Below are 144,179 nucleotides of genomic sequence, written 5' to 3' on the forward strand. Positions count from 1 at the left end.
TACAATTGAATTGATAATCCGTCTGCCACTGAAGCCTAGGCGATAGGAGCAACTTGTGGATGGAGGAGGCGGGCGGTTCGAGAAGCCCGGCCGTGGGAGCGGCTCCCGCCGCTGCCACCACCGTATCATCGCCTCAGAGCCGGGCGGGGCGGCGACACAGGCCTCGGCGGAGTGACGCCGCGATTCCAGAAGGAATAGCCCAGCTGGCGACCTGGAGAAGACTCAGGCACAGAAGAGCCCCGGCTCGCTCCTCTGCTCCCCGCCCTTCCCTCGGGCACAGCCGCGGGGCCGGGCCGGGCCGGGCCAGGGCGAGCGGGGCAGTGCCCGCCGCGGCTCCGCAGGGGGCGCTCGAGCGACGCGTCCGCCTCGGGGCCGCGCATGCGCAGCGCGGCGGGGCGGGGGCGGCCTCGCCGGTCTCCCTGGAGCCGCCGCCGTCGCGGCCGCGGGTCCCGGATGTAGCGGCAGGAGCGGGGCCGGCGGTGGGAGCGGGCGGCGGGGCCGCTGGGGCTGGGGAATGGATGCATAGGGAGCGAGCGAGGAGGGAAGGGAGTGAACGAGCGAGGAGAAGAAGAAGAAGAAGAGCCGGACGGAGATTCCCGCCCGGCGCCCGAGGCAGCCGCCCCCATCGGGGTCCCCCTCCGCCGCCTGCGGGCTGCGCGCCCCCTCCATCCGCCCCAGGGCGCCGCCGCCGGGATGAGCAGCTCGAGGAACAACCGGGTGATGGTGGAAGGAGTCGGGGCCCGGGTGGTCCGCGGTCCGGACTGGAAGTGGGGGAAGCAGGATGGCGGCGAGGGCCATGTGGGAACCGTGCGCAGCTTCGAGAGCCCCGAGGAGGTGGTGGTGGTTTGGGACAACGGCACCGCCGCCAACTACCGCTGCTCTGGGGCCTACGACCTCCGCATCCTCGACAGCGCGCCCACCGGTGAGCGGGGAGGGAGGGAACGGGGGCACCTCCACCTCCACGGCAGTGGGCCCGGGGGTGCTGGGGGGTCCCGTCCTGCGGAGAGGATTGCGCCCTTCCTTCCCCTTTTAGAGGTGCGCCTTTGCCTTGGGTTTGGGCGGGGGGGAGTCAGGCACCCTCCCCCTCCCCGCGCGTGGGTGTCTGTCCGTGCGCGTCCATGTGTCTGTGTGTGTACACGCAAACTTGGGACAAACCTACAGCGCGGGGACAGAAGTTGTCCCGGGACTGCTAAATTGGGGTAGACAAAGCAAAAGTGATCTGCCACAGACGGCAGGATCCTCTCGTCCTGGGGAGGAGGTGGAGAGAGGGAGCCGAGAGGGTGATACATCAAGGTTTGGGTTTGCTTTCACACCTCGATCCCCACTTCTTGAATTTATATTTCAGAGCAGTTTTATAAAATAGTGGCAGTCGTCCTTGAATCAAGTATAAGGATAATTGCAGAAGAGATGTGCAGTACCTTTTATCTAAAGGTTACACTAAGTGGTTGAAATACTGTGATTTTGCGCCTGTAATCTGTACGTTGCCTTTTATCTGTATTGCCAGACCTGTTGTAAAAAGTAAAAGTACTGGGAGGAAAAATTGCATGAGTTAATTCTTTTAATTACTTGACTGCTTGATATTTATGCTTTAAATCCAGTCATTTTGGACAATGGAGTTTGAACTGCACTGACATTATGCGGCAGTGTTAGTGTTGCAAACACTGCAGGGAAAGGTTCATTTTACCACCTGTTTTTACAATGAAAACTCACACAGGAAAATATAGATATTGTTACATTTCATCAGAACTATCGTGAGGAGACTTTTGAGCCGGTCAGGATTGCCTCAGTAATGAGGTGTTTGCACTGATTTGTTGAGGCACTTGAGCTGTACTCTTTTGTAATGTGTCTTTCATTTAGATCGTGATGGAGAGACCAGCTTTGTGTCAGTTATGTGTAGTGTTAACAGCAGGAAAAATTGTAGCAGTAGGTTGAAGCTAAAAGGCTTTTGAGGAGACAAAATCATGGAATTCATTTAACTAATTACAAAAAACCTTGCTGAGAAAAGAACCCCAAATATTACATTGAGATGGATTTAATTTTTCAGTGACTGGGTCCCTTCCTCTCTGCTGGCATGATTATGATGGTTTTTTTTGAAAATCCTTTTGCAATGGACTTTAAAACAAGAAAGAGGAGTCTTTCAAGTTGTCAGTCCTTGTCTTGCAGATGTTTATGCTTAGAAACTTTTACCTGTGTTTGATGTCCTGTAGAAACCAGTGGGACTGCTTCTGCTTAGAACTGAAGCATATGCATAAATGTTGCATATGAGCCTCGAATGCTCATTGTTCTAGCCCTGCCTGACGTATTTGCAAGCAGATGGTGTCCTCTTAACTGTATCTGGAAGCCTAGACTTAATATTCAGTTTAAAACAGTCATGTTTTTAATTCTCTTTTTTGCTTTGTTCTTTCTGAGTTTCATTTCTGTATATATTTTTGTATTAGAATTTAAACTTCTGTTTCAGATAAAACCATGTATATTGTGTCACACACATTGCTGTTGTCAGGCTTAGCAAAATGGTATTTCTTTTCCTGAGGTTTCTGGCGAACATCATCCTCGTTGTCATGGAACTGTTGTGTGGAAGTACCCAGGGCTGCTTTTTGCTAGAGGGAGTTACTTTTGAGTATTCCCTGGAGATGGGAAGAGTAAAAATCTGTAAATTAGTTGTAACAAAAGGGCAAAGTCAATAGAGTTAAGGTGCTGTCAGTTCGGACTGAAATCTTGAATTTACTGCTAATTCACTTTGTAGTCTTGCCTAAATCACTTCCCTTCTTCACCTTTTGAGAATGATTTTTTTTTTCCCTATGATGGTGACTTTGTTTAGAGTAAGGGACTCTGACTTTGCACGATAGTTTGATACTTCTCAAGGGACATTAATTAATGTAAGTGGGATTAGGTGACATGAATTTCTTGGGATAGTATTAATGATGATGTTGAGCAAGGAAATGTTATAAAGCATAGAGTGGCTTTTTGTTTGATGATACTTGGTGGAGTGTGTGTCATGGCTCTAAAAGTTTGAAATGAAAAAAATTTCTCTGGTTCATGAATTTACTGTCACAATGTGAATGTAAGTTTATAGTGAGAATAAATATAAAAGTACAATAGTAAAAATAAAAATTGGTTATTGCTGGGAGTTTCTTCTATTATGTGTTCAAAGCCAGTCTTGATTATAAGCTCTTAGAAGTGGTGCTTGCAGCCAGAGTTGCTGCTTTGAGTTTGAGGCCTGTGCAGCCAGGAAAGCAGTGGTGCGTCAGGAACTTACTTTGTTATAAAAGTAATGTTTGAAGGTCATCCTATTTTTTTATTTTTTTTTTAAGGCATGTTGAGTTTGATTCATGTATGTGCATGTATATGTGTATGTGGTTAGAACTATGCATCATAGACTTAATAAACATACTGCCCTTGTCTTTCAATGATTGTAGGCTATTACTGGCATTGTGACACTATATTAACATCTTAGAAAACTTTAAAAGCCTTAGTGCTAAGATACTAGGATGGTCTTCTTAAAATAAAAACTCATTTACGTGAAAAATGTCTTATAAGCTCTTTTCTCCAGATGTAATCATCTGGGTCATGAGGGACTTGTGATACCAAGTTCAGGGTTGTTTTGGTTATGTCTACCAGGCTTGCTGTATTAGCTGCCCTTTGGTGTGGTCATATTTACATTGCCCCACGTTGCTTTAAGTGAGACAGAGCACTTGAGAGGCATTGGTAAACCAAAGATTTGAAAAGAACCAAAATTTCACATAGAAGTAAAACATCAGGTAGGTCCTGTGTAGCTGGCTCCTCAATGGAGAAAGTGGTCAGATGTGGTATATCAGTAGTGCAGTGTGGTTGTTCAATTACTTGCAAATAAATCCTGTTTTTTTCTGTGAAGTAGCCTTTTGCCAGGATCTACTAGCCTTGAGTGTCCCCCTTTTTTGGTAGTGTTGTGGCAAAGAAACAGAAAGTAGTTTTCTGAGTTGCTGAAGAAAAGCAAGAAAGTTATATATCCAAGCTTTTTATTTAGAAAGGAAGGTAGCCTTTTACCTGAGGTAAAGGCCAGACGAGTAGCCAGAGCATATCTGGCTATGTTCACATAATGGTCATGAGCATTACAGAAACTTTTTCTGTCAATTCTCTTTTTGAAGATTTGCTTTCTATAGAGGTTAGACCAGAATTCATTTGGCATTCATTTCCTTTTTTATGCAGTTGGTTCAAAGTAACAATATTATTTTCGTGCTGAAAGTATTTACCAAATTGTGTTTGAATAAGGGGAGGTGGCAGAGGGGCTGGGGTCAGGAAATAGAAATCTTGATACAGAATTAATCCCCCAGCTGGAGTGTGCAGTGTGGAAAGCATTATGTGCTATTCTGGTAATATTGAAAATCTAGATGTTACCTGTGGAAGATGATTGGCTTTCTGCACTTGTATTGATAGGTTTTTGTACCTGAAAAGTGGCGTAATTGGTCTTCAAGTTAAAAAGTTAAAAGCACCTGTAATTTATCCAGTGTATTTGTTTGTTTGTTCTTGCTTTTAGACTATCAAGTGTAATTTAGGCAAGTTGTCTTAGTCAAGATTTTTTTAGTGGCTACTTGTAAATACTTACAGGAGCTCTCACAAATTAAAAAAATTAATAGCCTCCTGAGTAGTGGTACTTGGGAGGCCTGTTTTTTTTAATAAACGTGTTCTTTGTTCTCCCTGCCCTTCCCCCATGTCTCCTACACGATAATCCTCTCCCTTCCTGTGTATCTTGTGATTCCCTTACCAGATAGGACACATAGTTTAGCAAGTCTGGCATTTTGTATCTGTAATAATAATTGGTCAGCTGGCTACTTCCAAACTGTAAATGAGTAATGTTTGTGGGAACACTCATTGGAGTTTTCATTCAGTTTTTCAGAGTCTAACTGGTTATCTCTAAGAATTCTTTGTTTTTAATTTACCAGGAGTCTGAACATAGCATAAAAATGGTCTGGGGTAAAGGAATAGGAAGAACAAAACATTACTTATTTTTAAATTGGGATGCATACAAATCAATTTTTTAAGTTGTTTATGGTATCCCTTATCTGATGATGGTATTGTCATTATGGTATGAAGGGATTTTGGTTCATTACTCTTTTGTAGAGAGTAATGACTCCATTGGAAACCAGATTTTGTTTGTTCTGAGAACTGAAATCAATATTGGTGTCCTCTGTGTTTAACAGTGAGTGATGTGGATACCCCTTGTACGTCTGATTTTAACTGTTAAAATCCTTTTATTGGACAGTTGTATATTGCCATCTAATTCTCTTCAGTACAAAAGAATTACTTATAACAAATTCAAATAGCAATTTGAACAACATAGCTTTTCTTTACTTTCACAGCTGTAAGAGTGAGCATGGGTTTCAAAAACTTGTGAAAGACTGTTACAGTTATGTATAACTGAGTGTTGTCAGAGGAATGGTGGGCTTGGTAATCCAAGGAGGTTTTGGGAAGAGATGAGAAAAGTGAAGATAACCATGGTATTAAGGTAGAAAACTAATATGAAATTCAAGTAGTAAAAAGCATTAATGACAAATGGACATCAGGAATACTGGATTTTATGTTGTACTGAAGGTGAAGGGACGTAAGGAAATGGCAGCTATTTAAAAGTAGTTAGGTGTAGTGAAAGTATGCTTCTCATTACCTGGTTTGTTTTGGTTTTTAAACTGCATGTGGCACAAAACCTGTTTAATTTCAAAGTAGCCTGGTTCTAGGAAATTTTGAAGAATATTTAAAAGTTTAATTTTATCATTATCTAAGTTTAAAGAGCTAAAGTGCTTTTTTGGGGCACAGCTGGTCAGCTATAGGGCTGCTGTTTGAATTTTGAAGCACTTTAATTTATTCCAGTAGTTTAATGAAGGCATTCTTTCCTAATATAAACTTTGTAACATTTATGTTTCTCAAGCTTTCTTAAACAGCCTTCCTTTTGAAGAGGGGAAGAGTTTATGTGACAGATTTTGCTTTTGGGTCAGGATTTTAGTTTGACTCCAGATCCTACATTTGATGCAATCTCCTGGTTCTTACATACTATGCTTTGATTTACATTGTGGGTGGTTTGGGAGCACATAAACTGCTTTGCTTTTTGGTAAAAGTAAATTGAAATACGTGATCTTAGTGCTGATGAGCCTTCAGTCCGCTGGGGTAGAACCAAGCTAGTCTGAACCATTGGACATTGTCTCCTTCCCTCCCCTGAGTACCTGTAGTGCCGCTGTCAGGTCCTCAGTGCTGATTTGGTGTGTGGGTGGTTAACCAGCAGATGGAGACCTCGGTGATGCAGGTTGTCCCCGTGCCACCCATGGAGGGCCACAGTGGAGCAGGGATCCTCACTGCAACCCATGGGAGAGCCCATGCTCAAAGGAATGTTTTCCTGATGGAATAAAGCTTATGGAGAAGATCCATGATGGGGCAAGGGAAGAGGAGGAGCTGTTGTGGGCTGACCCTCCATTCCCCATCTGCACCAAAAGGGTTGTCAAGCACTGGAACAGGCTGCCCAGAGGAGTGGTTGAATAACCATTCCTGCAAGTGTTTAGAAGACGTGTAGGCATGTTGCTTAGGGATGTGGTTTAGTGGTGGTCTTGGTGGTGTTAGGTTAATGGTTGGACTTGATGATCTTTAACGGCCTTTTCCAACCCAAAAGATATCGTGATTTTAGTCTTCCCTGGGAAGATGCAGGGAGATAGAGGAGTTTGGAATGAAGTAATGCAGTTATTTCTGTGAAGAAGGTGAAATATAGGGAGAAGATGTTTTAGTTTTTGTTTTCCTCACCATCCTCTTTTTCTTTTTTTAAGTAGCTATATTTCCCCAAGTCAAATCTTTTTTGCCTGTGATAGTGATTGGTAAATAATTTCACTTTTAGCTTGACCTAAGCTGTTTTATTTTGTTTTCACTGTTTGTCCTGTTGAGGAGGGAAAATGAGACACTGGTTGGGTGGACACTGACAGCCAGGCAAGGTCAACCTATGACCCTTGTGTACCTGTAATATCTAGTCGAATTTAAATTCTTTCAATCTTCTTTAACACACGTACTGTTGATCTAAATAATTTTGTTTGTATTATGACCATGAATAAGAGTTTAGTATCACGTTATGTAATCTGTAGTAGCACCTTGTTTTACCCTTTTTTTTAGCAGATGAAGTTCAAGCTCTCTTAGTCCACTGCCACCAGAAGTATACAGATCTGCTTCTTCCTCCAGATTTCTGGTGCAGTGGTTACACATTCTGTAACAGGATTACTTGCCTGCTCCTGCCCTGCAATTTTTTGTTTCTCATGACAGTAGTGTTGTGCAGCACCTCAAAGAATGGGATTGGGAAACCAGTTCAGCTGAATATTTTTCCTCCTGGCTGTTTTCCAGCTTGGTATGTTTCTTGATGCAGTGTGCATCTCAGCTCTGCAAAAACCTTTTGCTCACATAATGGAAAGAATGGAGCAGCATGGTCAGGTGAGGCATGCACTGAAGTGGGTGTTGCTGCTGGAATCGTGTCAGGGAATAGATGAAGAAAGGGCCTATCTATCAGGATAGTGTTTAGGCATCTGTGAGACACAGATATGTCTCTTTAGATCAGACACTTCAAGTACAGACATGCACTGTTCTTTTTTTAAGTCCCGGACACTTCAGTGGTCAGTAAAATGACTTGAGTCAAATATCTTTGGACAAATTTTTCTTGATCTTTTCCTGAAGAAATTTTACTGAGTTTTGCATAGCTGCTTTTGCCTCACTGTCAAGAAGTGTTTTGTTTTTATTTAAGTTTACAGTGAGATGACCTATTCTGTATCACATGATTCCTGATAATACCTCCCTTTTGCCCTTTTTCCTGCTGTTTGGTCAAGTGGAAGAATCCTACAGCACCCAATACTTTGGTCCTTTCGCATCCAGAATAAATGTATTTCTTGGCCAAATGCCTTCCCAAAAGTTCAACAGGCATTAAAAAAGAATATAATCAAAAGATTATATATGTAACTTCTGTTTCTGTGTGAAATACCAATTTAGCAATCAGTTAGAAATAAAACCAGAACAAATACTACCTCAAAACCCTAAACACCGTAACTAGTTAGAATTTTTAAACAAGGTGATAAAAACACTAGCAAGATAACTCAGTGCTTTTAATGCATCCACTCTTGAAGACTTTGGCTTTGGAACCAATAAAATAGTAAAATGCTTCAGCACAATCCCTAGAGCAAGAGAGACTTGGTCCTACTGAGAGTCAAGTGAAGGGCTGCAAATATGTTGCAAAGAATCTTAAGGGTGTCTGGTACAGGAAGAGAATGGGGGATCTGGTGGTTGCTTAGTGTGGAGAAGAGAAGGCTCAGGGAAATCTTAAGAGTGTGTATAAATACCTGATGAATGTTGTAAAGAGGATGGGCCAGGCTCTTTTCAGTGGTGTCAAGTGACAGGGCAAGAGGCAATGGGCACAAATTGAAATACAGGAATTTCCACTGAAACATTTTTGTTCTAGGGGTGGTTGAACACTGGAATATACTGTGTTGTGGAGTCTGTTCTTGGTGGTGCTCAAAACCTTGACTGGATATGGTGCTAGGCAGCCATCTTCAGTTTACCCTGCTTTGAGCTGTGATTGTTGGAAGAGACAATTTCCAAATGTTACTTCCAACCTCAGCTATTACGTGTTTCTGTGAAATGATCAAACAAGAAGGCATTTCCTTTAGTTTTGCCTTTCCATGTTGATTTTTCTTTGCTACAGATGGTTCAGCTGTTGGGTGTAAGTGACTAATAGCTTTGTATGAATTTGGCAGTCATTTTTAAAAGCATCCCTGCTGGAGGGGGCAAAATCCATTCTTTTTCCTTACTTAATTTCAAATTGATCTGGATTTTTTTTAAGGGGAAGTGACTGGGAAAATTCTGTGTTAGTCTAGCTTCTTAATGCTCATTTCTATCTAGTGCTACAGACTGAATGGTAGTTCTTCTCTCTTCTGTTGCTCAATTTTTTCCAAAGAGCAGCAGAATTTGATTTATTTTTTAATAAACTTATGGCTGTTCACTGTATTCAGAATGGGTGGATGGAAACTCTGTGACTGATCATTTTCACTCTGCTGTAGCTTGGCAGAGATGTAAGACTAAAGTCTTGGGATCCGTTTTTGTGGAAGGTTTGGCAGAGCCCATGCTGGTGGGTTACATCTGGCTTGTCTCTGGCACATTCTTTTTAAAAACTAAACCAGAATAACACTAAAATGCTTCCAAAATGGTAACAGATTTTCATGAAACTGATGGCATCTATCCAGGAGAGCTTAATTTATTTTCTGTATAAAAAAGAATAGAGACAAGCACTTATATCTTCCAGTGTACAAAATGTGTGAGTCAAAGCAGTAATTTTCAGGCTGCCACACACAGTAGCCTTTGTGATATAACGTGTATTGGTAGCTGTACTCCAGAGAGAAAATCGCCCTGTGTATGTTGATAAATGCATTCCTGACCCTTTAACTTGTAGTTAAAAGATTTCTCATTTTCTTTCTCTCCTTTGTATAGATGGAAGGAAGCAGACATATCCTTCTCAGCTTTTTAAGCTGAGAGAAGATAGAATATTTCAGGAGCAGATTGACAACTGGAGATAGGAGGCAAAGACCACTATCTTTTCCCCTCAGTGATATAGGCTGATAGGGTATAAGCAGCAGCCTTTCTTTATTTCTAACTTTCTGGTATAGTTTCAAATTTTAATGGTGTGCAACAGAAGTCTGTGTTAGTGATGCAGCAAAGTTTTTAGTTTTTCTTCTTTTTGTTTTTGTTCCACAGGTATCAAGCATGATGGGACTATGTGTGATACTTGTCGACAGCAGCCTATCATTGGCATCCGATGGAAATGTGCTGAATGCACGAATTATGACTTGTGCACAGTTTGTTATCACGGGGACAAGCATCACTTGAGGCATCGTTTTTACAGAATTACCACACCAGGAAGTGAAAGGTAAAAACTAACTTTTTCCTTGTGAAATTGAGTAGAAACAGTTATTTGTGGTTAACTTTTAAACGGAACATTTGGCTACTGAAATTTGGATTAGGTAAGAGTGGCTTGAGGTTAGATTCTATTTCTGGGAGGAAGATAGCTAGGATAAGTCTTTGGACCTTGAAAAACGTGGAAATTTTAGGAAGAATGGAGTACAGGAAAAAGTTAGGATATGATTATTCAGTTTTGCTTAATCTCCTGTTTCTGTGTTCAGCTTTAAAATAAAGGCAATTACCTTTATACTATGTGTAATCTCAAAAAGATTTGTCAGTGAATTCTGAATGTGAAGGTCTAATTAGGTTCAATAATGGTGTGGACAGACTGAGGGAAAATACCCTCCTTGAAGGTTATGGAAAACAGAATAATTTGGGAAGAAAAACTTTGACTTGAACTGCTTAAACTGCTCACTGCAGGAAGCAGAGAAAAGATGCTATGAAGGGTTGTTCTGCCCTTGCCTTGGTTTTCATATTCTTAAGCATCTATTATAATCTCTCAGTGGAGAATTCCTAACCATTGCATTTAGTGTGTTCTTGCATAGATGTTCTTGATTTTAAATAATTTGTTTCAATCCAAAGCTCCTCTCAGTCATGATTTATCTACCAGTTGAGAACAGTGATATCTGCCTGCTGCTAAATACTTGGAGAGCTATGGAAAAGCACTGTGATGTCCCCTCTGAATGTTCTTTCATTAAATCATCAACATTTTTTATTTTTAGATATAGTACTCATTTGAATATGACATGTGTAAGATGACATTTATATCTTCTTGGAGAAGTTAGATTTACAAGTATGTTGGAAATTAAGGGAAGTGGCTGGAGCACACAACCTGAGGTCTCAAATTATGTCTTATAGATTCTCAAGTGTTTGCTTGAAAGTTTTAACTTTGGCTCAGATGCCCAAGTCAGTGGCTTAATCAAAATGTAAGAACTTTTTTTTTTGGAGGCTCACGCCAGTAGCTTTAGGTACCAAATGGGTATCATAAACTTATTCTCAATTGAAATGTTGAGTGCAGAACAAGACTTAGAATTTGGACTTAGAAATGCTGACTTAATGTAGTTAAAGGAGACTAGGTGACAAAATATGTGTTTTCTATTTATTTCTTTTTTTGAAATGTTGCTTTTGAGAATGCTTGCCAGCCTTTTTTTCTTTCTTAAGCTGAGGTTTCCTTTGTAGTTTTAAGAGGTTGGTTATGGTGAATACAGCACAAGTTTTCGTTTTGGAGATAGATTGTACACTGTATATAATATTGCTGGAAAATTTTTGCGTCTTGTCGCTTTCTTCCTTTCTTTGTTTACTCTCACTGAGCTCTTATCTAGAAAGCAGCTTCTTCTGCCAAGGAGCTGTTTCTATTGGATCAAGCTTAGCTGAGAAAAAATGATGGAAGTTGACTGTTCTAGGAAGGAGAAAAGGGCAAAACAGTGCTGTTGAATTTGAGTGACGTCTCACAGGAAAAATGGCAAGACACATGGAAGAACATTTTGATGAAGGAAAGCATAAGCTCTTACTATTTTATTTTCAAGTCTAAGATATCATATGGGTGGCTTAATGAAGTAATGTACGTGGGTTTGTGTCTCAGTTTTGTGGATGTTGAGAACTTTTTAAGAAGCTTCTCTAAACAAGATTACTTTGAGTTTTTGATAACTTTTATTTTTCTTAGAAAAAAAGTGGCAAATATTTTAATGTGCTCTTTGCACTGATTGTAACTGTTGAACTTTTTCCTTGTGTGCCATCTACTGGATGTTAAAAGTTAGCAGGATGCTGAGAAATTTCCTGAAGTGGTCAGGAAACATTCTGAATGTCAGCTGAAAAATTGCTTTGTCTGGCAGGCTGTTCCTGGCAAAAAGAAGCCTTGTTGCATGAAAACTGTGGCTTTTGAGATGATTATTTCTATTATTTCTAGTTAAAGAATCATGAACTATTCTGTTTAGGCATATCTACTTCAGTCCTGTTGAAGTCAGAAGGAAAATAAGAGGTTTGCTTTAAACAAAACACGTAATATGACTGAAAAAATGGATGTAACTATATTGACTTAAATTTGCCAAGAGATGCTATAAAAACGATGTAGAAAAACTGAGGAAGGAAGAAAAGGAGATGCTCTTAATAGCATAATTCTAAGTAAAAGTCACAGGGCAGTTGTGGGACAGAAGTATTGGCTTAGAGTGCACCTAAGATAAACAGAAATGTGTTGATGTGTCTCCATATGTACTTTAATTATTTTAATAATGTAAGAACAGATCTATATGCAAGTGTTTACAAGATGAATGCTGGTAGTAGGGAGTCTGGAAAAAATTGTTAGCATTAAAAAACTAAATATAAACATTCAACAAGTCAGATTTTGGAAGATTGTGGGTTTTTGTCTTGTGTACTGCTTGTATGATTCATGCGCTGAAATCTGCAGTTGTGGGTTATTTTTGTTATAAGATGCTCTCCTTCCCATCCCCAAAGATTTATTTTGGATTTCCTTTATTATCTTGACATTTGTGGGTTCTTTTTTTAATAACTTCAGGGTATTGTTGGAGTCTCGACGTAAATCAAAGAAAATTACAGCAAGAGGAATCTTTGCAGGTGCCAGAGTGGTGCGAGGAGTTGACTGGCAGTGGGAAGATCAAGATGGTGGCAATGGGCGTAGAGGAAAGGTAAAAATAAGTCTGGTTTAAATAAGAAGCTGCACCTTTTTTTCCTCATGAAGTGGCCTTGGTGGCCTTTTTAATTGTAGAGCAAAAATGCAGTCATAAAAGCTACTATTTTAATTGGCTGGGCGTTTCTTAATCTTTTAATAATTAAGCATTTAGAAAGAGGAGTGTGTGTATACTATAGCCAGTTCTTTTACATTTTAATTTGCATTTTTTACAGTATCAGTAAAGAATTTTTAAATTATTAAGTTTTGTCATGATTGTCTAAGATTAATCAATCTTGTAGCAACATTAAAATCTTGAGCATATTTCAGCATTACTAGAAAGCTGGTATAAAAACAGACCTATCAAGAGGAGCTCTTTCTAGTTATCACTGCATTCTGTAGTCTTACTGCCTGTGGACTAGCACCAGCTCTTGGTTTTCAGTGCTGGCACCCTAGGGTTTTGTTTTTCACCTAATGATTATAGAGACTTCTCCAGTTTAAAATTGAAAGCTTTGCAAGTTTTGGGAGTGGATATTACATTACTTAGGCTTAGGATAATATAGGAGTGCTTTTGATGCAGTGCTATAGTAAAAATATTTGTATTTATTGAAAATCGTATGGAATGATAAATTACTAATCATAACCCTTGCATATTTTCCTTTTACAACTTCCATTTACCTTGAGAGCCAATGAAGGTTTGTTATGAACATAAAACAGGCAGTGTAATATATAGTATGACTTTTATCACCACATTTGAGAATTGGATACCCAGGTCTTAGTGACCTGGTGTTTGTTTTTTGTTGAACTTATTTTTAATACACTTAAACAGCATTTAAAGGAGAGTGAAAAGTTCCTGAATATGATATTTAGCCTATTTTATATTCTTGTTTAGCTTATTTTATATCCTAGGGATTTATGGAAGCCTTAGGACTTTTGGGGATTTAATTTTGAATTTTACTGAAAGGAAATAGTAAGTTTAAATCTCTTCAAGCAAAGGATATTTAAATGCAACTTTTTTCATCTCAATTATTTACCCCTTCCCATGTCAAGATACATTGTATCTCTGAAACTTTACAAAATAAGAGTTCTATCCTGCACGCTCTGCATTGTGTACTAAGTTTGTATTAGAGGGATTGTTTGCCTAGACATCTGAAAATATATATAAATGCATATAAATATTTTTGAATGAGGAAAGATATGTAGTAGATAGCAGAAACACTGTTTAAATAAATAAGAGTGAAAGTGATTTTTTTTTCCTTTTTTTAAATAATGGAAGTGTTTTCAGAATTTGGTGCATGGCCTTCTGATTTCAGAAGTGTCTGGGAAAGACATTTTCACTCTCCTTTTGTACTGTTGTTTAACATACTGGCTCTGGAAATAAAACTTTGTCTCTTAACAGTAGTGCACAGCCACTAGGCTAATGCAAGTTAAACCAGACATATTGAAGCAATTAGAATAATTTTCATCCTGTTTTTCTTAGTTAAATGCTGCTTCTGGTAAGAACATATCAAAGCAGTTCAGATTTTGTTCTCTGCTTGTGTAGTTAAATAGCCTCCCAATATAAAAAAAATGGGCCTATAAAGTATGTATTCAGACTAGTGTCTTAACACACCCAGGGAACACTTGCATCTAGCGGAAAACAGCTTCAGAACAAATTTTACCAGGTTTAGAAAAACTGCAATATCATTAATTATTTTGAAGAGATGAGTAAATTTTGAAGTCTAAATTGTGCTTCTGAGTCTTTGCTCTCGAAACCATTTTCTTATTTGCACGTTTGAATAGGTAACTGAAATCCAAGATTGGAGTGCGTCGAGTCCACATAGCGCAGCATATGTTCTTTGGGACAATGGTGCTAAAAACCTTTACAGAGTTGGCTTTGAGGGCATGGTAAGTATAAAAGAATACAAAGGGTAAAATGCATGATGGGGGAGGGGCTGTAAGAATAACTTGTGCTTTATGGTCCTGCTTTTGTAATATGCTTTGTCAGTTTTCATGCTGGTCATTGTGAATCCAGCTGTAAGGGTCATGCATATGTATTAGTAAGAAAGTCTGATCTGGGAATTTATTGAATGTGAATAACTACTAGTTAAGATCTGCTTTCTGCCATAGTAAATATTTGCATCACACGCATTTATCTTTCTGTGCTACTGTTGTGTTTAAATTAAAATTCAGGAAAGAGCGGCAAGTGTAGTTACAAACTTTAAAAAAAAACCTATTCTTCCACTCCTGAACTCTTCAGTTGACTTCAAATTTTGCTGTGATTACTGCTAGATTTGCAGTTTCTAAATTACTGTCAACACTTGGAATGCTATTGAGAGCAATTTTCTTTTTGCAAATGGAAAGGTGTTGAATTAAATTACGACTTTAATTTGCTTTAGTGCTAAGTTTTTGTTTCCTTTTGAAGCTTCTCCAGCGACTTCTTCAGCTTTAGAGAGAAAATGGGTCAGACTAGCCTAAGTGCCTTCTGTTGCTGGGTTTTCTTATCCTAATGTGGGTCAAGGAAAGGTTACTTTGATTATCAACTACTTAAAACATCTTAATTAGCATTTTCTCTACAGGATTTTTGTTAGATTGTGCAGAGGAAAACCATGTTAATTTAACAATGAAGTGTCATCTTGTCAGATGTGTAACAGTAATAAAATGTTAAACAATGACCAGTTCCTTTTTTGAATGTAAACTCTTTGACCTTATAGCTTCACTTGAAGTTTACTTTTATACTTAAAATGGAAATAAAAACCACTTTTGCTGTAAACACATATTTAGTGTTACATTTAAAAAGAGTAAACTAACGTAGTGCAGGTCAGCTTTTCTGATTCATTAAGATCCTAGGGGTAAAATATGAGTCAGTATTAAATTATGTACTTCATGGTGTCCCCTAATTTTGAAGAAAATTTCTTATATACTGGCAAAAATTAATGTACGTTGTATTTTTTAGTATATATAAATCAATGTTTGGTATCTTCCCTCTTGTGATACATGGAAAAGTAATGGTTACAAAATCTAGATAGAATTAGATACAGATCAACTGGTTTTTTTGTGGTTGTGGTTGTTATGACTTCAGTTGCTATGTTAAAATTTTTGGACTACACAGTAAAAGTACTGTGGAACCATTGAGGATTCCTTCTGACCTCAGGAAAAAAGTATATTTTAGACAAGTTATATTCTGTTTTGAAATAGTTATTCCCTTAATTTAAAAAAATCGTTATTTTTAAGGCAACTACATTTCATTTCCAAACTTTTGCCACCTCTGGAAGTGCTAAATATTTCTAGAATACTCCATGAAGTACTGCAACTGTAAATTTGAAGGAGTGACAATGCCCCTTCACATAAGTTTTGTAGAAATAGAAATATTTGATCAATTAAAAAAAATTATGTTAAATTACGTGCGAGACTAAGTATAAAGGTGTTGTATTTAGGATAATAGAGAAAAAAGAATGTGCATGTGGATGTACAGAAAGGGTAATTTGAGGTTATGTAAGTAGTGCTTACCTGATTGTAATACATTCCTACATTAATTTTGTCTTTGATGGTTTCATCAAATGCAATTTTCACTTCAGACAGAATGGATCCTTGGATATCTATGAGAGTCACTTCAATGTAATGCTTAATTTTATAACTGATTAATAATTTGTTAAGTGTACAATTCTTTATTGTTGTTTACTACCATTTATATGCTGTTTACTACATTTATGTGTAAAGCTGAGACTGTCAGAAAGTTCACATAAAGTTGGGGAAAACTTGTTTTGGTACTTGGAGATTGATTTAAAAGGTCCAGAGAATGTGGAATCAACAATACTCAAGAGTGTGTACCCATGTAAATACAGCTGGGAAGAGACCCTGACTTGCAAATGGATTACACTTGACTCATGCTAATGGAGCTGATTAAAGAAACACAGCTCATTATTGTAAGTCAGTGTTCTCGTTTGATAGCTGATAGGCTGCATCTGGTCCTCAAAATTAATCTATCTGGCCTGCCAGCTTTGGAGGGATGAGGTTTGGCTGGTGGGGCAGCAGGTGCTGGCTGAAAACATGCATTTATTTCTGCTCAGATACTTAGAGGTTTTATTTGTGTTTGCTGTGTTTACATATGAAGTGGCTGAGAAGTGCATCTTGCCTCTTGGGGTTTTTTTTGGTGTTTTTTTCGGGTTTTTTTGGGGTTTTTTTGTTTGTTTGTTTGTTTTTGTTTTGTTTTTTGTTTTTTAATTTTTTGTGTTGTTGTTGTTTTTTGTTTGTTTTTTTGTTGTTGTTGTTTGTTTGGGGGGGGGGGGTTGTGAAGTGTGACATTTAAATCTGAGAGTTTCTGTTGCCACAGGCCACAAATTCCTGAATTTAAATCTGTGTTTATGGTGCTGTTAGGTCAGATAAAATGTTTGCTACATCCTTAGTAAGAATGAGCTACTGTTGGCTTATATGGTTTATTACACTACTCACATTTCTTACATATATGTATTCAGAGTCCTGAGCCAAACTGAGCTGTTAACCACATAACCTGCTTTAGAAATGTGTGAAGATGTCCTTTTGCAATAAAGAGAGGCCATATGGAATTACAAAATTAATGGGAAGATTGTGATTTTGCTTTTGGGCCTTGTGTCTAGATTTTTATTTCTTCATATCGCATGAGCTGAGGATTTAAAGCTGGTGACTTCCCTTGGTTTTCAGTGGAAAATAGTTCCATCCACAGGAGTGTCCAAAATCAATTTCATTATTTAGAAATCTGTTTCTTTCAGAATTTCTTTGCTCTGTACCACTTGCCTATTGTGGCTATGATTAGCCTCTCCTTGTTTTTTATTATGGAGGATTGTGCTTTCATCTGCATAGCCTCTGAAAAAGTATCTGTAGTTATCATCCATAATTGTCACAGTGATCTGTCATCCATCTGTGTTGGTGTACTTTTTCCCACAAATTCCAAATAGTGAGTAAGGGAAGTTGAGATTGCCTGGGTCTAGGTGAAGGATAATTAATGTCCGTTCATCAGCTTTTATTTGGATTGCCCATTAAGTTATTCTTTAAAATGGCTTCAGAGGATTTTAAGAATTGCTTGTTACCGCTTTCTTTTTTAAAATGAAAACAAGGTAAATGTCGTGGTATACTAGACATTGTATGTGACTGTTACAAAATATAAAGAAATATACCTTCCAATGTAGTTAAAACTGTCAGATCTGTAGTGTCAGTCAAATCTTCAGTTCTCTGGTCATTTATCTTGTCACCACAACAATGAAAATAATATATTGAGGAAGGAGCAACAATAATATTTTCTTAGTTTAGGGTCTTTCTGTTTCTTCTAGGTGCTGACCATAATTGTTTTAAAAAACAAATCAAGAATTTTTGGCCACTTTTATGCAAGCAGCAAGTTTTTTTTATATACATTACCTGTGGTATAAGTTAGATGTCAGTAAGAAAATTAGGTTGTCAGTTGTTTTTGAATCCAGAGAGGAAGAAGATGTTTATGTTTGCCTTTTGCATTTATTTGCATTTGCCAACAAACTTTGTTTTGCTTCTTTTTGATGTAGTCACATTTCTCATTGGCAGTCTCAATCAGATCAAGTTTTTCATCTTTCTGTGTTGTGAAGAAAAATATTTCCATTAAGCAGAAATTCATCTACTGATAATTCAACCTGCTGATCAATTTTATTTATAGAATTAACTGACTAGGAAGACTGTATCTTCCTTTTAAAATAGAAGTTACTCATGCAAAGCTTTTAAAAGTGCCTATAATGAATAATAAGGTTACAAACCATTTGCTCAGGATTTGCCTGAGATCTGGTTTCCTCTGTAAGAAAGTTATTCTTTCTGTGCCTCACACCTCTTTGTCACTTCAGTCACTTTCTCTACCATCTTCTGCTTTCTCCATTTATTACCTCACTTTTCCCAGCTTCTTGAAACTGAAAAGGACTTGAGTTCGTGAAATTTGAAATATGGCATTTTTTATAAACCTTTAGCTAAAACTTATGGATTTATCCAGTCTCTTGTTGCCTTAATCTGATGAAAAAGCATCATGCCTTAAACGTTTTCCATTTGCCTCTGAAGGGCTGTTTTCCTTGCCAAAAGCTGTTGTGAGTTTAAAGACTTGAAGTGACCTTTACTTTGTTGTATTCATTGCTACCTTAAACAACTGCATCCGTGGCACTGTTCCTGCTGGCGTATCTGTAAGATCAGTATTAATTTCTCTCCTGATATTTGCTGCTGATGTTAGATACTGTATCAGTGCATCTGGATCAAACCATCCTCTTTTTCTCAGCAGCATGGCTAGTTTTCTTATCAAGTCTGTAGACCCTCCCACCCTGGATTTGATGGATGGCATTCCATATTGATTGGAATAACTTAATAGTTATTTCTGTAGTCAACTGCTCCTTCAGCTTTGTTTTCCTCCTCAAGGTCGGGGATAATGGTGCTTTTATACCATCTGCCAGTGCTGCTGACCTTGCTCATGTTCTCATTCTCTGAAGTTTTATGAAGATGAAATTGCTGCTGTTTATTTCCATTGATATAATTGGATGGTATGTGAAAGTAAAGTGTTATATTTACTGTATTTCCCATTTGACTGGGCAAGTCGTGGTCTCTATGTAATACAGTCACATAAGTCCTGGAATGCAGATTTTTAGAAAGTTAAACTGTGGATGCCTGGAAGTCCAAAGTTCTCCATTGTAAGTAAAAACCATTACTACCCATTGCTCATGTGCATCAGCTGTTACTACTGACCTGCAAGTTGTGCTTGCAATGTCTGATTCCCATGCTTTTCCTTGAGTTGTCACTGATTGCCTGCTTAACTGGGCTTTCTGTCTCTAATTGTACACAAATTCTACAAAATCTATAGCTCATTATTCCTGAAAGAATCCTGCTTGGGGTTTATTAAACAATTTCTTCATCAAGTCATTGTAGAAAAATTGATTTCTTCATCTCTACCATGTATTTACATTGCACCCAACCTCAGAGTTGTTACTGCTTTTTCTGATGGTGTCGCTGTGAGTCTGAAACTTGTATTCTAACATCCCTTGTTTTGGTATTTCCCCTTTTACACTTGCACTTCTCATCTCCAAACAATCTGCTATTTTGATTGATTTTGAAGTCTCAGGGTGATTCATAACTTTTAGAAATCCTGGTGGGGTTCTCTGAAGTGCAAAGCCTGATGCATCCAGGCTCCATTTATGTGTGTTTTTGCTCCAGGTGCCTTAGAGGGGCATCTTGCAATGCAGTCCTCAGAGAAGGGTTACCAGGAGCTTACTATCATCCCTAATTTTTTACTTAAATTACTTGAGCAGGAAAAGGCTTGTTTTCCTTTCTGAGAAGTGTAACAGCCCAGTGCTAGAAGGACAATTGTAGTTACCCAGCTTTTGTGGCACTGAAATACAATTAAGTACAGTTTTCTACCCTAAAACTCCAGAGTCTTGAGTTTGGTTATATTTTAAGGTATTTACTGGCCTTTATCTTACTGATAGTACTTTCCTTAGTAGTGCTGTTAGCTAAGTTGCCAAAGGCACTCTGCTTATATACAGTATGTAAATTACTTGAATATCTGTCAGTGTCTTATCTTTTTGTGTGTTTTGGGTCCTCCATTATTTTGTTGAAGGCTTCTGGGCAAGAAGAAGGAAAAAAAAAACATGTTCCCTTGCTTTTCTGCAATAGTTAGATCAGACTCTTGTTTTATTCTTTAGCAGTATAACATTGACTACATCATGTAAGAGAAAGGAAGACAGTTGTGAAGCTGAGGTTGGACACCAAGCTACCACTTAGTTTTTCAACCGAGCATATCATTATACTCCAGAAATAAACTGTGTGCAGGGCACAGTACAGGCAGGGTAAAATACAAATGCAGGTTTCTGAGTTTGGCTTTTTTTTCCTATAAAATTTAGGATACCGTAACAGGCTTCCTAGTAATGTCAGCTGCAAAAAAGCAATTAGCCTTTTAATGAACATTTTATTTCTTCTGCTAAGTTTTGGGCATCAGTCTGCTTGATGCATTAACACTTTCCTGTAGCACAAGCAGTCTTTCACTGTGATTTTGCCTGGCAGGGAGGAGAGCTTTTGGACTCTCCTGCGCTCTATTCTTGGTGTTCTGAAGAATGTGACAGCAGCTCTCGCATGTGCACCCCTCCTTGTCTCCTTCACAGACAGCTGGTTGTTGCCTGACACGGAGGGCTTGTATTCAGTGGGTGAGACCCAGTGCTCCCGGGCACATTCAATCATCTCTCGTTCCGGGGGATGAATGAGTTTGCCATCTGGGACGGTCCGTGCAGCCCCTTTGTCTGCGGCCGAGCTAAACCCAGCACCTGCCCACCGGGTGGCAGCATCCTGTCGCAGGCCTTCTGCTGCCGAGCTGAGCAAGCTCTGTCTCTGGTTTCTCAGGGGATTTGAGGAGCCGCTCAAATCTCATTGTTTTCCTCTGGCTGTCTTCATCATTTTTCCAAAGTGGCAGTACATTCTTCGTAGATCAGGACATAGACTGAATTTTGTATTGTTTCTGACTGCTTACCAGTTGCCAAGGGTGGTATTGTGCTCACCAGAGCCTTGATGATTTGGAAGAGTTCAGAGTTTTCATTTAATCCTTTTGCAGGAGGACAGTCTGCCAGTAAATCTTAGGTATGGGTAAAAGAATTGTTCAAATATTGATTGTGTTAATGATATCATTATCCAACCTGTCCCCTACTTCCTCCCCTATGCCATAGAATATTCTGATACATTTTGCAGTTTCTGATCTCATTCCCAACTTATTTTGCATATAAAAATTCCCTTTGTTTAGTGAGAATTGTTTCATAAGGAACAATAGCAGATGATAGCTATTTGGAATTAAGCATTACACAGGAAAAAAGCCTAAAGGAAAGGAGAATTATAGAAAATCCTCTTTGTGAATAAGAGTTGGTAACCACACTTGAAATTTCTTTCTCTTAATATGAAACAGTTTTATGAAGGATGGGCTTTAGAACTTTCCTCTTTAAAAAGAACATGTTTAGCTCAGTGTAGTATTTTGTTGACTCTCTTGAAGTAATATCCTTTTGCATATTCTTAATTGCAAAGTTTTCATTTTATAGAATCTGAGTGACGTTTTCTTCAAGTTAAACATGAATCTGTCAAAAAATGTTGGGAAGAGTGGGCAGCACTGGCAGGCATTAAATGATGCTTCCTTGCATGTGTTCACAGAATTCTTTTTTAAAACAAAAAATAACTTAATAGAACAATGCAAAGATGCTTTGTATTAATTCCATATTTGAACTAAAAATTTCTCATCCTTTATAGCCGCTTATATTAGTAAGGATGGTTAAAGTCTTGAAAATGTCAAGGCTGATAGATTGGAAAGTATTTGAGATTGTGTGCATCATGGGACATGTTTTTTGTACACAGTTTTCAGCCTTTCTTAATTTCAGTTTCAAGTTCTAGTTTCTGACCTGGAGACTTGGTCACTGAGGACTAAAGTTGTCTCAATCTCTCTCCGTAGTCTGACCTGAAATGTGTTCAAGATGCAAAAGGAGGCTCTTTCTACAGAGACCATTGTCCTGTGTTAGGTAAGTTGAAGATGAAGTAAGTTCATGTTGATTTGTACTAACTATACTTTGGATTTCCCTTTACTTTTTAAATGTCATCCAGAAGGGCTGTCCTTACTAGTGAAATGTAAAGAGTGACATTTGTATGCGCTAATGGTATATCGTCGTGCTTTTCTAAATTATATTTGGTTTCATTGTGCCAAGGGGATGACAAGGGAGCTTTTAAGTGTTCATTAAGTTATAAATTGTGTTGTGTGTCCTGTGCACTGTATTTCTAATAAGCTAAACATAGCTGTTCATATTTACATATGTCTAACACCATATGATAGCTATTAAGATCCCAGTTAGAGCCCATGGTGGAACTTGTCACAAGTATTTAGCATTTGCCAGTGTCACTGCTATTTGCCTTGAAAACTCAACAAGAAACACACAATTCTGTTGCCAGAGGTTCCAAAGTTTTTTTTTATCTGTTGGCCACCACAGTTGAAAGACATTGGTATGGAATCACCATCCCTGGAAGTGTTGAAAACATGTAGATAGGGTACTTGGAACAGGGTTCAACGATGCACATGGTGGTGGGGCTGGGTTGAACTTGAAAATCTCAAAGGTCTTTTCCAACCTTAACAATTCTCTGAGTCTCAGAAATTAACTTCCATTATTTAAATTGCTTGGAAAATTAGTAGGGTGATAGAAACTTTTTTTTTTTCTTTATTTTTGCTCCCTTTCAGGTGAGCAGAATGGTAACAGAAACCCTGGTGGGCTGCAAATAGGTGACCTTGTAAACATTGACCTCGATTTGGAAATTGTGCAGTCTTTGCAGCATGGTCACGGAGGATGGACTGATGGCATGTTTGAAACCTTAACAACAACTGGAACGGTTTGTGGCATCGATGAGGACCATGACATTGTAGTGCAGTATCCAAGTGGCAACAGGTTTGTTCTGTGGCCTTCATCATTGCTTCTCACAAACATCCCTTGCCTTCAGTGCTTGTGATTATTTGGAGCCAGAAGCTTTCTTTACTCCTTTTGTGTCTGTTAAGGTTTTCTTCTAGATGTGTAATGAGGACTTTGAGGATGTTTAAGTGGGAAAAGGAATTTTGCTGCCTCTCTCACTTGGTGGGTAAAAATTTGAGTCCAAAAAAAGAAATTAAGTTCTAGACTATCTTATTTACAAAATATAGTGTTTTAAGCAGTAACTTCCTTTTAAATTAAAAACTATCTATCCCTTGGTTTCAAGAGGCAAGGTAATAGTAATTCGTTGTGGGTTTTCAGGAAAATAGTTTAAGAAGACTGGTGACAATCTGCAGAGGGATCTTGTCTAAACTAGAGTCACCTTGGCATGATCAATTTAATTGAAAAGGATTGTTATAACTTATTAATGCATCTTTTGACCTAGGAGGAGAGGCCAAAATTCTGTGTTCTTCCCATGTTGTTTCATGACAGTTCAGTCCTTGTGAGACAAATTGGATCTGCTGCTTTTCAACCAGTTATTTCCTATCCCTGGAATAATAAAGCAACTGTATAGGTACTTTCATTGCTGTCAGCTTGCTTCCTCTTAGGCAGGATATTTCTTAATTGCCTTTACAAATGTATATCTCTAAAGATTATCCTTGAAATTAATTAATGAGCCACAATTAATTAATTAATGAGCCACAGTCAAGTTTAAGGACAAAAAATGGAAAACAGCAAACATGGTATCCAGTTGCAGAAAGTTTGTAGGCAAACAAGCAGAAACTTACTCAACAGATAATTTTTAAACATATATTTCACTTTGTATGTTTAATATCTGCTTTAAATTATTCGTTGTTTAGGTGGACATTTAATCCAGCTGTTCTCACCAAGGCCAACGTTGTCCGAAGTGGAGATGCTGCCCAAGGTGCAGAAGGAGGTACCTCTCAATTCCAAGTGGGTGACCTTGTTCAAGTATGCTACGACCTGGAGCGAATCAAACTTCTCCAGAGAGGTCATGGAGAGTGGGCTGAGGCAATGCTTCCAGTGAGTAGCTGTGTGTTTGCATTCATAGAATGGCAAAGCTTGTATAGTATTTCTTGTTATTGTTGGTAATATACCAATAATGATACCAATACCTCCTCCTGGAGGCTGCAGTAGTCTAAAAGTGATTTTCTTCTAAGTAAATTTTCATCAATCGTAGTGTAATACTTGCTCAGATGTAGCAATCTGCTTAGCCTAATGAAACCTATCTAAAGGTAGTAGTGATTGTGCTGTTAAACTATAGACTTCATAAAATGTATATAATATTAAAAATAAAATATTTAGAAATCTGAATTTTGCCTTCAGTGAAATCTTTTTGCCTTCAATGTTTTCTTAAATTCAGACTTTAGGTAAAGTTGGTCGGGTTCAGCAAATCTATTCAGACAGTGACTTAAAGGTAGAGGTTTGTGGGACATCTTGGACCTATAATCCAGCAGCTGTCTCAAAGGTGGCATCAGCAGGATCTGCTATAAGTAATGCATCTGGTGGTAAGTTTGAAAAACATCCAGTAATATACGTATGGCAAGTAATTGTATTAATTTTAAAAGTGTTATTACGTACTAATATATTATTTGTATGCAAGGTTAATAACGGACTTGGAGTTTAGATAATTGAAGTTGTACTTGAGAAAGATAGGAAAAAAGCTTGCAGTCAATATGGAGATATTATATGATCAGGTGCTTCTGTTTGGTCACAATGCAGGTGTGTCTTTGGAGGACCACTAAGGACTTCAAAATGGTTGGAAGGGACATGAGATTGAAGTAGGGACTAAGGCATGAAGAGAGTGTCACTGGCAGTAACAAGTAGCCTCCTTGTTTAATGGGTGGTTTAAGATAGCAGGCATAGGTGAAGGATCTATTGCAGGTGGTTATTTATTGTAACTCAGGTTATTTATTTCTTTAAAATTTCTGTCTTAAAATTTAGTCAGAGTAATTATAGTGGGATTTTTTGGTGTGTATGTAATCACACTTCAGTTTTGTTGAACATGCTGTCATTCATTTAATAACAAAGCAGAAAGACTGTCCAGGATGTTTTGTATTCTGTTGGCAGTTTCACAGATCAATTGAAACTAGACTTTTTCCTTTTTTTAGTCATAGCTAGTTATTCTTTCTCTTCACATATTTGCTTTAATGCCAAAAAAACTTTCTACATAGTTTTCTAGATTTTTCCCTAAGGAGCCATAGATGCGGTGAGTTTTTTCAATAAAGAAGCGAGTACAGTGGCCATAAAACTATCTAGAAGAGTAATAAAACTTAGTGTTTCAAATCACAGAAGGCAGGCTATACCTGATATTAGAAAGTCTCTTACAGCAATACATAAGTTTATGTTTTTACCTTGTCCTAACCTTTCGTATTTTGTGGAAGAAAAGCTATTTTTGATTCAGCCATCTTTGTTCTGAAGTGTCTAATGTGACAGTCTCCACTGTCTAATGGGTTCTGGGCTGCAGCTCTTATTTCAAACTCAGTAATTCTACAGCTGCTATTTTATGGTAGTTTGTGTATTACTATGTACATGGCCTTAGAAACACAACAAATGTAGCTGGTTTTTATTTTTTTTTCTGTTCTTGTGTAATTAGAATTGTAGTCTTAGTTGTCCTTTGGTTAACATTTACAGAGAGATTGTCCCAGCTATTGAAAAAATTATTTGAAACCCAAGAATCTGGAGATCTCAATGAAGAATTGGTTAAAGCTGCTGCCAATGGAGATGTTGCTAAAGTGGAAGACTTGCTAAAGAGGCCAGATGTAGATGTGAGTGTTCTGTTTTGGGAGTATCTCTTTTGCGGGGCTTCTAGTACTAAAGGAAGTGCAGCTGTTCTGAATACTCCTTGCCAGTCAGTAGTGTGTCTTCTTAGAAGCAGTACAGTTATTTCCAGTGTCTCTTCTCCCATTTGTTGTCCTATGAAATGTGTGTGGGCTGTGTGAACACAGAGATGTCTTGCTGGACAGATTTTGTATCCTTTTGTCTGCCATGAATTAAGATATTTTCAACCTCTGGCTGCCAGAGTTGGTGCAGAGAACCAAACATTCACAGTTACTGAAGGGTCTTCAAATTCTTTTTTTTCAAGGGGGATAGAAGGAAGGAGGGTAGATTTTTCAGGATGTTTTGCTGTTGTTGTGAATTTGTTTTATTAACTCACAAGGTAGATTATTTAATCTGTTCTCTGTCAGGATCCTTTTCTCAACTTATCTAATACTGAAAAGTCTAAAACAAAATGCTTAGTAATTTTGGAGTTTGTTTAGGGAACATATTTTAAAGTTCCAGTATTTCTCACAACAGCAGTAGTAATGCTCACATTTAAGTGTCTGAACTTCTTAAGTTCTGAGCACTGATTTTTAGCTTAAGATTTTATGAAACATGAGTTTTTGTGTAGACTCTCTCCTGTTGTTGCCATAAATTTGGCAAGGAAGTTACATGTACCATAGAGCAGAGGACAGGTATAAATCTGAGACTTGTTCTCAAAAACCTTACCTTTACAGGAGTCGCTAAAAGGTGAATTTTTTAAATCCAAATATCATTAATGTCTTAATATTTCTTTATAAATCCATTTCTTCCTCTTCAGTCTAGCTAATACAGAAATTAAGTAGAGAAGACCTAGGAGATCTATATATACTAAGAAATAATCTTGAAATTATTCATTTGATTCTATGTTACGTGTGCTGTTGCTTTAAGTTTTTTTACTGCTAAACAGCCTCACAGGTGTGTGTGTGTGTCTTGAAACTCACCTGGAAGTGTTGGCATTCCAGGTGAATGGGCAATGTGCTGGACACACAGCTATGCAAGCTGCAAGCCAGAATGGCCATGTCGACATTTTGAAGTTGCTTTTGAAACAGAACGTGGATGTAGAAGCAGAGGTAACCTAAAAATTTCAAAATATGCTTTGTGTATCCTTAAACTTTGTTACATGCATGAGAATTCTACTTGACTTGCCTTCTTTTTAAATGCCAGAGAGAGTGAAAAACTGCTTTTGTTACTGTGATTGTGTACCCAAATTAGACTCATGGTAACAGTATTATAAAGGGGTCAATATCTAATTCTTTAACTCTTCTTATTAAATGAAATGTAACAACTAACATAATAGAGCATTGTTAGCCACTATGCGATGAGCCCCCTTCTTTCTTTCCTTTGGTTTCATTTCAACAGTTGAATCAATGGGAACTCTGCCTGTGGCATTGAGGGAAAAAGATGTTGTCAGGAGCTGCATCTCCAACTTCAGATGCTTGCCATGCTTCTTGTGAACAAAATTCAGTTAGGAGAAATCTTTAAATTTTTACTTAGAGCAAGTTTAAGCAGAAAGTAGTAGCAGTATCTTTGGGTAGAGACTGCCAGCTCTGCATCCAGTTTTTCAGTGCCTTTTTTTTAAACTTCACTGAAAACAGAAGGATGTTTCTTGTTTAGGTTTTTTTAGAATAATTGTTTGTGAGAACCACCTATCAGCGTACTGTGATATTTGCATTTTGAATTGATTTTTACTCAATTATTTACTCAGAATGCACTGATATTGCAACCATTTCTCATTTTGTGAGGCATAAGAAGGATCTGTCAAATTTGATTTATTAAGAATAAAAACTGAAGCCTAGTGGGATGCTGAGAAATTAATTGTGCACCCAGTTGTTGTTTGCATAACAGAAAAATAACTTCACATGCATGGGCATCTAGCTTTATATTGTATTTGATATATGGAGGTTATAAAATGTTAAAATATTAATGAGGGAATATAATTCTTGGATTCAAATTATATTTACAGATGCACCATTAATATATAAAGCTTTCATGCTAGATTCTAAAGATGGCTTAGATTGATGCAATGTGTACCTGCTGTGGTCTGATTTCTGTGAAGTAACTTCATGTTAGAAGTAGTGCTTTCACTGCAGTACAAAGCAAATACGGTGAAAATTAGACTAAACTGCTTTCTGTCTGTGCTGTGGTGTTCAGAGCTGCTGTGTTAATCAAGTGGTGGACTGAAGAGAGGCTTAGAAGCATTAAAGAGGGAGGTAGAAGCACTACTTAAACAGTTTGAAGACAATACACCTGGTAATCTGCTAGCACTGGAATTGTGAAGTGTTTGCGTTTGCTCAGGCTTCAGAAGCACCATCACACTAGCATAAGAAAATTGTCAGGGATTTTGCTTAACTTTTAAAGCCATCTTCACATAACTGTTTTGCTTAAGTGAAGATGGTATTCCCACTTGATTATATAATTGCCTTGGTTATTATAATATTAATAATTTTCATATTATTATTAGATTAACAGTTATATTTTCCAGGCTTTAAGCGGTTTATCAATATTTATGTATTTATGTATGTATAATGTTTATAAATATAACTGTTTATAAGATGCAGATATTCAGCAGAGCCATCCCATTAAGCAGAGAGCAAAAATATAGTCCATTTACTTCACTGTCGTGGTCTGAGGCATGGAAGCATTGCATTAAAATCCATACTTTCCTTGCTTTATAGCTAAGTCAGATATTTTTATGCTTACAGTCACTACTGCAGCGTGTATACGTGCATGATGACATTTTCTGGGAATATCCTCATTGTTGTCTCCTGTATTTTCTAAGCCATGTCTACATTACGTGTCTTAATGTAGACTACAAGTGCCCCCTGTTTAATCAGAGAACAGTTATTGACATAGCTTAAAAAGCCTGATGTAGATATTGCATTGCAAAAATATGTAGCCTTCTAGGCTGCACACATTATTGGTTGTCATTTATTATATAAACAGTACTGACAATATTATACTGTTGGCATGTATAGAAATGCAGCGCTTTTAATGTTTCGATTTATAGCTAAATGTAAGTCTTAAGGACAGATGATTTACTAGTTGCTAGCTTTTTCTAGATGAATTGTTGCTGTTGGGTAGGATTTAGTTCCTGAGATGTTTTTTTTTGGTGCTGAGCTAAAAAAAGCCCTCTGCTCATTAAAGTAGGAATTCTATACATTAAGACTTAATAAAATCAGGCAGTTGTGTCTCAAAATTGAAATATGGTAAAACTAAAACATTATTATAACAATAATTATATGAAGTTTCATCAGTAAATATCTTGGTGTACTTTTCAGACTGCAAATATGAAACGACAAATTACTATGCTTCTGTGAAACCAAGTGCTCTGTAAAAACGAATCTTGTAGCAGTTTAGTACTACTGGCACACTCTTGATAAGGTTTGCCTCATAATGATCCTTATAACCAGATTAAAAATATAGAGAAGGTTCCCTTTCTGATCCTTTCCCCTTGCAAATGAGCAAGCTTTGGCTTCTTTTGACTGTTCGTTCATGTTAGATGAGCCTGAGAAGGAATACTGTGAACTGAGAATGCAACTTGGTAGCATGAGTTGATTTGGAATGAATAAAAGTATCTTTATCTATTCCTTTTGTAGCTGCTGAAACTGCTGTTTAGTGCCCTGGCTATCTTAAAAACCATATCCATATTTTCAAAAAGGTGCATTGGATAATTAGGAGATAAGTCTTCTTCCACGATTTAAAATGCTGTAACTAGTCTTACTGTGCACATGCAGTTTATGCTAAGAGCTATTATTTTTTTGCATGGATTTAAAATATATTAGAAATGTATTACATATAATAAAAATACTTTTGAAAGATGTTGCTGAAGAAGTAAATTGATGAGAAACTTAAGCTAAGGTAGGAGAGGCAGTGAGCCCTTGATCAGTCATGATTTTATTTTACAATTTTCAGTATTTCTCTGCTTTCAAAACTGAAGTCTACAAATACATGGTTATATTAAATTATGCACAAATACTCAGAAACTAGCTTATGGAAGTTATTTCATCATGTATAACTTCCATTTTACTTCTGTCTTTTGTATACTGTCATTAATAGTGCAATCACTTGATTGATATTTGAAAATGTTTCATGTTGTTCAGTCAACTTCTGTGAACATTATTCTGTGAAATAGCCTAAACTGACAAATTTGGCTTTCACATTTTAATTCTCAATTTGGGTGAAACTGAAACAAACTGAATCAGAGTTTTAATACTGTGAATCATCAACACAGAATCAGAACTTCTAGTTAATGTCAGCATCAGTCACAGATTTCCTTTGGAAAAGGTTTATTAAATGAAAACCAAGACACATAATAAATCCTAACCTAATTCTATGAATGAGGAAATACTCATGTCTTACACTATGTTTTGGAATCTGTAACACTTCCCAGGTTACAGAAAGAACTACCATAGGATATTAAGCATAATATTGTTTGGGCAACGGATTTTGTTTGTGGGTTTTTTGTTTCTTTTGTTTTGGGTTTTTTCTTGACAGTGGTTGTTTTGTAGTAGAAACCCAAAGGAAGCCATTTGAGTTTGAACAAACCACACAAAGATTCAGGGCAATAGTTATATATGCTGTAGAATATCATATGCTGTAGAGCACTTGTGTTTATATATAAACTGTGTTTATATATAAACTGATTTTTCATCCTCTATTGCTGCCGTTTGAGCAATTATTTAATTGGATATTTTAATGGTATCATGATAGTCTCATTTTTCTTATTACATCAAATATGGACAGTTGTTAGTTGAAATAATCTTCTTGTTTCAATGCCAAGGAAATGTGAACTATACCAGGTTAAATGAATGTTTCCACTTTAGGACAAGGATGGAGACAGGGCTGTCCATCATGCAGCCTTCGGTGACGAGGGTGCCGTGATTGAGGTGTTGCACCGAGGCAGCGCAGATTTGAACGCTCGCAACAAGCGCAGGCAGACTCCCCTCCATATTGCTGTCAACAAAGGTCATCTGCAAGTTGTCAAGACTTTACTGGACTTTGGCTGCCACCCCAGTCTCCAGGTAAAGTAAATTTTAGTGTAGGGTCACTTTTCAGCTACTGAATTGTATGATTTGCTGTACGTAGTTGATAGAAAAGTTATGGAAAATGAGATTTAAAGGAACAGACATTGTAAAGTTGTCTGCCTCAACCTTCACCCCACCGTGTGATCAACTCTTAACAAAAATGCTATTAACTCGGTTTTTCTTGGTAGCTAGCTTGACACCTGGATCATTCTAGACAGTTGATACTAATTGATATTTCCACAGTCTGTAGTTACTTCTAATTTTTTAACTTTTCTCCCTGATTAATTACTCCTATATCGAACCCACAACTTTGTTCTCCTTCTGCAAGTTACAGTTTAGCAGTTCGATGATACTGTGGAATATCTTGTTAAAAGAAACCTTTTATTGTTTTCCTTAAATAGATCTATCATTGATAGAACTATTCAGTCAGATTCACTTTCAAATATTCAGCTTTTTATCTAGAAAGCCCTCATGCATAGAATGTCAAGTGCCATAATTTCACAGGGAACGTTATCTGTAATGAAGGCCGTGGAAGCAGTAGTGTAAGTGCAATGTCCTGTTTAGAAGGTAGAGTGGAAATGTGCTATCAGATAAGCAGGTATCCACACTGCTGAATGCAGCTGCATGAACTGCATTAGTAAAACAAATGAGAATGGGTAAGTTTGAAGAGATTTGCATCAGAAAAAGCTGTCGTGGCCTGGGCAAATCAAGATATGCAGTAATAAGACATTGCCTCCTTGTTCTACCATGTCAATAATCAGATTTTTTTGAGCTATTTATCCACATAAAAGATGAACAAAAGTTTTTCTGAAATTAGTGAGCATAGTGATTGTTTATTTATCTCCTTCTACCTGACTCTTAAGGTACTGTCTTGATCTTGCTGAGGTTGAGTTGTTATGTTCATCCAGATCCTGTTTAGTATTTGTTGAACAGTAGATTTAATAAGGAATCTGATGTGCTGAGACCAGTAAAGGGTGACTGTAAGTCACAGAGGAACATATGGGTTGCCGAAGTGGATTTGCCTGAATTTAAATGACAGAATTTTATTTCCGTTGAAAAAGTCAGTAGAATGGTGCAAAGATGCTCCATCTGGAAAATATAATTGCTATTGAAAAATACGAAGTTTCGGATTCAGCATGTGTGTTGAGGACCTGTGATGTGCAAATGTGAGTAAGTGATTGATTTTGTCAATGAGAGCACAGGGGAGTAGGACTGAGATGTGACTGGAATTTAACTGGCCAGCACTCTACTACTGTGGCCACTTCACTGTGTAAACAGAAACATATGTTAGTTTGTAAACAGGAAATGGAAGAAATATGATCAATTAAACCAAATAAAAGCTACATGATTTAGTTCTGGCAAATTGATTCAAATTGGTTCAAGTGTTTCCATATTCTGGCACTTCTTGTTTGGCAGGTTTTGATTCTCACATAGAGATCCGTTTTCGTACTAGCGTATTGCTAAAATGTTCAGTTTCTGTGTTAGTCAGCTTGTAGTTGATTCAGTGTTGGTGGCAAAAGACTTCCTGACTTACATGGTGCAAGAATTTTACTGGAAGTATAAATCTGGAGATTTTGCCTATGTAGCTGCAAATAAGCTTAAACGGATGTGTTTTCTTGCTGTTAGTCTAGGGCATTTCTCATTTCTCTTCAGTCCAGCCATTTGAGTCCTTGAATAAGTAATGTACAAAATGCTTCTAGGAGTAAAAAGTATTTATTCTTTATTTGAGATATTTGAAAAATAATACGTCAAGCTAAAAGTATAAATTCTTTGCCTGCTTAATTGTGCAGTCAAGTATTATCTTGTACCTTGTGTAATATAATCTTGTATTAGCCATAACAAGTTAAAAGCATAATATTTCTTTATGACATTGGCTTTTGCTTCATGGAAAATGGTACGCTTTGGTTAAAACAACAGATATGCCTACTTTTAATACCTAGACTGCATTTTATTTTGATTTGCCTATGCTTTAATTTCACAGTGTCGTTTTGGTATTGTCTTCTACATGGTTAACTGCTAGCTAAAACTTAGCATTTATTACTCAAAATTCCATGCCTCCTTCTGCCTAACTAGTCTTCTCTCTGTCACATTCGTTTTTGTTGCTGTCCTGTTAACTCAAATTGTAATTTGGGCATCAACTCCATCTGGATAAGAAGCATAGAGAAGTCATTATCTACCTCAGTGTCTTCAGTTCTATGGGATGCAAAGCATAGTTCTGGCAGTAGCATGACTGTACAATGGTGGAGCTCAGGATGGGGTTTCCCACTGAAGCATTTGCAAAACTGGAGCAAGACGAGAAGCAGCTTGCTCTGGATTCTGCAGTGTAGCAACATTCAGGTCTGAAACAGCTGTTTTGTGTTTGTGTAGTCAGTTTTCCTAGTGGTATTGTAGTGTATTTTTAATATGGATGCATGCAAAAATTGACATAAAGTGTTTCTGTTTTTAGGATTCTGAAGGAGACACTCCACTTCACGATGCAATAAGTAAAAAGCGTGATGATATCCTTGCTGTGCTCTTAGAAGCTGGAGCAGATGTTACTATCACCAACAACAATGGGTTTAATGCTCTTCACCATGCTGCACTAAGAGGAAACCCTAGGTACAGATTTCTTTTTAAAAATTATTTTTTATCATATGTAAAAGGAAAACAAGTGCATGTGAGCATAGAACTATGGTATTCTTTCAGAAGATTCTTAAATCAGCGTGTAGATGTATTTCTTAAATGCTGATGTTGCTTAGCTATGCATCTTTCTAATGCTGGGAAACTCTCACTAGAATGAAGCTAGCAATCTGCTCAATTTGATGCTGTATTCAGATAACTCCAAATTCCTGAGAAATTTCTTGTCATGGCTGTAAAATTTTGCCAATAGAAGTTTTGATAAATAAGTTAGTAAGATCTTGAAGATAGAATCTTGACATAGGATAGAAATAGTAAATACTGCTACATTTCCCTTCTTGACTGTTGGAATTGATAAAGAGATTTGAGATTTTTAGAAATACTTATTTGTGGATAATTGTTAAGTTATGGTTTACTTAAAAATTATCCACACAGCTCTGAAGCACTCTTAGGATTGTTGCATTAGATTATATTTGTCAGTATATGAGACAGTTAATTATATTTTCATAGAAGTGTATCTAGAAGGAATTTTGTATTTCAGCTTTTATATAGCAGCTCGACTGAAAAAGTTCATTTTAAGGCATAGTTTGTTTTATACTAGCTGTATTCTATATGTCTAAATTCAGTTTTCAGTTAAGATAGCTTTGAAAACTGGTGCATAGATAGAACTTTAAAGAAAAGTTGATTTGCTGGTTCTTTATTGTGTTTTGGATAAATGGTGTTTTTCAAAGCTGTCAGGCTAACAAGACTTCAATAATATTTTACCCTGGGGTAGAGTATTCAGTATAGTTAACACAAAACAAGAAATGTGTGTATTTGCTTGTTTACTACTAACTTTGGTTTTTCAGTTGACAGAAGTTGGAGAAATAAGGCTGTAAATTTGAATAAATCCCACCCATTATTAATATACAGGATTAAAATCTAGGTTAGTGTCTTAGAACATAACTATCAAGACTGATAGTTAAAAAGTAAACATAATTCATTTTCTGTTTGTGGAATGGAATAATTTCATGAGGTAAAAAATAATGATTGGAAATGTTGATAGGATGAATAAATGTTTACCATTTTCTACAGTACTCATAAAAGGTCTTTACGGACCTAATTTCAAGGACCAAGTGAAGGGAGCTTATTTTTGGCATTCAGAAGACAATTCTTTCAAGTCTGACTTGGTAACTTCTTCCTCTAAAGTGAATTCTTCCTACTTATATAACAGCATTAGCCAGGAGCACTGTTTCCTGTCTCAGTTACCTAGGCGGGGCATTTCTTGTTTGTTTGTTTGTTTTTTTTCCTGCAATGCTTTTCCTCAACTGTTATGGTAGTTGGTTTGTGTGACCATAATCTCAAGATGAGATGCAGGGAAAGTGTATGGGGAAAAAATGTTTTTCATAGGCATGTACTGGAGATTTTTCTGTGGGTGAATGTTTTAGGAGTAACAGACCATTCCTTTGATGGAGGAATCCAAGTCTGTAGTTCAGACTGGGTTATTTTGATGGTTGGTAGAATGTGAGGTATAGTGCAGTTTTAACTAGAATGCTCTCTCCTTTACAGTTTTTATTGAAAGTATTGGAAAATGTTTCCAGTATTAGTGATTTGAATGCTGTGTAGGTTCCCTCCATGGGTTTCACTTGTATCTAAAACAGATGTTTGATATTATTTTTTGGTTGCAGTTCCATCTGAGCACTGCTCAAGCATGCAGAAAAGGAATTTTGTCTCCCATCACAGAAGGAGTAGTTTCATCTAAAATACCTAATGCTCACAGCATTAGCTATTTTACCCATCAGCCTAGGAAGAAATAACTTAAAATGAAACCAAAATAAATCTATTTTGATTTCTTCCCCCTGGCCAAAAATTGTCATAATAGTTTTATTCATCTAAGAGTTGAGTTTTATATTCCTCAAGACTTCAGTGATACTCGTTTGTTTCATGGCTGATTTTGTAGTTCAGCCACTTGCCTGTTTCTGAATGAAGCCAAAGTTTTTGTATTTGCCACTTTGTTTTTCTAATCTGATATAGAACAATGGCTATTACTAATTGTTAAATACACTAAGCCCAAGCTATTTCAAACACTGTTAAAAATAACCCCCTCATCTTTAGCTTGTTGCTGTTGTGGGTCACAAACAGTATGTAATAGGTTCTGCTTGAAATCTTACTTAAAGACCTATCTTTCCTCATCTAAGCTTCCCTGCTCCACCTAAACTAGAGTTTTTGTGGCTTCAGGATGTGGTGCCTTATATTAATACAGTGCACTACATTCCCCTAATTTTCAAATATATAGGTATATTATGTAGTTTCTTTATTTTATAAAAGTTAAACATGTATTCGTATGTGTATATAAATGTGTATGCATTTGCATACACATATATGCATAGCTATAATTCCAAAAATTAAAAACGTGCTAGATATGCAAGAATTTATAAAGGTCACATACATCTGCCTTGTCGAGGATAATAAAATAAATGCGTGTCTTAAGTGCATGGATACGAAAATAAACAGAGGTGGATTTCTATCGTATTTTTTCTGGTTGGTGTCAAGTAGGTATTTGGAACCAATTTCATTTTCAGAGCAAAATCTTGGTTTTTGCATTCTGACCTTTATAAATAATAGAGAGATAAATGTCCCAAGAAAAAACCTAGAAATTGTGCTGAGAAGAACATTTCAAAGTTTTAAATTTTTATTATGAAAACAAATACATTCTATTTTAGATGTTTGAATATTGGATAAATATTATAAGAAAGATAGTGATTTATGTCAAATAGCTTAGATTTTCTCAGCACTTTATCTTCCATGGCAGTTTGGCTGTGTTTTCCACAAGTCAAGGTACACTGTGTTTCAGAGAGCATCCTATTCTTAGTAGAATATTTCCTCTCTTTATGTTTTGCTTCTCTTTGTACCTTATGAATTGGTACAGGAAGAGAACTTTTGGTTTTTGTGCTGATGTATAGTGTTGAAATGTAGAATGGATGTTCGTTTATGCTGTAGGTAGCTTTAAACTTGTGCATGCGAGAGCTAAAAAGAAATTTTAAATTAAGTGTCGTGAAGTTAAACTTTTATTTAATACATGGTTTCTTGTTCATGATTTTTAACTGTGTCAGTCATTAAAAGTGCATTTATTTTGGACTTTTTTCAAAGTACTGTGAGACTCAAAGCTTGGCAGACTTTGCCTCTTCAGTGTTAATGAGATTTTTTTCAGACAGAAAAAAGGAGAGTAAAATTTGAAAATACTGTACAGATTCGTTATTTTTGCCATGTTATCATCTCTTGCTTATGTTTGATCTATTCGCATACCTGTGACTTCAGATTTTTGAGCTGAAGACATGACTGTGAAGTGTAGGCGTATTTTATATCCGTTGCCCCAGTTAGTTTTAGATTTGCATTGTATCTTGTGAAGAGAGCTTTATTCACTCTACAGCTAGCATCTTAAATAGAGGCTGCTCTTGGAGCTGACCTGACTTCACACTTATGTATGATTAGTTCTTCAGAGCAATAAATTCTGCTGGACTTTAAATCAAAAGATTAAAGTCCTGGAGTAAGATGCAGATTTTATGTATTGCTCTCCAATAGCGAGAGGTATTGCCATCTTTGTGTTCATAAACTGACAAGCAGGAGATTGTGCTTTAAAATGGAATGATAATTTTTCCCCATGCATTTCTTATTATTTAGGAGGTCTCCCATTTGCTTTTAGATTCGCAGATGGCTTGAACAGGCTGGCGTTGAAATTTCTAACTGTAGCAATTTAATTGAGAGGTGGGGTTTCTCACTTCTACCTGATGTTAATGAGTGTCTTCAGGAACTGTCTGCAGGACTCACCGGCTGTGTTGTCATGTAGGTCCTCAGAGAGACAAGTTCTGAGGAAATGAGAGTGGTACAATTATTTTCTAAGCCTGTCAAAGTGTTTTTTTCCTTTTGTATTTGCAGTCCTGACAGTAAGTGTAGGTTAAGCTTAGTTGAAGCTGAGTGCAAAGAGAGCCTGTTTTTAAAACCTCTTATTAAAGTATTATGTCAGAAAATGCTTTGGAAGAATACTTTTGTTCAAGTTGGTTTGGAGGAAGAATATAATCTCCATGAGCAGACCTATTATTAGATGGCAGATTAGCCTGTAGCTGTTGAGGTCAGTGACAAATTTATTATCTTTAAATAGTAAATAATGTGCCCGACAGATACAAAATGGCAAATATAGTTCCTGCCCCGTGGAGTTTCCTTCCTTGTGCAATGAAAAAAAGAGGAGAGGGATGCCCAGAAAGTAAACCTGCTTTGCCAGTACTGTTTTTGATTGTTTCCTTTTGGGTTCTGCGTGTTTTTGGTCAGTTCTGCTCGAAAGAGCACCAGACTTGAGGAAGAATACAAGAAACAATAAATCGTTGGGAAATGTTTATTTCATTGCTTACCTATCTTTTTAATAAATATTGTAAGAGATGATTTTCGTTGCATATGGACAAAATGTTAAACACCAGTAGCTATTTATTTACAAATACAAACTTAAAATTTTGTAATACAGAATTTGCTATATTCATGGTTACCTTCCATATTCAGGGTGCCTAGAAGTTGAGCTGGATTGCAGAGAGGACTGCATAATTGCTCTGAGCAGGTTTTGTGTCCAGTGTTAAAAACATGAGAAATCCTGTAGTGATCAATGCATAGCTACAGCTGGTTGAAGGGGACCAAATCCATTGAAGAGGTGATTTGGTTCCATTTTACCAGCTTTAGCAAAGCATTGGAGTGCAGGAAGCTTATAATTCAGTAACACATTTTAAAGCACGAGAGCAGTGCACAAAGAATACCCAGCTTTCTTCTGTGTTACACAATTTGTTTCTTGTCAATGCAAATTTTTAACTCTTTCCTAATTTGGAGATGGCAAGATTTAAAGCTATGTACCAGAAAGGCCTATGCAGGTTAGTTCTGTCCTTGAGTATTTCCTTGAGGATCTTTGGATGACTCTCAAATCAAATCATAGTTACGGTTTTAACTTTTTCCTGTCTAGTGTAATCAAATTTTAGACTAGATTAGAAACTGTAGTCTTAAAATTTCGATCATATAGAGAGCTCCCTTACTTCTTTATGTTAAACTTTACTGGGGAAGAATGTTTCCGTTTCCTTGTCACCCTCCTCCCCCCCTTCCCCTCATTCATTTTCTGGCAGGTTCCCTTTTGCAGCTGCTTTTATGCTGTAGTTGGTTAGCACAAATATAAATGCCAAGTGCTTTCAATTCCATTGCTATATCTCTGGTTAGTGTTAACTTTTTAGGAATGATTATATAATAAAGCAGGGTAGATTTCATTTTCTTTTATCCTGATAGTATATGTAAAAATGTTTAATGCCCAAAAAGTACAGCTTTTAAAAATTTATCTGGGGTTGCATCTGATTTCTTCTACACTAAGGTCCTTAATACAATTGTGTGAGCTCACATAGCTTTTTTTATGTCACACTGAATTATTTCCAAGCTTTGACTGCAGTGGAAAGTAGGGGACAACCTTACTTCAAACCATTCCCGAGCAATCAGTATGTCAAGGATAGTCTACATCTGTTTGTTGCATAGTCTGATGATGGTGAGGAGATTTATGTAAATATATTCCCAACACCATGTATCCTAATAGAAACGTAGCAGGTGTGTCACTTGGACTTAAGCATCAAGATGGCTATAAAATGAGTTTCTATTTTTACCAGTTACAGAGGAACTGTTTTACAGATACAGCTGCTCAAGTGCGCTTTTGGATGGCAATACAGTTTCATGTACTGGCCATATCGGGACAAAAAACGGCTGTGGAAAAAAAGCCGTGTAGCATTTGATAATGTCAGCATCTGTTATCCCTGTCAGTCACACAGTTGAAATGTTTGAGTTACAACTGTGTCAGCAGATGCCCAAAGTTCAACGTGTGCTCGGTTAAAATTGAACAGCTGATCTAAGTGATGGATGTGACATTTTAGAGTGACTGGGTATGTATTCTTAGAGATATGCTAACATGAACTAGCAGGAAGCAAAGTCAACATATAATTTTAACTTTTGTATCACTCTGAACTGTCATTTTGTGTCAGAATAATGTTGCAGTGTTTTACAAGGGAGAACACAGTATGTTACCAAAAACCTTTTGGATAAATTAAGTCGGTTAAAAGATCTGTCCCGTTTTATAGGGGAAGCTAAATCAGTTGGTGCTGAGCACAGGAACTCTTCAGGAAAAGAAGAAAATGCTTAGCAATTAACCCCTCAGTGAAGCAGTTAGTTACACTAGATTGCTTCTGTGAGCATGATCACGTTTAGTAGCGTTGCCTTATTCAGAAAAGCTACTGCAATTTGTTTCCTACTATAAACCAGGCTTTAATTTAGATGTTAAGATACTGTAGCCTTCGTGTCAAAATATCTGCTCCTAAGAGAAAGAGCTTTAAAACAAATATTGAAACTTTGCTTTCTTAAGCAGGTAAGATAATATTTCTTCTTGTATATGTATTAATGTGTAGTCTCAGATGTACATATACTATGTGTATTATTAGCTGTTTGAGAATTATATGAGTATTTAAAAATAAGTCCATCTAAAAATCATGCATTGCCTTTGTTTATTTTTCTTGTTTGTTTTGGTTGGATCTTTTTTTCTCACAGACGTTTTAGTAAGCAAAGGGCTACAGTTAGAATCTTTAATCTAGGCCAAATGTGCCTACTTATCATGGACATATCCTATTTAATAAGTGTTTTTAGAAGGCTGCCGTCATGAATAGAGTGCCTGGATTGATGAGTGGGGAGTTCTTTCCTCATGTTTTTCCCCTGTTCCTGAATTTGATGTTGAGTATCTTTACTTAGGGATAGTATGCACCAGTGTATTTTGATAGATATCTGTTTTAGAACTTGAAACTATTGTGGAACTATTTCTCATGTAGTTGTTAAAAATTTTTGAATGCTACAATGGTTTTTTTAAATGATGAATTTTCTTAAATTTGGATTTAAAATAAATCCAGCTTATTTGAAAAGAGTATTTAAGCTAACTTACCTTTTAGGCTGTAGTTGTCATTTGTGTTTTCATTTAGGAATCTGTCAATAGATTTAATCCGCTGACTAGCAACTCTGGCCTAGAAATCTCTGTATTGTCACTTTCTGTGCATAAACCTGACACTGCACTTTGTGTTGAAGAGCTCAGTGAGCATAATAAGTGCTGATTTGGAGAAAATTCTAACTTAAGTCTTATTAAATTGCAGAAGTTATATTCAATTATTTTGATTATAATTTTCTCTGGATCACACCTGTAATTCCTTAGCTGTTAATACTTGTCTCAGTTACAACCTGTGGATTAAATGTTCTATGGTAGATGCAAATTTAAGTACTGCCATCTGAAGTACACAGAACAGGCTGTGATTACTAGAACAGTAGCTAGTGTCTGTGAGATGCATTTTGGTAACCAGGCAAGCTTTTAAGTTTAGTTTAAGATCTATGAAGTGAGGAGTACTGGTAATGATGAATTTGCAACTATGCTGCAGTCTTAATTGGTGCATTTCAAGGTTTCATTTCCAGCCTTGCTTTGAATTCTGTTTGTAAGTAACATTCTGCTTATCAGCTGTTAACAATTCTTTCTACCTACTTTTATAGTCACTTAATTTAACATTTTGTGATTTGTTACTAACAAGTATGAGTTATTTTGGCAATACCAGCTGACCCTTAGCAAGCCAATTTGTCACATGAATGTCATTCGAACAAGAGGGAAACCTGTTTCTTCCAGCAGCTGTTTAGTTTCCTCTTATTGGTCGTTCCTTGCCTGCCAAAAATACATACTTCTTTACATTCCATAGCATTGTATGTTCATATGGGTACATAAAGAAGTATGTGCTCTGAGCAGGTACACACAGAGTTGCTTGACTGCCTGTCAGATGAACCTGAAAAGTATTTTGCTGCTTTTTCTTGCTGTCATTAGGTAAAACTGACTGACAGTTCTTTGAAGGACAACAGTTCTGATTAACTGATGGTAGAAAATAAACTTACTATGCTAACTGAATTTTGCAATGCCATTTACCTGCTCAATGTCTTAAAGCCGGGCATAGTTCATTGTTTTGGGATGGCACTGATGTTAGAAGTGCTTTTCCATATTTTTGCAGCCTCTTGCTCTTCTAAGTGACAGTGTTTAAGTAGAGAGTTGAATCGCAGGTAGTTTTGCAATGTCTTTTCTTGGAATTCGTAGTTGTAGTCCACTGTAAAAGCCTCAGCTTCCTCCCAGGTCTTCTAGCAGATTTTCAAGCTGGGGTACAGTTTGCGTGTAGTATCCTGAAGGGAAGCATAGACTGATCTAAAATAGCAATTATAAACTTATTTTCTTACCCCAAACCCCACTTCTATGCTTTTTGTATCCCATCCATTATTCTGCAAACTCTTTGCAGGTTTATCCTTATTTACACTGTATTTCAGAAGGTTTTAAAAATCGAAACAAAAAGTACAGCAAAACAAAACAAACAAACAAAACCCCACAAAAAGCCCAACCCAAACACAAAGGCACATGTCACCAGTGATCCTGCTTATCGTAAAGATGATGACATTGAGTTAAGAAAACAACCTCTAACTGCTTTGACAGGATTTGGATTGTTAGGCCGAAGGTCACATGTGAAAGCTAATACCTATTCAACACTTCTGCAAGCAGCTTTTCTCGTTTTTTAGAACTGGCACTCACCTGCTTCAGTCAAAGTCTTGTCCACCCTTGACATATTTATGACAGCTAAAATAATTAACTAAAAAAATTAACCCATACCAAACAAAAAAACCTCATAGAAACAAAGCCCAAGTTTAACTCTGTTTCGTAAGATTTCGTGCGACTTGGTTTGGAACAGTGGTTAAATATTTGATGTGCAGTACAGCTTTGACTTCTAAGGAACTGTCGGATATAGCTTATGGTTACTTAATATGTCTTTCAGGAGTTGATTTGGGTTACAGTAAAGCTTTGTCTCTGTAGCATTAGAAGGTAAATTTGAAATAAGCCTAACAATTAGTAACTGTAATAGTTGTAAGGAAAGCTGAGAGCAGAGGAAGTAAGAATTTCTGCAGCTCATGACAAAAACCTAGTGCAGCTGATAGAGAGCAAATCAGAGTGTAGCAGTAGCTAGCACAGTAGTACAAGGAGAATCAGCAATGCAGCATTAGAATCACAGCAGTCACATTCTAGTTTTTAAGTAGGCTGTTTTCATGTACGTCTGATATAAAGCACCTTGAAAATTTTGCCTAGACCTATTTGAGAACTCAGCATTGCACTGCCACACTGTTTATTAGGTTTTCTTTTTCAAGTTTGTACATTTTCAGTTGTGCATAGGAAGATAAGAATATATTTCACTGAAATGAACAACCAGTTAATGGCATTGCAATTTATTAGTTTATCTTCTTTAAAAAGAATTCTGTCTACTAAGCAAGTTGGGATTTGGTTTTTTTGGTTTCTTTTTTTGTTTCTTTTTTTTTCCTTTGCTATGAAATTTGGACTAACAGTTGTTTTCTTGCAACCTGCTCTTTACACTACAAATGCTTGGTACTTTAGCACACTCAAAATTAAGCTGCTCCCAGAGTAGAGGGATTAATACAACAATTAAAAAAACAGTCTAGTAAATAAGATATACATGCAGAAAGTCATAGGCATCCTGTAAACGTGCAGAATAATGCAGGTCTCCTGATGTTCTGTTACCTGTAAGCTTAGTATCATGCAGCATTTGCAGTTGGAAGAGAGGTAATGACCTAGAGACACATCAGCAGCAGCCATCTCATCCTGAGTGCTCTCACTCTATTCGCTGAATCAGCTCTTCGTTACATGGGAGGGGGAGGCAAGGGGGGGCGAATGTCGGTGCATACAGTACCTCACCACCTTAAATAGATAAAACTTAAAAGAAAAAAAAAAAGGCATGAAGATGGGTGCCTAATTGGCACCTTCTTTCTTTCTTTTGAATGTTAAAATATGGATGATGTTGTATAGAAATTATACCTTATGTCTGCTGGACTGAGAGTTAAGACTCCAAGGATAGATGCTAGGAAGCCAAGGGAAGGTGAACTTAGCCCACTGTCAGATGAAGATAATCACAGGCAAAAAGAAAAATAAAAACCCAACAAAAGACCAAAACCAAGCCCCCAAAAGTTGGAGTTGCTTCCAAAAAAAAATTAGAAAAAGGCACCAAAAAAATAGCGATCGTCTCCCCCCTCCCCCGGCAAATATTGGTTTCTTCTAGTTCCTTAGATATTGCACTGCATCTTTTCTTGCTTGAGGTTATGTTTCCAGGCTTAACTGTAGGCAGGTCTGTGTTGAAGCTACTTTCCATCTTCAGAGGTCAAGTCTGCTCGCGAGGTCAGGGCTCCCGCACACACACTACAGAAGTCACCAACCGTATTTCCCACTTAGAGGGCACGAGCAAAACTGTTACGGCTTTATAGGCAGCTAAGCATTTGAAACACGCACTCCCAGGCAAACAGGCTCTCTTGTGCCTCTCTCTTCCCTGACCATATTTAGTCAACCATTGCAAAAAATAGTCTCTCAGCTGTCGATTGTCGATCCGGCAGCGAAGGGAGCCTCTATCCGGCTCTCTGCCTATTGATTGTGCAGCCTGCACTTCCACCGCCGCTTAGCCATTTGTCCCCAGGTTTTTTTAGCACTGCCAAATAAAGCTCTCTCTCGTGTTTCCAGTTAGATTTCCCAGGTTTTCACTGAGCTTGCGCTGCTACTAGTAAACCCTGATGAGGTTGTCACTATACTTAGAAACGTTTGGGGCGGGGGGTGGGGGGGAGGAGTGGGAGAGGGAAAAAAAAAAGGCAGCCCTGCTAGTAACAAGGCAGGGACTTCACGCAGATATAGAACAATAAATATCCTGTGCTGCCATGGCAGGTTGTGTAACCTGGTTTCTTGATCACTGAAAAATGCCGTGACTAACATGTCGATTAACTCAAGGTCTGAGCTGCTTCTGTCTAAGTTTTCAAGTGCAAATCATACAGTTATTTTATAAATAAGAACTCGGTGCCCATTTGTAGCCCTGCATTTCCATATTCAAATCAAGTTAGAAATTATTTCAATAAACTTTAATTAGTAAATTAATATAATTCCATACCATTATGTTTAATAATGCTGTAGTATTTTGTTTGTAATGCTTATCCATAGAATTGCATCTAAAGAAAATAAATGCACGTGTAAATTAGGTGCTACTGTTCTTTAAAAAAAACGGAATTGTTTTAGAAAAAAAGAATAAAAAGAGAAATCAAGGGAACAGTTCATTGCATTAATCTTTCATGTTTACAGAATCAGCTCATGGCAAGCCTAATAACTGCACATTCAAAATATGAAGACGGGTTTTCATATTCGTGGGGAGCATATGCAATGTTTTCTTTAAAAAAGTATAAACTGAAATTTAGGCATTTAAATACAACAGTCAGGAACCCAAATACTTCAAGACTTTCGCTGTATTTTGCAGACAAAATCTTTGCTTGGGAGCAAGGAGGATGAAAAAGGTGAAAATATCTCAATCTAAAATGAAACAAACTTATTAAATTGTAATGCCGTTCAATTAATATTGATGAAATGAGTAGTTACAAGTTCAGTATGGTAGGGTAGAGAATGAATTGCAGAATCCTGAGCAGACCAGTATCTTGGATTTATACTTCCCTTGCTTCTTCTTTTTGTGTTGATGTTATCCTGTGCTTGGCAACTGTTTACCTTGTAACTTCTGTTGCTTTCTGGTAAAAGTCACATTCTTTCTTTTCTCTTTGATTTCATAATTATTCAGTGAAGACAAGGCTGTTGTGCAATACATTCTTGTGAATTCCATTTAAATATATATACCTTATTGTTTCTTTGGTTACATGTATATTGAAATAGGTTTTTCAAAAGCAAGGGATGCTTGAAAAATCTGAGAAGCAAAAAGAAGGAAACAGCCTACCTACTTAAACTTTTATTAACTAGGCCATTGGTCAGATATGAAATATTAAACTCTAATTTAAGGATACAGTGTGCTCAGTAGTACCAGTTTAAGGTATTAATCTCTTCCTGTTGCTTGTTCTTGAGAGGTAGATACTTCCTTCTTCATTCTTTCAGTGGTTCTCTCTGTACTGCACAGCGAGTATGGTGTGAATCAGATCAGGGAGCTGATTTGGCTTGAAGTTGTGTGCTGACGTGCACTTAGGATCCTATGGTTGCCAAAAATAGCACTGTCCTGCTCCTGTGTTACTTCTTGCACTATGTTGGTACAAATGTTTCTTTGGCTTCACAGTGAGCAGGCTTGGACTACTTCCATATGAGAAATAATCCAGCAGAAGGGGATGTCCTTTCAGATGCTGTGTTGGGACCACTTTTTGTGGGAGCTTTTTTGAGCAAAGGTGGGAGTCAACAGGACAAGAAAGAGATTTAGTAAAATGTGGTTTTATTTCTGTTGTGTTGTAAAATGCATGTTGGACGACACAGTCTTAAAAGAAAACTTTACCATGGAAGTTGTCTTTAAATCTGAACCGTTCCTTCAACTATTTGAGGCTCTAACAGGAGGCAGGTGAACGGGTTTAGCTGAGCCAGGGTTGGGAGTCTGGAGATGAGTATGTGGGGGTGGGAGGTGTGTGTGGAGAATACTTCAAGCCAGGATTACTGTAAAATACATTATGAAACCATGTCACACCGAGACAGTAGAAACCTGAGTTGAAGGAGGAGAATGGCATGAAAGTAGAAAAACCTGTAATAGAAAGTGCAGTGAATCATTACAACCTCTGGTGATAGGGTTGCTGATAAGTTTATGCTGATCTAACACTTGGCTTCTGGAAAGGGCGGTCTGCCCTCCCCACAGCTCTGGCTTTGTCATTTCCTTACTCCTATTGCTTCTAGTGATCATGAAGCTGCGGGGTAGGTTGGATTATCTCATTGATCTGTCTGAAAGCAAACTTGCCAAATCAGGAGTCTGGCAGGTTGTTTCACTTGCTAGAAAATGATGTGTCTGTAGAGCCAACATAATGCGGGAACTGAAGTGCAGGGAAGAAAGTGGGATTTTATCTTTCGGTAGCAATTTAAGTTAAATGTGCTTATGCAGATTGTGAAGTAGCCTTTCTAATTTTTTCTGCCTAAGTATTTGTTTCTAAAAAAACCTTCACAAACAAACCCTGAAAGGCCAAACAAGCAAACCCACTCCACCACTATCTCCCAAGCCCTCAACCTTCTTCATTTACCTCATTCTGCAGTCAAATTGCAATTGGTGGCAGACACTCTTCTCTAGTTTTTGTTCATGTGTTTTTTAAACAGGGTGCAGGGATGCTTTTGCAGTTAAGACTGCTAAATCTGGAATTGTTTTTATACAATGGGGTGCTGGCTTCATCTTGTTTAAAAGTAATTTTATCTTGTAGATTTTCCACATAAATCTGTTATTGTATGTTGCATTCTCAGATAGTATTGAGGAGCATCTGTAAAAATTCCATGAGCAAAGTACTGCATAAAACCCAACATTTTATATGTGGGTTGATAATGAATAATATATTGTATAATAACCTTCCATCATAAGAATAATTTTTTTTTTGTATGTCTAATGTTGGTAACTGGTGTCGAAACAAGTGCTCTATGTGGCTGAAAGTGAATTAGTGTACTGTTGAGATCTGTGACATACGTTGCAAATACACAATTCATGCTGCTGCATTTACATGGCAAGGGAATATGGTGATCTGTAAGGTCTCTTCCAACCCAAGTGATTCTATGATCCTATATATGTTAAGCGGTGGTTCCAGACTCTCTAAAAACCTGAATTTAAAAAGAAAAAAAAGAAAGTATTACTCATGTGGCAAAGTCAAATAAAGATGCATGCAACAGCGGCATTTGCTGTTACTCTTCTATCTATATCTCAAATTAAATGTAGCACCCTATTAGTGGATGTTCCTTTGACCAAATCACTTTCAGCTATTAGTCTGGGCTGTCATGTTATGGGGATGAATTACCTTGGGCAGTATAAGTCAGTGTACCCCCAACAGCTATGCCTGGGAAAGCAGCAGATACCTCCTCAGCCCCCTGTACACACATGAGCTTTCTTGTTCTTTTTGACTGAGCATGTGTTTAGCTCCTAGAAAAGAAGCAATAGTTTACTTATCCCTATTAAAGCTTTACAGATAACTCACTCAGAAATTCTCACTGAGGTTTCTTTTCTCTTGTTGTTCCATTAGAAATTTTCAGAAGTTGCAAATGGTCATCCAGCTAAAAAAGGCCCAAAATTTTTATGAACTTCCCACTAAACTGAAAATACTGCAGACCAACAAATGCCAAAGCTTGCCTGTTATGAAATTTCTTATTGGTGATGCTTTAGTAATAATGTATGAACAGCATAGTGATGGCCTAAATTCAGTGTTTCAATAGTTTCAAGCGTTTCATCAATAATCTTTGCAGCTCCTCAGACAGCCATGTGATCTGTTACAGCTGAATACCCTGAAGATGATAGTTTGAAAAGTTTTCTTTAGCTGTTTTCATGATCAGGGTGACTGATAGATTTGCTGATTTCTTGATCTTTTCAATACAACTACAGTGAAAGCAGTCTGTGGTTTGTTTCTTGTACACAAGATAAAAGCATGTTTTCACATCTATGTTGTCGTCTTAAAAACAGAGCAATACAACCTAGCTTCTTCTGTAATACTTCATAGGGAAGAGTGAATCAAGAATTATTGTGTAATTGGCAACATTAATTCTCTAATGTTACTTTTTCTGATGTATGCCTGTTCCAGTGAGTGCTGCTCTGAATGGCAGCCACTTAGCTGTCAAAATTTTGGCAGTAGCTCTAGAAAATCTTGTAAAAATTGAAAGAAACTACCTCTCATCTAATGAGGAGGAGGATGTAGCCACTGAGCTGAATTTACCATTGTAGCATATTAATATCTTGCAGACTTTTAAGGTGTCATTCCATGAAACAGTCGTCCTATCCTGCTGTCCCATAATATAGCATGGTTTGGAAGAGAAGTATAGTCTTTTTCTGAATAAAAAAGAAACAACTGACTAGTGGTTCCTGGCTCTGTGATGATTTGCTGTGAACTGTAAGATAAAAATCTATTCCACACAGAAGCCATTTATTTGGCTATGTTTTGGTGGTCTTTCTGTTTTTCCAGTAAGACCAATGCATCTTAAAAGCATCCAAAAATGTAGCAGGCATCTCATTTCTCTGAAAGCAAGATACCTCCAAATGTTTTTCAGTCAAGCTTCAGATGAAAATTTTTCTTGTGTAAGACAGCAAAGTAAAGATTTGAAAGAGGATCTGGTAAGGATGAGTGATTTTTCTTCACAGTAAACAAAATACTGAGTTAGTTGGTTTCTTATTTTTGTTTCAAAGGTGAGATATGTTAAAGATATGTCAGTAGTATTTCTGAAGTATATTTACATCTGAGGAAGTGTATCAATGTACTTTAAATTTTATTTATCTGTAGAGTTGGTAATTTTCTTATTTCCTTACTGAAGAAAAGGATATAAAGTATCATTGAGTTGGTTTAGACAGTTTCTTGTTTAGTGACTTGAGCTACAGCTGGCTGTAATTAAAATGTTCATGCCCTTCCGTAGTGTTCCTCGAGTTGTAGTTGCAGTTGTAAGAAAAATTTCTTGGTTATTGCAATTTATTTTTTGGGAGGGTTATTGTTGCACCACCTTTTCCTGGTTGCTCACAGTCATATTGCTTCTGCCAGTCATAGGGAATTTTCAGGATTTTTTTTGTTGTGTTTTTTAGACTATCCACAGTAGATACCCTAGAGCTTTATGGGATCTTTAGAAGCACTGAGCCTAGCAGGTGAAGATCAAGAGCTTACATGACATGATACCCTGTGGGAAGCCACTATAGAAGTCTTGTTGTGCTGTGTGCTTTGTATCAGTCCAGCATTCTGAAGAGGTGGTGTGCCCAGATACCAAGCAAACCATAGTGCTCCAGACGTGCTCCCTCCCTAAAGCAGCTAAACATAGTTCTGATGGTGCCAAGATTTGAAAATACAGCATCATTGCATTACAAAATAGACTGATTACCAGTGCAGCTGAAACTGGTTTATTTTGCTACATTTCATAGGGCTTTGGTAACTTTGGTTTTACTAAATTATCCTTAATTTTGAAAAATCCTGCATAAGTGAATCTCACAAAGAATTAATGTTGCCATTGTTTGTTTTTTTCTGAAGTATTCTAGTGTTTTCTTCCTAGCATGTGAGAGAGCTGTAGCGTTATGAATAGAAGCTGAGCAATGGCCCACGATGAGCAATGTACAATCTGTTAAGTGTTGTTGTCTTATATTGCTTTGTTATAAGTGATTTGGACTGTGAGGAAGTGAGAAGCTTTCTGCCAGGAAAACAAAAAATCCTAAGAGGCTGACAATGGCTTCTGTCCACCCTGAGGAGGACAAACATCCAGAACAGCCTGGCTATGGATGCTCCACATAGCAGTTGGTTTCCTATGGGTTTGTGTGATCCTGTGGCCTGAAAACGCAGTTGGTTAGTTGCAATTCCTTTAGACACTGATTGTGGGGGCAAAAAAGTGTCACTTAATACACCATTCTGGCAGCTGCAGAATAAGTGTGAAACCAGGGGTTTATGTTGTGTACTCAGTAGCAGGAGAACATGGAGATGCTTATTAAGTAGGGTCTCTTATGGGAGCATCTGAGCAGTGTGTGGGAAGGAGTGGATTTCCTTACTGGTACAGTAGTCTACCTCACAGACTTCTCTGCTTTCAAGAAGGACTTATTAGGGTGAGCTGTGCCCAGACAGAGCTTTTAGGTTTTTTTTAATAGGAAACTCATTGGCTTGTTCTAAAAGAGAGCTTAGGAGTGAATAGCACTTCACCTCCACAGTGTGGATGTTCCAGGCAACAGATGATTGAAATGAACTGGGAGCTCAGTTATTACTTGACAGGGCAGTCATTCATACCCTTTGAAGATAAGTAAGTAAAAGTTGAGAGGTTCAATTTAGGAGGCTATTTCTGAGGATTATTGAGATCTCACATTAATGAAGAACTGTTTAATTCAGATACATTATCTGCCTTGCAAGGCACTGGGTGACTAAGTGATTCCACTTGAATTAGCAAGTATTACTTGGATTTTAGAAATTTGAATTCTGTGCAGAAGCTCTGTTTCTCCTGTAGATAGCATGTTACTTCAACAGTAGGGAAACATCAGATGACAGAAGAGGTTTCTTGGCACAGGATTGTAGCAGTTTCTGGTTTTGTGTTTGTCTTTAAGAAACTGTCATAAGGGAGCTGCATATGCTGTTTATAAAGATAAGACAATAAGGGGTATAAGTTTGGTAACTTATATATTCCAAAAGCTAAGTGAAGATATGTAAGCTTAAGAAAACTGTATTTCTCAGAGAATACAAGATAGATAAACAAATTGCTCAAGTGTTAATACGCTGTGTTGTTAATATCCTTAATCTTGAGTCTTTGGGCTTCATGGTTTTTAGTCTGCTTTAATCCTTGCAGTATTCAAGTTGCTTTTCCCCACCCTACCCCCTGACTATCAGACACTGCCATGGTATGTTCTACTCAACCATTATATGTTAAGAAAATATCCCACTAGTACTTCACAGTTTCAGCATTTATTTTGTCTGTGTTTAAGATATCTTGCTCCATTTTCTTTCTCAGAAACTTAGTTTGAACTGTTACAGCCCATGGCATCAGTTTATAAAGTGGTGATTTTAAAGAAATCGAATATAGTGGAATTTGGTCATTAAATACTTAAGTAAAGGATGCTTTACGTGAAGATTTTGAGGGAGAAAATTATTTTTCTACATTCCAGAATTTGTTTGAATACTTCTTTAATGTAATTTTTACTGCTAGATAGCATTCTTCTAAAAAACAAAAAACCGGACCCTCACACTTTTTTCCAGGCATTTTATGGTTTGTGTGCTTTAACTAGAAGGAAGTGAACATTAAATTATTCTGCTTTGGAACTGTTGGTATAGCTTATCCCCTACTTTCTCTGTTTGAAAAAAGATTAAAATTACTTTAGTCACTACTACATAGTTCTGAGAATTAAGGTTGTTCTTCTGCTGTCATTCAGCATACACTGTAGGGGTGTTTATGCCACCTCTGTGTATTTTTTTCAGTGCAATGCGTGTGTTGTTGTCCAAGTTGCCACGACCGTGGATTGTTGATGAGAAAAAAGACGATGGTTACACTGCCTTACATCTGGCAGCTCTCAATAATCACGTGGAAGTGGCTGAACTTTTGGTGCATCAGGTAGGACTCTTTTCTCAAGAGGATTTAAATGTCATGCTTTGGTTAACCATCTGATGTGAACATAGTTGGCTGCTTTACGCCTGCAGTCGCAATGCAGAAGCAGCAGAGCAGGGAAGGACGTGTTGAGCTCTAAAGGTCAAACTTGCCTTCGAGATTGTTACAATGGCCTAATGGTGCAGAGGGACTGAAAAATTTGATACCTAGTTTCATTCAACAGATTAACATCTGTACAGTGAATAATTGAAGTATTTAATCACTTCTGTTCTCAAATTCCCCAACTAGGAATTGTATTCAGGGTCACGGTCAGTGTCTTAATGGACTGCCTTGCCAGTAGATGAATTCTGGGATGATAATGCTCTAATGCTTTTAATATCTTGCAGGGCAATGCTAACCTGGATATCCAGAATGTTAACCAGCAAACTGCTCTTCATCTTGCTGTTGAACGACAGCATACACAAATTGTTAGGGTAAGTATCTTATTTGCAGTAAGCCATATGGTTAATGGCATTTGACTAAAGCTGATGGCAGCTGTTAAAATATGAATACTTCATGAACATTAAAAAAATTATTTGACGACATATAGTCACTGCATGTTTGTTTGATGGATTTTGTTTAATTCAGAAGCCTGCCAACTTGCACAGAAGGTCAGTCAGCAATATGAATGCCACTTGAGGCATGCTAAATTTTTGTAAATGTACATTATGGTTTCCTCTGTGTGGTTGCCAATTCTAGCATCCCTTCTTGTTTGGTAAGGAAGAATATGTTGGGCTGTTACTTGTCTGAATCTCATGGTGCTGTAAGGGAACCTTCAAATATAATTTCTGATGCTTTTTGCTGTATGAGTAATTGTTCTTGCTCATAGCGTTTGCAAATTGCAGCACGAAATGTCTTTTGATGACCTTAACTACTTCTTGGTGAGGCCTATAAGCAGTTAACAGTAGTACCTTATTGGTGAAAGGAATGCTATCCTGGATTTTTGCTTGCGTGGTTGCAAAAGTTAATACTTCAACTTAACAAAGCTTTGTTACTAGCACAGGAAGTGTTTCTGGCATAGCTTGCTGTTTCTGGCCTGTGTGCACTGTCATACAGGACCTGTGCGACTGCTTGCCTTGCTGCTGTGGGCTTTTGAGGCTCAGAGAGAGCACTCACTGCTCGCGGAGTGGATCAACCTGGCCCTGGCCTTTGGCTTAATTTTTTTGTCTTTATAGCATCATCTTGTGTGAAAAACTGTCTCTTATTCAGGCCTACACAGAATTGCCCCCCCTCTGCAGACCTGCATTCTATTAAGCATTATTTTATCATAAAGTTTCTCCCTCTCTGAGGGCTGATGGACGTGATCCCATTACAGTGAAACATGTGATATGGCCCTATATCTGGAACTGCTCGCTACCAGAAGAATGGTTTCCTAGAGTCAGTGCCACTTGCATCCTGCAAGCTATTTGGCAGCTGTGTTTGGTGAACTCTTGGTGCCCTTCTGGAATTTACACAGTACCTGAATACAACATTAATGTAGCAGATGAGCAGGAAGGGAGGCATGTAGAAGAACTTGCATGTGTATTTGACTGACATGCTTATATCTGAGAATGTTTAAGTGAATGACCCTGTAGAGTATCCGTTTTTCAGAGCTGGATTAACTTTAAGAACTCCTAAAATAGCTCATGCAGCCATGCAAAGAACATGTTGGCTCCATATTTCAAAATTAATTCCTATTGGATACCTTCCAGGGCTGGGTTTGTACCCTCAGGCATTTGTGGAATAGTGGTCAAAGGTAGCAGGTTCTTTTAAAAGTCCTACTGCCATGACAAAGGGCAGTGGTTTGCCTTTTTTTAGTTATTTTTTTTAAACTTCTGCAAAGGCTCTGAAGTTCTGTGGTAGTCAAGGATTCCAGGAGAAGTTCTAAGCAGTAAAGAGCTAGTATTCAGTATAAAGATATGAATATGAGAAAGGAAATTTGGCCAGAGTAAATCTAGAGAGTGTAGGAAGTTGAGACTAGACCATGTCAACTATTAGCTGGTTTTCTTGGTTTCACTTGTAGAATAAAAGGTTGAGGAAATGGTAAGGTGCAAATAATTGCAGGCACATACTTCCTTGAAAATTAGGCTTTGAATTCCTTTTAGCCTGTTCTGAAGTCTGAGGTTCTTTGGTTTTGAGAAATTGAGCTCCTTGCAAGCATGTGGGTTCCAAAGAGGGAGATCCCTCTTTGTGTATTTGTGTTTCTAGGTTATGCCTTTTGTCTCTACTGCTAATCCCAATTTTGCAGAGTAGCTGAAGCTCGAAAACTAAAGTTAAAACCTCAGCTGCTGCCTACAGGTTTCTGAATGGTGACAGTGACAGGGTTTAATTTTTTGGGGCAGTTGGTACTTTTTTGTCAGCACGTGTTGCTTTGTATTGTTCAACAGCGTATTTAAGAAAGTTCTGGTGGGTTGAATTATGGAAAGGCTGTATGCAAAGGCCATAGGAACAGGAGGGCCTGTGCAGCCTTGTGCTTGTTTTGTGTCATGTGAACAGGAACGAGTGTCTAAAATTAGCCTTAGAGACGAGTCTTACAGTTCATTACTTTCCAAAATGTTCTGAGAGAGTTTTTAATAGTGTCATTGGTTTTTAAGTCTTCTCCTGAATTAGAGTAAACTGAAGTACGTGCTTAACTACTTTGCTAATGCGAAGATGCTGTAAATTAAGTTGTAAAGTTTAGCATGGTGTGAAAGTGGTGATTTTTGAGGTCATTGAAATCTAATAATAATAGTAAAGGATATATACCTATCTTAAGTATTGCACATACTGCTGTAATACATTACATTGCTTGTAGGCTGTCTTATATAAGAAATAAATCTAAGGAAGTAGAAAGAATCCTTTAAAATTGTGTCTTTTGTAGCACTCAGAACACAGGCAAGCATTAGCTTTCTGCTGAAATTAGCTGGATATTTGAGGCAGATAAATGCTTTGGTTGAAGGCTGAGCCCCAGGTATGGAATATAAATTTAAATTAATTCAACTGTGAATTGTAGCAAGATAGGAGTAGCCCTTTTGAACCTCATAGAGAATCCTAAACCATAATTTTCTGAAATTAGTTCTAGAAGGAATAAATTGGGAGTATTTTTGTTTTTTTTTTTTAATTTGGGTTCTCTCTCTTTTCAGCTCTTAGTCCGTGCAGGTGCTAAATTGGATATTCAGGATAAAGATGGGGATACTCCCCTGCATGAAGCCCTGAGACACCACACCCTGTCACAGCTCCGCCAACTCCAAGACATGCAAGATGTGGGCAAGGTAGATACTGCTTGGGAGCCATCAAAGAACACAGTAAATAAAACACATTTATTTATTCTTTTTTCCCCCTTGTATATTTGTCTCTTTGTCTAATTCTGTACTGTGGGACTGGGTTTTGGCAGCATAACTTTATGTAGACATTGTGCATTAAACTGCAGTGTAGGCAGAAATCACATTGTTTTATGTGGCTTTTCACATGAAGTCATTACATTTTTTGAAGAAAAAGGGTTATGTAGCTCAAAAATATTTCTACAAATTTCTGTTCTATAGTGAACATGTATGGCTGCCATAAAAAGTAGCTTTTTGGAAAGATAATTAAACAGTATTACAGTACAGAATAAGACTGAAATAGTTTTCTGTGATTCAGCATCTTGCATGTCTTTATAGCTTTAATTGCTTAGTTGCTTCTATAACTTTCTGAAAGTATGTTCTGTTAGAACAAGACATTCTTAATTTTGTATGTTTATTGATATGTATATTTTTGACAGAGTTAATTTCAGAAATTATGCTGTAGTAAGGAAGTAGTCAAAAAGCCTCCAGGTAATAAAAGTCAAAATGTTTTATTGAAAAAAATAAACTCTCACACCCAAAAAGCTGTGTGAACCCTATATGCAAAGTTGAAGTTGATAGTTTACCTAAGAGACAAAGGAGATATAACATTATGGAGCAATTCAGATTGAGGAAAATCAACAATTTTTTTCTTCGGATATTAAAGATGCACAAGATGATGGTGGATCAGATCTACTGAACCATTAGTTACCAGTATAATGTTTTTTACAATTTTAACTGAAGGTTAAAATGAGAATTTTTTTTGGTTGTTGTTTTTGCATTTCATTAAGAAAAAAACAAATACACCAACTTTTCATAAAGTCTTTGTTCAAAACAATAGTTCCACTGTACAACTTTTTTTTTCAAACTGGTTACTTAATCTCACTGAAATATACTGGAATAAGCTTTGAAAGAGATTTGAAATATGACTAGCGTGTAAGAAAATGTGTGTGTCCTTTTAAATGAGACAAGAGTGGTTACAGCTCAGTTGTTTCTGTGATCTGAAATGGACTCTGTGAGAGCTCTCTAGAATACTTTGTGTTCATGTGTTTAACTGTGAAAGGAATGAAAGGGAGACAAATTTTTTTTCCTCAGATTCAGCATTTCATAAATTGGTTTCTCTACCCAATTTTATTACTGGCCTCCGCAATGAAACTGAAGTTGTATGTTGAGTTTTGAAGATTTTAAGAGAAGAAGCAGAGTTTTTCTCCATCACCTTTTAAACTTCTCTTTGGGGGATTTTGTTTTACAGAATCAAGTTTGATTTCTAGTTTCATATGACACGTATTCATGGTTTAAACCAAAAGTGTAAGTTTAAAAAGAAATTTCTATTGAAGTAGTAAGACAAAGAGCAGGCAAAAGGTATCATGAGAAACAAAAAAATTCCCTCATCATTGTATCTCTGATCACCTAAAAATGTTTTAGCTTTAAAAAATCGTGATCAACCAATACCTCCGCTCCGTTATTAGCATGATCAAACTACTGGTCATTTCTTTGCACTTTGTTTAGCTGCAGAGAAAATTTTTGCCAAACTAAAAAATTTGGGAGGTTTAAGTGGTGTGGAGAAGATAAGTTCTGTCAGAGAAGAGGCAAAAATTTGCTTGCGTTTATTTCATGTGGAATGTAAAAGATGGAGTAAATATACCTGGTAACGCTTTAAGATGATCAAAAATCAAACTAACTTGAAAACGTTTTGTGAAAAACAGTAAATGAGAACAATACCTGTACCTATCTACCTTTACTTAAATGACAGTTAGGTAAAAATTCTATGAACTAGATTTTACCATTAAACTATTTTAAATATTAATCTGCCTTTGGCCCAAAATTGAGCATCAACAAAGACAGAATCAAAGCTGGTGAAAATATGTGCAGGCGTCTGGACCTTTAAAGCTATCCAAGGACACATTGGTAATTTGTCTTGTGTGGAATTGCAAATACAGGTGATGGATAATAGAAGATAAATAGGATTAATAATTTAGCCTGGGAATGAGTAAGGCTTTCTTTTGGTAAATGCTATTACTTAAACTGAGGATTTGTTCTGTGAGACTTTTTAGTTGTTCTTCATTAATTCCTTTAAAGGCTGGGAAATGTGTCAGATTTCATTAGGCTATGTGATAGCAACACATCTCTGCAAATATTTAGTATTTTACAGCTCATTTTTGCTTGGCTAAATTTTAGTTTGTTTTGGACTGCTGTCTTAGAGATTCCAACCTACTGAGGCCTGTGGGGTGCCTCTTTATAGTACATAGTACTTCAACAAATAATTATTTATATTTTTGTTTCAGTTGAATAAACTGAAAAGAAAAATCCCACTTCCGGGATTTTAGTGATTTTTCATACTTGATCAAGTTGGTTGGACAGCAACTCATTGAAATTGTGTGATTTGTTACTTTTTATTTTGACCACTGTTTAATGTATGAAACAATGCTTTTTACTGATTATCATTGATTTACTTCATAAATGGAACTAAATTGAATGAATTCTTTAACATTGATTTTTTTTTTTAAATAGTTCCTTCTAAATGCCAACATTATGCCTGTTGAAACAGGCTCCCCAGGGAGGTGTCACAGCACCAAGCCTGCCAGAATGCAAGAAGCTTTTGGACAATAATCTCAGGCACCTGGTGCAAATTTTGGGGCTGTCCTGTGCAGGGGCAGGAGTTGAACTTGATGATCCTTGTGAATTCTTTCCACTGCAGAATATTTCATGTTATACCTAATACAATTTTTTTTTTCAGTTTTCTGAAGGTTGATTTTTTTGATACTCTATTTTAAATGCATGTAGCGAACAATCTTGATAGTACACAAAGCCCTAGTCATTTTAGGTACTATTCTGAAAAACATTTCTGTGCTCAAGTGCTATAAGCAGTGAACCCCATTTCTTTAAGTAATTTTTAAGTTTTCCATTCAGCATATTGCAGTGATTGTGCAGCTGAAGAGGGGAGAAATTTTCTGAAGTATAGTCTCTACCACCACAGAAAAGTCATTTGAATTGCTTTATTACAAATGCACTGCTCTGGCCTAGAGTACTTTTTCATCCTAAATAAATGCATTATTCCCAGGGTCATTTTGTGTAATTTATTTTAATATAAGTGTCTTTAAATGCTTTTAAGTGATGCCACTGCTTAAGTTAAAAGAAAGAAACTAATGGAAAGTGTTTACTGCTTCAAAGGTAGCTCACTAGGTACAGTTACTTAGATGATATTTATACAGTTTTCGTGGATTACACTGAGACTTCTCCCTCACTGGTGAATTGGCTGGGAGTGGCCTGTATTGATGCATTTCAGGGCTACTCCCTCCAGAGGCAGCTTGCTGCAGCCATACTGGGCACTGAGACATAATGGAGAATATTTTGTGCATGGGTTGTTTTATGATATTCTCATTCTTTGTGCTGAGAAGTTGCATGCTTCCTGAGAAATGTCATAGGATGCAATGTTGTCCTCGTGTTTTCTAATTGTACAGCGTGGGGAGGCATTTTAGGACCTGAGGTTTTTGTGACTAATGTCAATGACTGTTCCCTGATGACTCTGCCAGCCTTGGAGCAAATCAGTTTCACTGGGTGTTGTGCTGCCTTGGCTGGACTGATAATATGGTCCAAAGTACCAGGACTGAAGCTGGATAAAATCTCTTCTTTGCTTCAGCCAGTTCTATAATTGAAGTGCAGAAAAATGGTCTCAATCAATAAATGAAGATGTTCTGCGATCTGAACACCATGAAACAATTCGTTTCCATAACTTACTGATTTTCCTGGTATAAAGCCTTTGGAGCCATACTGTTATTACCTAGTCATGAGGAAGAATGCAGGGGGAGTATCTGAATTCATAAGGTAACCTTCAAGAGTCTTGTAACCTCAGTGATGCATATTTATATAAGAAGTAATAATGAAGAAAAAAATGTGTAGACTGAGGTTTAAAAAAGTGCTTCCCAGCCAACTGGGTTTCCTTGAGTTGGAGCTGCCCTAGCTTTGCCAAAGCTCTTCCTTTGAATATAGTGTAGTGTAGTTTGCTGAGGGATTCTTAGTGATGCCAGCAGTTCTGTGTTATGTGTAGTCTGTGTTATACATAAAGATGTTGGGAGCTGGCCCAGAGTGCTCTGGAGTAGGGAAATCACTCCTTGCTGGGCTGTGGTAGTGAGCCGCCTTAGCATTTCTAGCTGGCCCTGTGAGGCAGTAACACAAGGATACAGTAACAGCTGTAAAAGGGCAAAGTAGCATTAGGTGATTAGATGGGGACAGTGTGCGAGTTTTAACTCACCGAGTTTGAGAAAACTGAAATTCAGATACGTTCTTGGGTAGGTACTTTACTTGCTGGACTAAAAGTAGATGTACATTTATTTCTCTGCTCAACTGTGTTTTCAGTACAAATGTGGTGGTAGCAATTTGAGTATATACTGAAGTGTGTTCTGAATGTACCCACTGGAACTTTGCCCTTTACAGTGCTTACATAGAAGGACAACCACTTCACACGTGAGTATAGGTGTGCAGGAGATTGAGTGCTTCAGTAGTTCAACTATTCCTTGCTGAGTTTTAGTTCCTTAAAGGAAAGCTGAATATAGCTGACTCAAAATGAAGCAATTGTTTTGATTTTAGTTCGAGAGACGCTTCCTTGGGCTTACACATTTACACCTATATGTGCATGTGTGCATGTCAAGTAGCTTTCCTTTAGCCAGACGATTCTTAACAGTTTAGAGAGTCTTTCTTGCTGACATATTTGTTTTCTTTCAGTTAATAATGGGACTTAGCACTCAAGGAGCAGAGAAGAAGAGTGCTGCATCTATTGCCTGCTTCCTGGCAGCCAACGGGGCTGACCTTGGCATTCGTAATAAGAAGGGTCAGTCCCCTCTCGATCTCTGCCCTGATCCAAGTCTCTGCAAAGCATTGGCTAAATGTCACAAAGAAAAAGTCAGGTTTGTATATTCATAAAACACAGTTTCCAAATCTCTACTTTCCACAGATTAACTGATTTATTTAAAATGCTGAGCCTTTAATTAGCAATAGCTAATTAAAACATACCAATTTGGGGGGTTGGTGGAGTTTTTTGTGTTATTTTTTACTTTTAATTCTTTAAGTTTTTATGGTACACTGAATGCTATTCACAAATACATTAATTGAAACTTACCCAAGTCTTAGAGGACTTTCATGCATATTCGTATGAGGGAGGGGAGAATGGGAAGGTAGAATTCCATAAAGGGGTTGGAGGAAAATCCCTGGAAGAATAACTAGGCATTACAAACAGGTTAGCCTGGGAAGTTGTGAAATCTCTGTCCATACAGCTTTTAATGACTGAAATGGGCAAAGCCCAATATAAACTGATACGAATTCAGTGTTGATGCTGCTTTGAGAAGGTCACCTACTGAGTACCTGTTAATCTGAACAACTGTATGATTCTGTGAAGAGAGAACGAGGGGGTAGGTCTGATGTCTTTAGGTTAGGAATTATAGTTTCAATGAAATATGTTATCAGGTCCATGCAGTATCAGATGATTCACCTTGTCCTAGTTACGTTCCACCCCTGTTGCTGCGAATTATTTTAATCTTTAATTCCTGTATTGTAATCGAAACTGTACTTTTAAAATGTGACAGAGAGAGGCTGTTTTTATTGACGTTGCCCTGGTAAGGAGTAAGGCTCTTATTTCCCATCGGAGTCTGTGTGTGTGTCCGTGCCCCATCCCGGGCGGTTCCGTCTGGCCGCCCGTGGCGGGAGCGGCGGCAGGCTGGGCACGCGCGCCCTCTGCGGGCCAGCGCAGAACGCAGCCCCGGCCCGGGGGCCCGCACTGCCGCCCGTGGGGACGGTGCCCATCGGAGTCACAGGGCACCTCTCGGTTAGTAAAGCAAGCTCTTGGGACCAGAGGGAGGGACTTTTTACATTCACGACACAATATCCTGACTTATGTGTCCTGTTTCTGTACAATGCCTTACCCGAGTGTGTCACCTTGCGCTCCATTGTCAACTGTACTTCTTGGAAAAGGCAGTTCAGATTGCTTTATGATCGTACATTGATGCCCGAGTGCATAGGAGGATATAAGCAGCCAGTTGATGTGCATTTTAAATTGAGTGGGTTTTTTAAATTATAAGTTTCACTGCAAGCTTTCTTTGTAGTGGCCAGGTTGGTTCCCGAAGTCCGTCTATGATCAACAATGATTCTGAAACCTTAGAAGAATGTATGGTGTGTTCAGACATGAAGAGAGATACTCTGTTTGGCCCGTGTGGCCACATTGCCACGTGTTCTTTGTGCTCACCACGGGTGAAAAAATGCCTCATCTGTAAAGAACAAGTTCAGTCTAGGACAAAGGTAAAAATCTCTGAAATTTATTGCTTCTCTTTCTTTTATAATGAAAAAGTAAAAAAAAAAAGGAAAAAAATAGGTCAAAGAAATATACATCTTCTTTTATGTGGTATTATGCCTTACACTTGTCTGGATGGAAGTAATTTTGCATCATAATGATATCTTGTTCTTTTCTGTTTGCCTGTCATACCTACCTCTCCTGGCCTTGCAATGTCTTTATTGTTCAGGTCCTAAGAGTTCCTACTAGAGTCACCTGAGGATACTTTATTGAAATAGACTATTTCCCCCCTGCCATGGTATCTTTTCTTCATGTTAAGATGAATTGCTGTTTTTTACTGAAGTATAATTTCCCTCAGTAGTATTGAGTTCTTCTGTTCCTTAGGGCTGCTTGAAAGATTATTTGCCTGTAAACTGAGTTAATATGTGCTTGTTTCTGTAGTTAATAATTACTTTCACCATTCACTTTTTTCTTAGGAAACATGTGTTTCCAAATTAGTTTCATTATGCTTCATGTTTCATATGTCTTTTTCCTTCAGAGAGTCATGTCCTATCTTGAAGACCAAGGTTTCTCAAATGGCTACTCCCAAGTAGTTTTGACTAAATGAGTACATCCCCCTTGTACTTTTCTGTTTGAGTATTCTTTTATTCCTTGTAATCACCAAGTCTTATCCTGTTTGGTTTTTTTTTTTAGCTGTTAAAAAAAGAAATCGTGCTCTACACTTGGATTTATGTTTGGTTTTTGATTGACTTCGGGGTTTTTTTGTTTGGTTGCCTTTTTTTTGGTTTTTGGTTTTCCTTTGGTTGTTTTTTTTTTTAGGAAAGCAAACTGCTTAGTTTTTTTTTTTACCTTTTCCAAACATATTTGATTAGTCTACTTCTGTAGTATATTGGGTATTTTTTCTCCATCTAAGGGTAAGTATAAGAATTGTTAATATAAAGTTGCACTGTTTTTACTTCTCAGTCTCTTATTCTTCTTATACTGTTCACTGTTCTGCATTGTGTATGTTCAAAAGCCAAATCTTAACATTTGGCGCTCCTTTTCTCTGGACTTTCTTTATAGTCAATGAAAGTGACTTGTACTTTGGAAAGTGATTTGGAGCAGCAAAGTGAGGGGTTCTGCCTCTACTCATCTATCTAAAGAAGCTATGGAAATCAGCTTTCCCAGGTGAAAGCTAAGCTTTGTGGATAACCCTCCTTTGATTTCTTTTGCTGAATTAGTTTGAGAGATTGGAATATCTGGTCGATATTTCTCTTAAACTTTTCTGTATGAAAACTTACAGTAGTATCTGCAAGGCTAAGAAATGAATGAATCAGGACAACAGTTCTATGAGCTAAAAGAAGTCCAGGCCTGTATAAATGGGATTGTATGTGATGTCTATGATCATATTCTACATGCCCCATCCCTGGCAGTGTTCAAGGCCAGGTTGGATGGGGCTCTGAGTAACCTGGTTTACTGGAAGTTGCCCCTGCCCATGGCAGGGGGATTGGAACTGGAGGATCTATAAGGTCCTTTCCAACTCAAACCATTCGATGATTCCATTATATATACAGTTCTCACATGAAAGGACATGAGAAGCCCTAACCCAGAATATTAAAGCATTTCTGTAAAAGTACGTTTTAAGTGAATTTCATAGGATCATAGAATGTTGGAAGGGGCCTTAAAATCAGTCATGTAACTGGTACCTAATACTGTGCAATGAGCAGGGACATCTTCAATGAGATCAGGCTGCTCAGAGTCCTGTCCAGCCTGACCTTGAATGTTTCCAGGGATGGATCATCTACCACCACTCTGGGTAACCTGTTCCAGTGTTTCGTGACCTTTATAATAAAAAAATTCTTTCTTATATCTAGTCCAAACCAGCTTTCTTTTGATCTAAAATTATTACCCCCTGTACTACTGCTACAAGCCCAGCAAAAAAGTTTGTTCCCATCTTTCTTACAAGCTTCCTTTAAGTACAGAAAGGCTGTAATAACGTCTTCCTGGAGACTTCCCTTTTCCAGGCTGATCAACCCTAATTGAAGTATCTGTGATGGAATAAAGAAAGAGAAAAGAAAAAAGAAAAAGAAATTTATGCTGTCCTAGCTGCTTCTCTATGCTTGTCATTGTACTGGATGTGTAAAAATTGCAAGCAAATACCCGTTCTTAGAAATTAGTGTGATATCTCATTTATGTTGAATTTTGAGATGCTGAATTAGTTAAAAACCCCACTAGGTGGAGATTCTTGAAGCCCACGTGCCTTGCAAATTAATGTAGAGAGCAGGAGATACTTTGCTCACATGTGTGTGTTTTTCTTTACAGATTGAAGAATGCGTAGTATGTTCAGACAAAAAGGCAGCAGTGCTCTTCCAGCCTTGTGGTCATATGTGTGCCTGTGAGAGTAAGTAACTTTACAAGACCTCTTTTTGAAGCAATCGTGAAACAGAACGTTTTTAATCAGATTGCTAAAAGTAACCCGATTTCAGGTTCAATTTACTTGGTAGTCTGGTGATCTAGTGATCATCAGAATTTTGCCATTATTTGTCATGCTGGTAATAATTGGAGATTTTCAAAAATTAAGAAAGTGCGTGATCTTTCATCTGAATTATTTAACTGTGAGTAGGCTTTCTCACATTATAGAAGCCTACTGTATATCGTTAACACTTCAGAAGTAATTATAATTAATTTTGTTGTTTTGTTGCAACTTTTTGAAGGCATTCAGATATGCAAATGGTTTTTTTTTAAAAATTGTAAATAAATACTTAGTATGCTTTATTACTAATCTACAGATTTGCACAAGGGCTGTATTTCCCCCCAAAAGTCACATCATATATCTTTGCCAAGAGCACCAGTTACAGTTCATTTTGATTTATCCTGTGTAGTGAAAAAATACATGGGAGATCTTCAGAAATATTTTGGTTTTTTTACTACTATGTGGATGAGAATGCAGCTATCACTTTGTCTCCAGACATTTCAGGGCTTTGTTGAAGGGTCATTTCCCTAGAGAAGAGCAGTCCTTATTGATGAGAATCTACATGAGAGGGAAGGTAATCGTTCCCATGAGCAACTGCTTACTTGGACTTGCTAAAGAAGTCTGGTTTCTTCCTCACTTCTGGCTGAGGCAGCTGACATCGAATCACTGACTATAGTTAGCCTGATCTGGCCTCTTTCACTGTCTGCAGTTGAAAGATGATGAGAGAAGTTTTTTTGAATCATTTCCCAGGAAAGAAGACAACAAAAAGATTGATTACTGTGATGAAGGATTTCAGCAGTGCTGTACACATTACCAAGTCTAAGCTGTAACAAGGACAGCAAAAAGTTTAACAGTTGTAGATGATTTCTCTCCAGATTTTTTTTCTGGACATCTTGTTCAAGCAGGACTAGAGAGTCTTCAAGTTTGTGTATTTTATAGGACCCACTCTTGATTCACAATAACATTTTAGCATTTATGAGATGTTAACTTGCCTTTAGCTGAAAAATTACAACCCCTTTCTAGGATTATATCAAAAGATGTAGGTTTACTCTTAAGGGTAAAGAGCTGCACCTCTTCTCCCCTGGAGCCTTAGGACAGTTAGTGAGATCTTTTGTTCTAAAGAAAAAAGCAGATAGCCAGGACATTCTTGGAAGTTCTGGTCTCAAATGTGTGATTATCTTTTGACTTCTGTAATTCTTGTGGACCATTCTTGTGGACTAGACATCCATTTGAGAAAGAGGAACCTGTTGACTTGAAATATCTTAAAAGGAGATAGAGAACAGATTTACTTTTAATCCCAAACAGGACATTGTTTACATGTGATTTACAGAAAATTATGTGAAGATAAACTCAAGTATTATACTCTTTGTATTATAAGCATCTGTTGTCATTGTTGTATAGTTACTGTGAAGAAACAAACTCATGGATAGAAGAAGAGAAAAATGAAGTGGGACGGTTCAGAGTTGATTTATTTCTCTGTTCCCTCAGATTGTGCGAGCTTAATGAAGAAATGTGTACAGTGTCGGGCAGTGGTTGAGCGACGAGTGCCTTTCATAATGTGCTGCGGAGGGAAAGGTACAGAAGATACCAGTGATGATATTTGTGAGTGACTCCAGAGCCCGTACTCTTTCACATTCCTCCACCAACTTATTCTCATTCTCTTAAATTATCTAAATATTTCTCTCCTTTCTGAGGAATAGTTTAATGAAAACAGTGTTAACCCAGGTGTCCCTTTGCTGTTTGCACTACTTTCTGCATCAGTAGCAGCAAATGTGGTAACACCATCAGTCATTACACTGGAGAGTTGCTTCCAGCATTTGGAGTAGAATCCAAAACAGATGTGATGACTTGGCCACTTACTAATGCCCTAAGAAGGAAAAGCTGAAGATTGTGATTGTGCAAATGAGCAAATAATATTTTTTTTTACCTCTGATACTCTGAAGGAATGGTAAGTAGCATCTAGGTACAAGCAATTTTCCTGAAAGAATGTCCAGTTTTACATCTCCTTCTATGACTGGTTTTTAAACTTCTTGTGACTTACTTGGATTATTTCTATGAATTATTTGTATTTGCTCTGTGTGTATATGTGGTACATAGTATTTCAGTTGAGTTTAAAAGAATTGTAATGTTAGTTGATTCTTGTCATAATGTTCTGAAATAGATAAGTATAAGAATAGTCATTAAAATCAAATATTCAATACTCACACTGGAAATTTAAGACTTGACAATTTTTCTTTCATGTAGTAATATTGCTTCCCAGATCAGTCAAATATGGGAATATTAATCTGAGCTTGTTCAAATTTTGAATGAACTACTTACAAGACACTTGGGTAGTTTTGAGCACCAAATAGAATCATCTCTGTAGATAAAAAAGTAATTTCCATGTGAAGGAATTTAGCTATTTTTCTTTAAACATGTGCAAAATATATTTATGTCAGGAACTTCACTGACAAAATTGGCTTGTCAAAGATGCTTGACTAACATTTTTTTCAGATAATTGAAAAATTGTAGCTGTGACACCGGAAATAATTATTCCTGATGATTGCTGCATAATCACATATCTTTATTTTCTTTTATGTTACAGCAAGTGGAAACATTCCAGTTTTGCAGAAGGACAAAGACAATACTAATGTCAATGCAGATGTACAGAAGCTGCAGCAACAGTTGCAGGACATCAAGGAACAGGTAAAAGTGCTGGATAAAAATTTTAAGAACTACTAATTGCAAGAACTACTTGATTGAAAAAGCCAGTGCATCCTCTATTATTTAAAGCAAAATGACATGTTGAAGTGCATCAGATCTTAAACTTCAGTTAAAAGTCCAGTATTTTTTGTGTAATGTGGCTTATATGTCCTCTGTGTATGGGGTTAAAAGAAAAAATCAAGTAGTCATGTTTGATAATCCATCTATTAGGGCACGTGTGTTGATGTGACTAAAAAAGGAAGCTCTTCCCAGTAATTACATTCTCTGTTTAGCTGACCTGAATATGTAGGTACAGCAGAAGCTGTTTTCACAGAACAGTGATAAAAGTAGATCATCTTCACTGTTCTGTATCTACTTTAATCTTGACTTGTCTATTCATTAACTGCCTTGGAACAATGGCTGACTGCTATCTGTCTTATGAAGGATATAGTGAACACACTCCTCAAATAACTGTGTGGCTGCAAGGTTAAAACTTTGAAAGTATAATACATATAATTCAAATATTTGGAATTTAAATGTTAAGGCTTACCTTTGTAATTAGGTATAGTGTTTGCAGATGTTTCAGCAGTAAGGGATCTGGACCATCTGACTACTGAATGAGCCTACTCTCTTAGAAGCCTGATAATGTGACTTTCTGCTTCTGTGTGTATAACACAATTGGAAGAAACGTCATGGATACGGGAAACTGAGTTCTAGCTTGCCTTTGCCTCTAGTAGGCTTACAGCAGCTCATAATACTTCAGTGGTGGCAGTATCACATCTAGTCGTGGTAGTTGTTGGATTCAGCTGTTCATGTGTGTTAAAGCCAGGGCTAGAATGTTTAGACTACCAGTTTTAGGGCCTGTGTTTCTAAATTCCTTAAATTTGAGAGCTGATATGCTCAACTGATTGCCTGGGAAGAGCTGTTCTGTCATATGGTGACTGGGCCAGGACCCCAGTAACAGAAATTCAAAAGAATTTCCTGTGTAGTTTTTATCTGTAAAGAACATGCAGATGGAAAAATGTAATTTGAAAGTGCATGTCTGTCTTACCTAGAAACTCCATGTTACTGTCATCTCTGATGTCTTGCATCCACTGTTTAGCTTCTGCCTTACTTTTTATCATTGAATGGAAAGAATAAGGTTATTCTTTTGGCATTTGAAATTATACATGCCAAAGATGCCAGATGCATGCTTAAATGCAAGTAATCTGTTTTCTTCAGATACATTTTTACAGGGTACTTTAGGAGTTACAGAAGATTAGAGTTCTGTTTGGGTATGCTAATATTCTTATGTATAGGCATGTGAAAACTACTTCATGTTACAGTTTTTCTTCTTGATTAGATGTGATCTCAGAATTTTTCTGTAAGTTTTCTTTAGGTGCTGTTTTATTCTCTATGATTTTACCTAACCTTTGGGATTTTGCTGGCCAGCAGCCAGAATTGTTCAGTGTCTCTGACTAGAAAAAGATGGTTCTGGTCATTCCTTGTGTGCCTCTTGGCTTGAGACTTTTGTGTTTTCTTTAGTGTCTTTTGTGCTTAGTCTTGTGACAGGGCAAGTTGTGTCATGCTTGTGAGTAGCAAGTGGATTTTATTAAAATTTATTATCTCATCTTTTAAATTTGTGCTTGAAGTTATGCACTGCATTCCACTATAATTGTGTATTCTTTTGATTTGTGCTGTAACAGTTCAGTCTTCGTGTTCAATTGATATTTTTCTACTTAAAATTAATTTGTTCTCTTTCAGCAGGTATAAGCCTTTGTTTCAACTCATACCTTCAATGATAATCTAATATGTTAGTGCAGCAAGCTTTTAAAACTATTTCTGGTGCCAAGCAGAAGTGATGCTGATGTCAACAGAATCTCCCACATCTGATGACCACACCATTCTTCAGGGATTCCCTGAATGTGAACCCTTTTGACTGTAATTGCAATACTTTCACTCCATTTCATACATAATCATCATCATCTGTCTAATATCTTACGTATGTTCCTTCACCATACTTTCATCACTTTCTTCTTCCTTAAAAAGTAAATTTATTTTGTCACTGTGCACCTGTATATTGTTGTAAAAACTGTTTTAATAGTGAAGAATTGATACTTCAAGCAGTTTAAAATACCTGGTTAGTGACAAAAAAATTGAGTTGCAAACCCAGTTATACTTAAGGTGCCATGAGCACTTTCCCAGAGTACTTACCTGAAGTAATTCTCATATAGAGCAGGCATAGTGCCTTTCTATACTGTTTGTTTTCCTTCAAAAGATGGGAGTCAAATGTTTCATCAGATAAAAAATGTGATTTCATGCAGAGGATGTTCTAACAAATAGTACAATAGCTACAGATACTGCTTATTTCTCACTCCTTATTTTGGCCTGCCCAAATGGGGCATTAAGGCTTGAAGTGAACTTTCTTTCACTGTGAAAGTAGTGTAAGATGGTTGTTAAATAAGAAATTCTCCTTCAGAGGTGGATAAAACTCAGTTATCCCGGCTTGTATCCCACTAGGAAACTGCTGAATTAATTGAGAAAAGCCTGTCAGGAGAGAATTGTGTAGCAAAAAGGAAGCTTGTTATTCTGCCAGTTGAGTCCTCCTACTGTGTGAAGTAACTTAAATGTTCAGATAGTATCATGTTAAGAAATTAAACAGCTAACATATTTTATATACTCTGTTTTTGTATTAAGCAGGAGAAATAGGGCAATTTTCTAATACTGCATATCTATAAAATGAAAATGCTGGGATTTCTGTCCTTTACTGAATGAAACAGTTCAAAGTAATGGTGTTTCAACAGATTTTATTTTTTTACTAGCTTTGTGTCCCTTAATAGATGTTTTCATTTTTAAATAATGGTATAGCATTTGGAGAGAAACAGAACCTTTGTAACTTGCGTAATTCAGACCTTATATTTAGACACAAAAGCAAATGATTAGCCCAAACAAAAAGGCTGCACATTGGGGATTTTCCCAAAGATGAGTGTTTGCTTTGTCATTCCTTTGTGAAAGGTCATCATGCCAATGTTGTCGGGTTATAAACATTTGTCACGCAGCTGTGTATTCATTGCATTGGAAATAGCTGTTTCACTGATACCTGAAGTCTGTGAGTTACTGCAGGAGGAATACTCTAAAGGCCCCATTGATGTGTGGGATATGAAGGTGATGACTTAGTGTGAATGGAAAAATGAGCAGGACTGACAGACAGTCTTCTGTACGTTTTTAGTTGGAGAATATTTTGTTACAGTACTGTGGAAATTCTGGCAAAGCTGGAGCACACCCCCCTTCAGGGCCTTTTTTATACATAAATTGACTGAAGATTTTACTTGGAAGTTTTCTTTTCCTGCTAGCCCATTGTACTAGTATCCTGGACACTAAAATTGTAATTTGGCCAGATTCCATGCCAATTTAAACTCTTAAGCACAATTAGGGTGAATTTTTTTGGTCTTCAATTAAGCTATCTACCCTAGGAGGTAATACCTATTGATTTCATAGAAAATGTGTTTTAGGATTTTTCTGAATAGGGTACCTTGGTATGGATTCTCTCTCGTGTGATGAACAAATTGAAGTAAAGTCCCAATGATGAATACAAAAGCAAGTCACAGGTGCAAGGTGGTGATAAAATGAATTTGTATTTGAAATATGAGCCTCATCAGTATTTAATGTTATGCTTGAGATCAACATTTATAATTGCTATATATATGTAGTATGTCTCAGATATGAGGACATCTTAGATTTGATTTGATCTGATCTATAGAATGGTCTTAACAATTTTCATTTGTTGTAACATCTGTTCATTTACTAACATTTGATAAACTGTTATAAATGAAATTCTAATATGGCTGCAATATGTTTATGGTGAAGGAACATGCCTTATGAAAACCTCAATTTCTGCTCATGGTTAAAGATGAAGGACATTGTTCCTTAGTGGCTTGGTACAAAATGAATTTTGCTATTTAAGAACTTTGGGCCTTGACTATCACTTCACGTTCAGCAATTAAAACTGATTTTAAAAGTTTGCTGTGCTGCTGTTTTGAGTGAAGGTTACAGATTTATTAAACTGTTCTTCATTTGAAACTTGAGGTGTTCTTTTGGTTGAAAATCTAGGTAACTTTCACAAAGTACTAGATTTTTACATATCATATTGGTTATGCAACATTTTTATTGCTTCTGCCAGTGTTGAGTGCTTGGTGTTTACAGGTAAGTATACGAATGGCTAGATAGCCTGAGAAGAAATTTGTGAATCATTACCCAAGCATTGTATACATCAAGCTGTTTATGTTTTATTCCCTGAAAGATTACGTGACATAAAAAGGAGAATGTTTCTGAAAAATGTTTTCATGTTGCAAACTTGCATAATGATATTGAATATACAATGTCAGCCTGGATTGCCTTAATTAAAGGAATCATATTTAGGAAAAATGACATAGTTGTTTGTGTCATGATGGAGCAAGAAAAGCCCATATATTTTAAGTCAATGTGGAATAAAAATGGGATTTAAAAAAACCCAATTTAGCTTAGTGGCTATGGCAATTATCTGCTATGCTTAGGGTGACGTATTTGTTGTTAAATTTCAGCAATTCATATGTTGCATATTCAGTACTGTATAAGTGCTACCACTGACTATGCAACCTGTCGAAATCTTTTCCAGACCATGTGTCCTGTCTGTCTGGACCGCCTGAAGAACATGATCTTTCTGTGTGGCCACGGGACGTGCCAGCTTTGTGGAGACCGGATGAGCGAGTGCCCCATATGCCGCAAAGCAATTGAACGGAGGATCCTTTTGTATTAAATGGGCCAGGGTCTTTTACTAGATTCTGAAAGAGTAAAGGACATGTCGATGGTTTAAACCTCTGTAAGTTGAAAGGTGATAAAGGGTTCTGGTGGAAACATTTCTAATACTGTAGCACAAGTTTGTTACATAGTAATTGTTTAAAGACTGTGACCACACCACATAAAAGAAACAGTATTTGAACAGTCAGCTTGTAGCTTTATTCTTAAAAAACATCTAAGCCTAATGCTAATTTAAAAGAGTCTTTTTAAAATGTTTGTCTTCTTCCCCTTAAAGGGACAATCTTATTTTGGTTTTGTTCATGTGTATCATGTACTTATCAGATGTCAAGTGATGTAACGGAATTTCTTTTTATATTGTCAGTTACTACCGAACATAAATATTTAGGATTTTTTTTTTTTTTTTGCTTTATGCTTTTTGGAGAGTGTCGACATTTTCTATGGCAGTTCTGATTCACAATTAATTTCTGTCTTGAAATACACAGTCATGAAAAATCAATACAAAAATATGTACACAGTAGTAATAAATATACTATTCCCATAAGGTCACACCTCAGAATACAATGTTATTCTGACTTTATCATACCCTTTGTTCCTGAGGATGGGTTGTGTAGGAAACAGTAAAAAGAAAAATCTATTTTAGAAGCATTATGTTTCCAAAACTGCACTTTAGTCTAACAGGTTCAAGCTAAGTAATTTAAATAGTGAGCTTTGTAATTCTGCTAATTACTTGACTTTTCATGGAATTGCTTTTAACTTGAGTGGAAAGGAGAACATTTGAGCAGTGGGTCAGTTATCCCTTTTAGATGAGTGAATTTGATCAGTTGTGTAGAAACACATACATGCAGAGCTGTTTAAAATTTGTCAGTCTGTGAATTCAGAAAAAAAAATTTGTAAAATTCCTTTATTTTTAAGTGAGTTTTATTGTCTCCAGGCAAACAGTGTCAACAGCAAAATAGAATATTTAATATTGATTATTCATCTAAGTGGGGTGTTAACACCAGAACTTATCTGTGAGCATTACTGAGTAAAACTATAAATGAAGACGTTGTTGATAGAAAATTAATTTTGTGAGCTGTGCCTAGTTGAGCTAAATTTGGCTGAAGGAGTTTGTTGTCACTGATGTGATAAAGAGCTGTTCCTCCTCACCCCCAAAATGCTACTGTTAGGGATTGCACGCTATAAACATTTTGAAAACAAATGCATCTCTCACCCTTTTTGGTGGTAGAAAATGTGCTGATTTAAAGATCTCTTGTAGCCAAAAGGAATCTGTGCTAACTCCAAAGTGATTCAACAGTTTTCTGAGTGCATAGTTCATGTAGCCCTTTGCCATTGTGCAGACTTCATTTGGATGTGCTCTTGCAGAGCATTAAAGAAATCCATGCTGGAGTCACTTAGGTGCCTTACTTGCAGCTAAGATGAATTTATCATTGAATTCTCATTGCATATGTCTAAAATGTGGACAAGAGGTTAGTTCAGGGAAAGATCCAAGTAAGGATAAATATATAAATGTGGTCTTTTCAGATAAATCAATCTGTCTTCTGAAACTTATGTTGATAAGCCTGAACTGTGCAAATGTTGGCAAATGTCTCAGAAGACTGTTACTGATAAACTGTAAAGATAGGCAAACCTTTAAGCAATAAGATTTAAACACTGAATAAAGTTTTCCAGGAAGCAAGTACAGTGATATATTGGAAAACTGTATGCAGAGTGGCTTTTAACACCATGAAGTGATGTAATACACAGCCTTACAATAGCCATCTTTAATCCTCATCCGGCATTTCAAATGTTCCTCATTATTTTCAGTGTTTTTTCATTGGACACAATCACAGTCTGGAGTCACTCTAGTAGTCTGGTTTATTTTGTATACTGGTCATTGTTTCTCAGATAATCTGCGTCTGTATTCTTGACCAAATGAAGCAGCCTTCCCTTTTTTTGCTTCTTGGTTCCTATTCTAAAATCCCAAAATTTCAAGGAGTTTTGGAAAGGTTTTGATGTAAGGCCTTTTTTCAGTTCAGCATTTTGGTATCTCCACTTGAACTCTGCATGCATCTGGGTGTTTACTGCAATTCTCATTTGGCCAATACTCACATCACTAAGGTTTTTGGTTTGGTTTTTTTTGGTGGTTTTTTGTTTTGGTTCGGTTTGGTTTGTTTGGGTTTTTTTTTGATAGCATGTTTTACAGCTGAGCTTTCTATAGTAGGCTTCAGTTTCAGGCTTCTCCTGAAAATAATTCTATAGTAGGATGTGCCATTTGATGATCTATTCTGAGTTTTAGTCTGTCATGCATCAGATTTGTACCTTGATTTCCTCTATCTCTGGCAGACATATTTTGTCCTCTTAATTCTTCAAGGGGACCTCTGCAAACTTGTCTGCACAGGTGCAGGGTGGACCTTGATAATGCAACTCAAAACTGAAACCTCAATACAGCAGTTTGCATTTTCCTAATTCTTTTTTGCTGGAACAAGCCAGAATTACTTGAAAGTATTCCAGCTTAGCATCAGTTGAATAAGTCAGCTGAGTTAGAACAGATCTGAAGCATCCTGGGTAGGAAACTGGATGTAAGATGCAAGTTACTGTTTAACACCCTCAGTACTTGAATACCATCACAGTCCTATGGAAATGGAGACAATGACTGAAGGAGCAGCTTTAGTGTCCTATACTGCAATCACAGCAGATGAATGTGACTGCATAGGAGTTTGTGATTGGACTCATTCAACAGTGTTGTGTGCCAGTGGAAACTGAAGTATGTCAGCTTGATGCTATTTTGGTGCCAAGAAAAACAATTGAATTACAAAGACTAGGAAAGCTAACCAAGATGCTTGAATTATTTATATAGATCTCTTATTGACAGGAGGAAGAGCTGTATCTTGTCTGGAGATGGCAATACAGTTTGCCTTTCAAAAAACTTAATGAGGAAAAATGCTTGCAAATCTGGTATCGTTTATGGAAATAAATATTTATATTCAGACCCTCTCTTTGCATTTAGATGTAGAAGGTGAGCTAGTGTTATTGAAGAACCCAGTAAGCTCATTCACTTTATCGTGTTGTTATCTGCACAATATGCACAGTGTGAATGTTTAATTGGATAGCACATATTTGAAGGATGAGAAGTTCACTTGAAAGCCAAAGGGGATTGTAACAAGTAGTAGAGTTAAGGGAATATCACTGTGCATCTGTCTTCAGCAAAAGATTAAAATCTAAATTTCACCTGAGCAAAGTGAAAATTAGATAAATTAGTTAGGCATTTATCTTTAATTTATTGTAAAATCATGGAATGTAAGGGTTGTAAGTTTTGTTATGTCTATTCCCCAGCATTTAATAGCAATTTTAAATTAAATGTAATGAAGTATCTCCATTTGTTTTTTGAAACTAGTAACGAGACACCTAAAATATATTGTTCGGTGTGAGGTATGCTCAGATGTTTAAGTAAAATACTTCCTTTTCCATTCATTAAGAGACATAAGTAGTCATATCACTACACAGTGATTTAAAGTATAAAGACAACCTAAGAGGTTAACAAAATAAACTTAATAGTTGTAGATTGTTAACTTTTGTATAACTACCTTTTAACTTCTATTTCCCTCTCAAAACTTTTGTCATCACTTATTGTGGCCCAAGCTTATATGGCACTTCTCAAAATCCGGGCTGCTATTACCTACTCTCCCTTTGTGGGATTACTGGGTATTTGTATGTTGGGGTTTAGAGAAATCCCTTTTTCCTGAAGTGTATAATAAAAACTACACTAGTGAGATAGCAAACAAGTTACTTTGTTAATGTGAAAGTTTGATTAGAAGGTGGTGTTATTAACTTGGACTGGGTAAGAATATAGCAGATTTGCACAAGTATTTGTGCCTTGTTAGCATAGTCTTACAATTGGTATTTTAGCTTCTTTTAAAGACGTTAAATGGTCTTTTAAAAATAATTAAGTACTTATTGTGTAGATATTTTCTAGAGATGAAGGTTTATGTATGTGTAATTATCTTTAGCAGTATTAATTGCAGTTAATGTAAACACTAAATTGTTCGAAGAAGCTGCTTTCAGCTAGTGATATGAGCTTCCTCTACAAAACTAATTGTCAGAAATTTAATTTTACTCTTCCAGTAGCAGCTGGTGAACCGAAGAGCCTATCCTGTTCTTTGTGCTGCATGGGTCAAGTTTTCACTTAAAAAACCAAACCCCAACAACACTACAGTCTAACCTTTAGCAGTGCTACCTCCTTTCTGTCAAAGTGCTGAATTTTTCTCTAGCTGTTTGTTGTCTTTGGGAAGGGATGGGGAACGCATCAGTTTTCTTTTGCTTCATCAATTTTGATGTCTGAATATATTACAGAGGTTTTTTTACTTTATAAAATTACTGTGTAAACTGTGTACAATAGCAGTGTGTGATTTGCCACAAAGTACATTGTATACCTGTGCATAAGTTGCTGGAATTCATACTGTTGTCTTTTTGTGTATTTCATAACTTGTTTGTGTTGACAAAGCTAAACTGTTGTCTGCAGAAGCTTTAGTATGTGCCATTTTTATAGCTGAGCCTGTGATAAATACGCAAGTTCTGACTCAGGGCTTTTTAACAACTTAAACACATTCACAATATTCTTCAGCACATCTTGGAGAATACTAGAGATGTAATGACTGTACAGTGCCTTGATAGAACTATTGAATGGGCAGCAGCCATAGGGTCTTCACAGAATGCAAGTACCTTTTCAATCCAGTTAATGAGTTGACATTGATATAGTTGTAATGCCCTTGCCATGGATTTATAAACTTGTATATACTTTCTGTAAAGGAAAATTGGCAAATTTAGATATTGTTAAGCTTTCTGAAAGCTGTTTAATTGTTGCACTGGTCATGAGGATCTGAAGGGCGTAATATTCAAATTTACAGAAGCAGCTTTTGTGTCAAAGACAGCTGAGAAACTTTTCTGTATGTGACATTTTTAGTGTGAGGGAGAGGTCATTGTATAACATGTAAAAGTACCTGCTTTACTCTGATCTAGTAAATCTTCTGTAAGTGAGAGAGAAATAACCAACAACTAATCAGTAGGTTTGCATGCCATTTCATAGTTAGAAAACTTTGTGTCATTTTGAGCTTCTAGGAAATACTTTATTTGTCCCAACCTTAGTGTCTTTATGAATGCAAACTATTCATGTTAGAAAACAGGTTTTACTGAATCACAACGAGCATTTTTGCTTTTGTTAAAACTAACTTTGTATTTTCTATAAACTGTAGATTTTGACATGACTGTTTATTGAAGAAAATTTAAGGTTGCCTGTGTGAATGTAGTGTATTTCTGTATGCAGATAGCATTATGTAATTGCTTACTTTAAAACTGTTTAGCAAGGAAGCTAAGCTTTTCAAAGGAAATGCTGATGTACTGTATGGTTAGTAAAAACTTGTCATATAAGATGTATACTGACTTTTTCAAGAGCTTTGATTTAAAAGTATAGTTGGACTGAATTAATACTGATTTTTTGCACACAACATTGGAAAAGGGGTGGTGGCACATTTGTCTTCCTCCTTCTTAGTTGTAATGATGTTAGATGTCACCATGGAATTAGAAAATTGTATACCTGAAAAAACTTGGTTACTTGTTGGCATACAATGTTTAAAAGTGCACCAGACTTCATTGAGAAATTTTGCAGTCCAACATCCTTTTATAATATGTTCCTGAAGAATGAGTTTGTGGAAGTGTCAGAAGTGCTACGTGCCTTTGAATCTCCAAGGTACTCAAACATTGTTAAAGCAGCACAGTAGAAGTTTGAAGGGTGGATTATGTTGTAACAACAGAAAGATTGGTTTAAAATTATCTCTGGATTATGTGCAAATTTTTCTGTAAATATGCAGTTCATAGTACTGTTCTACTGACCAGAGTTGCTGTTAAGTGTATGTTAGACTCTGTGTTTACTTGTAATTGAATGGCCTTTACAGATCTGGCTACGTGAATGTGATTGTTTAAACATCTCCTGCCAGATACAGTAACTTCCATATTCTGAGACAACAGATGCTGCATCATAGTTTGTACTTTTAGGATTCAATTTAATGGATGCATTTGTAAAAAAAAAAAAAAAAAGTATGTAATCAAAGGCAACAAAACCAACCAGACTTATATGGCTTAGTGTTTTTATTTGTCCTAGTGTACAGGTGAAAAAAGGAACTGACAGAATAAAAAGTTTGTTTCTCTCTTTCTCAGTTTCTTTTCATTTTTCAAATTTCTTCAGCCTTGGTTTATATGTCAGGTCTGTGTGAAAACATAGTATTTTCAAATACTTTTGAAAAAACTTTATTTAAAAATAATTGATGCAAATTGTTGAAATACATTTGAAGTAGCCTCTTGTTCTTTACTTTGGGATTTACAATCTGTTCACATATTTCTCCTTACGTGTGCATTGAACGTGATGGGAGCAGTGCTGGCATTGGTTCAAGACTTCATCTCTGTGGTCTCAAGACCATGCTGTTGATTGCAGTGGATATTGCAGGTTTTGCTAGTGTTTGGTATTGATGGGTTTAGATTTTGAGAAGGCTATTTCATACTGGACAATATAAATAATTATAATAATTTTATAATATAAATACTGTGTAATGCAATTAATTTATAGTGCACTTTGCTATTCTAAGTCATTCCAGCTATATCCCATATACAGTCATCTGTTTTTGATGGGAGTGGTGAAAGTGCATGGAGATTTCCTTTGGATTTGGCATGAATCAAATGCAGAGGGTGATTCTTCAAGGGTGTGCACCGTTTCATTTAAGGAGTAAAAATTATCAGTAGTATTGGAACAAAAGGCATTAGCCTTCCTTTCCAGACTTGGTTTTCCACTGTAAGGAAAGGAAATATAAGTTGTCAGAAATAAAATCATTGAAGTTCTTGTGCTTTGTGCAGCCCTGCTCATAATGGTGACATGCATTGGAAAGCTTTTGCTTTCAAGAATGAATTATACCAACTTCTCTTGATACTTACCAGAAGGTTTTGGCTGAAAAATACTTCAGGGTTTTAAATAGTTTGTTCCCTTTTAAACAGAGTAATATGCCCTTGCTTTCCAGGAGGTAGTATGGTGGGGGTTTTCTGCAGGATTTAGCAAGTGGTGCTGTAATGGATTAAGATAATTTAAGTTACATTAAAAGTCGAGAACTGTGCCAGCTGGCAAAGTATAAATTTTGGTCTTCAGAAACACAAGACTTTATGGGAAAGTCATTGCAGTATCTACTACAATTAGGATTTATTGATGCTTATTGACTGCCTTAGAGCTAATAAACCTTAATTTCTGTAAAATTGCCTAAAACTTGTGAGACTATAGTGACTTCTTGTAACACTAACACTGTTTCACTGAATTTTCCTTAGAAATCTGTGGGAGCCTATTTCCCCACTGACTCGTCTGCATCCTAAAATGTGTTTCTCCCACAAGGGGTCAGTAGCACTCTCCATTTGGCACAAGTTTTTATTACAATATAAGCAGAAAGCAAACAAGGGATAAGGATAATGATGATTGCATTAATATGTGGGTGGACCAGACCTCACTTGTCTCCTTCTTCAGGCAGGCTAAGTATAATTAGGTTATTTGCTGACTTCAGTAAGCACCATATTCTATCCTCTGACTCTCATGTGACATGAACATTGCTGCTATTGATTAGGGCAAAGTTCTAGTGGAGTGTTTGCCTTTAGCTCTAGTTGAAAGTATTCATTTAGTCAAGCTTTTTTTAAAAGCATGCAGTTGGAGCAGATAAACTATATGAAAGAGCTTGTCCAGCGGGCAGGGAAAAAGAATTCTTGTATGAGTGTCCCACATATTCTTAATGATAACCACAGTCTCCCTAGATGGCTAGAGCTGATTAATATTTTCCACTCTATAGTAACACAGCTTATAGTTAAATATGCTTTGAAGCCTATCAGTCTGCTCAGTGGAAGGAATGTCCAGCTTCTCAAGCCTTCCCTGAGTATGCAAGTTACTTGAAGGACAGAAGTTTGAAGTAACTCATAATCTTTCTTCCAAGAGGCTGAACAGACCAGAGAGCTCTTCCTTCAACAAAAATGTCCATCCTTTGTGGCAAAGTCATGTTTCACAAATAGGAACCTTGAGATGGTCAATGTCATTCAGGCAGAGTTTCTTACGTGTGTTGGATTTAACAAGGGGCCTTCCTTACCTTCATGTTTGCAACTCTTGTTACTCTCTCTGTCACATCTGTTGTTGGTTTTATAATATATGTCCTCAGTGCTTCTGTCCCTGCTACTGAAATCCTCCATTTCAATTCTTTCTCTGTCTGTGGTTTTTGATAGCAGAACTGTGTCCCTTCCTTCTTGGTATGTCCCTTCTGAATGTCTTCCTGTTTTCTTCTACACTCGAGGCTGGCATAAGCTCAGTGAAGCCCTGTCCTTGTGTCCCAAACTCCACTCTGAATTTTGTGTACTGACAGGAGGAATTCCTGAATTTAGTCTTAGAATAATTTCACATTAATTTATTGACATCCCTTATTTCTATCCATTGGTGGCATAAGAAAAGGATTTTGTCTACGACCTGAGGAAAGGATAGGGGTGCTTCTGATCTCAACCATATGAGGAGATTCTGAAACAAGTAAATGTTTCAAGGTTGTTTTGCTTTGGTGATGTCTTTTTGTCCTATAGGCCACCTGTAATTTTCATTCTTACTGTATCCTGGGTTTGGATTTTGATGAGAGCTTAAGGGTTTCTTTTCAAAGAAACTTAGACAACTAGAAGAGAGAAACTTCCGTCTAGGGTGTCTTGTGCACTTGTATTGCCTGGAGGAAGTTCAGTAGAATTGCTTGCAAAGAGAAGGGGTCTGGTTTTTGAGTTCTTGCTGCCTCCATAAAGAATTAGGAAAAGAATTCCATCTCTCTGAATAAAGTAGATCTGAAATCACATTCCAATTGATACTTTTCTGCTAAGATTTCGTAACCTCTACTGTGTATATACAGTTACATACTGTTATATACAGTATTACAGTTGTAAGGTACGATGTTCTGTATGAAAGCTATATAAACTAAATTGTATAGAATTTATTTATATGGCCCAATGGCCATAGATTGTTGGTTTTGAAATATAGTACTTTCATTCTTCCTCTCTTCTTCTGTGATAGACCTGTAGAATAAAGATTACTTCAGGTCTATCCAGACAAGGCAGCTTTTCCTAACACAGAGGCCCGAGTTAAGCTTTTTGTGGTACAGCCATACAATTGAAAGCATCATGCTCGAGTTTTTTGTCTATTTTTCTTATTTATAATACATGGCACGTAAAAAACCTAATTTATATTGATCTTAGGTTTTGGTCAGGTGATTCTGATTCTGTGTAAGGCTGAGGAAGTCTTCATATCATTGAAGAAGTATTCATATCATTGTTGTCCTCTGAAACTGCCTTCTCTCACCATTTCATGTAGTGGACAGAGAGTCTGGAAGCACCACACTTTTTTGTTGAGATAGAAAAGTGTGTTAGAGTAAGGGCATGGGGAAACCTAAAATTAAAATACCGTCATAGTTCTAGAGTTTGAGGTGAGAAACTCAGATGGCAAATTTGACAGAGAGAAGAGTGATCTACTAAAATTGAGTTTTAAATTATTCTGTACCCTCTCTGGAGAGCCTGTAACATGGATACACTGAGTCTGCTGTAACCCTTCCATGTCCTGTATGTCCCATCACCCTGGATAGGTCCTTCCCCATCAAATCTCCCTGGAGGAATATGTCTTATAATTATGCTGAAACTATTCCACCCATGGAGAAGGAAGTTACAAGCCAGTCCCTGGTGCTAAAGTTGTGGATATGCTGTTTTATTTAACACAGCTCTCTTCCCATGGCACACACAGAGGATGTAAAGGAGTAGATGACCTTGACTTGGATTTTCTGTGTACTGTGGCTGTCTGCACCCAGGCAGCAGCATAAAGGAGCTGCTGCAAATCAACTGCTCAGTAATGAGCTGTGTGAGGTGCTTGCCCTGCAGCGAGCTGAAGTTGGGAGCCACTTACACATTTAAAGTGTTGCAGCCAAGTAGGGTTGAGTGGGCCAAGCCCTCTGGGCATCTACTTATCCTGAGCTGACATTGCTTTATTTGTAAGTGGCATGGAAATGAAATAGATTTGAAAAGCATATCTTCATTAGCAAGATTGGGATACCAGACATTTAATTTTAGGCTTTATCTGCTGTGCTGAATCAAACGGTGACAGCAAGATTTGGCAAGCAGTTGTTGAGCACTCCAGGAAAGGTTAGTCATGGGCTTTTGTAGGAGTTTCTCAACTTTGAGGACATAGTCAAATAGTCCTCAGGAAAGGAAAAAAGCAACTAGCAAGAGTGTTTCAGAAGAGAGTTATCCTTTTTTTTGGTTGGTTGCTTGGTTGGTTGGCTTTTGGTTTGTTTTGGGTTTTTTGTTCTCACCCTCTACTGGATAGTAACTGTGCCTGCTTTTTATTTCTCTTGCCAATTTTCACTTAGCCAAAGGTGCTGCCATAATTGCTACTTGCCATCTGGATTTACCAAAATCAGACATATAACCCATGTGTCTGTTCCAACTGTTCCTAACCATCATTCTACCTCTCCCCAGAGCATCCTTCCAAGGGTATGAGTGTGCACTTGTGGAGTTATAGGAGAGCTAGTGTTATCTATCTGTAACTTTCCAGGACAAGGAAAGGAATTTAATGTTGATTTGGTCTGATCTTTTTCTTTCTGACCATCTTCAATTACCAAATGTTCAGATGCCTTTTTTTTTCCCACGTGGCATTTAATTTTGAGAGGAATTCAACGGGGGCATCATTGCTGTGCCTGGAATTCTTGGATTTGGCCCGTCCTTTCCTACACAATTAGGCCTGTTGGGCTAAGATTGGTTGTTTTATGAGGTGCAGGTATTTAAACACTAGGCTAGGCAGCTCTACTCGTAGGAATATTAATAGAGATGGCCTGGAGTTGGCAGGTTTTTGTAGCGAAGATAAGGAAGGGCTTAGCACATCCTAGGTTAAGCTCTTCCCTGTCACAGCTGAATGCTAAATGCTGTGTGACCTGCAGTGTCTGAAGGGTAGATATAGATTAAGGCATCTTCATGGCACAGTGCTGTGTCCATACGAGCTAGCAGTGAGAGCAGAAGTGCACTGTATGCACGGTAACATATTTTTCATGAGGCTTTTCTGAAAGGGTAGGTAGCCTGAGATGAGGTCATCTAGGGAACCTGGACATAGAGAGCACTGAGTGGTGCTTGGTATTCGTAGTCCAGAACTCTAGAACAAGTTTGCTTGAGTGTCTGTGGATTGGCTGTCACTGAATTAGAAACAAGAGAATCTATAAGGCACCAGCTTTCCATATTTGTGTGAAAAGTATCCTTCCCTGTGCTTTATTAATTTACTTCCTCCTGGTATGGAAGGAACGAAGGAAGCCAACAAGCCTAGCTTGTTTTGCTGCTAACTGTGTATATGCAGCATTGAACATCTCCTTAGATAGCTTTGAATGTGGACAGGCAAAAAAAAATAAAGGAAGAGCCGGTAGGACAGAGACGTCTTTAATGATGTGTTACGTTATTGATGGAATTTCTAACCCAGAGAACTGCCTGCCTTGGAGCTGTGGGCAGTGTTACCCACAGTTACTGCTTGCTTGTGCGTAGTTCATTTTTGTTTTATTGTTCAGGAAAGATAAAGTGATGTCTCTGCTAAGCGTGGTGACTGGCTGGGAAGAGCAGCCTGGTTCTGCTGAGTACAGCTGCCAAAACTGGAGCAAGCCAAGGGAGAGCAGTTCTTTTGTCAGGACAGAAATGTGGTGTGACACAGCTTTCTTATCAAAGGGAAGGATTTTTCACTTCAGGAGGAAGTTTGGCTGGGAAGGCATTGGATAACTTTTTTTTTTTTTCCAGCTCTGCGGGAAGTCCTGTATAAATGTGTTTTTCATGAGTGTAATAGTTCTGCTTCTGACTCTCTGCAGAGAACATTAGTGCCGTATATAAGGGAAATAACATAAGGGTGACTAAAATATTTTTAATCTGAGTAAGTCAGCAAATACACTGTGCATGCTCACAGCCAGGAGCCATTTGCTCTTGGCTCATGCCATGGAGCAGGCAAAAAGTAGGTCTCCTTTTTTTCTGATTTTTTATTCTAAGCATTTCTGAAATTTCCCTTGATCCGTTCCAAGCCATCATATTGTAGTTAAATTAAAACTCAGTCTTTTCTTCTGGTAAATACCTTGTGTAATGAGGAGTAATTTGTTTGTGTTTCAGCTTAAACTTGGATAATTTTGTTTAAACATTAAGAACCTATGTGTATATATTATAGAGAAGTTTCTCTAATATGGTTGGAGAAACAAATTACCGTCTAACTGAGGCCATTAGATTGTGATTTGTTAGATTTGGTTTCTGTGGTTTTCCTGTGAGTCTTTACACAAATCACTTAGTTTTGCGTATCCTCTCTTTCTTAAGTGTGAAATGAGAAATTACTGCTTGGAGGTACGAAAAGAAATCTGCTAGTTTGTGCAGGGAGTCCTACAACAGCCTTAATGAATTCCTGAGTGGGTAAGATGCCTCCCCTGACAGCCAGTCACACAGTGGTGTGCCAGCTCAGTTCAGTGTTTTGCTGATGAAAAACTGAAACCAGGTACTAGTGCTACTTCAGTCTTGCTACAGAGCAAATAGGCATAAAATGAACTAATACCTTCCACCACCCAAGCAATGGGAGTTATTAATTAACTAGTAATTATATACAAATATGTATTTTATTACACTTAACAAATAACTGTTGATCATTATTTCCTTATTAAAGCTGTTAATGAGAAAGAGCTGCGTTCAGTTCAGACACTGAGTTATAACTTTAAGTGTACTGACAAAATGCCAGCTTTTGGGTGGCAACATTTCTCTGAGGTTCTGTCTCTGTGCTCTTGTCAGTGTACTGAAGCATTTTAGAAAGTGTTCTCTGGAACTCCACCTCCCACAGCCAGTGGGTGTCACTGCAAGCATTGCAGTGAGGGAAGAGTGATTTGGGGGAGAAAGAATATGAGTTCAAGTGTACGTTGCATTTTCTTAGAAATTTTTTTATTCTCTTATTTTCTTGTTGTATTTTCTTAGTTGGAGATAATTGCAGAAGAACAAGTAAATCCTAACTTACTAACTTGGCAATTTGCATAGATGTTTCTTGGAGATGCTTAAATTTATTTAAAAAAAAAAAAGTATCCTAGATGGCCAAGGCCAATTGTCTGATAGAAGTCACGTTACTGGCAACTTCCATAGCCATGCTGGCCCCAAATGCCGATTTGCTTCCTCCTGCTGAATGTTATGCACCTCACAGATGATGATGGTTTAAAAAAAAACCCCAAACAACAACAACAAAACAACCAAAACCCAACAACGAAGAACCCCAAAAAGCCGCTCCTTGAATTCTTTAAAACTGCTTATATGGAATTTTTGGTGTTTGCAGATCCGAGTGCTAAAGGTCGCTCTGACTCAAAGCTCCCATCTTCCCCATGGAGAGAGCTGGCCATCCCCAAAGCCAGACGAGTTCTGGCACAGATGCTCTTCCAAGCTGGTGCTGGGAGAAGAGGTGTTTGTACCGTCCTGGGCAGCCTGCGGGGTGGCACAGCCCAGGCAGCCGGGCAGGCTGTTCCCAGCACAGACACTGCCGAGCAGTGGGAAGGGCGGCCTCTTCCCTTCACACAGGTCGTTGCTAAGGCCCGCGTTGTCTCTGCCTGTGTTATCGTGAGGATGACAGTTTAAACAGGCCTTATCACTGTGTATTCAATCAAGGTTTATGAGGGCTGATAAAGATGTCACCTAGTTGCTTTGTGTGTCCATTAAAACCCTATTCCCCAGTAGGACTTTGCCGTGTTACATTTTTCTTTTTTTTTCTTTCTTCACTGAATTTTAGGTATCCTCTGAAGAAAGAGGTGTGTGTTGGAAGGAAAGGCGTAATGCTTTCTTGGATACCCCTAATATTTCTGCGGGGAAGAATTTAAAAAGCCCAAAGCCCAAATTTAGTTAGGGTTGACACAACCCTATCAGTATTTAATATCTTATATCATCATCATTATTGCTTATTTAATAGCTCAGTAAAGTTTCCTAAATGTAGCGTATGCAGGGCAGTAAAGTGACTTGTGTGCAATTCCCTGCTCTGTTGTGTTGGTGCTGAAAGTAGCTTGGGAGGGGCTTGGTGTTACTCAGTTATGGTACAGGATGTCGTAGGTTGTGTTCCCACTGAGATTTTTCCTGATGGATGGGGACTGCATATTTCCAACACAGAAATGTAAGCCTTATTCACTTATTGTTCTGGCTTTATGTCAGAGCTGAAGAAATGGTTGCAATAAATAGGTAGTCATATAAAATGCATCCATAATTTTCAGGTCATCTGTCTTTGAACAATAATAGAAATAGGCGTAGTAATAGAATAGTATAATAGTAACAGAAAATAGGCAAAGATTAAGCCTGTCTTGTCCTGTAAACTTCTACATTTCAAGGGTTTTGGTTTGTTGTTTTTTTCCTCAACCCATGTCCTCCTAGCTAAAATTTAGAGTAAATACATTGTCTTAATTGTATTTGATGTCATGGCCAATTCTGTCAGTCTTCAGAAAAATCATATTTCCACAGTGAGCAGAAGTCGCTCAGTTGCATTTTTGTTGGTTAAGTAAAATTTGTTTTAAAACAGAACATGTATAAAACCATAATGAAATATGATTAGTTGCAGCTGCTTGCTGTGTTATAAAAGAGAAAAATGTTAGGGGACTCTATTGGCTAAAAAGATTTGAAAATATGTAACAGACTCTACACTTGAAAATATGTAAGACCCTAGTTCAGGCACAAATCAACTGAGATTAAGCATGTGTGTTTAGGCTCTTTTAAAAAATGGGAAGAAACCAAATATTCAGTTGATTCTGTAGATCCCCAGGTCACAGTAAATTCCTATTATTTACACTCTAACATATTGGCTCTCTGCATCCTCTAAACTTTGTGAATACTAATGGCTGTTGGCATTTCAGAAATGATTCACTTTGTTTACAGTTTTGCTGCTGCTGGCAAGCGTTGGACTATCAAAGGCTTTAATGCTGTGCATGTGCATTTCATAATAGAATGTTATTCTATGAGGATAATAACACTTACTAGAGATCAGTAATAAAATGAAAAACAGAGCCTCTCCACCATCACTTGTTAACACTTCTAATGATTGTTTGCCTATTAACACTAATTGGTTATATGCTTCCATTTTAGCCCTGTGCAGGCTGGCATAAGCATGAGGCACTCGTGTATGTACAGTACTTATGAATAGCTGTGCTGATCTCTGCAATAAAAGTTACTGTACCATGATCTGGGTCTGCTTTTTAAAAAAATGTTTTATATCAGAACCACTTGTTGACCTCTGCCTTATCAATTCACTCTATCTGTTTGCCTTTAAACAGTAGTCGTGCTATTCTCTAGAATACTTGCCTGGTACAGTGGTGTCCATTTAGCCTTGACCATGGAATACTCTGTGGTCATCCAGTAGTACAGTATTTTTTTAAGCTTGCCTTAAAACTTAGATTGTGTTTTTCAACCTTTGTTAGACTTGAAACAATTGACTGTGGGCACTCTAAAATCATAATTGATTTGCCTTTTGATGTTCCTAGAGCTAAGGTAGAAAGTGTCATGATTGCAGCCAGTCACTGGGTTTGGGAGACCACATTCACTTTTGGCAGAGTGAGGAAGGGGAATCTGAAGCATGGCAATGAAAGGTACCTCTGGAAGCTGAAGTCTCACCCCGGACACATGTGCTAACATGCTAAATTGCCAGAACATGGTTGCCATCCAAAAGCTTGTCTGGCTTCGAATGTATATTGATTTCTGTTTCCTCATTTAAATCCAGAAAGCTCATGACAACAGAATATTAGGCTAAAAAATCTAGGGATAATTTGGTATAGAAAAATAAAGCGGTTCAAATATTAACAATACCAATCCCTGGTCTGTTTCTAGCCAGCTGAATGGGAAAACACTCTCAGTGCAGAATAATTGGCTTTTCCCTTCTACTCTTGTTTGGATGAGGCAATATATTCAGTTGTATCCACACAGTGCTCATTTCAGCCATGCCTTGTGGTAGTTCACCTATACTATCCAACCTTAAACGTTGAGCTGAACAAAAACTACACTTCAGTACCGTTCTTGGCATCAGCAGCTGTCTTCACAGATCTTAGGCTGGTATCGCCAGCCTTTGGAGGAAAGTCAAGAAGTATCAGAGTCACAGTCACTTCTCTGCTTCCATACTGAGCAGGGAATCTTGGTAGATCAGGAGCAGGGGAGGGCCCTGTTATGGGAAGAGGTGTGAATAATCGTGTTTGCCAGTGGCACCACCTTCCCAGAGCACTCTGCTGCTGATAAAGGATGGTGATGGTGCCAGTGGTGCCATGGCTTTGCTGCCGTGTGTTGTGCTGTAGCCATGGCACCTGTGATTGATGAATGCCTGTGGGCTGGTGCTGTGCTGAGGTATGATTAGATATTTATTGCTAACAGGCACGCTAGTCCTGTCTAAAAGATGACTTGAGGCCTCTGCAGGTCTGTTGAGAAGACTTGCTCCCAAGGTGAGGCATCTGTCAAACACTGAGGTCAGTGTCCAGACACCTGAGTGCTCAGTGGTCAGCCTGGTAAATCCAGCTCCTCTGGAGCGGTTGGTAGCTCCACACACTGGGAGATTGCCAGCCTCTGTCCATGAGGATGTGGTAATTGATTTTCTCCATTGAGTAAAAAGAGCAAGAAATCCTCTCCATGTGTCTTTCTGGAGAAGTTGCTTACAGTATCATGTGATTTGTTCCATTGTGCCCGCCAGCATTGCTCAGGGACATACAGTGAATGTAAGTTTAGGAAATAGGCTTGTTTCTTCTTGAGGTACATTTAATTTATCTTCAAAGCAGACCTCAAAGGCTAATGATTTAAAACCATTACTCCAGAGAGCAGAATGGCTAAATCCAATCAAAGAGTTTATCCCACAGGTATTTGTGTACCTCCCTCAAATTCATGGAAATGTCGATAGCACTGATTTATTAACTAGAAACTTATTTTTTTTCTCATTAGTGAAATTACAGTGCAGGCCAGCCACAAAGTTTTGTTGTTGTAACCCTCACCCACCTTTCCTGCAATGTTGCTTCTACTTGTGCTAATCTAAATGTAAATTGTAAGCCCTGTGGGACGGGGCCTGTCCCTTACATTCTCTCCCTTCGTTTTGTGTGTATTTAATGTTATTTTATTTTACCTTTGCACATGATCCTCCTGGCACAGTATCTGTTGCTTGCCTTTTGTCCTCCTTGATGATTCCTAAATTCATGTCTTTAATCGAGTCCACTCGTGGCCTCTCTTTTCGACCATGAATCAGAGTATCTGCAATAAGCCAGCAGCACAGAGCGTATTTTATTTTAAGACCTTAACAGCTCCCACTGGAGCCTCCTCAGTTCCCCCATGACCAGGAAAAATGAATTGCCTGTGTGAGATGCTTGATCAACAAACTAGAATTGTTCGGGAAAAGAAAAATAAATGGATATGAGGAAGGAGTTACAAAAAGCCAGCGAACACCCTGCGGTTTCTTCTCCTCTCACAAATGGGATCCTGCTCCTGCACAGCTGTGATGGTGGAGCCCAGGCTGGGAGAAGGCTTTGGGATGTGTAGGTCCCCAGCCACAGAGGGGGTTTACAGGTCAAAATCAATACCTGTATGTTAGTCCATATGAATAAATCATATGCTTGTAAAATACATGCTGTAGTTTGCTGCTGGGTCCTGAGGGAGCAGGAAAATAATTTAGCACAGCTGGATGCTTGTTCCTCTTCCAAACTGTTTTTTATGGTCTAAAAGAATAGCTTCCTAAATCGCCGTCTTATGGGAAAGCGGGGTGTGGGGCTGCACCAGAGCGCAAATGTACTGGTGTCATTTTAATTAAAAAATCTGCTCTCTCACTCACCTTCCAAAACACCCCTGTTCGCTCTAACGAAGGAATTTTTACCTAATCCGAGCGAGCAGCTGTTGTCTGCCAAATGGCCAGTCTGTGCTCCTGGCTGGGTGAGCAGCGTTCCCCCTGTGCCGTGCTGCGAGTGAAGGGCTCTGTGTGAAACCTCTTCCCTCGACTTGAACTCCAGCGAGGAGTCCCTGCGGCACGTGGGGACGGAACCAGGCGCTGCAGCAATAAAGGCTCCTTTACAAGGCTCCCAAAGACTCTGTAAGCGCCCAACACAGCTGAAGCTGAGGACCCATTGGAGATGTTGGCATGCCAAGAAACCGTGTTTGATGCTAACCTCTGTGCTTAATGGACCGAGTAATTTCTTCACTACCCTTGGAAAAAACACTGGCTTTTGTGAGCCCAGTGGAACTTATACGAATTATTTGGGGGAGGGCTTTGAAGACCGCAAGAGTGGAATCAGTGCTAGTTACAGAGGTGCTTCATTGCTTTGGTTCCTGCAATCCATTCGAGGGAAGAACCTGGCACAGGTTTCCATGTCCTTAGAAACTGTAGTGAATGAGCTGTAAATATCTTTGCGTTCAGCGCGCCTCTGAGGAAAAGCAGGAAGCCAGCTCTGGTGTTTGATCTGCATGGCTGGCAGCACCCAGCAGTTGCTCTCAGCTGAAAGATGGAGGAATGCCTGCTGGCCCAACAAAATGCTGTGTGAGCAGCAGCAGTGCCAAAGTTTTGGTTTCTCCTCGATTTCTGGTCTATAAAATGCTCTGGTAAGTTCTGTCAATGGGGAGTTGGAAGGAAATGGTGTGGCCCGGGGTACATGGAGAACGTGGGCCCTCCTCAGATATATGCCCCCTTTTAAAAATGCAAATTGATAAATAAACACTGAAACAATAGGGCTGTGCTAATCCTTTTACAAAGGGTAAATTGCTAATCTAACTCCCCAGCCAGGATGGCTGCTTCACCTTAACAATAGCTGCATTTATACCTTATGTTTTACTTGTAAACTGACATGTAGTGAATTGGAAAGGGTTTCAGCTCACCTGCTTGCTGGGGGAGGGCGGCTAATCCTTTCATGCCCTTCACACTCGGTGAGCAATGCTGCCATTTGATCACGCTGAAGCAAAAAGGCCAGCCAAATTTTCAGCCAGTTTAGACTTGGTTGTGCTTGTGCTCTAACAATGCTGCCAGTGTCTCCAGTGAGGGCAGAGAGAAAGGTCTATTCATGTCTTCACGTAGTGAGTACCCCAGGGCCTGATCTTCAAAGGCGCTGGGCACCCCCAAGAAAGGATGCTGAGCTTGCTGGCGTTCAGTGACCCCAGTTTTCCCCACTTTGCAAGCATGTTAATGGATACTGGCAGCAGGGAGTGCATGTGCCCATCTTCAGTGGCCTGCTTCTGGCTGATGATGATGGGGCCATCATGGCTAACACGGAAAACAGCTGGAAGGGAGAAGGGTCTGAGCACCCTGGTCCCTCAGGTTGCTGTGATAGGGGACTGGGAGCTTGAAACACGGGTGGTAGAGTGGGTAACCAGGGAGGTGGAGTGGTGCCAATGAGTTGATTGAAAGGTTGTGTGTGTCTTTGCTCTGCCTGGCATTCATGCAGATTTTTAAAGTTTAACAGAATTGCTTGTGGTCGTGTTGGATAAGTCCTGCCTTGGAGTTTTGTTCTCAGCTGCTGCAGCTTCTTGTCCTTTCCTACCACTTGGGTTTTTGTTTTTTTCCTTTTCTTCTATATTAGTCTCCAGCATAAGAACTGATCCAAAGAGATGGAAATAAGATTTTTCTTGCTGTATCTGTTCACTAAGGTGTCTACAAACCTATGAGCCTGTTTGGGAATGAAGGAAACATGGACAATTCACAGCTGAAGAGTCACAAATCCAGGGAAATTTGTTTCAGAATGTCTATACTAAATATTTTGGTAGAAAGAGACCTAGGGGTTCTCTCTTCCATGTAACTGGGTTTATATGAGCGCAGAAGAGGAAAATCAGGATGATTTCTATTTTTTTATCCCTGGAGAAAATATATTTGTAATCTCCCAATATTGTGTGAGATTAACATCAATGTGCATTTTTCCCAAGAGAAATCGTATCAGGCATCTGGCAAAGCAATTCAATCCCTTGTATTTAAGAGATTCTTTAGAGAGGGAGGCAGAAGCAGTCGTGGATTAAACATGCCAGAAAGGCTGTGTGAAAGACTTGGATAATTTTGGTTTGACATTGCTGATCTGAGGTCTTCTCCTCACTGCCAGGAGAGGAGTGTTAATGCAACATTTCCAAGGAAAGTCTAGCCAAGTAAGGGGTGCTGCATCAGATTAAATTAAAGCCTGTGGGAAATGGGTTATTAGAACTTAAAATTCACTATCTCATAAAGACCTCAAAATTTCTTTTTTTTTTAATATTAATTTTTACCACAGCTAGCTTGAATTAAGAGTGCTCATTCCTTTTGCTTTTGTTAATGAAGGCAGAGCTAACTCATATAACACCAATGGAAGAGTTATAGGAAAAAGCTTTTTCATCTCCATTTTGGTCTCACAAAGCTAAGAAAAATTCACGTGTTAAATTACTGGTCGTGATTTTTATTTGAACTCTGACTCAAACTATTGGTATTGAGAATTCAATGTGTGGCTAACAGACAACAAATTTTGTGGCTTACCTGGTAAAAAGAAATAATAGATTTGAAGGAGTTTTCTTGGCAGAGTTTCATAAAAACAAATTCGGCAACTAAGTTGCATTAATATTTTCACCAAGTGTCAGTGTAGGAGTATGCTGATGATATGGAGTTGGGAAGCATTTTACATAGAGTGGAATTTGGATCCCCAGGAGGAGAATGGAATAATCACATAGCAGAAGAAGTGTGAAATTTAATGCTGCAGAAGATAAGATCTCGTAGTATTTAGGGGGAAATAAACATTTTTGGCAATGAAGTGGAGCCGGAAGGTTCAGAGAAGGTGAAAACCAGGGTGCTGTAGTGAGTCACAGGAAGTGTAAGTTGGATGCAGTGTCAGTACAACCCTTTCCAGGGAAGAGGGGAGCACTGTAGCTGAGCCAGGTGCCGAGGAGAGACCTCGTGTGACATGCTGCATATGGCTCTGGGCAGCTGCCTTTGTAGGAAGAACTGGAAAAAAGAAACAGACCATGCTGAAAGTAGATGCAGCACTGGGCTAGCAGCACAACCAGGAGGCTGGAAACCCTTGTCTTGTGAGAGGGCAAACCAGCTTCACTCACAAGCCACAGAATGAGAAAGGTGCAAAGAAGAGGAACTGAAACGGAAGGACAGTGACTATAAGGAATATATAGAGTATAAAATAGTAGAGAGAACAATTAAGTGTAGATTTAAGAATATAGGCTGTAGGTTTAAGAAGAGATTCCCACAGTTAGACCTGTGAGATTCTGGATGAGCCTTCCAAAATGAGCAGCTTAAGAAACCTGGTGAGTATTTAAGCGGTTAGTGCATTATTAGATTGGCAAAGACAGATGATCAAGCCAGCAGCAGAGAGGGAAATATTCATTATAGTACTGGCCTAGTTTGGGAGATCCTTAGGAAAGAAGGGCAGGGACAATCCTGGCAAGCTGAAAAGACAGAAAAGATGCAGAGGCTTTAGATCAGATTACACTGTCCTAGGTCTTGTCTTCTCTGCCAGTACAGTGGTATTAGGCATCTCAGAATAAATGTATTCAATTTTGCTAACCTGGAGGAGAAGACTCATGTGGATGCGGGAAGTGATGAAGGAAGACAATGGATTTTCTTTTTATATTCTTTCTATATTATTTTATACACCCATACATACTCACTCACCCACCCACCCACAAAAATATGTATGTAGTTTTCATTAAAAGCCTCAAAGGAAGATATTCCTGCTTCAGTATGCTACCTTAAATTTCTTGTAGCCATCCTTGCTTGTAGTAGGCAGGGGCAGGAATGAGCTGTTGGAGTTAATGAGAGCAGCAGCCCCTGTACAGTCTGTTGGGAGGTGTAAATCTGTGTGAGGAGTAAGTTGACCAAGTAGTGTGTGAGCCCGAGCTTCCAGCTCTGAGATTTCCAATCTGCCCAGCTAAGTCCCCTTTCAGACTGGAAGCACAACTGTGTTGAAACCTGCTGTGAGACCCTCAAGACTCTTGTTTAAAAAGCAACTGGACAAAGGTCAAACTCAGAAAGGGAGAAAAAAGTCCCAAACAAAAAGAAACTAAAACCTGTGGGAACAATCATGGAAGGAGAGGAAGGAAGAATGTTTCCTGGAAAATAAAGAACCTCACTGAACTTTAAATCTAGCCCAGACACCCAGAGTTGGCCCGGTTATGTTGGAAAAGCTTAATCCAGCAAAAATAGGGAAGGAAAAGAAAAGAAATTAAAATGCTGGAGGAAAGAATGATAACAAGTTGCCCTTATGTCATGGTCCTTCACATCCTGACTGTACTGCACACCACAGAGGGATATTTCGTGCATCCATGTGCTCAGGCTGCTTTGTTGCTAGATAGAAGAAAGAGGGGAAGTTGGGTGCAGGGAGACAGTGTCGTGTTCTGGATCGTCCAGAAGAGGAGGAATGTCTCTCTGGACACGCAGCTCAAACCAGCCTACAAAATGTTGCACAGGAGAACACCCACTCTGCGGTCCTAAGCACACACTGCGCAGGAGTTTAAAGCAATCACAAGAGAATTTTAATGCCGTATTAAATGTTGATTCATGTGTGGCTGGAGCCACGGTGACCTGGAGGGCTGGTGCTTGATCCAGCTCCGAAGTGATAAATTGATCTGTAACTTACGCCGGTTTCCGTGCGTGGCAAAAGTCATCTGATAGGGAGCAGTGGTGAAGGGTGTGACCTGTAGCTGGAGCCAGGAGCTGTGTCCTCCTGGGGTGGGTGTGCACCTGGCAGGCTGAGTCACTAACTGCCTTTGGGAATAGCCCTCTGCACAGCAATGTTATCATCACCTCCCGTGCCGAGGCCGACCCCAGTAGCATCACTGGTCACTCACTGCCCAGATTCAGGTGCATCGTGTTCACTTTCTTCTGCTTGAGAAAGAAGCAGCTGAAAGATTTTAGCAAGGAATTGCTCCCAATCTGGTCCACACCACCTATTTCCCTCGATCACAAATGGCATCAAAAAAGACTATCCTATTGCCTTTTTTTTTACTGTTATCGTTTGGTTTTGATCACTCAAAAAAAAAAAAAATAAGGACATTTTTTTTAGGAAATAGATGGAATTTTAAATATATATCAGATGTTTAGGCCAGATGCTTATTAAGTCAATGAATCATTGGCAATTGAGAAATATTTGCTGTCTCCACATGTTACTGACATGAGAAGTGCTTTTTTTACAGAGCATATGGAGGAACAAGTCACTCTCTGATTAAGGGAGTGAACTGAATCAGATTTTCATCAACTTCCACTGGAGCAGATTCTCTGAGCTCTGGTTGTTCCATGAGTGAACCATGCTGCTTTCTCTGGGTCTCTCTCTCTCCCCTTCCCTCCCACTTGTTCTTCCATTTTATGCAGTGGTCTATTTTTCTCAGGCTTTTTTGAAGTTCAGTTTGTGAAATTTGGTTTGCCCGAGGTTTGGTTCCATAGGATGCTGAGCTAAGTGCAAACTAGTTTAAATCTTGTAGGCAATTTTTGATCGCTTACATGAATAAAGGGAATTGTCTTGAAGTGTGTGAACACTGATGAAAACTGGGACATCTGTGTCATCTTCTCACCAGCAACAGTTCTTGTGAGTATCCAATAATCATTGTCTGCCTTGTTTTCCCATAACTCTGAATCAAAGACAGCATCTACAGAAACTGCAAGCTGTGTTATATAATACCTTCAGGCAGAAGTTGTATTTCATTAGTGTGTTATTATTGTCCTAGCCAGGGCTGCAGAGAAAAAGAACAGTTTTGGAAAGATGCAGACAGCAGTATTTGCCACAAATTAATTTTGGACATTGAAAAGGTAAAAAGTCTTAAAATAAACCATATGTGGAGTTTAATGAGCTATCCATAGAGGTTTGAAATGCCATCATTCCCTTGAGAAGCAAATAGACTTGAAATATCGTTATCCCTCTTTATTTCTAATGAACCTGTTGATTGGCATTGTGTGTATATATATATATATGGTGTATATGTGTATACTGTGTGCATTTATGGTTGTATATTGATGGGCTTTGGAAGTCATTAGGCCCTGCTCTATTGTGTCACCTACCTAATTGAAATTAGCTATAAAGCTTTGGCCAAAATATGTGTTTGGATTATCAAGAATTCATCCTTTAGGACTCTGGCAGGGAAGAGAGGACCAAGTGTCACATTTATCTAGTTTGCTTATTTATTTCTGTGCATAGTTCCTTGATGCTGTTTGAGCATATAGTAGGTCATATAACTGTTTCCCCAGAGCTATCTGTCCAACAGGAAATCATGGAATCATTAGACATGTGCCAGCTGAAAGTCCCCTTGCTGAAACACTGTAGATTTTGCTATATTTCTGCACTAGGTGATTTTCTCTGAGCTCATGCATGAAGAAACCTCCCAGACTGGAGCTGAACCAGAAAGGAGAAGCTAGACAATGTGGCAAAGTTGACGTTTTGAAACTATTTCCACTTATTTAAACAAATCTATTACCTGTTTGAATACCTGGAAGTACTCCAGGACTTCAACAGTTTATAATTTTCTCTTGTCTAGTTCCCCTGGTTTATTTTCCCAGGCCTAGTAGCTGCTGTCTCAAAATGTTCTCATTTTGAGAGAAGGCAGAGAGGTCCCTGTTTTCACACTGTCTTCGGCCCTGCAATTGCAGGACTTGGTATTGCAGAGCTGCTGCATTTACCCTCCATCCTAAGAGCCCAATAATGTTCAAGATTCAGATCTGCGGGATAGTAAGGCAGATCTGCAGAGAGAAAGGCTCTGGGCTGGTGGTGAGCAGTGGTAAGGTTCCTTGCCTTGAGGAAAAGCTTTAAAATCTGACTACAGAGGGTGGCTATCAGCACAAGGGACTGCAGAAGCTGGGCTGCTTTTCCTGGGACATGGGAATAAGGAGCTGTTTGAGGGACCTCACTCCTGGCTTTCAGAATGGATAAAACCCAAGGCTTTTCTTAAGCAGTGGCTGAGCAGACTAAGGCTTTGTTCAGAGAGGGAAATTGCCAAGGCCTGTGGTGCTTAGAAGAAGGATTTAAAAGCAGCTTGATCTATACACACAAGTTCTCTGTGGCATAAGCAGAAGTATTGGTCTAATGTGTTAAAAAAAAACCCCAAACTGCTGCAGGGTTGACAGTTCCCCTTCCTTCAGGCTATAAACCAATTTATTGTTGTACTTTTAATTCCTTTCCTCTCTCAATAAATGTGATCTTGTTGGCCAGGTGCAATGTCAGAAAGTAGTCCATGTCAAGCAAAGGCATTGGCCAGTTTCCTTGGGACTTTATTAAATAATGGAGTACCACAGCAAAATATGACAGAAGTCCAACATTACTGACTGCAAATAAATAAAACACCAGTCTTTGACCACAGGGAAAAACTCAAGTTATTTTGCACACAAATCTCTGGCCCTTGAAGAGGCTAGGGGAAAGGAAATTTAGTTCCTTTCATAATGTTAACCAGACCTACTTCCTAGTCAGAGCTGAGCTTGCCATTTTCTCTGTTTGGAGCACTTTTCCTGAAAGTGGGAAGTAGGAATCCAACTGCAAGGGTCTAATTTGCAATGGAGCAGGTCAGGAAACACTTTCCTTCCACTCTTCAGTATATAAAGTTTGTTCCATTTTCCTCTTTGCTCATTAGCTGCCTATACTTGTCATACCTTTAGAGCAAAGCTTAGCATCCTACACCCTGTCTTTTCCAGTCTGTCTGGATAAATAAAATTATTTTTGACAGGTTATCATGCTCGAGTCACTTTACTAGCAATGTCTCTTATATCTTCTACCAGATGAGGATGGCTTTGTCACTTTCGGTTTTCTTGGCTTTTTAGGATTTTTTTGTTTTCGAAGAAGGAATCAAGTGTGTGTGGGAAGATGTTTCCAAAGAAGCCAGTGTATTGGAGTAGTTCTTTACTAAGAGACCAGGGCAGGCATTTTGCAACAGATTATTCAGCTGCATACATGGTGGGGGCAGAGGTGCTTCAATGGACTTTGGTGAAACTAAGAACGTGGATCACCACCTGCTTTTGAATGAAGACTGTAGGAGAATGGCTGAATTATAGAGTTGGAAGTCCCAATTCCCACTCTGCCTTCACCTCCATCTCAGACTGGTTTCCGGTGCTTTTTGCATCTACATATATTCTATAATTTGTATTTGTGAGTTTGCACATAGCAGTGACAGAGGAAGACCCATATGTGCCTCAGGGACACTTCCTTATTGTGTCTTAGCTTGTCATTCCTCGTCTCAGCATGTTCATTCATCTGGTTTTTGTGTATGAGGAGACACATTCCTGCAGAGGAACATCTTCCTCTGCAGTTTGAGCCATGCCTGCGAGGTGGACACCCATCACCCATCACTCAGTTTGAACACAGCTCCATTCAGGTCATATTGGCAGACCAATACAGTTATTTTCTTTCCATTGATCATAGCTGGATCACACGATATGATGCTATAATCCCAATCACATTCATGCTTCTGATGTGTTTGCCTGCCCCACTTTGCTAGCCCCTGATTTCACAGTCCTTGAAGAATGCCACTGTAAATGTATCCCCCATGGATCCATGTTCCTTGATGTCCATCTGTATTCTTGCTCTTTATTTAGGATAAAATATCCTTTATCACATGCCTTTACCCGCATCAGAGGCTGGGAGAAGTGGCTTGATGCATTAGACGTGTGAAAAGAGTTAACTGCTTGCAAAATAGATGGAGACCTGACAGCATAACCAAAAAATAGTTCCTGGCGGAGTTTGATTTTCCTGCTTAGAACTCCATTCCCTTTCCTTCCTAAGCCACTTGGCTATGACTCTTGTTCTTCCCTTCCTGACCAGTCACTGTAGAACTCATAAAAGTTTGTAGAGGCCACTCCAGAGAAGAAATCGTGTTCTGTTTGAAAATCAGTTTTATTTGCATTTTCTTTTGAATGGTATGTAGAAAATTAGTCAGTCATGTGTGAGGAGAAAAGCTAACATCCCTGGTAACCAAGCAGTTGAATGCTCTGTATACCTAGGCAAGCAGGCTGTAGAAGCTTCAATTAACCACCTCTGACTAATACAGTACAGTAACTTCAAATTTTCAGCTTTGATGGCCACTCGTTGGTGTTTGCAGAGCATTCCTATGGCATATGGTAACCTTTAGCCCAGCACAGACCTTCGGGAGTAAGTGCACAACCTCTGTCATTCCTGTATGGGGCATATGGTTAATATTAGAGAATGGCTTAGCTCTTGTTTGTTTGCTTGTTTGTTTGTTTTTGCTTTGAGTACATCTGAGTCCATTCAGCTCCCATTCAATGTCACCTCTAGGGCTGCTTGAAAGACGATGTCGATGCTAAAATACAAAGCCTCTCGTTTGCAAGACAGTCATAGAGAGGCACGAAGTAATCCTGAGGTGACTGCAGTGACATGACACAGCTGACAGCAGATGAGACCACGAACAGGACCCAGAAGTCCTCAGCTCTGTTGCCTCTCTCACCCACTATGTTCCCAGGGTGGATTGTTATTTTACAGATGTTTGTGAAACATCTGCATGCATAAAAGAACAAATCATAAACCAGTTGTAGTTTTCTGCTTTTCTTTTCTGTCAGAAACATTGTTTTAGGACCAAGGAAGAGAGACAGAAAGATTTGTTAAGCAACATCCCAGAAGAAATATAAATCTCCTGAGAAAATAATGCAGCTTCTTCATTCTATCTGATTTCTGAAAGGCTTTCTTCCCTTGTAGGACAGTATACGCTTGGTGTCCCAACATATTCCCGAGGAGAAGCGCTGTGCTGGGCAGGCGGCGGAGCCCAGCTGGGATCCTGGCACAGCATGAGAGGGGGGGTGAAAGACAGTGGGTGTCCTGGTGGCTTTCTAGTGTTTGGACACTGCCACTTCTTTTCCTGCAGCTTTAAAAGAGAAAACAGCAGCTGTAGGAGAAGTTAAGGTTCTCTCACATGTCCTTAGCCTTGAAGGGATGTGCTGACATAACTGTGCCTCCCTATTTAAATTGCCGGCAGGCAGCATAGATGGCAGTCAAGGGTGTCTGGTTCACCCTTCTCAGCAGGGGCAGAGACAGGGCTGTACCTCAGTCAAAGCAGTTCACAGCTTGTTGTATCGCAGCAGCCTCCTTTTGTCAGCAGCTGGAGCCAGCGGGGACGTTCTGAGCTGGGAGCGCTCGTGTTCTGCTGCTGCAAGAGCCCAGCGACCTCTGGGACAGGGGAGGTGGCAGCAACAGATGATTGTGCTTTGAAATGCGATTTATCTGCTCAAATACTTGGACAGGACCTCCTGTCTGCAGGTCTCTTGGATCCTTGGGAGCACCAGTGACCTAATGCCTGTGGAATTCCCACAGACCTGACACAAGTGGGAGCTCTGGGCACCTCAGACAGCCAAGGCTCATGTCTTCAAAATTCTGCTCCCAAATGGCAAACGACCCAGATTGAAAAGCCTCTTTTGAAAATCTCAGTACTAACAACACTCCCCGCAGTTACAGTGAACTAGTGGGAAAGTCACCCTGCTCAGTGGTGCCTGAAAACAGGTGGTTGCATGAGCAGAGGAAAAGTCGATCTCTTCAATCCACGATAATTTAAGCATTGAGAAATTTACTGGTTTTGAAAATACACGTCCAAAAATCTTTCATGCAGGGATATCAGCTCTTCAAGTGCAGATTGAAGAATTGTTGGGAGAGAAACTACAAAAATCAGGCCATCTTTCCCTCTCCTCCCCTCCAGCCTCTGTTTAGGTTAGGATAAAAGCTGAGTCCAGATTACCTTTTCTGAGACATTTTTCTGTGAAGACATAGATACGAGAGAGGGATAAATAATGGAAAAGTACATCATCTGAAAGATTGCTGAAGGGGCTGAGGTGTGGGGACGTGAAGGAAGACAAACTGTCACTGACTGATTAATTCTTTTGTAATTTCTAAGTCATGGGGAACACAAAAGTTTGCCTGATTGTGACTGCACTAATTTAAAACATTAAGATGAATAGTTAAAAAATTGGTGCCCAAAACGAAACCCCTTCAAATCCATAGCTAAGCATTTAAGTAGAGAGGCTTCTGGACTCTGTGGCAGAAGACTCCTTTGCTGAAGTGCATTTTCTGCAGTTTTTCTGGACTTTTGCAAAGGCTTTGAGCATCTGGCAGCTTCCGCTGAAGTCCCAATTAAAATATATTCCCATTTCCTTAAAGTGCTGAATTATGGACTTAAAAATCCGACTCTAGGCACCATTTTTCTCTGTGTGAATGATCTGGTTACAAGTATAATATAATAAATTGTAATAAAATAGATTTATGGCTTTTTTTCCCTTTTTGCTAGTGAAAAGATGGAAAAAATCAGATTTTTTTAAAAATGTCTCTCAGTCAGTAGCAGAGACTGTACTGAGAATTGTGCTAAGAGCTCTTGCCTCCCGAGTTATTCTCTGAAAAAGGCTGTTTTGCCTCAACCAGCTGAGCTGGTGGGCCTGCTCAAACATGGGCACTTCTGGCTCTGAGCACGCACCAGGGCTGCACAGGAGCCTGGTGCTCTGTGCCAGTAGGAAGAGGTAATGAGCCACCCCAGCCCTCTGAGATGAAAGACAAGTTTGAAATCTCCCTCCTCAAATCCTCTTCTTTTCAGTTCTCAATGTTTCCCTTCCAAACTGCGCCTGGAGCGCCTCAGCTTTGCCCGCAATGAATACCATTTGAGGAAAAAAAAAAAAAAAAAAAAAAGAAGACAAAATGCAGAAAAAAAATTCCCGTGGCCATGGCAGATCTGTGAAATCTTCAGGCAAGTTTTCTGACAGCAAAACTTCTGCAGCTTCAGTGAGGGGCTCTGGTCCCTCTGGCTGGAGAGCCACGTTGTGCTATTTCTAATTAATAGCAAGTATAGGGGAGAGTCACCCGGTAGGTACCAAAGTGCTTCTTCTCCCGACGCATTTCCCCACTCCCCGCTTTCTCCTGCCTGCCACTTTGTCCCACCCTTTGTCACCATCTGTACATGGTTAGCTGGAGAATGTTTATTATATGATTTAGTTAACTTTCGAGCTGCGAGCCTGCCCGTTTGATGTGCCCTCCTGTTAATGCAAAGCACACCATTACTAGTTAATGATCATGAACTGTCATCACAGTCACTTTGAAAAGGTGACAGTGATGAATGGAGCCGGTGGCTCCCAGGGAGGTTGATCACTGAATGGACAGTAAAGTTTATTTAAGCCCTGGCCTGATAATGGCTCTGCATATTTCAGATGGGTTGTTTCCACTCAGTTCTGGGATAGCAGACATTCCCGAAATGATGCGTGCTGCTGCCGCCCCTGCCCCCTGCATTCTGCTATCTTATGGTAAGAGAAAATCTCCTCCTGCTTTTGCATCTGCTGCCCTAGCTGCTTCCCAGTCCACACTGCACTTCTCTAACCAAAAGAGAGGAAACCCTTGAGCAACATTTCCTCCAAGTTTTGAAGAAAGGAAAAGCTCCTCTTGGAGCTGTTTCCTGAGTGAATGCCCACAGCTGCTCCACAGGCTGGGGAAGGGGCTCACTCTCCAATTTAACTTGCCACGACTTTTCTAGCACAATCACAGCCACTTGCCTTGCCTGAGGTTGTGGTGATGGGACTAAAAATAAAATCTGCCTCTCACTGGGCAATCCTAATGGGGGCTGGCAGCCAGCACTGGCAGGCCTTGGAGCTGGGAGTCGACCCGGTGCTTTCAGGTTGGGAGGTTCGAGGTCCCAAGATAAACAAATCTTCTGGTGAGAGTGACCAGCGTTAGGTCAGGCTAAGGGTCGCCCGAAGGTCACGCCGCCCTGCAGCTTGGATATTTTGGTTGTGTATTTACCTTCCCAAAATGCTTGGTGCGCTGGAAGGCTCCGCTCCGGGTCGTGGAGCTGGGCTCAATCTGTCCCGGGAGGGGACATCCCTGGGATGAGCAGGGCTTGGGGTGTGACTGGAGAAAAGGGCTCTGGAGGGCCACAGGGCTTGGGGCAGGCAAAGTCTCTATGAGCAGGCAGAAGGTGCACAGGGTGATTTATGTCAGCATAGCCTCTTGGCTTTCATTTAATATCTGCTGTGTGGGAAACACTGGTGGTAAAAACCAGACATTGTTTTCTCAAGCTGTGTAAAACCTGGATCTTCATCACCTGACAGGCTGGCAGATTGAACTGCCAGAGACTCACACATGCAGCAATCAGGTCTGGCTTAAGGAGCTGGAGACTCTTGTAAAAAAACAGAGAAAAACCCAAGACACTCTTCATTTTTCTCTTCCTGGCTTTTGAAGCTTTGGAAGACCTGTCTGTCAAGGTTTGCTGTGCAGCCAGGAATGCTAGAAATACTTTTTTTCTTTTTCCTAAGGTAAGAAAGTAAAGATATTTGTTTAAAAGATTCTGATTAAAGTTTCAGGGAAGTTCTTGCCCTTGTCCTTGTCAGAAGGATGAGAAGGAGCCTGTCATCTTACAGTAGCTTCTAGATAATCTGCTGGGTACATAGGACTTCTATGGCATTATCAAAACCAGGAGGTGTCTCAGCTGCACGAGAAAATCATATCAATTTACATAAGTAATCGTTTGTCTACAGGTCAAACCGTATCAAGCTTTGCTGTCAAAGCAAAATAAGGACACTGCCACAAGGGAGCCACTTAACCAGCCTGTTTATAAACTGACATGGCTTTTCCTGGTAGACAAGTCTATAAACCATTTGCTGGTATCTCAAACGGCAAGTTATCATGCACATTTAGGGAATAACAATGGGCTTTTAGGAAAAATAAATCAATGGGTGGAATTAATAATCGCTTTCATTGTCAAAATAAGTGTTTTACGTGAGCCGTGAGCCGCAGAAAGGGAGGCAAATTATTCTCACGAAGTTCTGAGGTTTGGGGACGACGCCAGCGAGCTGCTGGTGGCAGGGGGCTGTCAAGCCCAGGCAGCGTGGGTATTTGCAGCAGTATTGCAGAGCAGAGCCGTGCTCTTCGCAGAAAGAACGCCCCGTGGGTGCAGGTCGCAGGGAATTCGGGATGCCGAGCATCACCGCCCGGCGACGCCTTCCCCCGACATTCCCAGCACAGCGCAGGGATGAAGGAAAGTCACTCTGGTGTCGCCGCTGCCCCACGCACGGCGGGGAGGTGACTGTCCTTATAAATTTGGGTTGAGACATTTTACCCGAGCGTCTGCAAACATTTAGACGCAGAGCTGCTGCTGCTGACTGCCAGCCCATTGTCTGCCGGTGACACTTCTCTCTAAAAGACACTTACCAGGGGGCAAATGTTGATTGAGCAAATGAGCACAAAGCGCTGAAGCCGCTGGCTGCGAATTGTGCTGCTGTTAGTTTAAACAACTGGAACAGAAATGCCATTATCCGGGTGAGTTGAGGGAGCTGGGTGGAATATTCACAGAGAGAAAATTTGCCGGCAGTGACTAGCGCAGGGAGATGGATGGGGTGTTTGGCCTTGATTGACACCTCACCCTGGGTCTAGCTTATTGTACCCACACTCCACTCCTTCCAGAGGGATGGAATCCGAGGCTTCTTCCTCCAGCAAAATTGAACCTGTGCTCCCTCTTACTGGCAGAGCCCAGCCAACCCATGCACATCCAGTGGATCTGCTCCAGTCCCATCCTGTACATTCCCAGCCCTCCATGTTCTTCCTGCTTATTCCCCTCTCTGTTCTATGGGTTGGTTTATACCTTCTGTGGTTGGTGTGCAGGCCAGCACAGCTGACTGGTCAGAGGAGCTTGCTGGGCTCTTGCAGAGCTGGAGCTCCAGCTCAAATGTGGCTGGAGGGGTGGGCATTCCCTTACTGGTGTGTTAAGACCAAAAAAATTCCTTCAAGCTGGGGATCAAAGCGTCTCTCCTCCAAGCAGAGCACTCCATGAATCCCTCTGGCTGATGGAATGGCCTTGGGAATGCCACAGCTTGGCCTTTGATATGGCACAGGGACCAGGTAAGAAGAGTAAGAGAGGTCTCCAAAGTCTGACTCACTGTGCCATTAACATTACAGATGTCATGTAAGAGCAGCTCCACCCTGGCTGTGTTTGCCACATCCTGTTCCCAAGGCCTTTTCCAGCCTCTGCCACTACACTCACTGCCATGTGTGCAGCATCATCCTTGGGCATAGAAATCTGACCCCACGAGGGGTACAGACATGACTCAGAGAGAATGGCAGTGCCTGGATTGGGCAAACTCTGGCTGACAAAGTGGAAGAGAGGAATGAAAGCTCTGAGCATTCCAAAGTGATCCAAGTGAAAGATGTGGATGTTGTCTGATCTAAGAACAGCGAAATGAACATTTAAGAGCCACGAAACACTTGATAAATTAACATTTGTGTTAAATGGGATCTGGTCTGATTACCAGGGCTGGGTAATTAGTGAGTGTGAGGCATCCAGCTGTAGATCGAGGAGAGTAGGACACATTATTCAGATTATTTTCTCACTTGAATTTGCCCAGGAGACGGGGGATCTTCCTGCTTTGCAGCCTCATGGGAGTAGTGATGTTGAGTGCCTGGTGTCTGGGTTTCACAGGGAGCAGGATATTTGATTACTAGAGGCAGACATTGGTAGCTGATGGTATTAGTGCTCTTTTCCCAAGCTGGTGTGAATGTAGTAAAGCAAATACAGTATAAAAGTGAAAGTCTTCAGTGCTTCCCAGCTGGAGGGCACATCAGCTGGGCTTGCTGTGAGAGGAATGTACCATCCCACCTCTTGTAGCTCCATACCAGCAGTAACACGGGCTGCTGGGCTCCTTGTGGAGGCAAGAAGTGAATTGTGCCTCATGCAAAGTAAGGTCTAGCTACCAAGACCCTCAAGTCCTGGTTTTAATTAATTTCTCCCACCAAACTCTTTGCTCTGCTATCCACAGACCCACACCAAAGCCAGATTTTCAGTGAGCAGTTGGAGTACTGGAGTAAGGGAGCTAGAAATATCTTTGTCTTCCTCTTCATGGGCGCTGTTGTGCAGCCTCAACCTCCCCGCAGAGCAGGTCTGCTCACCAGGTGGGGTGGGGAGAAGAAATTCTGAATTCTGGGATAACAGCTGTCGCAGGGGACACCTTGTAAGCCCCCTGGGGTGCTCAGGGAGACTGCCATTTGTTCGAGGAGAACAGCTTAGCCACAGGGCACAGCCTGCTGAGGCTCCCTGGGAGTCCAGGTAAAATACTGCTGCTTTTTAACACCTCCCTGCCAAGTGTCAGCACCAGTCCTGAAACCAAGGGGCTGCCATTCTTCAAGGATGTGTGCTGCCCCTCTGCTTGCTCTGAGCCCAATTCCTCCCGCAGCATGGTCCCAATGCCCTGCTGATGGGAGGGAGTCTGACCCTCTGCCTTGCACCAAAGCAGTTTACCAGACTAAGCTGATCTTTCCAGCACCTTGTCTCTTATGGCTGCTACAATGAGGGATCAGGGCAGCAGAGCCTGCGTGAGTGGGAGTGACGGTCTGTGTGCTTTGGTGGTGGCTCTGGACATAGAAAGCATCAATACATATCTGAGGGCAGCTCAGGGAGCCTCCAGTCTGGGCTGTCATGCATACACAAACAATCAAAAAAGGAAAGATGATTCCATGCCATCAGCCATACCCATGTCAATCAATTAAATTAGGCCAGGATGTAGCTGTTCTGTATCACTGAATTGTTAGCACAAATACCTGCATGGGCTTGGCCCATGCCGGTTACAATCCCTCTGAGATTTTGTTGCTAAGCCACTCTCCATCATCCTTGAACAATCATGGGAAGTGCCCAGTGATTAGAGAAAAACCAATGTTATTCCCATCTTCAAAAAGGGCAAGAAGGAGGATCCATGAAACGACTGGACAGTCAGACTCACGTCCATCCCTGGAAAGTTGACAGAACAGATCATTCTGAAGGTCATCACCAAGCATGTAGAAGTAAAGAAGTTAATCAGGAGTAATCAGCATGGATTTATGAAGGGGAAATCATGCTTGATCAATCTGAGCATTGGTCATCCCATCTATGATGGTGTGTCAGGGTGGGACAACGAGAGGAGAGTGGTAGATGTTGTCGACCTCAATTTCAGCAAGGCTTTTGACATGTCTCCCAGAACATGCTCCTAGATAAGCTCAGGAAATGTGGGATAGATGAATGGACAGTGAGGTGGATCAGGAACTGGCTGAATGGCAGAGCCCAGAGGGTTGTAATCAGTGGAGCTGAAATTGGAGGCCGGTAATCAATGGCATTCCCCAGGGATGCAATTTGCTGGTGATACAAACTGGGGCAGTAGCTGATACCCCTGGAGGCTCTGCTGCCGTTCAGTGGGACTTGGATAGGCTGAAGAGTTGGGTGGAAAGAAACCTGATGAGGTGCAACGAGGGCAAGTGCTGGGTCCTGCACCTGGGGAAGAATAACCCCAAGTACCAACATAGGCTTAGGGCTGACCTGCTGGAGAGCAGATCTGTAGAGAAGGACCTGGGAGTCTCAGTGGATGACAAGCTGACCATGAGCTGGCAGTGCCTTGTGCCCAGGAGGTATCCCGAGATTCATTGGGAAGAGTGTGGCCAACCCTAATAATTCTGTGATTCTGTGATTTGAGTGTTTCAGGTGTTTGCAGCAGCTGTGAGTACTGAGCACATTAGTTGTGACAAGTCTGTTTCTAGAGGTATGAGAACTGGCCACATGGCTGTGAACTGCACTGGTCTAGCAGGCTTTGAAGCCAGGGGACATCCCTGGAGGATTAGAGACACGTAACTACACTTCCCTGCTGTAATTTGCATTTAGCACTGGGCACAACTTAGTCTCTGGGGTGATCCTGCAGCAGCTTAGGCTGGAAGAGAGCCCTGGCTTCAGGAAAACTCTTTTGGGCTCCACACCCTTTGGTTTTGCACTTTTTGGTTTTTGTGTTGTGCATTACCCCTTTGCTGCTCCATCGTTTTCCCAGAGCACTTCTTTCTTCTCTGCACAGCTCTGTGCTGCCCATATCCTGGAAACTGGTGCTCAACCCTTCCAGCGCCTGTGCTCCCCTTCCTGCATCCCACACTTCATCTTTCTCCTGACTGACTGTCCACACCTACTCCTGTATCACCTCTTTATGAAAACACATCCCCTGCACTTCTTTTCTGCTCGCGAGAGCCACACACAGAGTCATGTCTTCACATGCACCGGCTGGCACGACCACATTGACTTCTGAGGCAGGGGACACACTGACACAGAGGTGTCACCCTTCACCATTCACACTGGCACCGAGATGGACAAGGTGAAGTGAACGTAATGCTGTTTTCGCGGCAAGGTCTTCATTTACACCTCGGCTGGTATAAATGATGCCAGGTTTTAGCAGTCAATTTAATCCTTTTACTTCTGGTATGAAAGAATGTGTGCTCGATGGCTGGGACTGCCCCACACAGACCCATCCTCAGCCTCCTCCTTTTCTCTTGGAGGTGAAAAGTTCAGCTGAATCCTATGTTGAAAGGTTTTCAGCGTACCCAGCTCGCTGAGGAAGTAATCAGCGTGTGGCAGAGCATCCTTGGGTGCAGGGATGTGAGCGTGTCTGCCCAGGCTGGGCGGGCATGGGCTATACATGGTTCAGGTATACATACATCAGATATACACGGGCTATACATGGCTCAGGCATACATACATCAGGTATACACGGGCTATACATAGCTCAGGTCCGGGGCTGGCAGACAAAGGAAGCCTGTAAGGCTGCTGGGATTTGCGGTTATCGGCGGCCAGGGCAGGAAACGTCCCACACCACAATAACCTCAACTCCACCTTATGTCAGCAAGCCCTACAAACAGAAGGAGCCAGCCTCGGGCTTTTGCTCAGGCTGGTACTGTACACCGGAGCTGGCTTCCATGGGGAACGGGCGGAAAAACAACATGACTGGCCTGTTCTGATGGCAGGCAGATAAACCCTCGCTCCACTCAGACGGGTATTGTTTCCTTCCCACTGGCCTCCTTGCTGCCACCACCGAGCACACGATAAAGCCTTGGCTTTTTATAGGGCTTCTGTTTGAGTTTGTGCCGATTTCAATGCAGTCATTCAAAGTGAATATGTTCGGTGAATTGTTAATTCAAGTGTCCTGGAACACTGCAGTTAGGAAAAATGAAAGGATTATTATTAACCAGTTCATTCTGGACAAAAATTCCCTACCTCTACTTGCAGTGGAGTTTGAGCTTCTTCAGCTTTACATAGCCGTTGACTTTGGAGCCAGGGCTGGCAAGGAGAGGGGGAAATATGTGCATATGTCAAGAGCTGTGCCACAATTTTGGTCAAGCTCTGCCAATATTGCTGTTTCCCTGTCTGCCACCTGAGGTGGCTGGAGTCATTACTCCAGCCTGGATTCCAGCAGAAATAAAACCAGACGTTCATATTGCCTCTGTCAGGTACTACATCCCAGCACATCCACACATGACTAGAGACAGGAAAGACCTATGGGGCCTTTTACACCTGCATCCTCATGTTTCTTATTCCTCAAAGTACTGACAGTGAGTTCAGATATTTTGGTGGATGCTTGATGCATTACAGCAGCACCTTGGGATTGCTGTCCTGGGCCACCTGCTGATATCCTTTCCCCATGCTGCAGCACCTGGCTGGCAACCACACACCCAGGCGTGCTCAGGGAGGAAGGGAAGGTGGGAAAACACCCAGCAATGCTTGGGCAGAAGTTGAGGTTTTTAACTGGATGGTTTAACACAACAACCCTTGGGAGAAAACCTAATGGAGGTACTCTAACTGCTGACAGCCCATTTCCTTGCACTGCAGGAGTGTGGGCATTTGCCTTAATTGGTGTTTCCTACACTATTTTAAGGCTGAATGCTCTTTCAGGAAAAATAAATGGCCCTTTGCAACACAAGCATATATTATTAAATGCTCCTCTCCCATGTGCAGCTCATCCACAGCCATTTCCCTTGCTGTGTCCTCCACGGCCTTGTCCCTCACAGACTAGAAAACATTGTCTTCATTTAAATATTTCGTGAGAAGATGAAGTGATTTCTGTATCTGCCGTGGTAAGTGGTACTTACCAGCCACTACCAGCTGGCTGTATGCAGCTAGAAGGATGTGGCTCTCTAATCCTTCAAACCAGTTTGGATTTTCTTCTTTCGTGTACTGCACAGGCTGTTCTGTCTTTTTTTTCCAGCTCAGGTAGCTCTTTGTAGCTGGCCCACTTTTTTTTTTTTTTTTCTTTCTTTCTTTCTTCTGGATTATGTGCAGGAGTTTTTGATTTCCTCTGTTTGTGATTTGTTTCTTCTCTATTCCTCCTTGCCTCATCCAGCACACTCACTGTAATCCTACCTGTGCTAAGTCTTCATCTCCCATGAAGAAGTTAATTTTGCTTGACTGAAATATTCAATGGGAGAATCTCTCATATCCTAGAAAGTCATGTGTTTCTCCTCTTTTCCAAAGCTAAATAATACAATACGATTGGAAAAGATTCAACAGCCTGGGCTCTGATGAGGTACAAAGACTTTGATTGCTGCTGCTGCTCCTGCTGCCACTTATTGGAGTGGGGGAAAAACCAGACAACTTAACTGCCCTGGGAATACGCAAAACCCAACTCAGAAGCAGTCCCTGGCCTGAGAAACTTGCAGTCTTGTTGGACAAGACAGGTAGTGGCAGGGAGAGGAGGCACAGGGAGATGGGCACTGGAACAAGGAGTAATTAAACCAGGTTCCTGCTCAGGAAGGGCTCTCCAGGGCTCCAAGTCACCCACTGAATTTTATAGCCCCTTTTACTTGATCAGTGAATATTCTGATCTTTATGACTTTCATATCATTCTGTGTGTTTCTGGTAAGCTGGGGTTTTTTGTTTGGGTTTTGATGTTTGTTTCTTTTTGTTTATTCTTTTTTTTTTCCTACAAGACTAACTCGATAAGCACGTAATTTCAAACTGATCTGATGTCTCCTGTTGTACGGTCGTTCTTTGGATACACTGTGAACCTCCTGAGGGATGGCTTTTGCCTGGTGTCATCTGCAGCTCTCAGGCTGGCATATGCAGCTTGTGAAAGATGCCTACAGTCTTTTGCTTAAGAGACTAATAAAATTAAACACCGTGGCAATTTCTGTGGTCAGGGCAACATCTGCTTCCTCTGACATATCACAAGTGTGGAGCATACCAGGCCAGAGGGGACAGAACTGGGAGAAAAAAATCTTAAAAAATCAGAAAGAAGATATCTTTCAACAGCTACAGTGTGTCAGTGCCATATCCTGGCACTGAGACTGATGCAGCATGGGTGCCTGCATTTCTGTGCTCCAGGAATGCCATCCTGGCTGACACAGGAGCCACATGTGGTCCTTGTAGACCCAGTGGCTGCCTTGTGTCCTTACCCCTGTGCAGGGTATCCCCAGCCTGGTGGGGCAGGAGAAACCCTGGGCAAGGAGAGGATCCTTGTCCCTCTGGTCCTCCACTGTCATAGGAACCTCATGTGTGTGTGTGTGGCAGGACAGAGACCAGCAACACAAATCCCTGGGATTATGTTTGCTATGGCCATATGGGCATATAAATACCGACAAAAGTGCATGCAGGCTCTAGTCTCTGGATTAACTCCTTACAGTAAGGTTGGGTCCTCTGGATATTTCTATATCTCTTGCACTTTTGTTCCCTGCCACAGGAGGCACACAGTGATTCCAGTCCTCCTGCACCTCCAATCCTTCCCCATGCCACAGGAAAGAAACATTTGGAAAAGTTTTCAGTCAGATCCTCCTCCTCGTTAAATTTAGCACAAGCCTGTAAAGCGCCACCAGGAACAGCAATTAGGGAGCTGCACGTTTTGGTTCATGGTTATCTGCAAGGTCAGAGAGAAGTACAGGCTGTGTTAGTGAAGGTTTGTCAGTTCCCATACAGTTTAAACACAGAGGCAAATGTTAAGAATAAGAAGAAAAGCAAAATGTATTAGTCAGTCCTGACTCAAAAACTTAAGCCCCTTCCTAACTGCTCCTCCCCCAATTGCTCCTTCCATTTGCAGTATTGATAAAACACAATCAGCTATATTTAATGAAAGCTAGCTTTGTTAAAGGCTAGGAAAGTCAATGAACTACTTGTCTCTGTGCAGGGCTCCCAAAATAAGGCTCTGCCCAAGGATCTTCAAGCTAATGGCATCCTGGTTGATAGAGAATGAAGCCAGAGGATCTTCATGCTAAGAGCGTTTTACCATCCCTTGTTCTTTTTCAACTTTTTTTATTTCTTCATCTCCCTTTCTCCTGCCACTGACCCAGCATCACCTACCCTTTGCTTTCAGTCCCTTCCCAAGCTCTGTGCCCACTGCACTGCCAATTTTTTCTTTCCTTTCTCTCCTTTTCCACACCAGACTGCTTTCATCCTGGCTGTCTAGGCTCCCTTTGGTCTCTTGGGCTCCCTCCTTCCCTCTCACCCTGGTCCTCCTCTCCCTTATGCCAGGTCCCTGCCTGTTCTCTGCCCTGCTGGAGGGCATCCCAGGGGGTGCTCCCTCTTTTCCTGCTATGCTGGTGGCATCACACAAAGGAAGCACGACAAGGACAAACATTTTCTACAGCGGGATGGAACTCCAGTGATGTCACTCAGCACCCCCAGGGATAGCCAAGACCTCCTTCAGGCTCAGCCTAGGTTTAACTTGTCATGGGCAGTGCTCCAGCCTTTGTGCCACCTCATTCTCCCTGTCTCCCCTTCCCTTTCTCTCTTGCCCTGCCTCATTCCACGTCATTTCCATTGCAACCAGAATACGCTCGCTCTTTCTTTTCTCTCATGAGCCCAGTCTGAAATGTGTCTGAGGGGTATTTTTAGCAGAAAGCTTGGCAGCCTGGCAGTCCTGGGCATTTTGCCACCTTGAACAAAAATGTGCATCAGCCTGATAAGGATTACAATGGGGTGCTGGGGGGCCACGGGCCAGGGCCATCCTGGTGCCTGTGTACCTGCTCTGTGGGGCAAGGCAGGGTGGCTGTGGGGCTGCTCCCAACCCATCCTGCACCCTGCCCTGCATCCCACACTGGCCTCTAAAATATGTTCAAAGATATAAAAGGAGGGGTTGCTGGGAAAGCTGTGGGAGTTAAGTGGAAGAAAGCCACTGTATGGCTGGAATAGGGGTGTTTTCTGGCCACGGTGTTTCTGCAGGTGATGTGCACACAGCACCTTGTCCCAAAAAGTTGCTTTCAGAATGTAGCAGCCAAGTAATGATGGGCACAGGCAAGCTCCCAATATCATAGTCTTAGGGTTGCTCCTTTTCTTCTGCTTTGTCCTTTTGGCAGTGGCATGGCTCAGGGCGAGGTGTTGGCCCCCTCACAGGCACAGGGTGAGCTCAGGGACAGGCACTGTTTGTCCCAGGGCTGTGGCTGGCACAGCTTGCTTGGAGCTGTTGTTCCCTGACGTGTCAGGCAAAGTATTTGCAAGTGGGAATGGCCTGCCAGGTTGACTTCCAGCTGCAATCAATAAAGAACTGTGCTGTGGGTTTTTAATTTGAAAAATAAATATCATGGCCAGCTAATATTTTTTAATATCTAGTTTCCCTCTCACATTTCAAGGGTCTAGATCTTACTTAGAGAAATGACAACAATGTGATTAAACATCCTGTGAAATGTATGCTAAAGTGCCACTTTTTAAAAGCAGGACATTTTGGGCAAGAGGGAGATCATATAAACCAATGCACGAGTTTGCTTATCTAGCCTCCTGATCATCTTAGCTACCTCTGTAGTGGAGGAGGAGAGAGAAATTCCCTCAGGAAGTATTTTCAGGGGTAACACAGATGCTCTAAATACTCTTCAAATAGGCCTATCTTTCCTGTCGACGCCCCAGGGAAGAGCTGGCTGGTCAGCCAGGGACCCTCAGCTGTGACAACCTCTTCCAATCCACACCACTCTGACCACACCTGCACAGACTGGCCGAGGCAAAGGTGATCTCCAACTCCAGACAAATGGCTCCATCGTCCCTCTGTGCCAAGTGGAATAATTTCAAAGGGAGCTGTGCCTCAAGGCTGGTGCTGAGGATGTTGATTTGCTGCTGGATATGTATGGATGACTGCCTGCCTGCAGGTGAGAGATCCTATGCCTGGAGCACAGAAATGGATGGAGGGATTTGAAGGGGTCTCCAAAAGTGTGTGTCTGCCCAAGAAGAGACCAACTGTACATGCACTGTGTTGTCAAAGGTGTTCTTACATTATTCTGAAGGGTCTCCTTTACCATTAGAAAGGTTTTCCTCCCTGTTAACTAAGAATAGGGGAGCAGACTTTTCCCATCCTCATCTCTGAGCTGTTTTATGTAGCTGAGGATTATTACTGCATCCCCCTCAACTGTTTGTTTTTAACCTAAGCCATCCAGTTCTTTCAGCTCTCCCCTGCAGGTCACATTTCCCAGACCTCTGGTGTTCCTGGATTCTCTCCAAAAAGCCAACATCTTTCCTCAAATGCATTGCACAAAACTGGCCACCCTATAAGAGCAGTAGCATACCACATCTGCACTGCACACAAAAGGGCAATTTCTTTGAACAGGCAACACTGCTTTTTATTCTTTCCAAAATGACATTTGCTTTATTGGTTTTCGCTTTTGGTTTTGGTAGTTGTGTGATTTAGAGTATTTTCCACAGAATTGCTTCTTAACCAGCCATTTCCTCCGGGTTATTTTTGCCTGATTGTAGTTCCTTGCAGTCTGCCCTACTGAGTTTTATCATAAGCTTTCTCTAAATTGTCAAGACAATGTTTCTTTCCTCCCTTTTCCCTCTTTTTAAAGATTTTCCGTTCTGATCCTCTCTGCCAGGTTTGCCTGGCAAACAGTCTGTGTTCCCTTGTGCTGTGACAGATGATGCCAGGCAGAGCTGGGTACAAGCCTCCTGTACCCACTCCTCTGTGTCTCTCCCTTTTTGACAACAACCACCAACAGCTGCTCCTTGGACTGCATTATCCAACCGGTTTTGTACCAAAGCTGTGTTTTCCTGGTTTGCTTGAGGGCACAGCACCAACCCCGTGCCCAGACAGTGCTCAAAAGAGAAGATGCTGCTGGTAAGACAGCTGGGAGGACACCCTGGCACAGGCACTTGTGGGGGTTTAGGTGTTTTGCCACTCAGCTTGGCCGTGTTTTAAGAAGCCAGGTACTTCCCAGATGTCTGAAGGCACCTGGGCAGAGAAGTTTAGCACCCAACCTTTGCACTCAGCTGCCTCTGGGGCTGTTGAGGTTTGGTTTAGGCACCTCTGCCTCTTTGCTGGCTCCAGCTCTCGCAGTGCAGCTCCCTGCTAGGCCAAAGGGCACAAACGCACAGCAAACTGAAATGTTTCACTCAGTCCTGGCCACGTGTTTGGAGATGGTGTTCTCTATGAAAAAGACTCCCAGTGTTCATTAACTGGTATTTTTCTTTTGGAAAACTTATCTGTCCGGGAAAATACTGGATGCTAAGAATGTCTATCCCAACCTTACAAAAGAGAACAAATATTCAGGTGCTGGAAAGGGCTACAGCCTGCAAGACCCCAGCTCTCAAGCAGCCGCTGGGTTTTGGTTATCACTAGTGCCTTGTATTAAAAGCCAGGGGTTGCTCCATGAACCAGAGGTTTGAGTTACTGTGAAACCTGCCTTCCCCTCACCCCTTCCTGGCATTAAAACCTTGAAGAGCTGCAGCACACACAACAAAGGAGAAAGCAATAGGAGAGTGGCAAGGTCACACATCTGCTGCTTTCCACACTTTCTTATCTCTGACATCACGGGCCTCAAGGTCTTTCTTCTCATTAAAACAGCTGAATAATTGCAAGCTGTACACAAACTGACTAAATCTGTGGCCTTCTGCCTTAGACATAATATGGGATGTCTGGCTAGGGAGGATGTTTCTTGGTGAGGGAGGGTGAAGGGACTGAAGAAAAAAGCAGCTCTGTGTAAACGCAGCAGGAAGCTGCAGGACATCCAGCCAGGCAAGTGTGGTGTCATCCATGGTGCTGCTGGAAGCACCGGGATGTGATCCCACCCCACCCTCAGGAAATGCAGGGCCAGCACCAAAATGACTTCGTGGAGGGCTGATCTGCAATGATGCCACCAGTGCTGCCTCTGCTTGAGGTTTACTTTGTTAGCAGTGGAGAGACAAACAATATGCCAGGGGTGGGAAGGGGACCTATGGACTGAAAGAATTATGGAAAATCAAAGGATAAGGCATGCTATGGATGTTATGGAAAAAGTACCCTGAATCATCAAGCCTTTTGTACAGCCTGGATTTGTTCAAGCAATACCAGCCTAAACTGACCACAGGCCCCTCTGTCTCTTGCATCTCTTCACATCTCTGTGGTTTGGACAGTCATTTCTCAGGTCTGACCATTGCACCCCTCCTGCTGATGTCTCTGTGGCTGCTGCACCTCGAGCAACTGCCACTGGGATTTCTGAAAACCACACCTGCATCCCCCACCCTGCTAGTCCCGATGAAATTCATTAATGGCAACTCATCTGTCATGACATAATGTGGGATGTAAAAGATCTGTTTCTGGCGGTTGCACACGCCTCCCTGCTTGGTGATTAGTGTTTAGCATCTGGGAGTGCAACAATCTGGGAAAGCCAAGGCATTAGCAAGTGGATGGGGGTGGTCTGCTCTGTGAAAAATTATATGTGTCTTAAAGTAAGTGGATAAAGATGCTTTCGATGGTTCCAAACATTTTCCTACAGGAATAGAAATGATTGCGAAAGATGAAAATCAGGAAAAATTGTGTAACAGGTGTCTACTGACATCAGCAGCTGAACACAAGTGTTAGTGGTTTTAGTCCTTTCAGTGTTATTTGTGAAGGTTTGAAGGTGCCAGAGCACAGCTCTGTGGGTCTCCCACATAACACTGGCCACACAGATTCTCACTGAATTTTGTACCCCTGGCGAGCCCAGCAGCTTGCTGGCATTCTGCTCATGCTCCACTGGGAAGAATGTAGTTGTAAGTTCTCACATCAGGTTTTTTGTTTTGGTTTGGTTTGGTTGGCGTTTTTGTTGTTGTTGTTTTTGTTTTTAAATCTGGTTTCAAATTCCACTTCTTTATCTCGTGTCTTTCCCTACCAAAAATAAGTGGGGTTTGCTATGTGACACAGTTTCCTTCTGAATGAATTTGTACTGTCAGCAAGCCAACTCAGCCTTCTTTTAAAAAGTTGGACACTGGCTGAGAGAGGCTGCCTCTGATCTGTATTTTCCTGCACATTTTCCACTGTTTTGGTGGTTTTGGAACTGTTGACCCCAGAACTAAGGGCCTTAGTCCACTAGTGATGTCTTTACTTCCCTGAGACTTGATGTGATCCCATTACACCCTTCTCATCCTACAAAAGCAGTAGGGGTAGAGGCAGAGATCTCTCCTGTAACAAGAATGCACAATTCTACAGGTGCATTATGGGTTTATTTTTACAATCTTTTTTTCTTTTAACACTGGGTCTTGACTGCTGCTGAAGGAAAGTTACAAACAGAGTTTTCCTTGGAAATGAGCTATCTAGCAAATTTTCTCTTTGTGACAGGTTCTTAGATCAACATGCTGCTTATCTGATAAAACTCTTATCAGAGACAATTTGTGGCACGTTGCCCCAGTACCATGGTGCAGTCCTTTTAGCTTTACTCAACTGCATGAAAACAATAGAAGATGACACTGCAAATAGTAAAGAGCAAATACTCCCTGTGTGTAGGTATCTTCAGACTATCATTCCATAGTTTGAACAAACAGTCAAATATCTACTGACAAACAAGCAAAAGTTGGCAGGAATTAATGGTCCTCTGGAATAGCAAAGTTCTGTGGGAGTACTGTTAAGCATCCTGAGCTGGACAACTGTGGCAATATTTATGGTTTCTCCTAGACAGAGAGAGTTTATTCACGGATTACTGAGTCTTTTAAATGATCTTCCTCTGGGCCCTGCCTCTTGACTAATGCCTGCAGGCAAAGTACAAAGAGAATAAAAAATATGCAAACTAGCAACAGTGATGCTTGGTGTAACAGTAGGATATATTAAAACTGAGTGGAACAGTTATTCCTTTTGAAATTTCTAAACATTTCATACAGAAAGAATTCTAGTTCTGATGGGACCAAATATATTGAAACAAGTCACTAAGTCTTCTGCATTTCATGTAGAGGACGAAATTAAAATTTGTTATTTCAGCATTTTGCTCTAAGTAGCTGATTCAACTAATGAATCATCATATTTAGCAAAGTGCAGTTTCCTGGAATTATACCAACAAAGCTCTCCTGAATATCCATTTTGTAATAAAATTAGGTAGAAATTCAGGTTTGACACTTCGGTGTCAAAATGGCACAAAATTTTGTAATGGTAAAATAATCTTCAGGATCAAAATGATCATTCCTAACCACTACTAATGAGAAAGAATGACAATTCAAGTCTGTGAGCTGTTGCACAAAGAATATCCCTTAGATAGCCCTAAGGCTAATGTATATCTGCTGATATGGGTACAGACACATCTCTTACATATGTATAGATTCAAACCTGTGGAGGAAAAGCCACTCAAAAGCTGGAAAAATACAGCCAGATCAAGCATGATAATGTCAGGGATAAATAATATTAGGAAGTATAAACTTACTGGTAGGTCTTCCCTAATGATCAGGGTGAGACTTCTACAAAATTTTCAAAGGTATACCCCACGCTCAGACCATCCATGTTCGACAGAATTTCCTCAGCATCTGGCCTGAAGCACTCAGCCTAAATGCACTGCCCTCCCACCTCCAGACACTTGTCCTCCACTAGCAAAAAATGATTAGCATTTCTTATAATTTTGTCCATAATGGGTTTCAGCTGCCTGCGTCCCAGGGAAGCAGGACTCCATGGTTCCTTGCTCCTCCCCTTGTCAGGATGGTTCATGCTGCTGCAGTACCTTGGGATCTGGGGATCCAATCTTGCTGTCACACAAACACATACACAAGCACAAAAGAAGGCAACATCATGACCACTAGGATGCTTATTATCTAAGTGGATACCATAGCATAGGGGCATATGTGCTCACGTGAAGTCCACATGGCAAGTTGGATGTAGAAGCGAGAGAGAGGTTCCACTATCTCATGCCAGTGTTTTGAGTCACTGGGGCCAGCTGTGACTCGGTTCTAATTTAACTACTGCATCTTCTACTAAACTTATACTGCATTTTATACTGATTTAAACTGCAAAAGTAACTCTGAGTACATTTGGACCACGCCACTAGCCCAGCCTGCGGCTAGGCATCCTTAGCAGAGCTTGTCACCTTGGGCCCAAGGTGGTTTGAAATCATCCTGCAGTCAAGTTGTTCTTGTCAGTCAGCTGTGGAATTTCTGCTCCACAGCCTCCTGTGCTTCGGGATCTAAGTTTGGAAGTCACTACATCTAGGATGTAAAATCACCTGTGTCTAAGAAGTTTAAATACAGGCTATGTTGAGGCCTTTCCATGCAGGAGAGTTTTTCAGAGCAAAATATTCCTGATGAACTCATCAGCTTCCAGAACAGAAGATCCTTTGATAAATTAATGTAATCTGCTTTAGAGCTGACCCAGAGGTTTCTTGCATACAGTGCCTCATCTGCAAGAATAGCCACAGAGGAGCCTTAATTAGACGTGCCTTTAATTATTTATTTATCCAGAGCACACATTCATTCACATTGTATTCACTGAGCTTTGGTCAAATCCCAAGTCATTGTCTGCCTGCACACAAGTATTTACCCAAAGGTATAGGTTTAAACTGATTAACTCACACTGGAGCAAACGCCTGTGTAGGCACTGATATTGGCTTAATACCTCACTCAGAAGTACTCTGAAGTTGGCTGAGGTCTTGTACAGATCCTCTTCTTTGAGAGTAAAGTGTTTGCACAGGGGCAGGACTCGGCTTTACTGGGTTGTACGATGGCTGAGCTCAGCTGATACCAGGCTGACTGGGGTGCATGGAAGCAGCGTGTCTGGAAGCAGGCTGCTGGAGATCTGGAGGTGGAAGACCTCAGCTGCATTCCTGGTGGTGGAGACTTTGTTCTTTCAAAGTTTCCAGCAAGATAATGCTGTTTTAGACCAGGGTGAGCAAAAGCTGCCTGTACCTTCCCCGGGTATGATGTGTCCTTGCCCTGTCCCACAGCAAACTCATTTGCTTTGCAAAGCATTCACGGATGCCTGGCAGTGGAAAGGGGTACAAACCCACCCTTTCTGACCCAATTCCATTGCTGATGAACCACACAAACGTTTTCTGCACTGGGGTTGCCTTCTCACTTAGGTGCTGCTTCCTGACTAGTTTAATCCTCCTCATGCAGGGGAGAGGCCAGAGCGTGATCTCTTCCTTCAGTTTATCAAAAATGTAACTTCCAGTTGGCTTTGTTTGACTTCTAGGGTTTATTGGATTTGTTGCTTCCCTTCTTCATTTTCATATTAAAGGCTAAGGTTGGGCTGTGATCCTGCTACTGTAGCCTCCAGCTCCTGAGCTGATCCTACCAGCTCTAATTGCTCAGCTGCCTGATGTAATCACCAGGAGGTGTGTGTGTGGCTACAGGCACTTCATATTTTCTCCCCAGCCAGATGAAAAAAAAATAAAAAAGAAGAAAAAAAAAGTCAATTGGCTCTAGGTCTGTCAATAGTGACTAATCAGGTGCTGTACAATTAATTATGAAGGGGTGTCATTTTAAAACAATTCTGAGGTGGGAAAGAACAGGCCTGGGCCCTTTACCTGCTGGCACTGTTTGTGTTGCTAAGCCAATCCAGGCTGCGTCCTCTATTTCATTTACCTTTTAAACTATTGCCCCCGCATAAGTAAACACTTTCTATAAAGTGTGTGTGTGTGTGCATGCATGTGTGTAAGTGGGTGGAGGGTGATCTGGGAAGCTCTCCACCCTAGAAAAGAAATTAATGATGGAGAGGTAAAAAAAACAGAGCAGCATAATTTGGCAGCAATTTCTCAAGAATGGCAGGAGATAATAGCAGGTGGATGAAACAGGAATAGGATTAAACAGTCTGGGGCTGAATCTCAGTAATCAAAATTGCTGTGAGATACAGAGATGGAGGTGAGAGATGTCCCTGCAATGCAAACGCCCTGAGCAAAGAGCCTGGGCTCCCCAGCAGCCACCTGCAGCTGTCAAGGGGGCAAATCCCTGTCCCACCTAAACTGGCTCTCCCAGGCTCTGCTGTCAGCAGTGGCCAATATCTCCCACCCACTCCCCTGGGGATGTGGCTGCAGAGAGCAGGATGGCGTTCCTGCTCTTCACCCTGCTGGCAAAACAGAATTGTCCCTTGCAAAGCAAAACTCACCTTTCAAGGAGGATGGCAAGGGAGCTGTTACTGTCCAGTGCCAGGCTTAGGGCACTGACTGGTGAAATTGTGTGTATGGAGGGGAAAGAAAGGCAGTCATGGAAATGACAAAACAGCTTAGTAGAAAAAAAGTGGCAATGCTAAATGACTGAGCTTCATTGAGGGAGCTGTCAGTCACTGAGCCTATGATGACACTGTGTCTGTTGCCTGGAGTGGTAGAAGATGGGCTAGAAATGTAAAATCCAGGACACTGGGGGGAAGTCTCTGCTGGGACAGACCACCTCCTTGAAGATGCTGACTTCAAGAGATCTTCTGGAGTGTGGCAAGGGGCAAGTGTCATGGTGTCTAGTAGAAAAAATTAGAAATAACATGTCCAGCCATTTAGCTTGCTAATACAAAAACTCCAAATGGCCCTTTGGTCAAAAATTCTGCCTGCAGCACTTGCAATTCTGTTCCGTGGGCAAAAAAAAAAAAAAAGGTAAATTCCTGTGCATGAGAGAGTGTATAATTGCTAACATTGTTTTTTACTATAATAATTGTAGAATTAGATGCATCATTCTGGATAACAATTTATTAGCAAATGTATTTTAGAAGCAAAATGCCAAGGCACAAGAAGTCCTGTTCCAAACTTTTCAAAATCAAGCATGTTGACTTTATTCCCCCAAAAAATAATTTTCTTCATTTTACTGGTTAATATTTTAAATGAAAACAAGCATTAAAGATAGACCAAAACATTTGGTCAAAATGCACGTTTATTTCATCTAATGAGAAGATTTTTAAAACCTTATTCAAAGCTAGTTTCAGAGCTTTGTGTGTATTTCAGTATCATTGCTGGCAGAGTCCCCCTCTCCCCAGCCTTCAAAAACATTAGATTGGCTTTGTTAACAGCAAAATATTTGGTACCCTTAACCTCTGTTTCTGTCAGCATTTTGATGACAGCAGCTACTGGATCCCAGCCACAGCATTTCCTTGCCCTGTGTCAGAGGACTTTGAAATACGACGTGAGGAGGTTCAGTTTGTTAGGGCTGTACAGTGTAGGGGTTGCCAGCCTGGTTTAGGTCAGGAGTCTGTTCAATCCTTTGTCCTGGTTTTGAAGCCTCAGCAAGTCTTGCACCAAGAGCATGGAAATGCAGTGCCCAGAGAAAGAGCTTTATCCTGAATCATCCCAGAGCCAAGTCAGTCCCTGCAGAAGGGCACCGTGGCACTGAGCAGTGGCTAACCCGGGGTTACACAGCAGAGCAAAATCAACGGATGTAAAAGTGGGGGTTACAATATAAAAATGTGTTCAGATACTGGTGTAATGAACGTAGTATAAATATTTGGATGTATTCCTACATCTAATTCTTATACTCATTCTTATGTCAAATGGTTTACAGAAGGCAAAACTATATTTCAGTTACAGGCACAGCTTCATAATTCTTCAAGTTAATGAAGGCATCTAAATGTGCTTCATGTTTGTCGCCTCTGCTTTGTAAATACCTGTACACATACCTGTAGATAATTAAATGTTTTTCATATCAGTGATATTAATGGCATTTTAGGTGTCCAGCCTCAGGCAAAAGCAGCAGCTATGAGTGTCATTTGTACATCTCCAACTAACAGATTGTTTCTTGTATGGTATGTGCAGACATCATGTGGGGAAAGAATTAACTGTGGTTTGGGATCTCTTTGTACTCAGGATTATGAGAGTCCTGGTGCTGGGGTAGATGCTGAGTGGTGGGGCTGTTGTTGTGCTGATGGGTGCCCAGGGGCACAGGGATGCCTCTGCCAAGGGCCCTGTGGGTGCCACCTTCCCAATATAGCTGCAGTACTGTGCTGGCCTAGAACACCTCTCATGGCTCTATTTCTTTCTCTGTCTGTGCCTTTAAGGATGAACTGTATAACTGGCTGCCCAGACAAGGGAGGAAAGGGGTAGCCTGTCCCCGGCTGGGGTGTCGCCTTGCACAGGAGACAAGGGGACCAGGTGACGGGGTGCCACCCACAGGGTGCTCTCCCCAGGGGCCTGAGGGTGGGCTGCCTCTGGTGGTCCCAGGGCCTCACTGCCGACTGAGATCTGCTTGGTGCCAGGTGGAGAGTCTCCCTTTGCCAGGGGAATCCCTACCCGGCCACTTCATAGTGTTTTTAAGGACAGCAAGGAGCCTTATCACGTTTCCACATCTGCTCCAGATGCTTTGCATTCCAGCAATGCTCCGCAAAGGTGCTGAACCCTACAGCATCTCTCCAAAGACGACTCACTTCTCGCCACCTCGGCAGCTGTCAGCTTCCTGCATGCAATCCAAGGGGAAGGGAGAGGCCCTGCTCCCAAGGATGTCCCCTCAGAGCTGGCAGCAGGTGACACAGCCCTGCCCCTCGCCCGTGTCAGCAGGACCGCGGGTGGCAGGGGGAGCTGTGTGTGCAGGAAGGCTGGGCTGCATGCAGCCAAAGTTCAGGCAAACAGTGGAGAGAGAGCAGGAATGGTTTCCGACCCAGTGGCACCAAGGCTGCTTTGGCCACTTTTGGGTTTCACCTTGAAGCACAGCCAGAGCACAGGGTGCTGCTGGCATTGGTGTCTGTGCAGTGGGGCATGGCTCTCAGGGAGTGCTCTGCTCCCAGAAGAGGGACTAATTCAGAAATGCCTCTCACAACATTTTCCAGAGTGCTAATACCCATCAGTCCCTAGCCAAACCCCAGTGCTGTGCCATCTCATTGCTGTGTGGGTATCAGCATGTCCTGTCCTCCATCTCTGTCCCTCTATCTCCACGTGTGTGCTGTTTCAGGGCTTCTTTCTCTTTAAGAGGAAACCCGGCGGAAGCCTAGCTATTCAATATTGTTTCATATTATTTGGTTGTGAAACAATTTAATTTGTTTATGGCTCTAAAGGTCAGATTTGACTGTTGCCCAAATTTCTAAAGAATAAAGAATTCATCAGGCTGAATGGGACTTCATGACATGATCAACTGGAGAAAGAGAAGGGGGCTAGTGAGAATATTTAACTGGAACAGCAAGGCAAACTTACCTTCAGCTCAGGTTTAAAAGCCTAGTCAATCATTACACGTTTTTTATTATTTACCTGGTACAAAATCCCCCTGGGTGAAGAAGTAGAAAAACTCACAGGCCACACTCTTTCAAATTTTTAGTAGCTTGCTCAGCATATTTTTTTCCTTTGTCTCGGGACAGTTGAAATGACATGGGTTGTGATGGTGCCTGTGGATAGATGAGAAATAAAGTGGAAGCACATTGTGGATGTAGCTCCAAGCAGGGGTGTTTGTAACAGTGAAGAGAGCAGGGCCAGCCAGGGACTTTGAGAAGGAAGGTAATTCTCACACAGTCATCACAAGACAAAGGTTACATTTACACCTGGCCAGAAGGTTTAATGATCTACTATTTCCAAACATTGCAGGCCCACAATCTGTTGTGTCTGAGATCATAAAACATAATCACAAACTGGAGACAAGAGACCTAGGGCTTGATTGACCAGACCTTTTTTTTTTCCCTTCGTTCTTATTCTTCACTCAATTTTCTGCCTTTTTTGGGGGGGAAGAAAAAAAGATGCTTTGGAAATAACTTGCTTTGGTTAGAAAATTCTTGATGCAAAAAATTCGGAAAACCAAGGATTAATGGGCAATCTTTATTCTTCTTTGTCTCCCTTGTGTCAAGAGCACTTGGGAGACATATTACCTGCTTGCTAACATCTCTCACCCAGGCTTTCAGGGAACAGAAATTGTGGTAAAGGGACCGAAGAGTGAAAAGTATTCAAAGAGAACCAGGTACAAAACTCTCATAGCTGAGTTTTCCAGGTCCTACCACAAAAACAACTAACATTTAACCACCTGAAACACTGGGTGTAGATGGCTTTCATCTGTCTTTGGGGGAAGGGTAAAATTATGGTAACATTGAAAGAGAATCTGGCAGTGATGGGAGGGTTTCTGGGTAATGTTAGCCACATTTTTGCAGTTTGAGACTGTAATTGGTTTCTTGTGTACCAGTGAGGTTGGTGAGGAGGCTTATCAAGCATGATCAGGGACTCCCATAGCATAGAAAATTTGGGGCAGCATCACTTCTGCTTCCCTCACCCCATTGCCTCTGCAGGGTCATCGGTCTTTACTGTCTGCCCACGGTCAGGTTCGCGGAGAGGAGCCAGGTGTTTCTCACCTGATATTCCTGATGGTTTATAGGAGAAAGGATGGAAGGGCCGGCTCCAAGGCACGGCTCCAGCCTGGCTCCAAAGCCTTGTGTCGGCATCAGGGAGGGACCTTGGATGCGATGGTGTTGCTTTGCACCTCGTTTGGGTGTCACAGTGTGGATTATCAAAGCACTTAGTGCTGGGAGGAAGAGCTGGCTCTGTTGAGATGAAGGGCTGCCCTTGCTGACTTCAAAGGGGGCTGAATTTAACCCTTTGACTTCAGTGGGGTTTGAGCTCCTGGCTGGAGTTAAGCACGTGCTGTTTCTGGGTTGGGACCTTCCTCTCTTTGTTTGAAAGGGGAAATAAAGAATTCAGTTGATTTGCAGTAAATCATCATCTACCTGATGATGCCTCTGTGTGTTTTATGACTGCCAGCTCTGTAACTCCCCCGCTTCAAAAAAAAAAAAAAAAAAAAAAAGAGTGTGAGCAATAAGAGCTTCCTCAGGAGAAGTTCATCAAACAAGGCAGGCTGGAGAGCCATCTGCCCCTGGCACTGCCCGGTGCCTTCGCGGTGTCCCTCGCCTGGCTGGGGCTGCCTGCCACCTGAGTGGCATCTTTGATGTCGTCTAGGGCAGCAGCATAATTGCATAATCATAATCAAGGTCACTGGAAAATTACACAAAACTTTGCCCAGGTCTACTGAAAAAAAAAAAAAAGTTAAGCACTTGCAAAAAAAAAAAACCCTGACCACCCAAACTTCTGCTCATGCCACCAACTTGCTACTCTGTGTGAATACACATACAGTGCCAAGCTGCCTCCTTACACTGCCCTGCAAACATTGACAAAAAGATAATATTATCCACATTAAGGCAATTGCAAATTTTCCCTGGTAGCCACATGAATTCATCCCTGTAATTTTCCTTGTCTTTCCTTCAGCCACAGTTTCAAGTAGATAACAACGATGTGCAAATGCAAGAAGCAATGGTCTCACATTTTGCAGTGCTGAATGCTGACCTTCTGAGGATTTTAAGACTCAGGGTGGTGAGTTTGGTTTCACATGCCCTTAGGAGCTACCAGGGCTTGACAGAGAAAACAGTCAGCTTGAAAATCTGTAAATGAAAATTAAAAAAAGAAAAATTTTCAGAATTTATCCCCAGAAAAAGAGAATTCTTGGAGAATTATCTGTTATTCCTCCAACATTTTTCCACTTCCATTTGTGAGGAAAAGAATGTCATGGACGTGGCGTAAAGAGGAAGAACTTTTTGCTTGAAAGAAACCAAGGCTAAAAAATGAAGCAAGAGAAAAGTCCTGAAAAATTGAAGGATTTTCTTTTTTCCTACCAAAAACAAACTGAAAAAAACCCCCCACCTCTGAATGCCTTGCTGGGCAGGTGCTCTGTGTCGAGGAGGGTTCAGGTCCAGCCCTGTTTGCCTAGCTGGACTAGCAAGGTCCATGTTTCCCACTGTCCATTCAGTGGGGACATCCTGCTGGTATTGCACCACCAAATTGTGTCACAAAGGTCCAGGCGGTGATGGGCAAGGCACTGTGATGCGCCTTTGAAAATCTTACACCTTTAACTCTGAATTTACATTTCTGACTAGCTCCTTCTGGCATCCAAGTCATTTCTGGGTTATTTGAGTTTGTCCCCTTCCAATTTCTGTCCTATAAAAGCTCTTCTTCTTCAAACCTTTCCCATCTTCCTGAGGAGGGCTTGATAACTGTCAGTACTTCTGCTCATGAGAATATTGTAGCAGAACTTTTAAGCATCTCTTTCCATAGATCCAGGTAAATGAGTAATATTAAATATCTGTGATTTCCTAACTTCTAGTGTTCAGGTATTCTAGAAACAAAGCCATCTGCCCCCCCCTCCCCCCTGCCACAGTGGAAGGGCTCTATCTTTCCATTCTTCACACCATACATGGAACAATAATTTGAATCTGTCATCTTTAAAAGTTTGAAAGTTTAATTAATTCTTTATCCTATTTTTATTTGTGAGGAAGAGGTTAGTAAACATCCCCATGTCTTTCCAAGCCAATATCACATGCTCTAAAAGAGAAATCAATCTCCTTAATCACATCCTTAAGCCAGAGGAATTAATTGCAGTATAGGAGTTGAAGGGAGGGAACAGCCCATCCTACTGAATTTCCCTTGTGTTCTTGTTTTGCTTTTTAAATTGACACGGTGGGTAGAGATCCTTATACTCAGGACACTGACATCTGTAAGGTTGTACTGCTTGCATTATCTCTGATGGGCACTTTGTTATATCTTAAGTAGTTTAAATTTCCATCATCTAATTTCATGCTGGAGGAAGCAAAAAAATAAGATATCCATCCAGGAGAGCTCCTAAATGTCTGTGGGCACCTTCCCACAGATGGCTGGTGTGCAGCCAGGCATTCCACTTGGTGTCAGCTCCCAGTTCCTCTGTCATCACAACAGAGTCACTTTCCAGTTTTTTAAGGAGTAAGACATTACAACTGACAAAGCATGTAATAGGTCAATCTCTCCAAGAACTTTTGGTTCTTTGCTCAGGAATGAGATAGAAGTTGAATGCTGGTGGTGGAAAGCACAGATAAGAGCTAGCCCATGGAGAGCTTGTTCTTTCTTTATTAAGAGAAGCTGCAGCAGGCCCAAGGAAGTGCTTTGTTTAGCATTTATTTCCTCCAAGGGCTGTTACTCGTGATTTAGCTCTTGAAGGCTTTCCTCTGCCCTGCAGGGAATCCCCTTGCTCCATGAAAAGGGGTGGTTTTGGGACCGAGCAGCTGGGAGCCACACAGAGCCAGCAATGTCTCCACGTGCTTGTTCCAGCTATGGGGTGGAAATTCAATGAGAATTTACTGGAATGTGGCTAAACACATGCCTGGCCTGTTGGGGTAGCAGGATGGCTCTGGGGCCATGAGCAGGGCAGGGGCCTGGAAAGCCAATAAATTCAGGAACTCTGCTGGCTTGGCTGCTTTGTGCAGAGATGTAGCAGTACCAGCTGGGACATACCCCTCTCACACATACCTCGAGCGTTTACTGTCACCCTGAGAACATTTCCTGGATTAGCAGAACGGCTCTTCAGCTATAATTTTTGTTGAAATATCTTGCTTTAAACCTAGAGAGCACCAATGAAGGCCTCAAATCTGTAAATCAGCTGCACTTTGGAAAACAAATCATTGCAGTGGAGTTTTGCCAAGCCAATTTTCTGTGCTCATTCATTATGTAGTTTTCACTTTATGAGCTGATTTAAACCCGACCATGCTCCAACTGTACCAGTTGCATCCAAGATAGGAGCCTGATTTACACTTTGAAAATGTGAACTGCTCCATGGTTGCATTTCCAGGAGGAAGAAATGCTACAAAGAGAGGTTGTTTGGCAGCACCCATAGACCTTATAAACAAGAGCTTGCAGATTGCCTCTGCTTGAGCTGGTGAGGTGTTATTAGTGAAGGGAAAGCTGTGATGTTCCCAAGTGCTGCAGAAAAAGGGGTGTCTTTCAGGGAGCAAATTACAAGACAGCTCCAACTGTGATTGCCCAGTGGGAAAGTAGAAGATAAGAAGGCAGAGTGGAAGAAGCATGTATGAAAGTCAAGGGGCACCTAGAAAAAGGGATTATAGAGGGGAGACAATGAAGATGTGGCATTAACATCTGCAGTCTGTGAAATGGCAGGGGTGGACAGGCAGCATCCATGGCCTATGAGAAGAATGGGAAGAAAACAATAGAAAGTTTTATATTTATTTGAATGGCCACATAAAACTCAGCTCAACAAAACTGTGCCATCACCCAGGATGTCTGCAGGGGCAGTATGAGACTGTGTGTCTTCACCAGCACTGTAACAGCCATTAGGGAGGAAGGAGAGCAATGGTTTTTAATTTTTCTTCTTGGCTTTGAAGGTTTTTGCAGTTCTGAGGTTTCCTATGGTAAAGTGAGACTGATTTGGTAAAAAATTTCTTGATTCAAACAGTTAACCAGCACTGCTAATAAATTTTATTAACCCTAGCTATTTACTTTTTGGAAGTTAACCTCTTAGAAAAACTTCTTCTCCCATTTTCAGCCTTCCCAACATTTTTTTTCCCCTAGTGTCCTTGTGAGATCAGAATTTTTTGATTGGTAGTAGTGGGATTGAGCTTCACCTAAAGTAACTTTGTTCCAGTTACAAGAAAGGCAAATATGAAAGTGGAATTTCTGTCATACAGTGCAGTTTCTGCACCATTTTTGCAGTTCCTGTAAGTCTGTGTGATTACACAGATGCTGAGATGAACCCCACATATTCCTTCATTGCTCATGGGAAAGCCTTTCAGGCTTGTTGAATATTATTATAATAATGCTACATTGGCACGCTAAAAAATACCCATGATTTCTAAGAACACACAATTATTTACATCTATCATAAAGCTTATTTTTAAAGAAGAACTTTTCTTCAAAGGAAAAATGGGCAGCCTTGTTATTAATATTGCAATATCCTTGTTTACTTATCTTGCTGAGCAAAAAAAAATCGAAGTACAGGGAATAGGCTTATATACAGAAATATGAAATCCAGAACTGGTATATGTGCATGACTGAAAAAAAAGAAGCTGGGTTTGCAAAATTTTCTGATTTCACATTTGTGAACTCATAGGATTAAGGAGATTTAAAATAGTTGAACAGATTCACATAAGAACAATTGTTATAGCCTCTATCAAAACAGTATTATTGATATCCTCTTTAAAATGCTTTATGCTGCCAGAAGCAGAATGAAAAAGCGTTTGTGTAAAATCCCACTGAGTCACCTGTGCTAAGACTGTGTTTTCCAGCTTTCATGAAATTCCAGGTACATTTCACCAGTGGTGAATAACAAGAATAGATCCCCTTGACAAGCTCTTTTATGTAGATAGCAGTACGGAATGGCAATTACCATACTTGTTAGTGTGAGTAACATTTACATCTCTGAGCTCCTCCTGGTACTGCAATTCCCTTTCATGTAGTCAGAAGTATGTACCCCATCATCATCTTTCTAGGGAGGTGATCACAATCCCTCACTTTGGGTATGTCCTTCCTTCAGGTGGATCCCTTAAGAGATTGTTATCTACATTTCAATGCCTTCTTTCGCCCTGCAGCTGTTAAGCATCTTGAGCCACATCATCCTAGCATCTTCCTTGCTTTTAGTATTTCCAAGAAGTCATCCTGGTGGGATATCGAGGAACTGAATGTGGTGCCAGGGGTGTTGAGAATTCCCCAATAAGAAGGCCGAGTGCATTTTACAAGAGAACGGTTGTGCAAGGATGGGCAGGACAGATGGCTGAACCTGCAGAACGAGTTTCAGCCATAAATGCTCTGAACACCGTAAACGTTCGGTGGCTTTTCTTTTTTTCTTTTTGAAAGCTGAAATATATTTGGGAAGTACTTGTTCAAACTACAGACTCAGTCAAATATTAACAAGTGGAAACTGAGTGGGGGGAGAAAGATACTTTGAAGGGCTCAAGCATGTGTGGGTTCTTGCTATATTTGCCTAACTATAATCACTGGGGCCACACTTGCGACAGGCTGAAATGTTGCTGTGAATAGAAAGTATACCATAAGGGTTCTCAAATATGAAAGTGGGGCTGGAACAAAGAGCAGGCACCAGACAGACTTCCCCTGTTAACGATTGCTGGCCTGTCACCCTGGTGCCAGCAGTCTCAGAAATCCCGTCGGGAGCGGGCCACGCTATCTCGCCCGGTGTCACGGGGCTGCTTTGAATCCCTGCCCACAGCCTCGCCATATTCCCCCTCTACCACCTCGTCCTGGGGGAATGAACACTATCTCTCCACTTTTTAGAGTGTTTGCTTTAAAGATGATTGACCACACTTGACCATTACCGAATTTCCTAAATTCAGCCCAAGGTATTGTTGTTGTTATGTATTGTGCACTGTGCAAAGCAGTGTCCCAGCCGCAGCACGCAGGAGGTCACCATCTCTCAGTGTGCAGCAGGTTGCTCTCAACGTATCCCAAAGATCCTCCAAGGCTTTTTCCCCCTGCAGTCTCATGGCTCAGGATGTCAGTGGAGACATGAAAATCTTCTCACTGAAGGGCAGAAGGAAACAAAGCTGTAACCCAGTCTTGCAGGAACATCAGCGCACCACTGAGTTAGAACTCCTCTCGCTGGTGTAGCAGGGACAAACACACAGCTGAAAATGCTCCATGAAGAGTTTTCAGCCTTTTTTTCCCCTTTCCTTTTTTTTTAAAAAGCAGTTTTAAATCCTGGGAATCAATGGAGTAGCATCTCCAAAACAATAGCTATGGATCAGTAATGAATGCGATCCATTTGGTGCTAATGTGATTTTCTTTAATTATGTTGTTGCTGACTCAAGAGCTACAGGAATGCTCTTCCTCCATTCAGATGTGAGGCAATACAAGGAGTTATTGTTTCATTTATATTTTGTTGGGAAAACTACCAAAACCTTTATGTTAGAATATTTGACTACAGTGTTAACAACATTTCTCTGGACTGCTGCTTAATATACTTTTAATATTTGTTTTCCATATGTTGGTTATTTTAATCTGTTCTTATTAAAGTCTTCCATGTTTCAGTAATTTTATCCTTGTGTTTCTTTTGAAGAAGGCAAGTGTGTGTACTGAAAGATTAGATTATCCTGTTTAAAAAAAAAAGAGAGAGAGAGAAAAGGGAGAAATGTCTTCAAAATGAAGCACATCAAAAGTAAAAGTAGGTGACAAATGTTAATATTTGCAAAGTGCTTCTGCTTTGATCCCGCATTTCTATTTTTTTAAGAGCTTGACAAATGTGTCCTGTGGTTTGGCTCAAACCTCTTTGCCTAGTGCTTTACTTGACCCACAATCCATTTGATCTTCCACTTGTTTTTCCTTCTGTCCAGGAGGCCTCTGGACTTGATAAAGTCTAGCTCTAATTTTCCACTTGCTGCTGTTCAGGGAAATAATTTTTAATTTTTGGTTGGATTTAGGTTATTGTGTCTATTTACTTAGGAAGTTTCTAAAGAGATATTCACTTTGCTGTTATTTGGGATGGTTCCCTTCTCATTTCCATGCCAGTAACAGCTATGTCAGATCAGCATCTGGTTTGGCCGATTGACTCTGGCACCACATGTGAGGAAGACATGGCTGCTGGAGTGCCTGACTTGGACGGCAGGCTGCCACTTCGTTTCTACAATACAATTTCCAGGCCTGCTGCACCCAGTACCTGAGCAGACAAGTATTTAATATGCCAGATACTTTCAGGGGCTCTGCACTGGCTACAGCTGAGTAAAATGCACGTGCTTCTTCAGCCCCCAAACAGCCATCTGAGTCTACCTGCTGGGATCCCAGCCCCAGTACTGTCTGCATTGTGTCTGATCTGCTCCCACTACCCTGCTTGCACAATCCCAATATTGCCCAGCTCAGTAAGAGCCATCCTACAGCCCAACAGCCCGAGCAATCTGGAAGATGCTTCCACAGGTATGAGCATTGGCCATAAAAGCTGACATGTAATTTATGGTCTGTTTTATAGCATCAGCTCCCTTATTCTCCCTCAAGAGCCCCTCCTCCCATAAGCCACAAACCACAACTGAGGGAAGCAAGGAGTTTTGAGCTGCCATTTCAGCCAAATAGGCCAGGAGGTGCAGCATCTTCCAGCCATCCTCGCTGCAGACCACTCCACCAGCTCCAGGCACAAGGGCATTTCTGCATGTCTCTTCCTCAGGAGCTTCCTCCTGTCTCTAAACCAATGGAGAATAAACCACAAATTTGAGTAGAAGATGCCTGCTCATGTGTCAGTTTGGGGAGCACCCCTCTGCAACCGAGTGTGCCTCCATGGTAGTGCTGCCCCAGGACCTTGGGTGCTCACAGTGAGGTTGGTGTTATTTATGCTGCTCCCAGGTTTCAGGACAGAGTACATCTGTCAGGGCTCCCATGTGCTGTGCATTTGCTTTCTGGAGACACATTTAGGATATCATTTGCATTGCAGATGTGTGGCTCCATTGCACTCAGCTTCTGTCCCTATAAAAAGCTATTGACAGAGTGAGATCAATTCCACTGCCATGACAAGAGACATCTATGTTTTGAATAAGTGTGAATGTGAGGGATGAAGGGAAGCTCACTTTTGGGAGCAACAATTACAATGCCCTGCTTAATTGGAGTGGCTAGGCAGCATGTTATAACAGTTGAAAACCTTTGCAGGTACATTTCTTATTTTTAATGGTAGTATGACACCTGCCAGCTCTCCAGCTATTTCCATCTCCAGCAGAATGCATGCCATCAAGTGAGTGAAGAAGAGCAAGTAGGCAGCAGAGCAGATCAAGGTTCAGATTTTTATGGGTACAGTTGTCTGTCAATTAAAAAAAAACCCAAACAAAGCACATTAAAAATTCTGAGAATGAGGAAAACTGTGATGATGGCACTCAGAGATTCAGAAAGAGCCTTGCTAGGTAAACACTTCAACATCATAGTGGCATTCTTTGTGTTTGTCTATCCCTTTCCATTCACTCATTTTTCGTGCAGACTTGCTTCCTTTTGCACTTAGAATTATGTGACTCCTTTGCCGGTCAACTTTTTATGTTCTAATACTTTACCCATAATAAGGCACTCTGCTTTTCCTGGGGTGGCAGAATACTTTTCTTCTGGTGAGAACAATTTTGTTTTCTTTAAAAAAAACCACCCAAAAACAACGAAAATATTAATTTAAAAAATGGCACCAGGATTTTGCACCTTTCTTATTTCAGGGAATATCTGCAGCCAGATCAGCTATTACTTTCCAAAACTGTTTTCACAGGCATTTCCTGAAGACAGACTATCAGATAAAATGCTGACTTTAGCCTTTTCTTTATCCTCTGCCTAGGGTATTATTTTATTGCTCTTGTTTTTGCAGTTTCTCTCTCTCAGTTTTGCTGAAAGCACTTTTGCCAGTGCATAAGGAGTTCTGGTGCCACTGTCAAAGAAGCTGTGCATGTCTCTGCTGGATAGATGCCTGAGATTGCTTTATTAATTATAGCCAAACTAAGTTAAACCACTAATCACAATTAAGGAATGAAATGGTTGGATTTTTTTTGCTCTGGTTTGGGTTTTTTTTTTTTGTTTTTGTTTTTGTTTTGTTTTGTTTTGTTTTTTAAAGACAGTCTTTGCCAGGATTCCTCTGCTTGGAGGACATCTCTGATGTACAAAGGCTGCTGTAAAGTTTCAGTCTGCAGGAATGCAAGTGGAGAGTAGAAATAACTAATTCTTGGTGCTGTGCTGGGATCCTCTCTGCTGGCTTGCCAGCCTCAGAATGTCAGAAGTATTGTCACTCTACCTCTGAGCAGGTCCAGTCAATATTTAACTATTTGGTTGCTTCTGAGACTGCAAGTCTGCAGCTTTTATCAGCAACTGAATGCAAGAGGATGTACAAAATCACTGCTTAAACACTGGTTTGTGTGGAGTAAACCCCCCCCAAAAAATGAACCAAACCATGCAAAAGGGAGGATGTAGAATAATATATTTTAATATTTAATATTTTAGTAACAGTACAGTTTCCCATCTCCCCAGCAGCCTTCTCTTATGCTTTCTCCACACACTGTCAGGTTGATATGCAAATTTCCTTGCATTTCCTGAGGAGAAGACCAAGCATAATCCTTGTGCCGGGCCACTGGTTCAGTCAGCAATAATTGCTTGGATTGCATGAAGATAGAATCGTTGCTGGAGGGAAGGGTGCACATGAGGCTGAGAGTCCCAGAAAGCAGCCTCTCTGACAAGCTTCTCTTTTTCTTGCACAAATGACCTGCTGCCTTGTGTCTCTGAACGACTAGCTAACAGAAAATGTGCCATGTAGGAAGCAAGAACTTTTGAACATCTAAGCATCTGGATCCCAAGGGAGGGAATTAATTCCACCTGCTTGAAATCTAGATGTTTCATTTCAGCTAATTGTCCTAATTTGTTGATGGCCACAGAGATTTAATAGCAAGGAGTGATTTAAACTAGCTTAATCTGGACACTTTTAAGAGGCAGAAAAAGACGGTGAGGAATGCAGTGAGAGGACCAGCATCACACATCTCTCTGAAGATCACTCTCTGAAGTGCTTGTGCTCTGCATGCACACATTACTGCTTCTATTTAACACTGGCATTTGTTACCTCCTCCACATCAAACTTGTGGAGTTGGCATCCCAACTCTTCAAAGTCTATTGCAGACTTGATTTCCTGGTTCTGGTTATGATGTTGCTTATGTAAGTAAGTTCTGTAAGTGCACGTGGGGGTCAACCCCCTCCACAGAGACGAGCTAACAGGTTGGTGTGTGAGAAGAAGTCCTATGCCTCTCTGTGGTTATTTTTCTCCTCTGGGTCTTCTATTTCAGCCCAAGTATGGCTCTGCTTGGTGGGGAGATTCCCAGCACCATGCTCCAGACAGAGCCTAACCCAGGGGGACAATGCCAGCTGTGGCCATCACAAAGGACCCCTGGGGCTGTGCTCACTTTCACTGGCTCTTCTAAACACTGTGCAAGATAGGGAAAGTCTGTCTTTTGCTTTTGTACTTGCAGAAGTGTGAGTGGCTTTTTGCCTTGGCACGAGAAGAGCCAGGAAGCCTCCAGGGAGGAGGGAATAGTGAGAAGAAAAGCCTGTACAGCAGTTTGTAGAATGGAAACTTTTATAAGTTGAGGTGGTTCAGCATTGCTATAACACCTGTCAAAGGTAGGAAGCAATACCTTGACCCTTCCCTAGTGCTGTTCTGTCAGGTGCTGATACAGTGATGGATATTACTTACACAGGGATAAGAGGGAGGGAGGAGGAAGGGCTCATTCTTTCCAAAAAAACAGGTAACGAAAAAGGTGCAGATTTAGCAGGTCTGGAAATGTTGAGCAAGAGAAGGAAAGGATAAGCATGTTAAGAGGAGCAAAATGAGTACAGCTTAAAAATAAACAAGTAAGCAGAGTTAATCTAAAAGCCCAGACTTGAACCAAGTTTTCCTTCTTTTTCTTCTTCTTTTTCTTCTTTTTTTTTTTTAACTTGGAGTTTGCATGTGCATAGCTATCTTACATGAACTTATTTTCCATTTTAAGGAACAGGGCCATTGCTGGATCTGACCAGAATTGGCTTGCAAGGTGTAGCACTGTGAAATGTTCAGGGAAGATTTGTAGCCTGCCTCGAGATGGGATGTACTGGAAATTACATGAGAACTTGTGATTTTTAGTTCCATTTAGTTCTATTTTGGAGATGCAAGAAATTTTATCTTGATCCAGCAAGACAAGTAGCTGTGCCTGACTTTTACATGTGTGAGTAGCTGTTTTATTTTTGTGCAACTAGTTCAGAGGCTCAGCGTTACAGCAATTGTTACACAGGTAGAGAGATGCCCAACAAAATCCTTCCTTTGTGAGATCCTATTAGGTACCCATGTGAAACATCCAGAGTGAGGTGAAGGCCATCATCTTGTGAAGTTTGTTCTCACCTCATGCTGACTAGGTTCAACCTTTTGCTCGGTAAGATGTCACTAATTTTATACAGGTAAACTAGTAATTTTAATTTAATACCAGCTTCTCATGTAAAGCCTATTACTGCCTTCATATAATTAATTAGTTACCAGCAGGGCTATCTGAATCTTGTGCATTATTTGAGGTACCTGCATATTAGCATTAATCATAGACTGATCAAGACAAATCTTTAAAGGGATGGGGAAAGACAGAAATCTTCTGTCCCTTGTGATATTAGAGTTCATCTTTCTATTTGATGTCAAAGACAGGAGGCTTGTTTTGCATTGTTCTCCCCTGCAGATGACTGACATAGGCAGTGTTCATCATCAGCACAGCCATCTATTATGCTCTTACCCTGCCTGAAATTTGCCAAAGTTGTGGCATGCAGGGCAGGAAGTCTGGTGTTGTGCTCACAAAATGGAGTCATGGTGTGTGCCTTGGCATTTCTCTTTGCTCCCTCATCTTCCATGGAGCCGACTAGCTCAAATCATGTTAATCACCTCAATGTGAATTATAAAACTTACCTCTTCCAGTTGACTGCCTCCTCAGAAATGGGCAAACCAGTTCTGCCAAAGAGCAAGTGATGGAGGCTGTAAGTGAAGGTCCTAGGTAATCTGTGGCTTTTATTCAGACTCCTGTAACCCCCTCAGGAAAATTATCATCATGGCCTTTGTTTTGGTCATTAGTGCGGCCATAGCCAAAAAACAGTTTGCCACAGAACTTTGTGCTTTGGGCGTGAGAGCTCTGGGAGCCTGGTATTCTGCCTTGCTTGGCTCTCCTGTGCTCTTAAACAGCAACATAACATTTCAAGAAAAAACTGAGGGCTTTTTTTTTTTTTCCTCCCCCAGGATAAATGTCCTGCCATGAAACATGTCTGAAAATTTCCAGGAGATCCTCTTGATTTTAACCCATCACACCCTATAGACGCAGAGCTTTTCTACTGAGAGCAACTACGGAGATTTTCTGTCTGCTTTGCTTGTCTCTTGCCTTCCCTCACATCCTCCATTTTCCTTCTTGTATTATTACCTTAAACAATGCCTTTTTGGAAAGCATACCCTTTCGAGAGGTGCTTTGTTAAAAAGCAAAACAAAAACACAAACCCAACAGCAAATAACAAACTTCCCCGAAATTCCCACAGACACAAATAAGACAGCTTTGAAATTGTAAAGCACTGGCACACGGTGGGTGCCACTGAGCCCAGATGTTACAGCCCTAACAAACCACAGTTGCCCTCCGGTTGCCCTGCTGACTTCTTTCTCAACTTCCATTTGATGCTTTTCCATGGAGCCGCAAGGTTTCCAGGCTCAAGTTCCAACATCCACAGAGACTCGCTAACTGACAGTAAAAGACCTGAGTGTGTACAGGAATAATGTTCCAATAATGTTCCCTCTGCTTCCTCCCTCCCTCCACGTCTTGCCATCTGAAAGGGCTCCCGAGGGATGTGGCTACAATGGGAAAGGTGCATTAGACACTATGTGCTCATAAGTGTGCAGACAAAGGAAAGCTCAGAAAGGCGCTGCTGAGCTGGAGCAGCTGGCATGTATGAGGATGAGGGATTTTTTTCCACAAACCAGGAGCTGCTGTTCTTCCTCTCTCAACTCTCATGACCTTGCTGGGAAGAAAAAGAGTAGGTGCCCCACCTGCATAGTGCCACATGCCCTTAGCTAACCCTCAAACCTTTTTGCAGACAGAGAACAGCTGAGCTCTTCCATTTCAGGCAGGAATATGGAACTCCCTCTCTCTCTGTCTTGACTACCAGATAAGTATCTTGTGGTGGGTGCATCAAAATAACCACACCAGGAAAAAATGTCCTCTTTGCACTGTTCAGTGCTCATGAAGAACAGACAGATGAGGGGCAGGGGGAAAAAACCTAACCCATATAGTCCTTTCTCATTTCCTTTTAAAATTGTTCATGGCTCTTAACGTTACAGCCCCACCAACTGATGTTTGGAGACTCTGTTTAAAATCTAATCTTTGGAAGGACCTTAGCACTACTGGATTCATTATATCATTGCTTCTAGAGGAATTTCTGTATTTTAAGCTGTCCTCTGGGCCCAGGGCGGTATAAAGTGTCCACACACTTTTGCTGTGTTCAGTTAGTATGAATATGTATTGGGGTTTTTATGTCCTGCTGCATCTGTGGTGCTGATATCACAGGACTGACTTCTCCTGCCAGATACTCCTGGGTAAAGCAGCTTGTGTGAGTATCTTGCAGCACACAGCAATTTGTGTGGAGGGAATTGTATGTGACCTTCTTTGCATTGTCCTACCAATGACCCCTTCTGTAATCAGGCAGAAATCATGCTCCTGAAGAGTGGGAGGTATTACTTCTTCCATGCTGGTCCGTTCCTGGGCCCCTGCTGCACAGACATTGCCAACAGTAACAAATTGCTCTGAATTATGTGCAGTGGTTTAGTGATGTGGACTAGTTATTTATTAGAGAGGGAGCTGAGACATCAGCAAAGGGCAAAAGAGTGAATAAAAGAAAAATCCCCAATCAAATGAAATGAAGCTGCCTTGTCAGGCAGGCTTCTTGAAAAACTGCTCTCTCTTCTGGATCACATCTTTTTTGCCTAATGTGGGGATCACATGCAGAGTTTTGAAAGTAAACCCCTTAAAATAAAGGAATGTCCCCAAAGGCTGGGGATAAAGGTGACAGAGTTAGACTAAACTGCATTTCCAGAAGTGGCAAATCAGTGATTTATTGTTTCATTAGTCACAGTTTCCTGAGTACAAACCTGTCTGTGATACTGATTGCCTTGCTCAGAGGCACCTTTTGGAGATATATGATAAAGATAAGGGATCTCCTCCGATGCACTTGGAAAGAGAAGGCAGCTCCAGAAGAGTGAGGGCCCTGTCTGGTAAAAGCCAGACCAATGGAGGTCACTGAAGCAGCATTCATTGCCAAGAAAGTCTTGTGTTTGTTTTGACATGGAAAAGAAACTTCCAAGTTTAACACCATGGGTTTATAATGTGGGCATTTCAAAAATGAGAGATCTCTACGGTGATTCTTTTATAGTGATATTGATGTGCAAAAGTGATGCCATTGGACTACTAGTCTATAAACATAATTAAGTTTCGCCCTCATTGACTGAATTCAGTTTGTCCAGGATAAGTTTCTCACTCTTTTTCTTCCCTTCAGTTAATATGGTCACCCACATTAATACTCAGTACATTTTCCTGATACAGAGTCCTGAAGGGCTGGAGGTGCTCTGGAGAGGACACTGTCAGCTCCTGGGAGCTAAGAACTTCACACTCAGAACGGGATGTGACAGCAACATGACCCAGACCTGGAAAGATCTGGAACAGAAGAATTGGTGGGAAGAGGTGTTGATGCAACCTCCAGTGCCAAAGGCAGGCTATGCTGAATAAGAGCCTCTCACTTCCTGGGCCTCTGACTCCCCACCAGAGAGATTTGTGCTTGTCTGATGCTCCAGAGAAGTTAAATGTGTTTTTCAGCAACTGTGGCACATGTCCTTGGGAACAGAGACCCAAGGAACTGGTTCTATTTGATAAAGTTATCCCTCCAAAATCCCGCAGCATACTGGGGAAGTGACTTCTCCCAGGCTTTTTTCATGAAGAGAAAGAACTAATGTAGACAGTTACATTTATAAATAGTTGTTGATCTGTGAATTCTGCTGGGAAAAAAATAAATCTAACTTTAATGGTGGATACAATCTGGATTCAGGTCTACCTAACCACTGAATTGTGTCTTCAGGATAAGGGTTGGAAATAAAAAAGGAGACTGTCTTGGTTCAGGTTGGATCAGCTTGTTCCCAGCAAAAACGTTGTGACAAGACCCTGGGAATCAGTGAGGCTTTCAGTTACGAACTTCAGAGGGGCTGAGTACCTGCAGGGGTTTGCTGCTGAGACTGCAAAGCCAAACACCGCTCACCTGTTGGCCACCTGTATGCAAGGCAGGGGCTGTGCATGCCTTCCATGGGGACAGCCACTAGCAGACCTCTAATTTGTGAAAATGTTCATTCTGTAAAAATAGAAATAAATTTTTTAAATTTTGCTTTTTTTAAACTATGGGGTTTTTAAATACTGGATTCACTTTGTTTTCCTCTTTCTCTTTTTTTTTCCATTATTTTTTTTGCTGAGTAGTATAATAAGTGGACTCTTTTGAGTTCCCTCCTTTTGCCTCTCCCTGATATTTCAACATTTCTTCAGTTTTGGAGGTTTACTGACCAGTTAAAGCAAAACTAGGTGGATCTTGGATATTTTTCACTCACCAGAAAAGAAATGTCTGGGGAGGAGGGAAGAAAACTTTTCCAAGTGATTTAGGACAGCTCCCAAAATCAGATGAAAATAAAATCTAGTGAGACCTGAAAACTAAAAATAACACTGAAAGTCTGGCTCATCCCTGAGATAGTACTTCTGTTATGTGGCTACCTAGAGCAGCAATGCTTGAGATGTTACTCAACACCTTGCAAGCATGTAGTGAAAATTTATGGGAAGTTGCAGCATTTCCAGTCTGACATAATGGACATTAATGCTTTTTTTATAGACATCAGTAACAATGTGTCTAGATCCACCCAAAACCCTAAAGCCAAATCAGCTTCGAGATGGAAAAGAGGAATTTCATTTTTCCTCACTTTCACCGCTGGGACAGACAGCCTTCCTCCCTTATGAGGTAATTTAATTTTCACATTATGCTTTATGGGATATCCTTTATTTACCTAATGTTTTCCTGTCAAGTCTTTTCAGACTATGAATCTTGTATATTTTATATACACAAAGGTGACTTTTCCTTCCTTTAATGACCGTGGCTTATCAGTGCAGGCAACCGATACTGGACTCATAAATATGTCACTCTTGGGTTTGTGGCAGCCCCTTCTGTGCCGTAAGACTGTTCCTTGCTGCTTGCTCCTCCCTTCAGCTCACTGCACATCCATGGTCCACTCAGCCCCTCGGTGCTGTTGGACTCACCATTGGCTGGTATAAATAAATCATTGATTCAAGCTATAGGTGAAAATCATTGTGAAAGGAGCACCCAGAGGAATGCAATACAAGGTCAGTGGAGCCAGCGCCTTCCGACTCCAATTAAATATTTCCTGTAAGTCGGTGCCAATTGTGCATCTTGTAAGAACATTTGAAAGCGGGAGCTTGAACTCTCCGGGACCCTCTCGCCTCGAAACCTGTTTCCTGTTTAACAAGATTTAACAAGTACAACCAAACATGCGCCATCAGCAACAAAAGTCATTGTAAAGGGCTCCAGTGTGCAAAAGTGCTGGGTTTCCTCTGGGCCCCGAGCGCCGACCGACCCCAGCAGGCACTCACAGGGGGGCTGCACACACAGTGCAGTGGTGCTGGGCCCTGGTGCCACAGGACTGGTGTAGGCTCAGCCCTTTTGCTCAGAGAGGTGGAAGGAAAGAGGAAAAAGCCTTTTCAAAAGGGGTCAAAGCTTGTTGGGTGAAAGCTTCAAGAGTTGGTCTTGGTGTCCCAGGAATTTTCTACAGAGGATGGAATAACATCTAGTCTGTGCTGTCTGCCTCTTCAGCTTAAAACACAGCTTTGCTGTGATGCAAGCTTGCTGCAAGATGCCTTGAAGGTATCATTGTAGTCAAAGTCATCACTGTGAGGCCTGGAAGAGGCTGTAGCACAGGCCAAGCTCCCTGTCCAGGCAAAAGAGATACCAAAAGCAGAGATCAGCCAAAGCCAGCTTTTGATTGTGCAATCAAATGTGGGGAGAGTGGCCATGAGAGTCCCAAAATTTAGGGAGTCCTTCTGGTTGAAAATGCAAGGGAGACACTGAAAACCTGTTCACAGTGGCCAGGCACTGAGAGCACAGTCTATTTCCCAGAGGGCTATATAGTGGTAGGAGGTATCTATAGATGTGTATGTAATATATAAAATACATATATATGTATACAGCATTCTTATATGTAAGATACATATGAATGCAGAAATGTGCTTATTTAGCTACATACATTTAAGTGTTCTACATTTCTGTGCACTGTGCATATAACTCATACTAGAAATTGTTGTACTACGCTCTATCTCTCTGTATCTCTCTCCCCGCTTCAAAAAGCCTGGGACTTGGGATGAATCCTCTGGTGCTCCTGAGATAGCAACAATAACAGTAACAGAAACAACAATTCCATCAGTTTACTGAAAACAGTAGTGGCATCCTACACCAGAAAATACATGTCCAACTAAAGTTTCCAAGTGCATAGCTCATGTCTTGCCTTTCATCTGCAATCCACTAATCTTTCCACCTGTGCCGTCCCTACAGTAGCCAACAACTAGGGCAAGGTTTGCAGGCAAAGAGAGGACATAGGTGAAAAAGAGCCAAAGAAACAAAGTAAAGTGGAGCCTAATGTGATGCAGAGATGTTGTCCTCAATGTTGCTCACATACTGAAAATATTTCAGCCATGGATGTTGAAATTAGAATAATTTTCTTTAAGAAGGTCATGAATTTGATACATAAGATTCATCTAAAAACAATTTCCTCATTGTTAGGGAGGAGGAAAAGCTTGACAATTTGATACGGGCTCCTTGTCTATGTGCTAAGTGGCCATCCTTAATTTGAAATACATCATTATGGGATATAATTCAAGTTCAAGGAGGACAGCACTTTGGTGAGAGAAGTCTCCTAGGTCTTTTCCTAGAATCCTGGGGCCATGCTTAGACATGAGCCAAATCTGCCCTCTCTGCCTGCTGCAACACATAGTGACAAAATTATGAGGCCATTTTTCAAAGGAAGGTCTGCACAAGGTCCTCACCACTCAAAGCAGAGATGTGCTGGTCTCCCTGTGTTGCAGCTGAGGAGTGGACAACCCATCAGGTCCTCTAGGTTGTTCTTCTTTCCCCTGCAATACTGCCCGTGACTCTTCACCCCCCTGCTCCAGGCAGTTCCATGCACCCTGTCCCAAGGTCAGCCTCTCTTGTGCCTGTGTCATGAGGCATCTTGCTCCATCATCCTGAACTGACTCCAAAATAATTCTTGGTGTGAAAGCAAGACATTGTATGATGCTCTGCTGGCTTCAGCGAGGCCATCCATTCCTGCTGCGTTATCACAGCTCAGGGACAGAAGTGCAACGTTTGGGATCTTGAGATCTGGCAGCTCAAGTGAGAGTTTTGGGCACTTCTCCAGCAGAGGAGCGTGCAGGAGGAAGGCAAGGCTCCTGCTTGTGAAATCTATGCAGCTTGGAGGAGACCTTATGAAGTGCCCATGGGCAAAGCAGTGGCACAGGGCAAGACTGCACTTCATCCTTAAAAGGGCTCCGATTCACAGTACAATAGACATGCTCTGGGCACCATTAAATCAGGACAGCTCCTGTAAGCTGAGGCTGAGGTGGCTCACATAGTGTTGAAAATGAAGGAAGGATCTCCCAGCCTGAGGAATCTGGTGCCTCTCTGACACTGACAGTGTACTGACAATGCAAAGGAAAGAAAACTAATGTATTTCCCTCTTACAGATGGGAAACTGAGGCAGGCTATGATCCTGTTCTCCAAAAGTGTGACTTGGATTTATATGAGGTCTCTGGAGCACAGCTGGGCATTAAAATCTGAAATTATGTCTTATATCTGTGCTCAGGAGGAGGAGGGGGGATGAGTTGACTGGCAAACATTTCCAGACAGACGGTGGAGCGGATTAGTACAAAAGAGGATGCAGATCTTGGCTGTTCAGCTGCCAGCAGAAAGGAGGGGGAGTATGGTCAGGCAGCTGGTGGAGAAACAGGTGCAGAGAAGGTTTCCTGATAGCCATGCTGTCATCCTGCTTTGAACCCTCAGCTCCTCAGTAAATCTTCCCTCTTGGAACTCTCTCATCATAGTTTCATTTCCTCGCGTTCCTAAAATAGTTCTTGATAAGCAACTTGTCATGCTGGTAAAGCCCTTTTGGTTACTTTCCTAGAAATCTATTTTCATGTTTTCTCACTGGGCTTCAGCTGCCTGCATTCCCATTCGGAAAAAAAAATATTGGTGAAAAAAAAGTACAGCCAAGGCTTAACACAAACAAGAAGGTGAAGTGTTTATGTATAGTAGCACAGCAGGACCTTGTCTGTCAACTGAATTTCCAAGCAGAGACATAAAATTTTAGTGGTGGAACTCGCACCTAACCAGAGGGACAAGGGGAGGAAAATATGAAAATTACTTTTTTTAGCATGTAAAATATCTGCAGAAAATACATACTTTTCACTTTCAGTGGCTTTTTGTGGGCATTTTGTCTTCACACTCCAGTCAGAGATGGAATAAAGAAAAGGTGGTCAAGCTGCAGTTTTCAAGGCTCAAGGGGAGCCCTTGTGCAAGGCAAATGTTCTTTCCATGCTCAGCTCAGAGACACACTGGAGTTGTGCTGGCACAGGGCTCCTGGGCAATCCCAGGTGCTGGGGAAAGAAAACTGGCAGACCAGATCTGATCTAACATGGCTAAACGACACTGTAACCAGTCCACAGCCAAACCATCCCCATCTCAAAGGAGAGTAGTGGGGAATGTCTGCTATCCCCAAACAATGAACTTTTGCCAGAACTCCTCCCTCAGCATTCTGATGCCCAAGGCGTTGTGTTGTCCTATGGCTCTCATCTGGAAAAGTTTTTGACACATATGAAAGCTTGCCTGGGGGAAAGTTGGCCATCCTGCTATGTGGGGTAGGAGTTTTCAGAGACTAATAACAATGTGGGAAC

At 40.3% G+C, this 144,179-nt stretch overlaps 1 protein-coding gene and 1 long non-coding RNA gene across 4 annotated transcripts; both read left to right on the forward strand.

The window, feature by feature from the left end:
• Positions 1–438: 438 nt before the first annotated feature.
• On the forward strand, positions 439–77,266 carry MIB1 (MIB E3 ubiquitin protein ligase 1). Of its 3 annotated transcripts, none has more exons than XM_014871291.2 (21): positions 439–922; positions 9,736–9,907; positions 12,452–12,581; positions 14,345–14,449; positions 21,993–22,059; positions 22,767–22,971; positions 23,850–24,033; positions 24,374–24,518; positions 25,645–25,778; positions 26,775–26,882; positions 30,636–30,833; positions 33,283–33,434; positions 51,450–51,582; positions 51,963–52,049; positions 54,717–54,878; positions 59,616–59,797; positions 60,989–61,181; positions 63,475–63,553; positions 65,114–65,227; positions 66,210–66,310; positions 70,941–77,266. In XM_014871291.2, the coding sequence occupies exons 1-21, from the start codon at positions 694–696 to the stop codon at positions 71,079–71,081; spliced, it is 3,021 nt and encodes a 1,006-aa protein (XP_014726777.1). In that variant the 5' UTR covers positions 439–693; the 3' UTR covers positions 71,082–77,266. The 3 variants fall into 3 exon arrangements, with proteins under 3 accessions (XP_014726777.1, XP_014726778.1, XP_088030052.1); XM_014871292.2 differs by having other exon boundaries at positions 65,114–65,200; XM_088173926.1 differs by having other exon boundaries at positions 54,717–54,845.
• Positions 77,267–95,862: 18,596 nt separating this feature from the next.
• Positions 95,863–98,783, forward strand: LOC148225403 (uncharacterized). Its single transcript, XR_015803999.1, has 2 exons — positions 95,863–98,190; positions 98,335–98,783. It is a non-coding gene; the product is annotated as an uncharacterized LOC148225403 (long non-coding RNA).
• The last annotated feature ends 45,396 nt before the right edge of the window (positions 98,784–144,179 follow it).

The sequence above is a fragment of the Sturnus vulgaris genome, chromosome 1 (assembly GCF_052056855.1).
Source record: "Sturnus vulgaris isolate bStuVul1 chromosome 1, bStuVul1.hap1, whole genome shotgun sequence".
NCBI lineage: Eukaryota > Metazoa > Chordata > Aves > Passeriformes > Sturnidae > Sturnus > Sturnus vulgaris.

Excerpts from the sequence above, each read along its gene's own strand:
- MIB1 (XM_014871291.2), top strand. The coding sequence starts at position 694 with ATGAGCAGCTCGAGGAACAACCGGGTGATGGTGGAAGGAGTCGGGGCC. Across the intron at positions 33,435-51,449 it reads GCACTAAGAGGAAACCCTAG|TGCAATGCGTGTGTTGTTGT; the intron begins GTACAGATTTCT and ends TATTTTTTTCAG. Across the intron at positions 54,879-59,615 it reads GGGAGCCATCAAAGAACACA|TTAATAATGGGACTTAGCAC; the intron begins GTAAATAAAACA and ends GTTTTCTTTCAG.